The sequence below is a fragment of the Sus scrofa genome, chromosome 18 (genome assembly GCF_000003025.6).
Source record: "Sus scrofa isolate TJ Tabasco breed Duroc chromosome 18, Sscrofa11.1, whole genome shotgun sequence".
NCBI classification, from domain to species: domain Eukaryota; kingdom Metazoa; phylum Chordata; class Mammalia; order Artiodactyla; family Suidae; genus Sus; species Sus scrofa.
In genome coordinates, this window is record NC_010460.4 from 42,825,127 (window position 1) to 42,969,305 (window position 144,179).

At 42.3% G+C, this 144,179-nt stretch overlaps 3 protein-coding genes across 9 annotated transcripts in view; 2 read left to right on the forward strand and 1 right to left on the reverse strand.

Moving 5' to 3' along the window:
* PLEKHA8 (pleckstrin homology domain containing A8) lies at positions 15,959-76,077 on the reverse strand. 4 transcript variants are annotated; one of them, XM_005673281.2, is made up of 14 exons: positions 75,618-76,077; positions 55,641-55,757; positions 54,471-54,626; positions 53,010-53,134; positions 48,877-49,035; positions 47,810-47,850; positions 46,224-46,381; positions 44,023-44,176; positions 43,534-43,619; positions 40,331-40,389; positions 39,759-39,889; positions 39,069-39,139; positions 28,928-28,989; positions 15,959-21,695 (listed from the first exon to the last, which is right to left on the reverse strand). In XM_005673281.2, exons 1-14 carry the CDS (start codon positions 75,655-75,657, stop codon positions 21,498-21,500), a joined length of 1,557 nt encoding a protein of 518 aa, XP_005673338.1. In that variant the 5' UTR covers positions 75,658-76,077; the 3' UTR covers positions 15,959-21,497. The 4 variants fall into 4 exon arrangements, with proteins under 4 accessions (XP_005673338.1, XP_020934814.1, XP_013841211.1 ...); XM_021079155.1 differs by lacking the exon at positions 75,618-76,077 and adding an exon at positions 56,600-56,622 and having other exon boundaries at positions 16,945-21,695; XM_013985757.2 differs by lacking the exon at positions 15,959-21,695 and adding an exon at positions 27,082-28,807 and having other exon boundaries at positions 75,618-76,026.
* On the forward strand, positions 77,974-88,483 carry FKBP14 (FK506 binding protein 14). The gene is given in 4 exon segments (NM_001244527.1): positions 77,974-78,343; positions 81,326-81,477; positions 84,214-84,341; positions 86,523-88,483. Coding segments are annotated over 4 exon segments (636 nt in total). The 5' UTR covers positions 77,974-78,146; the 3' UTR covers positions 86,682-88,483.
* SCRN1 (secernin 1) overlaps positions 99,481-144,179 on the forward strand; it is a 63,320-nt gene continuing 18,621 nt past the window's right edge. The window contains exons 1-3 of one of the 4 annotated variants that reach the window (XM_021078608.1): positions 99,481-99,658; positions 126,965-127,124; positions 137,126-137,307. In XM_021078608.1, the coding sequence (XP_020934267.1) occupies positions 126,966-127,124; positions 137,126-137,307 (341 nt within the window). In that variant the 5' untranslated portion in view covers positions 99,481-99,658; position 126,965. Of the gene's footprint in view, positions 99,659-100,132; positions 100,364-121,375; positions 121,395-124,050; positions 126,602-126,964; positions 127,125-137,125; positions 137,308-144,179 lie in introns of those variants that run through there. The other 3 variants (XM_003134812.4, XM_021078609.1, XM_021078610.1) reach the window with 3 other exon arrangements.

Genomic DNA, 144,179 nt, shown 5'->3' on the forward strand with positions numbered 1-144,179 from the left:
TTCACAACAGGTACACTTAAAATCTAATGACTCAGAAAGACTAAAAATAATGGAATGGCCGAAAAACTATACCAGGCAAATACATATTTTAAAAAAATTGACAGTACATTGACTCAGTAGCAATGACAGAGGTCAGAAGACAGTAATTTTGTTGACATTAGACAAAAAAGACTGAATTTAAAAAATTTTTTAGAGGTAAAGTTATTGCAAAATGAAAACATGAACAATTCACCAGGAATATTTAACAGTTCTGATGTTCTATGAAACAAGTAACATAGCATAATTGATAGAAGGACATAGTAAAATGGACAAATTCACATTCAAACGTGGCAGACAAAAATAGAATATAGAAGATTTGAACGATTTACATGGTTCAATGTGTACCAACAAAGTCGAGGTTTTCTGAATACAAAGTACTGCAATTTGAAATTAGTTAACAAGATAGCCCCTCAAAAAAACATTAAAAACACACTTCTAAATAGTTTATGTGTCAAAAAAGAAACTTTAAGGGAAATGTACATATTTATCAGTAAAAGACAATGACAACAACACATAATAAAACACACGGAAAGCAGCTTAAGTAGAACTTAAGTCATTCATGAATGTATGCCTTAACTGAATATATCAGTAAAGAAGAAAGCCTGAAAAAGTAGTAAAAGAAATGTCCATCTTCCAGGGATAAAACAAATATGACAAACTCCCAAAAAAAGTTGAAGTCGGGAATTAATAAAAATCAAAACAGAAATGGATGAAATGGAAGACTAAGAAACAAGAGAGAAAAACCACAAAACCAAAAATTCTTTTTTAAAAAGTTAAAATAAGATGACAAAGAATAGCCAAAATAATCTAGAGAAATAATGAAGTTGGAAGACTTACTCTTCCAGTTTCAAAGTTTACTACAAAGCTATGGGATCAAGATAGTAGGGCATTAATAAACTGCTGTATTAATGGTCAACCGGTTCTCTTCTTTCCTGGCCATGCCTGCAACATGTGCAAGTTCCTGGGCCAGGGATCCAACTGTATCACATGGCAACCGAAGCCACTGCAGTGACAACACCAGGTTCTTAACCCACTGCACCATAAGTCAACGGTCAACCAATTTTTGACAACATGCTAGGAAAATTCAATGGGGAAAGAATAGTTTTTTCCACAAATGGTGCTGGGAGAACTAGATAACTAGATAGCCACATGCAAAAGGATGAAACTGGACCTCTAGCTTACATTATATATAAAAATTAACTCAAAATGGATCATAGAGCTAAAAATATAAAATTCTAGAAGGAAGCATAAGAGTAAATCTTCATGATCTTAGACTATGACTTCTTAGGTACAATACCAGAAGCACAGCAATAAAATAAAAATTCTGATAAACTGGACTTAGTCGATATTAAAGAATGTTCTATGAACCAAGTAATAGCATAGTTGGTAGAATGACATAGTCAAATGGACAGATTTTAACTAATTTGTTTCAAATGATAACACCAAAAAAGTGAAAAAACAACTCACAGACCACAAGAAAACACTTGAAAGTCGTATATCAGAAAAGGGACTTGCACCCAGAATATATAAAAACCTTCACCAACTGAATAATATGAAAATAAATGACATGCTTAAAACTGGGCAAAGGATTTGAATAGACATTTCTCTAGTGAAGATATACAAATAGCCAATAAGTACATGGAAAAATGCTCATTATCATTAGTCATTAGGGAAATGAAAATAAAAATGATGAGATACCACTCACATCCACTAGGATGGGTATAGTAATAAAAAATAAAAATAATAATAATAATAAAAAGTAATAATAATGTTGGTGAAAATGTGGAACCTTTATACGTGGCTGGTAGGTTATAGAATGTTGCAACCACTTTTTTTTTTAGGGCTGCACTCATGGCATATGGAAGTTTCCCAGGATAGGGGTTAAATCAGAGCCACAGCTGCCTGCTTACACCACAGCCACAGCAACACCAGATCTGAGCCACGTCTGTGACCCACACCACAGCTCACGGCAGTGCCAGATCCTAACTCATTGAGCGAGGCCAGGGATCGAACCTGCAATCTCATCATTCCCAGCCAGATTCGTTTCCACTGTGCCACAATGGGAACTCCTGTCGCAACCACTTTAGAAAAACAGTTTGGCAGTTCCTCCCAATGTTAAATGTGGAGCTACAGTTACCATAGACCAAGCAATTCTGCTCCTAGATATATATATCCAAGAGAAATGAAAATGTACATCCACACAAATACTGGTATCCGAATATACAAAGCAGCATTATTCATAACAGCCAAAAAACGGAAACAATTCAAGTATCCATCAACTGATGAATGGATAAATAAAATGTGACACATCCTTACAAGAGAACACTTTTCATAATAAAACAGAGTGAAGTACTGATATGTATTACACTATAGATGAATGTCAAAAACATGCAAGTGAAAGACGCATCATAAAAGACCACACGTTATATAATTCCATTTATATGAAAGGTCCAGAATAGGAAAATCCATAGAGACAGATAGCAATTACCTGTTGCCTAGGGCTGGAGGAGGGAGGAATGGGGAATCATCACCTACTTAATGGGCAGAGGGTTCTTTTGGGGGTGATGAAAATATTGTAAAATTAGACTCTAGCGAGAACTCCATAACTTTGGGCAAACCTTTAGTGTGCTCGATCTAGAGCTATGGGGGTGTGGGAAGGGAGAGGAGTCACAAATAAATAATTAGGAGTGACACATGGGATGTAAACTATAAATAGTGGAGGTTTAACGCTAATTCTAAGAACGATGGTCTACCTGTGCTATGCAAAGTAGGCTCCTTCACTGTCACCACCTGTCAGGTCTCTGGGCTCAGGATGAATTCTGCAATGTCCATCCAGAGTAAGCTCTCAGGGTTACTTTTGCACATTTGTACTTGACACTTACAACAAGTAAATTGAAAATATACACAAAATGTATAGTTTCTTAGAAAAATATAATAAAACCACTCAAGAAGAAATATAATTTATAACTTGAGCCAGGAGTTTTAAAACTACATTCCTCTGTAAAAAGAAAGAAAAGAAGAAAGAAGCAAAGAAAAAGTAAAACAGTCCATTAAGCCCAGGAGATTTTACCAGTCAGACTCAAACTTCAAAGAACAGATCACTGTTTGCTTAAACAAACTGTTCCAGTGAATGTAAAATGAGGGAACACTGCCCACCTCCTTCTATGAAGTAAAATAATTCTGATGGCTAAATCAGATAAGGACAGTATGAGAAAGTAATAATTAAAGGCTAATCTCACTTCTAAATATAGATGTAAAAATTCTAAATAAAATGTGAGTCACCTGAATTCAGAAATACTATTAAAAATATATCATTGCCAAGTTGGATTCATCTTAGGAAAGCAGAGATGGTTAAAATTAGAAAATCTAATAATATTTATCATATTAACAGGTTAAAGGAGAAAACCATACAATCATCTCAATAAATATAGAAAAACTTTTGATACTATCCAACCTAGTTTCATAAATAATATCCATAGCAAACTAGAGTAGAAAGCAACTTCCTTAGCCTGGTAAATGGTGTCTACCAAAATCATAGCAAAAATTATATATAATTGTGAAATGCTAAAAGCATTCTCTTTCAGGTCAGGAACCCAGTGAAGATTTGTTATATTAACACTTCTATTCGATATTGTAATGGAGTTTTTCACTAGTGTGATAGCACAAGAAAAAGAAATAAGAATTATAAAGATTGGAAAGTTAAAAAAATACAGAAGAATCTACAAACTACTGGAAATAATCAGTAACACTGCTGCTCACCAGCAACAAAAATTATAAAATGTAATTTTTAAAAATATAATTTTCAATGTCCCCACTAAAATATAAGGTCCTAGGAATAAATATAACCAAAGGGGCAAGAGTATACAATGGAGAAAAGACAGCCTCTTCAATAAGTGGTGCTTGGAAAACTGGACAGCTGCTTGTAAAATAATGAAATGAGAGCACTCTCCAGCACCATATACAAACATAAACTCAAAATGGATTAAAGACCTAAATGTAAGACTGGATACTATAAAACTCCTAGAGGAAAACATAGGCAGAATGCTCTTTGACAAAAATCACAGCAATATTTTTTTGGCTCTGTCTCCTAGAGTAATGGAAATTAAAATGAAAAATAAACAAATAGGAACTAATTTAACCTAAAAGCTTTTGCACAGCAAAAGGAAACCAAAACCAAAATGAGAACACATACCATTCTCCACAGTGACTACACCACTTTTCATTTCCACCAACAGTGTAGGAGGGTTCCCTTTTCTCCACGCCCTCTCCAGCATTTATTGTTTGTAGACTTTTTGGTGATAACCATTCTGACCAGTGTGAGGTAATAATTCATTGTAGGAGTTTTCTTGTTTGGTTTTGTTTTTTGTTTTGTTTTCATTTTCTCTCCTTTATTTATTTTCTTGCCTTACTGCATTGGCTAGAACCTCAACTTCAAGCACAAATGGAAGTGGTGTGGTGAGAGCAAACATCCTTACCTTGCTCTTGATCTTTGGTTGGGGGACATGGGGGAAACATTCATTATCATATTTTTAGGTATAATGTCACCTAGTGTTACAGGTTTGGTGTTTGGTTTTGGTTTTGTTTTGTTTTTTAAATTTTTTTGTTTGTTTGTTTTTAGTGTTACAGGTTGAATTGTGTCCCTCCAAAAGATATGTCTGAATCCTATTTTCTGAATTTGGAAATAGGGTTTTTGTGGATGTAATTGAGTTAAAATGAGATTATACAAATTTAGGGTGGACCCTAAATACAGTGACTGTATTATTACAAGGGGAACGAGATAGGGAGACACAAGGTGAAGACAGCCACGTCAAGATGAAGGCAGAGAATGGAGTTATGCTGCCACAACTCAAGGAACACCAAGGATTGCTGACCACCACCAGAAGCTATGAAGAGGGATTCTTCTAAAGAAGGATTCCTCCCTAGAGCCTGCAGAGGGAGCATGGCCCTGCCAACACCTTGATTTTGGACTTCTAGCCTCTAGAACTGAGAGAATACATTTCTGATGTGCTAAGCCAACTAGTCTGTGGTAATTTGCTATTGTCCTAGTGAACTAATGTACCTAGTTTCTTTCGTAAAAGATGTTCACGAATTTTTGGTTTTGCTATCTTGTTTTCTGTCTGTTTTTATGTGGAAATTTAGAGACTGAAAAATTATACTGCTGCCATTCCCATTTTCCCAGAATCTTTCTTCACATCAATGATTTTAAGCTTGTCTTACTGTCTAGCACATAGTTTCATTTGGTGAATGTTCCATGAGTACTTGAAAAGAACTTGAATTTTGTAAATGGATGTAGATTTGTACAAATGTCAGTGGGGTTGAGTTGGTTGATAGCATTTGTCAGGTCTTTGGTCACTTGCAACCCAAAGGGTGCTGTCTGGCACAACACTCCTTATGTCCCCACCTCACTGCCACTCTCTCTAGGGAGCCTTTGTGCTGTGCCTTCAACTAAAAGAACACACTCTCCACTCTGGGATCCCAAAGCATTTTATTTATACTTCTCACAGAGCTTGTATTACATTCTGTTTTAGAACAGTTATTCTTATTCAAGGACATGTCTCATCTCCTTTCTTAGATTGAATATTCCTGGAGAGAAGGGTGTGTATCAGATTCATTTCTGTGTCCGCAAGGCATCTACCATGCCAGGGATCAGATCCAAGCTGCTGTCTCGACCTAGGCCCAAGCTGCAGCAGATCCTTAACCCACTGTCGGGCGGGGATCAAACCCACATTCCATCACTCCCAAGACTCCACCGATCCCATTGCGCCACAGTGGAAGCTCCCCTTAGGTATTCATTTGTTTGCAGTGTTTTGCTTCTTGCCTGGTTGTGGCAATAATCTCTGCCAATAGAATTCAGTTTTATAATGCAGGGACTGGCAAAGGGTTATATTAAATAGATCTCAGTTTTGATGTGCGATTAAAGATTTTGTAAAACAGAAGATATTTTAAATAATTTTATTTTAATAGAATCTTCCTCTCCACGAATCCTGAATATTTAGCAGATTAAATCACATAATTAAAAAAGGACCTTAGGAGTCCCCACGGTGGCTCAGTGAGTTAAGGATCCAATTGCAGTGCTTGGGTCACTGCAGAGGAGCAGGTTCAATGGATCAGGCATTGCTGCAGCTGTGGTGCAGGTCTCAGCTGTGGCTCAGATTCAGTCCCTAACCTGGGAACTTCCATATGCCAGGGATGACATTTATGAACAATCTAAAGATGTCCTTCCTGTTAATGTCATTTCCTCTGTGTCGACCTGCAGTTAGTATGAGCTGAGAAGAAATTAACTACCTTAGTGTCTACCTGTTGAGAACAGGTACCTCTCTAACCACTCCACCATCACAACTTAAATAGAACTTACCACGTGCCTATAAATATGTTCATCAAACATGCTGCTCATGGCAGTACCATCTCAGTCTTATAGACAAGGAAACAAAGACTCAAGAGGTGAAATGATTTGCCCAAGGTGGCCCAGAGGGTCAGTTAGAAGGGTGGAACCAGGATCCAGATCTGTCCCTTCTAGTCCCATGCCCTCTCCACCCTCAAAGCCAGGAAGATAAGAAGGGTGCAGAATGATCTGCACAAAAATGTGAGCTCTCACTACTGTGTTTAGGAGATTGGAATGTGGGCCATGATGAAAACACCCACAAGCTCGTGCCTGTCCAGGCGAGTAAGGCAACATGCCAGGGGCTTTTCATATGCTGCCTCATTTAATCCTTGCAAGGACCTCAAGAGCAGGGAGTGTCATTTCATTCTCTCCGTTGACAGAGGAGAAAGGGAAGCTCAGGGAAGGTAACTAGCTTGGGCAGAGCCCCGCAGGCTTAGGGCAGAGCTGGGATTTGATCCCAGGAGTCTGCCCTCTCCTACCTCACCCACTTAGTGGTGAGGACACAGGCTCAGACCCACCCCTGGCACTCATGCTCCTTGGGTAGAGGGAGCACCGTTTCTAAGCCTCTGTGCCCTCCTATATAAATGGAGTTTAAAACAGCATATACTTCCTGGTTATCCCAAGGGTTAAATGAGGTACCCTGTACAAAGTTCTTCACACAGTTCTGGGTAGTACATGAAAATTCATTGGCTGTCATCTAGGAAAGGGGTAAAGGCTAACAGTGAGCAAAGACTCAGCCCCGTGTGCCGGGGCTGCTGCAGTGCCAAAGAGCTATGACCTAAATGGTCCCCCAGCTGGCTCTCCTTTAGGCACGTTGCTCGTTTTTCTTCTATTAACCACAAAAGATCATGTCTGTATATTATGCAGAGGCAGAAGCGTTGAGAGAGGATATGATAATCTGGCCAAAGGCAAATGTCTTGGATGCATTTGAAAATTTCTCAGGCTTTTTCGGTTCCAAGTTACAGCAACCTAATGCCAACTAGCACTAAAGGGAGACGTGTTGATGTGTACGACTGGGAGAGACGGCCGTGGACAGGCCCCAAACAGCGTCTGACCCAGCACCCAGCACCCAACAGCGACAACCAACATCCTCTCGTGCTTGGGGCCCTCTGTGCCATTTCCCAGCTCCCTCCTGCCCCCAGCCAGCCACGGGAGGCAGGCTGCCCATGAGTAAGTCTTCTGCCAGCCCAGGTTGGTGACCCTTGAGAAAAGGGATTGCCTTAGCCGGGCTGCTGTTCCAAAATACCACAGTCTGGGTGGCTTCAACAGCATTTATTTCTCCCAGCTCTGGAGGCTAGAAGTCTCAGATCAGGGGCATTGGATTGGACTGGCTGGATTCTTGGTGGGGGTATGTCCTTACACGGGCCTTCTGGTTTTCCTTTTCTAAAAGCATTGATCATACCATGCAGCCCCCCCATAACCTAATCGAACCTAATTGCAGCCCCCCCCATAACCTAAACTAACCTAATTGCTTCTAAGAGACCCCACCTCCTGATACCATCTCACCGGGGGTTAGGGTTTCAGCAGAGGAATTGGGGAGCGGGGACACAAACATGCAATTCACAACAACAATACTCTCTCCCAGTGTCCAAATACATGGTCCCCAGATGTCTCAGGATGGATCACACACCCACCACTGTGGCCAGAGGGCTGGGCATTGCGACTGGTGGCTCAATCAGAACTCAAGAGTAGCGAGGGGGCCGTCCCTCGAAGAAGTATGTTCCAGAACAAGGGGAGAGGAGATTAGGACAGGAAAATGTATTAGATGCCCTCTGGAGTGAACGGGAATGTCCTATAGAAAGGATCAGGTCCACCCAACCCCCTGTCAGCCCGCCTCTGGAATCCTCCAAGTGGGATACGGCAATGAAGCATCGCAGCTGGCTCTAGAGCTCGAGCAAGGAAGAGGAAATGCTGCAGTCTCCGTGGAAACGGGATTCAGTGAAGGTCTCCTTTTTGAAGGTGGCATGACATTCAGCGCAGGGAGGGGGCTGCCCTAGGGGCGGCACAGAATCCTTTGTGAGAGCAGGGACAGGTGCCCCAAACAAGAAAAGGCTTATTCAGCCAGGAAAACTCCAGGCACGATGGCCTTTAAAGTTTTACTTCCCGTTAAAACAGTAATAATAACAGCTCTTATTATCGCCACCACCATTTTTCGAGCTCTTACCTTGAGCTGACATCATGCGCCATTCCTGACTTGACCCTGAGAACAACCTTTTGGGAAGCAATTACAACCACAACAGAGCTTTCCAGTGCTGCAATTCGGGGCGATCTTTTTTATGCTACTCAAGTCAAGGGTTTGGGGTTTCATAAAATGGTGGGGCAAAGAGAGGGTCCTGAGCTGTTCTCATGCCTGCCGCCAAACACAGGGCCTCCGCAGGTTTCCAGCCACACAATGTGGAGCGGTCCTTCAAACAAACGCTTACCGAAGACACTTACTCCCCTGCATTCTCGCATCTGCCATGCCTGGCAGCCGAGCCTGAGCAGCTCAAGCTAATGCTGAACCACAGTTCTACTGCCCAGCCATTTCACTTGGGCAGAAAAAGGGTTGACATTTCATTTCCAAGCGCACAGAAGCACAAAGAAAGAAACCTTTCAGCTCCTCTGATGGACTGCAGCCAATTCATGTGCAAAATTCCCAAGTTGCTGAGTCTTTCTGGCTTCCTCTTGTATGATGACTGTCAGCCACTCCAAATGGCTTCTTTTTCTATTTTTTCATGTTTCAGACGCACTGGGCAAGTCAGTAGGTATCAGTTCTGTTTTTCTGCCTTAGCCCCAAGGAATGTAACACTCGTGAGTTGTATAAGATAGGACATCTAGATAAGTAATATGTGGGGGAAGGAATAGCGGCTAATGAGTGAAAAATAATGAGAGGAAAAAAAGTGTGTTGAGATTAAGTTAAAATTTTAAAGTATCTAGCTAGGAGTTATAAAGCAAATGGCATTATAAGGAGCAGCATATATCAGGGGGTCCACCGACACTATACAATGCTTTTTGAACCTCGTTTTTAGAATAGGCCCCTTCCCCCAATTTTAAAATAAAAGGATAGCATAGTTATCAAGCAAAAGTCAAGTAACATAATAAAGTACAAAGAAACAAGTAAAATTAAATCAATACCCACTTAAAAATAACTCGCCTTAACTTGTGTTAAATATCATTCCTGACTTTTTTACACAGATACAGATAAAACATAGAAGATTTTTTATAAACATGGATGGATGCTTATTTTTATTCATCATATTTGTTTCTAGTCACTTTTTTTTTTTTTTTTTTGCTTTTTAGGTCCTCACCTGTGGCACATGGAAGGTCCTGGGCTAGGGGTCAAATCAGAGCTGCAACTGCATGCCTATGCCACAGCCACAGCAACGTGGGATCCAAGACACATCTGTGACATGTTGCAGCTTGTGGCAATGCTAGATCCTTAACCCAGTGAGCTAGGCCAGGGATCAAACCCACATCTCATGGAGACTATGCCAGGTTCTTAACCCACTCAGCCACACGGGGAACTCCAAATCACATTAATTTTTTAAATAAAGAATTCAGGTAGTTTGCTTATATTTATTCCTTTGGCCATGCCTGTAGCATACAGAAGTTCCTGGGCCAGGGATCAAACTTGACCCATAGCAGAGACCTGAGCCACAGCAGGGACAATGCCAGATCCTTAACCATAAGTCCACCAGGAAACTCTGCTTTTAGTTAAATAAGAAACTAAACTGAAGAAAATACTAAATTTTAAATATTTCTTTTTTTTTTTTTTTTAACTTTTTAAGGGCGGTACTCGTGGCACATAGAGGTTCCCAGGCTAGGGGTCAAATCGGAGCTACAGCTGCTGGCCTACACAATAGCCACAGCAACGTGGGATCTGAGCTGCACTTGTGACCTACCTACGCCACAGCCCATGGCAACGCCAGATCCTTAACCCACTGAGCAAGGCCAGGGATCAAACCTGAAGCTTCATGTTCCTGGTTGGATTCGTTTCCACTGTGCCACGACGGGAACTCTAAACTTTAAATATTTATTTATCTCAAGAGGCACTTATTTAAAAATTCATTCAAGCTTATTAAAAAAATTACCAAAAAACTTACAAGGTTAGTCATGATTTATATAATATGCATATATTTTACGGTTTTTAATTTTAGGCAATATCTACACTTTTCTATAAAAATAAGAGGAGAGTGGCACTCTTACACCTCCCTTTCCTCATTCCCAGTTTATTAGCTCTATTATTAAGATTTATAATATTTGCAACCTGTATCTATAATTCCCAGCTTGGTCTTGGTTCTTTATATAAATTCAGGGCTCACTCCCAGTCCTTTTATTTGATTCATCTCTCCTATCAAACAATTTGGCTGGCATAACACACTCAGGTCACTCTTTTTTCCTACTCAGAACTTCAGAAACGTTCCTGCACTGCCTCCTGCCACTGAATCGGGCAGTAAAGAAGTTTGAGACCCTTTGGTGTTTCTTCTGAATCGGCAAAGAATTCTCTCCTCATTCTTGAAGTACCTTAACTTCATCACGATGCTTTGGTGTCAGGTGTTTTCTGTGAGATTCGCTAGAACATGGTGTACTTTTTCAATGGGGATTCATTCTATCATTTCAGCAAGATGTCTCACATCTTTCAGTTGCCTGTTTTCAGTTGCTTTGCCTTTTTTTTTTTTTTGGCCACCAATTACATGTATGTGAATGTGTATTTGTCTTCCTACGACTGTCCTCTCAAGAATTAATCTTTATGGTTTAAATTCTTCATTCACTTGCACTCATCCCAAGCCTTTTCTTCTATGTTAATGATTCAGTTTTCGACCATGTTTCTTACTATTTCTAATTCGTTTGTTCGATGATAGTGTTATTTTGGCCCAGTTGTTTCCTTAGCTGTGTCATCTGCCTTTTGATCTCACTCTGTTGTTTCATCAGCTCAGACGTGAGCTCTCGTTTTATTGAATTCATGTTCTTTTGATGTTCTCCGAGAACACATCATACCTGTAGGAACTTCTGTTTATTAGGTCAGCTTTTCTTCCCTACTGGTTTCCTCTCTTCCTCACTCTGCTCCCTTTGCTTTGGTGATTACATATTGGTGTGGTGACCAGGTCATTTTATTTAAATGTGCTCCTGTTTAAGGTGAGCACCTCAGACACCTTAAGCACCTGTTCCGACCATTTATTTGCTCTGACGTGGGCTTGGTGTGTCATCCTTGACAGCGTTCACATCTCATTTGACAACGATGTCTCTTCCTCTATGACCTTCTTTCTACACTTTCCTGTATGGATGGTATTAAAAATATTTAATAACAATCATGACACAGACACTGAACAAGCAGAATAGAGGCGGACCATAGCACTGGGGCAGGGGCCTGGAGGTTCCTTGTTACTCCTTTGTTACTCCTGAAGGTTTTTTCAGGAAAACCTCAAGTTACTCTATGTTACTCCTTTAGGGACTGGACTGCGGGTGGTCTGGAGGTGGCTGGTTCTTGTGAGAGGGGCTGGCGTCAGAGCAGCTGAAGACACTTCGGATAGTGGTATTTACCTCCTGGTGTAGAAGCAGTCTGATGTTTTAATAACCAGCACAGCCATAGAGTGTATCCCAGCCAAACCCAAGCCCTGCTCGTCTGTGTGCGTCCACAGTGGGGAGGAGGGAGAGCTGTGCACACAGCCTTTTGTTGGAGGGACTGAACCCTGCTCTGCCGTCTGATGCTTAGATCAAGTCCTGCACCACGGTGATTTCTGAATGGAGGAGAGATATATACTATATCACGGGGGAGGAGACCCTTGGGATGGGGGTTTTTCTTTTTTTGGCTGTGCCCATAGCACACAGAAGTTTCCAGGCCAGGGATCAAACCTGAGCCACAGCAGCGACAACACCAAATCCTTAACCACTAGACCACCAGGGGACTCCTGGGATGTGGGTTTGTCTCTTAATTCAGGGATGCGCTGGTTGCTTCACCCATCTCTCCCCAGCAAAACCACCTGCCTTTACACAAACGCACGCACACACCCCAGCCCCACTCAGCCTTCCCAACTCTCCAATCTTCTTTCCAATATCTAAGATTTTAATGTGAATTCTGGATTTGCAAAATCCAAATTTCTCCAGTGGGGGTAGGATTAGCAACCTTCTCATTCTTGCCAGAATATCTGGTCTTTTTCTTTGGTGATCATCTTTTACAGTTTAGGGCACAATGACAAGGTTGGGATTCTTTTGCTTCATGCTAGTTCTACTGGCTTTTACTTTTTAAAGTTTTACTTATTTTGGTAGTTGATGTGGTTAGGCTTTAGGGGATGGAGTTTCTGTGATCTGGCTTTACTTATCCTACAAGACCCCAAAGCATAATTTTAAAGATCTAAGCCAGCAGCAGCTCTGGGGTTCTCCATCTGGACTGCCTAGTAGAATTAGTGGGGAGATTTTTAGAATACAAGAGACTGATTTAAGTGGTTTGAGAGGGGCCTACACATCAGTGTTTTGTTTTTGTTTTTGCTTTTTAGGGCTGCACCTGCAGCATGTGGAAGTTCCCAGGCTAAGGGTCGAATCGGTGCTGGCCTAGACCACAGCCATAGCAACTCGGGATCTGAGCCACGTTTGCGACTTACACCACAGCTCACAGCAACACTGGATCCCTGATCCACTGAGCAAGGCAAGGGATCGAACCAGCATCCTCATGGATTCTGGATTTGCAGAATCCAAATTCCTCCAGTGGGGGTAGGATTAGTTGAATTTGTTTCCGCTGCGCCATGAAGGGTACTCTATAGACATAAGTGTTTTAATTTGCTTCTTTAAGTCCTTCTAGTGATTCTAATGCACAAACAGGGCAGAGATCCATGAGCCAGACTTTGTCTTCTAAATATTCATAATTTGATATGCATTAAGGACCATGAAGCATTTTATACCCACATTAATGAAGGCAAACTATAAAAGAGACATTTAGTCAGTATTTTTTGAGCAGTCAAGAAAACAGGAAGAAATAGATGTGTATGGCTTTGCTTCAAAATATTGTTACCTTGCTGGGAAACAGAACCAACCCACCTGAAAGAAGCAGGGAGCCCCATCGGAGGTAATGCTCAATTTCTAAGACAGTTCTGGAATCCTTCCATGGACAGGAAAGGCGCTGTGGGGTCCTGGGCACACTAATTTGAAGAAGGTCAAGTTCCTGATTTAGTGAGGGAGGCGGCTATATTGGTAACTAAAACATACACCAAAGCATTAGTTGTTTCCATGTACTCATGCTTCCCATCCTTAAGATCTAGTTGATGTGGTATTGTTGAGAAGTGTGGGAAGTCTTTAGAGATGAAATTGACAGCCAGGATTTTCTGAAGACGCTCAATCTGGGCTCTCGGGAAGGGAAAAGGGCATTGCAAGTTCGTAAAGGAAACTGAGCCATGGCAGAGAGTCACAAAGGATTTTCAGGTTGGAAGACAGTGATAGGTTGAAAAGGCACAGATTCCAGACATCCAGGCTGTAGCCACTGGGGGTGTGGAGGCTGGGGCAGGCCTCCGTAAAAAAGGGGGTAAAAAAGGGGTCGAGAGCATAGAAGTCAGGAAGGAGTTTAGGGTGTTTCTTGCCCGAGGGACTGGAGTAATGCTGATGTCACTGACTTAGAGGGCAGAGCTTAAGAAACAAACACGTGGGTTTTTTTTTTTTGTTTTTTGTTTTTTTTGTCTTTTTAAGGGCCGCACCCACAGCATATGGAGGTTCCCAGGCTAGGGGTCCAATCGGAGCTGTAGCCACTGGCCTACGCCACAGCCACAGCAACCCCAGGTCCGAGTCTTGTTTGTGACCTACACCGCAGCTCACGGCAACGCTGGATCCTTAACTCACTGAGTGAGGCGAGGGATCAAACGCACATCCTCATGGATGCTAGACGGGTTCCTTAATCACTGAGCCATGACAGCAACTCCAAGAAACAAATAAGTTTGGATTTGGGGTTTCGGACGAAGGTAGGGCATTTAAGGGCAGGTGATCAGGAGGCAGGTGGGGCTGGATCGGAGCGCTGAGACTACAACCCAGGTGAGTGTAAAGGGCGGTGTGCAGGGAGGCTGCCGTCTGGAGCCGTGGAGATGCGCTATTTTAGCCAGTTTGCAGGGAAGTGAGTAGTAAGGTCTGAACCAGGAGGAAGCAGGCAGAGATTCATCCATCTCCCCACCGTGATTCACAAAACCCTGGGGAAGAGGTTTGGTCCATAAAGCACAATGGTCAGGGGCCACGTCATGAAGGCCTCGGAAGCTGGATTTGACTCTTAAAACACCTAAAAGCTTTTCGGCAATACCTTGGGCTGTCAAGGCAAGGCAAAAAGCCCTAAAACTGGTGACACACTTGGTATGAGCAGAGATGTGACAACTCCGTTCTCGGAGGAAGGAGATGTGTTTACCCGGTGAGCCACTCGGACGTGGCTGGGACCTCAGTGCCAATGTCAGACCATCAACACTTATCAATTCTTACCAACCAAACCATCCTGCTGCAAAGGCACCCTCCATGCTGTGCTTCTGGAGAGAGTGACGGTGATGACGGGGGCCAGGGCGCGGGTGTGTGTGTGAGAATGTGTGTGTCTGTGTGCTTGGACATCTAAGTGATCTGTGTGAACGTGAGAATAAAAACATCAGCTCCAGGACGGTTCCATTTCTTCTTGCTCTTTGGGTTTCCCGATCGCTGCCACTAAGCCCAGATTTTCCAGGTGTAGCCACAATCTTGTAGAATAGTAAGAGACCAGAGAATGTAGTATTCCCAGGTTCTGGAAGAACAAGAGGCAGCAAACGTCCCCTGTCCTCAGCTGGTCCCTATCACCATAAGGCATCTTTTCTCTCCGGCCCACAAGAAATCAGGACAGATATCCAAACACGGTCTCTTTCGAACCCACCTTGGTTCATCTTCCAGGAAGCTTGTCTGTTCACAGCCCCCAAGTACCGCTGAGGGCAGAGCTGAGGCAGAGCAACCGACTCTCTTCACACACACCCATCTGAGCACTCTGCTCCAGGCAGGTGTGGAGAAGGCAGGAGGTGGCCAGCTGGTCCTTACACAGCTGTCTCTGGCACTACAGATGTTTAAGATGTATGAGAACAAAGCTATTACAAAAAGGCTCCCAAAGTTTTGCAGGGGACTTTTTCTTTTCTTCTTCTTTTCTTGTCTTTTTAGGGCCGCACCTGCGGCATATGGAAGTTCCCAGGCTAGGGGACGAATCAGAGCTGCAGCCGTCAGCCACAGCCACAGAAATGCAGGATTGAGCCATGTTTTTGACCGACACCACAACTCATGGCAAATCCTTAACACACTAAGTGAGGCCAGGGATCAAACCCGTGTCCTCATGGATACCAGTTAGGTTTTTAACTGGCGGAGCCACAACGGGAACTCCCTGTGCCTCAGTTTTCTCATCTGTAACTTGAGGATAATAGCAGTACCTGCCCTATAGCATGATTCAGAGGATTAAATGGGTTAATATTTGTAAAGGGCTTGGAATGATGCCCAGCAACGAAGTATCTGCCCCACAAATGATACTCACTATTGACACAATCAAGTAAAAACCCCCACAAAAACTTTTTAAGGAAACACTTGATAAAATACTTTAAAAATAAGTTTATTATAACTAATGAATATAAAATCTGACAGACATTTTCAAACATGTTTCAAAAAAAGTAAATCCCTCCCTTGTTCCCCTTCCCTGCAAGAGACAGAGTAAGAACTTGGACAGAGTTTTACATGAAACCTACACATGAAATTCTCATTTATCAGTTGATCCTTAAAGGCTCCAACACATTATATTCTAAGTAAAGGTCCTTTAAAATTAAGAAATCAGCAAACCACTGGATACTTGCTTTCAACTGTCATTATAATGCTCATTCAGAACAGCTAACGTCAGACGGCATGTGACAGATATTCAAAGTGCATGGATCTATGAAACCACAGATATTCCAGATAATACTGGGGGTGGAATGAAACATTGACTTAAAAAAGCAATCCAAGGAAATCTATGTACATTGTAGCCTTTGGCATCTGGTCTAATGTGTTTCTTCTTTATAGAGACATCATTTTATTCAACCTATTAACCAGATTAAATCAACTTTAACGCATGTCTCATCTGACACGGATTGTCCACAGCCAATGTCGCATGAGGTAGTTAGGCTGTTTACTAACGTTCTAGTGAAAATGTCATGACAGAGGGGGCTCATGCATCAAACATGCCATGAGACTGGCTCACCGGCCTTCGGGGAAGCAAGAGAATTACTTCTAGATCACCTTCTTGTCACCACTGACTCCACATACACCTAAAGTCACACATATGTAGGAGTTTGTGTGGACGGATCAGCTTTGCCAGGGGTACCAACCACCCCAAGGTGGTTCCTGTTTATAAAGTACAGGGAGGAAATACTGACCACACTTTAAAATACATAAAAGTAGAAAGGATGGTGCTTAAAACAAGCAAATCTCTTTGTTGTGATCTCACATCGCTTAGTTGAGAACATTTGTTCATTCTGAAAGAGAAATGATGAATCAAAAAGGTTAACTGAAGAATTTTGAAGACTTTTGCACTGCAGAGTAGTGGTGTGTTTTTTTTTTTTTCCTTTTAGTGAAAGGCTGTATAACAGTGGGGAAGACAGATCAAAGCCTGCGGCAACCGTTCCACTGACGATGCTTCGTGGGACCCCCAGTGCCCTGATGAGGCAGTGCCACGCGAAAGCACGCAGATGGCCTCTGTACATAGGCCACTGCCCAAGCCAGGATGGGGCTGGGGACATTTCCAGAGGTCTAGTGGACAGTATGTTCGTGGAATTGCTGAAAGAACCCTAACACCCTTGTAACAGACAAGCAGTCTTAAAATACTATTAGACAGCTGGCGGTATTTTTATGTCACTATTATGAACCCCTGAGTAAGCAACTGTGGACCACAAAGGGCCGTCCGGAAGCAGAGTGTCTTCCTATGTGCACGTCACAGGGACACAGGTTGCCGGAGACACTGAGGCTTGTGTACAGGCTCCACCAGATCAAAAGAGCATGGAAGTCAGGCTGTCCAAGACCAAACATTAGCTCTGCTAACAGGACAATGGCTTACAACAGACTATAACTTATCAATTCTAAATCTAAAAAAATTTTTAAAGGTTGATAGTTCACCTTAAAAAAAGAAATGAAACATGAGGGTGGGAAAACTCAAGAGTTGTTAAAACCTAAGACTAAAATCCGAAGCAACTAAAATTATTTAATTGATGATTCAGCAATGCACCATTATGAAACCAACTTCTTGTAGAACATGGTAGTTTAGTTGGGGGGAAAAAAAAAAACAACCATAAAAACAGTTGTCTTTCAGAACGTTTTCAACATCACATCATCTTGTATTGATCCTGACCCTCTGACCCACCCTACCGGCTTACATATTTCTTCATATATGTGCTCTGCACAATCAGATCAGGTTTCTTTAATAAGATACCTCTTGGTTCAGCTCTTCTACCACAAATTAAGTATACTTTATTCACTTATCCCTACCACATATTTTTAATTAAAAACACTTTTCTGAAAATAAAAAGTTGAAAGCATTCACTTTTGGAATTATGTATGTGTCCGTATAAAAAATTAATGATCAAAAGAGAGAAGCGAGCAAACCTTTCCAGCAGCACTCGTCTAATACCGGACGGCCTTTTCTAGATGCTGCACATCACGGCAATCACCTGCTTCGCAGCTACGCATGGGAGCAGGATGCCCACTGACTGCGCACCTGACCCTGGCTGGGTCTAGGCCTGACATTCCACCTACATACGAGAAGCTGCTGCTAGGCACGGCGCAGCACAGCTAAGGGGGGGGTGGAGGTGGTGCTCTGAGGGGGGTGCTGTCTGCAATCGTTGGGAATAGAGAGGAGGAGAGAGAAGTGCAGGGCTCAACTACCGAGTTCAGACCTCCCTGACGGTGGAATGTGATATTTGGGAAGTACTGATGTTCAGAAAGACACGCAAATAAGGATGAGGCGCCTCGAGCCACGACTTAAGCATCCTAACACACGCTGCCTTTCAAAGTCAATCCCTGAGGACTGAAATCCCCAAGCCACTGGATCAAGAGGGGATAAGAAAACCACCTACATCTCAGAGTCACAAGTTGGTTTTGACCCCTAAGAGTATCCCTTTAACTTGACATTTTTCCAAGATTAGCTACAAAGAATCAAATCTGCTTTCAAAGGACAAAAGAAAACTGCCACCATTGAAAGGGTTTTATTCTGTTCGTCAGATCAAATTAATCCCTCCTAAGCGTAAGCCTGGCTTCTGCTGTGGGCAGAAGTGCCGATGTGATGAAGTGACGTGTGTGGAAGTGCCCTCCGGAAGCTCCTCCACATGCTACTTATTAGCTTCTACTGATACTGAGAAGCTGCGCTGCCCTTCCTTCAGGACCTCTCCAGAGGTCCCTCTGGAGAAGGAATCCTAAAACTGAGCAAGCGAGCAAGGTGACCACTCCGCCACCCAACACACTGGCGCCTTCCCGTCTCCTCTCGCTGTCAGCGTGGAAGAAAGCTTCGCTGTCCCAGGAATCTTGGAGGATTGCGGAGAGAAAGCCTTAACCATCGTTTCTCTTTTTCCTTTTCTTAGGTAGTAAATGCACATCAGCACAAATGATGGCTTTAAATAACACGGAGAAACAAATAGTGTAGCTCCAAGAGGAGGCTCTTACTGTGCCAAGCTTCAGGGCAAGGTGAATCTGTCATTTGGTATGAGGTTCAATTTCCAGAGCTTTACATATCTTAGTTAAACTTCACATGCTCCAGTGAGGAAAATACCTATCTTTCTGTAGGGTTGGAAAAGTACTGGGTATTAATGTAACTTATTCAAATGACTCAAGCTTCTCTGCTCTGGGGTCCAAACGATCCGAGGTAATGTGAAACCCTTCCTCCTTCTCTAGAAAACAAGGTCATTTACACCTTTCTCTCTGCCTGTATTCAGAGCCCAGGTGGAGAACCTGAGGTTCTTTCAGTGAGCCCACCTCTCTCCAAGAGTCCACACCAGGTCACCTGAGCGACGGGGAGGTCCGGCATTTGCTCGGAATGTCAGGCTTCACGACACCCACAACCTCCTGAGCAGCCCTGCCCCGTGGTACAACGCCTCATGTGTGTTCATTCAAGGTAAAGCAAAGGCTGGTGGCTTTTTCTTTTTCCCTTTAGGAGGCTCCGTCAAGGGCAGAAAGTCTAAATCATCCCCTGGTCCCATGACCATATTCACACTGGTCAGAGAAGGGGGTCCGCACTCATCACTCGTGGGAGTGGGGAAAGACAACACGCACACCCTCACAGCTGCCATCAGCAGGCGCTAAGACACAAAAGAAACCTCATTTTAGTGCGCTTTTTCTCCTCAGCCTTAAAACATTTGATGTTGCTTTTCTAAGCTCAAGCATTTTCCCTAAGTCTTTAGTGAGCAGAGTACCTGCTTTATTAATTTGAGCTCCATAAATGCCCATTTGTTTAAAGACAAAATCAAGACCCTCCCTGCATTAATCTCTTGCCTAAGGAGATCTCTTTGGGCTGGGAAGAGTAGCCTCTAGGCTCTCATAGAGCAGTCATCTACGCCCTGCAAAGGCCCTGGGGAATTACCTCGCGCCAGCACCTGCCACCTACCTTAAGCATGTAGCCTGTGATGGGGAGGCACCCCTGCTTCTCCCCAATGCCCATTCCTGGCAGCCTGGCCTGAGAGACGAGGGCCACAGTCCTGGTGTCACACTCTTCAGGAGAATGCCTACACAAGGCTGTTTTATCAAAAAGACTTAAATCCCACCTTTAACCTGGGACGTGGTCCTGAAGCTTCTGAAATTGATAAGCTGCATTTAGCTCACCCTGCATTATTAAGCCAAGATTGATCAGAGAGCACGTTTAGAACTGTGGGCCCAGACGGCAACACGAAGGCCTGCTGGTTCAATTAAGAAAGCTGCCGAACAGCCCTGCTGCCCTTCTCACTCTCCCCTTTAACTGCTTCACTTCAGCAACGGCCTCTTCCTTTTTGAAGAAAAAGGACACATCATTTAGTTCATGCAGAAGACTGGGAATTCCGTAAGCCGGAATTTAATCTAGCGATTCATTCTCCAACTCCATATGCACAAGAATAACTTAGAAAGTTTAGTCATATCCGAGGTTTATTATCTTGAGTCCCACTTCCACAATCCTGGTCGTTCAGGTCAAGATAAGGCCTGTGAACTTGCTGTTTAGACAAGCACTCCCGGGCACTTTGAGGCAGAGGTGGCCCGGATCACACATGGGAATCACGTGGTTCCTCTACAGAGCGGCTGTGTGACTGAGCGCATCTCCTGACCTCTAACTTTCACCTTTAAAACCGGGAAGAAATTCCTGAATGTCACGCTTTTGCTGTGATGTCCAACTAAGATGATGCAGAGACCAGCAGGCTGGCAAAGGGTGCACAGACGGGTCACCTCAGAAGACCTGTCCTAATCTTTCTGTCCAGTCCTCCAGCTTGGAGCCAGGACACGCCACTCATCTCTTCAGAGCCACAGCCTCCCACCTGTCAATAAGGATGGCACTGCTTGGTCGCACCAATGCCCCGGACACCTGGCCCGCTCAGGCTCATCGGGCCCCAGAGCCACAGGGAAGAAGATCTCTGCAGGACGTCCAGGAACAGCAAACTCCATCTCAATAGCTTCAACACAGGGGCCTGGCGCCCTCCACGTTCTTAGTCTAGCTTTAAACTGACTGCAACACTGCCTAGGAGTCATCATCTCTGATACAGAATTTGTTCCTTTTCAGTTTGGGTTTGGGTAGCCCATCAAAACCAAAAGCTAAACAAAGAGACAGACAAGCCAAAAAAACCAAATACAACACTAACAGAGTCCTCTGCCAAATCTGCTCCTACAACTGCCGTTCACATCTATATAACAGCTATGATTTGGTTTCCAGGAGGCCCTTTGAACTGAATATATATAGCACCTTGATTTTTAAACACATGAAACATATATGCATTTAAAAAATTACATATAAAAGCACTGGGCTTTGCTTCCTCCTCTCCATACTCCCAAGCAAGGGACTGAAGAGGGTTGAAGCTGCTGCTGGAAACTAAGCAGGGCAACAAAACACTTGAGCAAACTTTATTCCCTGAAGTTAAAAGGCGGCACTGCCCTGCAGTCGTCATACCACCTCGTCAGACTCCAGTCCGTGGATCTCGTATAAAGTGTCCAGTATCGCCAGCTGCTTTTCCATGGCAGGGAGGTAAAGGCTGAGGTCCCTCTGCATCCCAACACTGAAAGCTGCTTTCTGGTGGTCGCCTTCCTTTATGGTTAACGCAGCCACAAAATCTTCATAGGATGGAGCTGCCCTCAGAGCTAACTGCAAAAGAACTGCCCGTGAGAAGCTGCACCACAGCTTGCACATGCGTACACACACGCTTGCACACATACACAGAGCTGAGGAGAGCAAGAGCGAAAAAACAGGAATACACTCCTCCAGTGTGTGGACTCTAAAATTACACTTAAAGCAGCAAATCAAGTAACGTGAACCTTTTTTTAAGGCTAGAAGCAGCAAGTGTGTACTTGGGCCATCTTGATGAAAAATGCCATCGAGTCTGGGAATGCCGGGAGAAAAGAAATTTGAGAAAAGCTCTTTTCTCTCTTTTTCCCCCCTCAGCTTTATTTTTATTTTTCACATTCTTGTAAATATTCTTTTCTATTATGGTTTATCATAGGATATTGAATATAATTCCCTGTGCTATACAGTGGGACTTTTTAAAGTTTTAATTTTATACTGAAGTATAGCTAATTTACAATGTTTCTGTTAAATTTCAGGTGTACAGAAAAGTGATTCAGTTACATAAAGCATATATCCATTCTTTTTCAGATTCTTTTCCCATATAGGTTACTCCAGAATATTGGGTATAGTTCCTGTGCTATAGGTCCTTATTGATTATCTATTTTATATGTAGTAGTATGTATATGTTAATGCCAAATTCCTAATTTATGCCCCTCAACACACTTTCCCTTTGGTAAGCATAAGTTTGTTTTTGAAGTCTGTTTCTGTTTTGTAAATAAATCCATTTGTACCCTCTTAAATTCCACATATTAGTGATATCATGGTATTTGTCTTTGTCTGACTTACTCCACTTAGTATGATAATCTCTAGTTTCAACCATGTTGCTGCAAATAGCATTATTTTATTCCTTTTTTAATAGGTGAATAATATTCCATTATATATATACACACACACATATATATATACACCACATCTTCTTTATTCTTTTCTCTGTCAATGGACATTTAGGATGCCCCCATGCCTTGGCGATCGTTAATAGTACTGCAGTGATTACGGGGGTGCATGTGTCTTTTCAAATTATGGTTTTCTCCAGATAGATGTCCAGGAGTGGGAATTGCTGGATCCTATGATGGTTCCATTTTCAGCCTTTTAAGATACCTCCATATTGTTCTCCAGAATGGGTGTCCTAATTTACATTCCCACCAACGATGTAGGAGGGTTCCCTTGAGAAAAGCTCCATTCTCATTCAGTGACCCAGACACTTGCTGCTGAGTGCTCAGAACTACCTGTATGCATGTTGCTACCAGGCTCTGTGCATGGCCAACCTGGCAGGTGCCTCATACTCCATATACTCATCTCCATAGACTTTCCTTGCATATCCTTTATTTCCCCCCACATGGATAATATTTCCTTTGTTTTCTTGAATATCTTCTAAAATGGAAGGGGCTATCGTTTGTTGTTGGCTTGTGCGCTGATGCTTTAAGGTGTTTTACTCCAGCTAATTATTTAAGAACCTTGTACAGTTTCGATCCCTATTTTACATATGGGCACCACACAGCTAACGAGTGCCAGGGCCAGGATCTGAACTTAGGATGGTCGTTATGCTTTTTCAAACATACCACTTCCCTGACAGAAAATTTCCTAAGCTCCTTATAGCTCCCTTCCCTCTGCCTTCGCAGGCCAACTGTTCCCTAAGCTTGCTAAAATCTGCTATCTGGCATCTACTGGGTTGGCTCTGCTGAGATCTCTAGAGACTTATCAGAATCTTGAATTATCATTCTGCAGTTGCTTTCGTGAGCTTCCTTATGTTGAAAGCCTTTGAAAACCAACACCCCCTCTCCCCCTTTTCACAACTGCAGAGCAAATGGCATTATCACGCAGGGGTTAAAGCACAAGCATGGGTGTGGAGACCTGGACTTGAATCCCAAACCTCTGACAGATTAGCTTGAGGAATTTAAGCAAGGAGTTTAAACTTGTAGAACTTCCGTTTCCTCATCTGTAGAAAACAACTGATACCGCTTTCCTTATTTGAGGGATTAATGAGACATGTAGGATGTGTTTATTTCATTGCCTGGCACACAATAAATTCACAAATAATGGCAGGAGTACAAGGGAGAGCAGAGAGTGACGGGAAGACAACTGACCTAAAATGTAATGTGAGAAAATCTCCTAGAACTGAAGAATATGGGTCTCCAGATTTAAAGAGCTCTCCAAGTGCTCAGCAGAATGAATGATAAAGCCTCAAAGGAGAACATGAGGACATTTTAGAATGTGGGGATAAAAAAAAATAGATCCTAAAGGCATCTAGAAGGAGGTGAGGAAGGTTTATACACAGTGGAACATGAGATTTTGCAACAGTACTTCTAGAAGCTTGAGGACAACCGAGGAATGCCTTCAAAGTTCTGAGGGAAAACTGCTATTAACCTAGAATTCTACACCAGCCAAAGCAACATTTTAGGGAAAAAGGAGTAGAATAAAGACAGTTTCACACACACGGTAATCCCCAAATTTAGCTCCCTTGCACCCTTTCTTAGGAAGCTACTAGAGGATGGATACCATCAAAAAAAGGAACTAGATCAAGAATTAGGAAGCCAAAGGACCTGGGAAATGAAATCAAGGTGAAGTAAGGATTCGATATGGGATAATTTGTGAAGAAAAGTCCTAGGGCGGAGTTCCCGTCGTGGCGCAGTGATTAACGAATCCGACTAGAAACCATGAGGTTGCAGGTTCGGTCCCTGCCCTTGCTCAGTGGGTTAAGAACCCAGCGTTGCCGTGAGCTGTGGTGTAGGTTGCAGACGCGGCTCGGACCCCGTGTTGTTGTGGCTCTGGCGTAGACCGGTGGCTACAGCTCCGATTCAACCCCTAGCCTGGGAACCTCCATATGCCGCAGGGGCGGCCCAAGAAATAGCAAAAAGACAAAAAAAAAAAAAAAAAAAAAAAGAAAGAAAAGTCCTAGGGCAACAGTAGTACAATAACTTAGTCTAGAAAGTTTAGAAAGAGTTTAGAAAGTTCTGAAAGGGAAGACTAAAAAAAACCCCACAGACTGATACATTTGTGAGTTCAAAATGATGGTGATTGGACAGACTGGATGGTGCAGGGAAAAATATAAAACTCATATAATGAAGAACAAAAAGAAATCATAGAATTGTGGCTCATCATCATAATATAAGCTTGTGATATAAGGTGGAGACAGGGGAGGTGAGGAAGTGAGAATAGGTCTAAGAGAACTAAATTCTAATCTATAACAGAAAGTCAACATTAATTAAAATTGGTAAGGCCACAAAGAATAGTAAATAGTTTTAGAATTACAGAGGTATTGGCCTTTTTTCTTTTTTGGCCACGCCTGAGAGGCATGTAGAAGTTCCCAGGCCAGGGATCAAACTCAAACTTGTGCCATAGCAATAACCAGAGCCACAGCAGTGACAATGACTTAACCCACTGAGCCATCAGGGAACTCCTAGAATTAGAGAGGTATTGGAAGGAATAGCCAAAGTAGTTCAAAGTGGCAACCTCTTTTAGTGAGTCTGGAAAGCATGGAACAAAAGGACTGTTCTTTTCTGCTATAACCATTTCTTCTTCTTTGTTTTTTTGGCTGCGCCTGTGGCATATGGAAGTCCTCAGGCCAGGGGTCTAACCATGCCATAGGAGTAACAATGCCGGATCCTTAACTGCTAAGCCACCAGGGAACTCCTATTATAACGTTTTTGGACTTTGTGATAAAAAACGAAACAAAACTCAAGGTACATAATTTAAGTAGAATAAAAAATTTTTAAAGCTTCTCCGGAGTGGGGCCCAGGACTATGCATTTCTCAAAGGCTCCTTGGGGATGTAATGTGGGCTATTTGGGAAACAGCGACAGAACTCAACTGGAGAAGAAGCCAAAAGGAGGAAGCCACAGAAAGCGGCAGAGCCTGGACTGGGAATCAGTTTCATGGATGAAAACTGTTTGAAGATAAAGTTCACTATTTGGCTTGTAAACAAGTCAAATTCCTTGGCATGAAAGATCTTTCCCTGGGAGTTCCTTGCTGATCTAGTGGTTAAGACTCTGCTGCGCTTTTACCGCTGCAGCCCAGGTTCACTTTCTGGTCTGAGAACTGAGATCCCATATTGAGTCACTGCAGTTGAAGCAAAAAAAAAAAAAAAGGTTCCCTGAGCAACCAAGATCAGTCAGTAAAATAGGAGTTCCCATTGTGGTGCAGCGGAAACAAATCCGACTGGGAACCACGAGGTTGTGGGTTCAATCCCAGGCCTTGCTCAGTGGGTTAAGGATCCGGCATTGCCATGAGCTGTGGTGTAGGTCGCAGACGTGGCTCAGATCTGGCGTTGCTATGGCTCTAGCATAGGTTGGCAGCTAGATTAGACCCCTAGCCTGGGAACTTCTATATGCTGCAGGTGTGGCCCTAAAAAGACAAAAAAAAAAAAAAAAAAAAATCAGTCAGTAAAATGAATTTGCTCCTCCAAATTGTAATTAGTACATTAGAAAACTCTATAAGAGGAGAGGGGCTGAAAGGGCATTTCTAGCTTCCCCACTGAGAAGGCTGTTGCCAAATGCTTGACATAATCTATTTTTCTCTAAAACCGGCAACTTTAAAAATCACTGTCGTAGTCCCCGCCATGGCTCAGTGGAAACAAATCTGACTAGCATCCATGAGGACGCAGGTTCAATCTCCAGCCTTGCTCAGTGGGTTAAAGATATAGCATTGCCATGAGCTGTGGTGTAGGTCGAAGACATTCCTCGGATTCTGTGTTGCTGGGGCTGTGGTGTAGGCCAGCAGCTATAGCTCTGAATAGACCCCCTAGCCTGGGAACCTCCATATGCTATAGATGCGGCCCTGAGAAAGAAAAAAAAAAAAACAAAAAAACAAAAACAACCCTGTAAATCAAATCAAATTATCATGCTGTGTGCCTTAGACAAAAATCAAACCATCATGTGGAGTGCCTTAACCATACAGTAGTGTATGTCAATTATTTTTCAATAAAGCTAGAAAATATTTAAAAATTAAAAAGTGAGAGAGGGAGTTCCCGTCATGGCGCAGTGGTTAACGAATCCGACTAAGAACCATGAGGTTGCGGGTTCGGTCCCTGCCCTTGCTCAGTGGGTTAACGATCCGGCGTTGCCATGAGCTGTGGTGTAGGTTGCAGACGCGGCTCGGATCCCGCGTTGCTGTGGCTCTGGCGTAGGCCGGTGGCTACAGCTCCGATTGGACCCCTAGCCTGGGAACCCCCATATGCCGCGGAAGCGGCCCAAGAAATAGCAACAACAACAACAAAAAAAAAAAAAAAAAAAAGACAAAAAAAGTGAGAGAAAATATAAAATTATACAATCAGCCAAATGTCAAAAAATTGTATGCATATACAGAATAAGTATACAAAATAAATATAATTATATAATACAAATATGTAGATATAAAAACAAAAACCAAACATCTATAGATATATATTTATATAAATATGTAAAATGAAATAGAATAGTATTGAAAAGAATATGTGAAAGTATACGAAAACAATAGCTAAGAAGGTAAAACCCAAAAATGTTAAAAATGGGAAACTATATTGAATGTCCTATGATAAACATGATGGAAAATAATGTTTATCTGTAAAGAATGTTAAAAATGGTTTCTACAGAATGATGGGAATGTGGACAATTTTAATTTTTACCCTATCTATTCTTCCAGAGTTTCTAAAAAATTTGTACAATGAGTCTAAATTACTACATACTGGGGAAAATCCTATGTTAAAATGTCCTTTTGAAGATTTGTGGTTATGATAGATTTTCTGCTATAACTGCATTCTTGTTGGTAACATCTCTTGAATCATCAATTTTTTGGGATTAAACTCTGCCTTCTGTAGTAGGAAAAAAACAACCCAGCCACAGTTATGTTTCTTACAAGCAGTGCAACTCAAATGCTTTCGTGCTTTATCATCTCACTAAGGGAACCCGGGTAGCAGGCAATCACATATCACAGGGAGACAGACTGCAGCAGCATCTTTTGTCTAATTTCTCACTAGCAGCATCTCAATTACTCTGTCTTCCCTGTGGAGAGCTGTTACGTGTGGGATGAGCCTTGGAGACAGCAGATCTGCATTTAGACCTGGGTTCTGCCACTGCCTCACTTTGGGATTGGACTTAGTTCTGAACTTGCAGAAGAGTTGGGAGTTAATCCTGAGGATTACCAAAGATAATAAACACAGAAGTACCTGGCACAGTGCCTGACACACAGTGAGTGTCCGAGAGCCATACAGTAGCTATCACTGTGTTATTAACCATGCATTGAAGGTTAAGTGTGAGCAGTTTGTGGCTGCAAATGGTCTGGCTCCTATTCCAGTGAACACGGGACATAGAGCTAGTCATCTCTATGCTTTCAAAAATGTCTCATTTTTCACTAAAATTTGATTTATTCCACGGCAAATTCTTCCCACTTTCTTTACCTGTCTCCTAACAAATCATGACCTGAACAGTTCTTACCTTAGGCAAATGCTATCTCCCCTGCTTTAATGTAATACAAGACATCATCTGCAAGACTAGTTTTAATCCCTGACCTTCCAAAGAACACTCACATTCTATGACATTTCCTATTGCACCATTAACGTGAGACTGTCTTCTCATGGCTGCATCTGACTAAGGCTGACCTCTGACCAGCCAGGAGACTCAGCGTATTACTGCTGACATAAAGGAGCCATCCACTCCTGTTATCTTACAAAGCGGGCTACGTGATTTGTCCAGGGGACTATGATTTCCAGCTGTGGGTCCTTCCTAGGTCGTGCAGGGACGGAAGGAGTGGCAGGTAACAGAAGCCAAAATATATGAACACGAACACCTCCACATATAAAATAACCGGGTAAGAAGAGATTTCTTGTCCTAGCCACTGGCAACCCAGGTCAGTTAAGGCTCAAAAGTAAAACTCGTTTAGAAAAAAAAAATTGACAAGTCTGAGAATTAAGAGAACTGACTGTAACAGGCAGCAGAGGGAGCTACGGGTTTGAAACCACTGCTGGTTTCCCCTCGATGGTGAGCATCTGGCAGCCTGCTGCCACCTGTCTCTGCGATGACACGCTCTACCGCCTATCCGAAAGGCAATCACTTCTGAGACAACTCTTCACAGGGTCGCTGGAACGAGACAGAGTGATGCACACTCTAACAGTCTTTTCTCACTTTTTATTGCCAGCACTTCCACACAGCAAAGACCTACAGACTGAAGTGGAATAAGCAACATTTTGTTCTTATTCACAAACACAAAGCAAACAGAAACATCAGACACACAAAACACCTCCCTGCGACCATCAGAATATTAGGAGGCAAAAGGAATACTTACCGCAAAAACCCCTCGAACTACCCAGCCATGGTGCTGCCGTAATGTTTTACCATACGCATTATCTTGAAAAGAAGAAAAACTCCATGAGGAACAATTTCATCAGAATTTGATGTGCTATTCATATCATGCTCTTTCGAATGTATGTAGTAGCACATTCCTATTGGATTAAAAACTTATGGAAAAAGTTGAACTACAAGATTGTATACCCCAGAAGTCCTGAGTAGGAAAAAAGGTCATATAGATTTTTTTAAAAAAGAACAACTGGTATTTCCACTTGTACTCTATGTCAAAATATCTGAACTTCAGCTTATTATCATGGTTGGAAAATTCAATGTATATAAGGAAGTAAAGAAGGAGGAAAGCATATTGGAAAATAGAGACTAAATACAATTAAAAATACACTGTAAAAATATAGAAATGCAATTCTTTGAAATGCTGAATGAGCCCGAGCCAGTCCCTCAGCTGACCTCTCCAACCATTTGTTTCTCCCTTTGTAAAATGATCTCTAAGGTCTCTTCAATTCTAACATTCTTTTTTGGGATGTCAAATGTTTGTCCCTCTGACCCTGGATATACAGTATGAAAGCTGGAAACTTTTAAAACTATTAATTGGAAAGAATGGCTTCACATTACTAAGCTAGATATTGGTAATTGGTGAGGCCTAGTAATAAAAAGTCATTCATATTCCAGACTTTAAAGATAAAAATCTGGTTTTGTCCCAATGTGGTTTTATTTTTTTGTCTTTTTAGGGCCATGCTCGTGGCACATGGAGGTTCCCAGGCCAGGGGCTGAACTGTGGCTGTCGCTGCTGGCCACAGCCATGTGGGAGCAGAGCCGTGTCTGCGACCTACACCACAGCTCACGGCAATGCCGGACCCTTAACCCACTGAGTGAGGCCAGTGACGGAACCCACGTCCTCATGGATCCTGGTCAGGTTCATTAACCACTGAGCCACGACACGACGGGAACTCCTGTCCCAATGTGTTTTGAAAGGAGATTTAAAAGCTGCTATATAATAATTTTAATTACAAAAAAATCTGAAGAACAAGATGACTACACTTTACGCAATGGATGTGTTCCTGAAGGCTCTGAATAATTCAATATATGCAAAATTCAAAGCTGGTTTTCCCATAGGAGTAAACGCAGTCTCAGGAGACAAAACTACATCATCACACAATGTATTTATTTCAGGGCTGCGTTTTATTTTCTCAGCATCGTCTCCAACGGCCTACAGAGTGCTCGCATTCCTAAATTACAGCACGGAATACCATGGGGGTTGTTTGACCTTCATTATTTTTTACCACATCTAAATTTTATTTCAAAACCTATTCATTTTCGTGAGCTAGTTTCAGCACTGGTACAAGTACCACCGCCATTTAATCAATGTTTGGGCAATACAGTAAGATGATATGAAGATATTTTAAATTATCACAAGAGCAGCTATTAAAATAACAAAAAAAAAAAGAGACACCAAAACCACAACCTTAAGTTCCTATGCAGTAAAAAGCAGTGTGGTTCACAGAATACCACCAAAGGACATTAGGTATCTAGCTGCATTTTAGTGAGCAAAAGGGTGCTGCCATGTGGTTGTAACTTAAACACAGTCTACAATTTTTTAAGCCCTCTAGCTTTGAAATGATATAATTCTTGTCAAGTTCTATTTTTAAAATTTGTGTGTGGCTTTATTAATACTTTTAGCATACCATACTATCAATTTTATAGAACTCAAGTTTGCATAAAACAGATTATATTTCGTCTAAAAGAAGATTGTACATCTCTAATAAAAGCAGATTCTCTGGTATCTAAAGTTTTAGGAAAGGTTGAAATGCCAGCACCCAGTGTGGCGAAGCTAAAGTGGAAACGATAAAAGTCAACAGATTCAAGTGTAGAAAGGACTCTTTGAAACAGGTGAAAGGAGAACGCAAGATTAATCTTTTTTTCTCTGAAGAGTCTGAGTATACTAAGGTATCGTCAAAGATACAAATCTTCTATTTAAGTCACATTTTTTTTTTTTTTTGGTCTTTTTTCTGGGGCAGCTCCCGAGGCATGTGGAGGTTCCCAGGCTAGGGGTCTAATCGAAGCTGTAGCCGCCAGTCTATGCCAGAGCCACAGCAACACCAGATCCGAGCCATATCTGCGACCTACACCACAGCTCACGGCAATGCCAGATCCTTAACCCACTGAGCAAGGCCAGGGATGGAACCCGCAACCTCATGGTTCCTAGTCAGATTCGTTAACCACTGAGCCACAATGGGAACTCCTATTTAACCCACATTTTAAAATCTATTTGAGGAGTTCCCGTCGTGGCGCAGTGGTTAACGAATCCGACTAGGAACCATGAGGTTGCGGGTTCGGTCCCTGCCCTTGCTCAGTGGGTTAATGATCCGGCGTTGCCGTGAGCTGTGGTGTAGGTCGCAGACGCGGCTCAGATCCCGCGTTGCTGTGGCTCTGGCGTAGGCCGGCGGCTATAGCTCCGATTGGACCCCTAGCCTGGGAACCTCCATATGCCGCGGGAGCGGCCCAGAAAATAGCAAAAAGACCAAATAAATAAATAAATAAATAAATAAAATCTATTTGGTTCTCTATGGGCATGTTATCAGGGACATTTTGGATGGTATATAAGACCTTGGTGGAGAAAGGGTTGCTAGCACACCAAGTGCATAGGTAGGCAGAAAATACCAGGCAGAGCCTCTGAGGTAAATCAGCAAAACAATCAACTTTCCAACTGTCTACAGAGCCATGTGGGCTGGCATGATAGTGCACACGTCCAAGGAAGGCATCCTGAGGTGACTCACAGAGGCAAGACAGTGGGAATGCTTTCTTTCTTGTGATCCTAATCCAGGTAAGGTAAGTGCCATTAAAAATAGAGATGAAACCCAGTTCCATTACAATCTGCTGGTGGACGTCCACAATGGAACAGCTGCTGCATTCAACCAGAACTTGGTGAGAGTCTACCATACACCCCTCACTGTGCAAGGCAGCAGGGATCTTGGCCTGATTTAAACTCAAACTCCTATCTTCAGGAAATTCATGGTCTTATTTATAAGAGAGCCAGCCTTTAACAAATCATCATCATGCAAATTGTCAACTGCTATAACAGAGATCTGAATCCAGTACTCCAGGAATAGGAAGAGAGATGAATCCAGCCTGGGAGCATGTGGACAGAGAGAATTTTCCAAGGAGTCTCAAAGGCTGGGCAGGGCAGAGCGGAGGGTAGTGACCAGGACTGCAGACAGAGGAAGCTTCATGGAGCTGTGAGAGATGGTGGCCTGAAGGGGGAGCAGTTCACTAGGGCTGAAGATCACTGGGCCTAGGGCCAAAGTGTGAAGACCTTTTTATGCCAGGTCAAGAGTTCTAAACTTTCCACCAGAGGCACAGTGGTAGTTAAAAAATATATATAACACTTCCTGCTTTTTTTTCTGATTTCATAAATAATGCATGTTCATTGTTAAAAATATGGAAAATGCAAAAAGGGAAACGCTAAAGAAACCCCTAGTCATGCCTCCCGAAGATAACCGTAGAGGGCATTCAGAAGGTCTAGTCTCTTAAGCCTTTTTTCCTATGCAGATAGTAGTGTTTTCTTTTACTAAAAGTGATAATCATTCTGATTTAGAGTTACAGGAGGAAAATAAAAAGAGATCCACATTTCTTCATGGTATGCAACAAACAATTGCTCACTGCCGTCCTGTTTGTGCCTTTGGCTCCAGAACTCACCTGGCAGACAAACTGCCTGTTCATCGGGCTCTGAAGCCAGGGTTACCCCAAGTGCAGGGAGTTTATACCTTTCCTACGCTTTGCCAGTGAAGTCAGCTATTCAAAAAAAAGCCCAGAAACCCTTCTCCATGCCCTTTCTATGGGACACCAAGAAAACAAGGACGCTGTATGTCCAAATAAGAGGAGCAGCCTGGTCTAAGGAAGGCGAAGTGTTTATACAGCCGCATGACCTGTGGCCCTCATTGGGCTCTTCTAGAGGAGGCAGGTGGTCTTTGCTGCGCCTGCGCCTTGCCAAAGAGGCTCACTGGGCAAAATGTGGGCCAGATAGTCTAACAGGAGAAGAGTAGGCTGAGAATTTAGGCTGGGTCCTGACTTAAGCCTAGGAAGAACACTGCTGCAACTTAAAAGCAACAAATAGGGAGTTCCCTGTTTTGGCGAAGCGGTAATGAACCCGACTAGTATCCATGAAGATGCGGTTTTGATCCCTGGCCTCGTTCCGTGGGTTAAGGATCCAGCGTTGCACTGAGCTGTGGTGTAGGTTGCAGATATGGCTTGGATCATGCATTGCTGTGGCTGTGGCAGAGGCCAGCAGCTGCAGCTCCAATTCGACCCCTAGCCTGGAAACTTTCATATACCGCATGTGCAGCACTAAAATACATAAATATATAAATAAATGCAATAAATAAAATTCACTGAAAGAAAAGGAAAGGAAAGGAAAGGAAAAAAAAAAAAGAAAAAAGAAAAAGACTTGCCCATAGTCCTTAGTTGACTTCTAGGCCTGTAAATATCCCTGCTATGCAAGACTGCATTAATATAAGATGAAGTCTAAGCCTGACCCCTATTTTGGTTACCCACAGAAGATTAGATAATGAAATACATTAATCTTCACCATAATACCCATTCATTATCATAATGCATGTTCTATAATCTGGAAGTATTTTTGGCCTCTGAAAGACATAAATGATACCCTTCTCCCAGTTCTTCGAGATGTGTCAGTTCCTCAAAAACTGAGTCAAAATTTCTGACTAGGAAGTATTTGAGAATCACTTTGCTGAATTTTCTCCCTTTTACAAATAAAAAAACAGAAGACTCAGAGAGATAGTTTTTTGCCCAAGGTCACAAAGTTAAAAGCAATGAGAACTTGGCTCATTCATGTCACATTAAACCACTGAACAAAAACTAATGTTTATTCTCTGTGATAAAACAAAATAACAAACATGAAAAACATGCCTTCTCTCAGCCATTTCTTGAACAAAACTGGAAAAATTCTATTTATGGACACAACCCAGATCTGATTTCTTTACTGGTTAGTCAGAAACTTGCTGTGAGGTATTTAGAGATGATGCCTCAACCTGTTACAGCATCTAAATGAGAGCAACTTTTCCATTCTTGCTGGTGGATAACTATTCTGTCCAGGAACAGAATATAAGACAGTGTTTCTCTTACTGTAAATCTACAATTGGTAAGAATTTGTAAAGTTACTTTAGGGTGTAGAGAGGACAAAGGAGAGATGCAAAGCTAAGTTTTAGCAGAGAGCTTGGGAAGTAAACAAGCAAAGCCAGAAACATGGAATCAATCATTCACTAAGCTCAGGAAGTGTCAATCATCTCAGCCCTGCAAATAAACTAGGGAGTCCTAAGGCAACAATCAGCAACAAGTTTGAAAGTGAATAAGCAATGAATAAACCTGAAAATACCGAATGAAAACAGAAGTCTGTGTATAATGTGACACCACGTACCTGAGTTTAAAACATGCACTGTATTACTAGATACTTTGTGGACAAATAAATATACAGTAAAAGCATAAAACCACTCATTATTATAATGATAAACTACCAATTCAGGATGAAGATCTTCTTTGGAAGTAATAGGGTCACAAGGTGGTAGGTGGCATTGTATTTATTTGGTTAAATGGTAAATGTTTGATATAATTTAAAAACCCACCTATTTGGAAAGTACCCCAAATTCTTTATAGTGACTAAGCTATATGGATAAATGAACTGTATGGAGAAAAGCCAACTCAATAACCAGTTGACAGAGATGAAACAAGTACCCAGAGCTACAGGCTCATGCTGTGAAGAGCCCTGGAGAGGGCACGACCTGATTCACACTGCCCAGGAGTTGCGGTCAAGGTAATTACTCAGGTTAGGATTTGATGCAGAATATCTGATTATGAGCCTGACATTGTATCTCTCATACAACTCTCGTTTGTGAAAGCCTTTCATATTAAATACATAACTGAGCATCCTTTACAGTTTTTTCCCCATTCTGTGCTAGAGATCTTGGTTAGGTTAATGCTTACCTGACATTTATGGAATCATTCTGAGGTGAGGGATGTGGCCACATGCCAGCCCACTATGGGAGTAATGCTGAGCATATAACATTTAATACAATGGTGCATGAAATGGCAGAGCAATTTTTCTTCCCTTCACTTAGAAGGATGCTTTCCAAAGGCTCTTTTTGATGTGGCATCTACAAATGGAGGGCCTCAGCTACAGTGTGGACCATTAAACATATCTGCCTTGTTACCCAACTCTTGCCTTAGAATGATGTCTAGAGAATGTCAGAGGACACCAAGAGTTCAGAGCAGCTCTTGGCGTGAGAACTCCCAAAATTTCCCCTCTGCTCATCATTATAGGGGATCCAAGTGATGGCTCAAATGCCAAAGGGGGCAGTATAAAGCCCAAGGTCTCCTTCCAGATGTTGAAAACTCATTCTAGGTCACAGAACTGCAGCAATACAATGACGATACATGCATCTTCCAGCCAGTTCATAGATGTCAAGGCTTCCACTGTGTCATTGAGGACTTTTACATATCATCTCCCGAGCCACTAAGACTATACAAGTTTTATGAGCATGTATAGCATGCTTTCTTCAGCAATGTGTTCAAATTTGGGAGTGCCACAAAAGGTTTATCCTTCATTCATCCCGGCTACCTGTCTTGCTATTCCTAGGCTAGGAAAAGCTTTCAGGCATTGGAGAACCAGCCAATCATAATGAAAAAGAGGCAGAATTAACTGATGCTATGGCTAATTAATTTTAGCACCTTTATTTCTGCTTATTAAATAATCACTTAGACACAGTCAAAATTCCCAAATAATCAAAATGTAGCCTAGTGACAGGTGAGCTTCAACACCCCAGCTCTAGATGAATGGGTCTCAAACTTGAGCATGGATTAGATTCACAGGGATGACGTGTGAACACATGCATCACTGGCCCCACCTTGGGAGTTTCTGAGTCAGCTGGTGGCAGGTGGGACCTAGTTGTCTGCACTTCTAATAAGTTTCCAGGTGGTAAAGATGTTGCTGTCCTCTTCCCACTCTGAGAACCACTGATCTACATCTGAGACCCTAGGGAAGGTACTTATCCTCTCTAAACCTCAGTTTACTCACTGTAAAAGGGGCGTACTCAGAAGATTAAATGAAATGTTTACAGAGAACCTAGTGTCATGCCAACACTGGGTACTCCATAAATGGTAGCGGTAATTACAATAACTCACTCAATTTTAGAATTAAATGCAGCTAATCTGCCTATAAGATAGCACAGAAATTGCACATACCCTCTCTTTTACCTACATACCCAAGCTCCCTCATTTTAGACAATATATCAGTTCTGCTTATAAAGCCTATGATTTCAAAATGAGAAAAAAGAAGCCATTAATCCAGAAGGAATATGCATCAAGGAGCATATGGGTTCTGAACAGTTAATGTGTAAACATTTCTCATAAAACTATTTGTTTGCACAGAGCTTGCTGTGTCTGTCCGGAGGGGGTTGGTTAGGGGAGTGTTATCTCTCTACACTGAACAGTAGCAGGAAACTGGGAATCTCTACAAGCAAAGGTGATTTAAATCATGAAAAGTTCTGAGCAAAGGCTGAGCGTCAGGATGAAAATCTCAAATGTATGGTCCCTTTTCCTTTCTGCTGAAACAGTCCACAGGGGAAGAGAGGGAAGGAGAAGCTGAGACTGGCTGTGATTATTTCAGTTCTGAAGCAGCATTCACCCTTCGAGCTGCCTCTCTTTTCACAATGTCAACATCTCTAGGCCCAGTTCCCAAATTATGTAAAAGGGAGGGGAGGAAAAGGAGCAGAATGAGGGATGAGGGAAGGGCAGAAAGGTTATATCCTCAACTTCCTCTACCTCCAAGAGACAAAGCTTTTCTTTTTGGCTGCTAGTGGCTGGGTTCTAGTCCATCCCAGCTCCACTAGAAGAGTCACGAGATTAGCATCCCCCACTTCCCCTCACACAGACAGCCACTACACAGCAACAGCATCCTGTGTAATGTGGAGTCCGCCAGGCACAGAGTGCTGAATCCCATATCATCTGCATTTCCTGCAAGGGGCAGAGTCTTCCTCCAATGGAACTTTCTCATATTAAGAAGTTAGTCTGGACAGAAAATTTGGCCTAGGCAACTGAGCTTTGCAAACTCTCCATTTGTGATTCGGGACAAATAAGCCCCATTTTCTGCCAGGTTATTAACTTTGTATGTCATGATAAAAATACAAACAATAATAGAAGCTAACTTCTATTAAGTGCTTATTATGAACCAATTTTTTTTTTAATTGCTCTTGCTTCTTTTCCATGTGTCTCACCACTGTTGCACAGATCCATACACTGAATGGATTTCAGACAAGGCATTCTTTATTTTTTTTTGTCTTTTTTGCCTTTCTAGGGCTGCATCTGCAGCATATGGAGGTTCCCAGGCTAGGGGTCTAATCGGAGTTACTGCTGTCAGCCTACGCCAGAGCCACAGCAATGCCAGATCTGAGCCACATCTGCGACCTACACCACAGCTCTTGGCAACGCCAGATCCTTAACCCACGGAGTGAGGCCAGGGATTGAACCCACAACCTCATGGTTCCCAGTCAGATTCATTTCCACCGTGCCACGATGGGAACTCCATGAACCAGTTTTCTAAACTTTCCACATGCATAAACCTATTTAATCTTTACAACAATCTTATTAGGGAAATCAAATCATCACTCCCATTTTATAGATGAGGAAACAGAGGCAGAGAAAAGTTCAGTCAATTGCTTAAGGGCACAATACCATTCGCTGGTGAAACCTGAGAGGCCAAGATCTTAATCTCTCCACAAAGCCGTAAAGTTTGGTAGATGCTTCAGCGGGTCCTAACAGTCACGGTGAGTCTAACTTTGAGTCCTGAAATCAGGACACAAAGGGCAGAATATAACTGACACTGCCCTGGAAACTCAGGGATGGATGAGAAACTCCAAAATGCAGGCAGCTCAGGGATGGTAGAGACTTTTGTGGAAGAAATGAAGGCTCTGGAAGCAGGGATCCCAAAGTGACACTGCTCCAGATCTTTTGTGGTCTTAGCATATCTCTAAATCTTGCAGAATTTCAATCACCTAACTTATAAAAATAGACTGATGTGAGGACTAGGTTGTCTGAATTTTTAATACAGTATTACAGAAATAACACCTTTTATTGTTTCATGGCACTTCAGCTAGTTTCCAGACAGGGAAGCCTGAGAAAATCATGAGAGGGCAGGATCCCTCAGGGCTCATGACCCAGAGGGAGGACAGACAAAAGGAAGAACCCACCCCTGACCCTGATAAAATTCTGCTGTGAACACTGGCTCCTCCTTCCCAACAGAAGCATCTAATTCATTCACTTCACTATTTATAATCACGGCTGCTTCGAGTGTGACCATGTGCTTCTCTACAACATAACAATACAGGGCTTCAAAACACATGGAATTTCATTCCCACCCACGCACCCGCCAGTGCCTCAATGCTCATCCTGGAAGGATTTCCTAAGTGAGAGCTCAGTCACTTTGTTAGGAGCACCACAAGGACGCTTCCAAGTCCTCAATGTTTTCCAAAAATGGCCTGACAGATGCAATGAACCATGCATCCCTCCACCCACCCACCCATGTTTATTAATAAGCACCTTCAACATTCCAGGCGCTGCATTAAGTGCTAGAGACAGAGGGCCATCTCCTTTGACCAAGGCCTTCATCCTAGTTTCAACCTGAGGAGCACGGGATGATGCCCAACCCTTCCTCTCACTTCAGAGCAGATTCCCAGGGATCCCCCTCCCTTTTACTGCCTCCAAAACTAGCTTCCATTTGGATATTGATTTTAGAGAACTACACAGTATAATTTAGGAAGAACTAATGTCTTAAAAATAGTAGGTTTTCCTATTAAGATTAAGAGAGAGCTCGCTATTAATTTAGCTCTTTTTTTAAGATATACTGATTTTTAATAAGTTAGATCTAGATTACTAGGTCACTATCTCAGGGTTCTTTTTTAACAAAGCATATACGAAACATCATCATCATAATAAACATTAGTAAGAATGAAGTAGAAAAAAAATCAAGTCTTGAAAAGCAGACCCTGTCTCCTCCACCAGGGGTCTCCATTTCACACTGCAGTCAATCAACCAATCAACATGTAAAGAACACTCACTCAGGGCTGTCTGGATGTCCTTTTCTCCATTTTTCACTTCTGTCAAAAAGCCCTTCAAAAATTTGAGACCTCTAAAACAAAAAAGAAGAAACATAATTTTCAAAATTCACTCATATTAAATGGGTATATAGAAATGACATTAGCTTCTTTTTAAGAGTATCTTAGGTCAAGTCACATAGCAGTCCTCTCTGAGTTTCTTCCCTGTCATTTCCCTTTAGCTTTCTCTAGACCTTTCTTATCTGAAATACCAAAACAGTGGTTTTCAAAATGTAGTCCCAGGACCAGAGGCTTTAGCATCACCTGGGAACTTGTCAGAAATGCAAAATTGGGAAGCCTCATTCCAGATTTACTGACTTAGAAACTCTGAGTTTCGAGTGGCGCAATTTCTGTTTTTTTCAAATAAGCCCTCCAGGTGATTGTGGTGCCACTAAAGTTTGTGATCCACTGACTTAAAGACAAACCAATCAACTGCATTGTCTTTTATGATACCAATCTTATATATTCTATTAACAATGCTTCTCACCATCAAGATGGAGGCAAAAAAAAAGGTGGTGCTCTATTCACTAGGTCTTTATACAGCTGAGTTACAGCTGTCCCTCAAAAGCAGTCTCCTTTGTATAGCAATTGATTTTGGAGGCAACATTTCAACTAAGCGGGATTTTAACTGCTGCCCCACCCCAGCTGCCTTACCTCTTCAGCCACAAGAGGGCTTCTGTAGCTGAGTTCCGAACCTGGGCTACGTCGGCTTCCACTTCATGCAGCACTATCTTTTGGAGGGTGGTAAACTCTTCCTTGTTGGTAATATACTTCTGATTTACCTTCTGCAAGAAAAGGAGGGAAACAATCTTAGGTTAAAAATGTTAAAGCTGGACTTCCCCGGTGGCTAAAGGATAAGGATCTGATGTTGTCACTACTGTGGCTTGGGTCACTGCTGTATGCAGATTCAATTGCTGGCCTGGAAACTTCCACATGCTGTGGGCTCGGCCAAAAAAAAAAAAAGTCTCTGTCACCTTCCTTATGGTTTCAAAGTAATGGGTTTTATTTGTTTGCAAGTTTTTATGAGGCTTATGCTAGAATTAAATATTCTAAGGGTTTAAAAGCACTGTTGTTAAAGTATTTTTTTCTGTGAGAAATGTTCTTACGGCTGGCCTGTGCTTTTCATGCTGAGTAAAAAAGTCAAGAGTTATTTGTCTCTGAATGAGATTTCATGCAACTCCTCCCTCTAAATATACAGGGACACAAAGATAAGCCAGTATATTCACCTTAATATTTCCAACTAGATCCATTTTAACAGGAGCAAACACCGTGGGGCCAAGTTTGTCTACAAGAAAAGAATGAAAACATCTTTGAAGAAGGGATTTTTTTTCAAGTGGAAAATAAGTTTTATAGCAACAATGAATTAAACAGATTTACTACCCCCCACAAACTTTAATTTTTTGCTTTTAAATCACTTTCTAAACATAAGCTTGAAAGCTTTCTAGGACACCGTTACTGCTTTCTTCTACTAGTCTGCTCTCAAGTGAGTAACTATAATACAGCCCTAGGGGCAGGTGAAGATAACTTTATAAGTCTGAATGCATATTGTAATCCTTAGGGCTGCATTGTCCAATATGGTAGCCACTAGATGTGTGGCTACTGAGCACGTGCAATGTACCCTATTCCAAACTGAAATGTTCTGTTAGTGTAAACACATACCAGATTTCAAAGACTTAGTGCCAAAAAACAAAATTATCTCATTACTGACTCGTTTACATTGATTCCATGTTGAGATGATATTTTGGATATACCAAGTTAGATAAAATACATTATTAAAATTAGTTTTATCTGTTTTGCTTTACTATTTTAATGTGCTTGCTAGAAAATTTTAAATTACATATGTAGCTTGAATATTTTTGCGGCATAGGGCAACTAAAAACTAACACAAAAGGGTACAAAGAGAAAATTTAACAAAATTCTAAAAAATACATGACTTAACCAAAAGAAAGACAGAAACAAAGATAAGGAGCTAAAAAGTCAAAAGAAGAAATAAAATAGAATACTAAAAAAATAACTGATAAATTGGCTAGAAATCAAGAAAGGAATAAAGAAAGGAACAAAGAACAGATGAGAAAAACAGAAAATAAATAGCAAGAAGGGAGAAATCCACTGCAGGCTTAAATACACCCAAATGATGTAATTTATTACACTAATGAAGTATACAGGGAAAAAACATAACAATTTCAATAAATATAAAAATTACATTTTGTAAAATTAACTCATTCATGATTGTAAAAAAACAATTCAATGTACAAAAGTCAACTGCATCTATATGCTATTAATGAACAATTGGAAAATGAAATACTTTTTTATGATAGCATAAGAAAACTATAAAATCCCCAAATTTATTCCTAACAATAGATGTACAGGACCTCCACCCTCTGTAAAATGTGGTTAAAGACGACCTCGGTAAATAGAGAGCTGTAACAGCACACCCATGAGCTGAAGACTCGATGCTGTTTAAGACGTCAACGTCCTACCAATTAGTTTACAGATTCAACGTAATCTTAATTAAAATCTTAACAGGCTATTTAATAGAAACTGAAAAGTTAAAATTTATATGGACATATAAAGGAGCCAGAATTGCCAAAACATCTTGGAAAAAAGGAACACAATTGGAAGACTTATATTCCAAGGCTGATTTTTAGCCTTACTATAGAGGCACAATAATTAAGATACTGTACTATCAGGATAAGGAAAAACCAACAGATCATTAAAACAGAAGACAGTCCAGAAACAGACCCACATTTATAGGGTCACTTAGTTTTCAAAAAGCTGCCAAATTAATGTAAAAGGGAAAAGATGCTTTTTCAACAAATGGTTCTTAAACAACCATATATATGGAAAAAAAGAAAAGAATCCCAACCCTTACCTCACACCACATACAAGAATTAATTCAAGATGAATCATTAATATAAACACAAAATCAAAGCTAAAGAGTATAGACGACAACACAGGAGACTATCTTCATGACCTTGGGGATAGCAAAGATTTCTTAGGACACTGAAAGCATTAACTACAAAAGAAATAAAATAGATAAATTGGATTTAATGAAAATTAAAAACGCTGCTCTTCAAAAGACATCATTAAGAAAATACATGAGCAAGCCATAGTCTGGGGGAAAATACTCAGAGCAAGTATGTCTACAATGAAATGTTATTCAGAACATACGAAGAACTATTGCAACTCTATAATAAAGAGAAAATTAGCCAACTTTTAAAAATGGATTAAAGATTTGAACAGATTTCACAATGGAAGAGATAGCAATGGCCAATAATTGTATGAAAAGTACTCAACATCATTAGTCATCAGGGAAATGCAAATTAAAGTCACAACAAGATACCACCAAACACACAGGAATGGCCAAAATCAAATATACTGACACCAGCAAGTGCTAGTGAGAATATGAAGCAACCAGAATACTCATACACTGCTGTTGGAAATGCACAAGGTGTAAGCACTTTTTATGAAATTAAATACATAAACATATAAATCAACAATTCCACTAAGTATTTACTCAAGAAAAATGAAAATATGTACCACAGACACAAAAATCTTCAAGTAATTTTACTTAAAATAGCTCCAAACAAGAAACTACACAAATGTCTATCAGTAGAAGAATGAATAAACAAACTGCAGTATAATCACTTAAAAGAATACTAATCAGCAGGAAAAAGGAATGAGCTACCAAAGCATGTAACAAAGATGAAGAAAACATACTGGGAGGAAAAGCCAGACACAAAAGAGTACCTTACATGACTCCATCTATATGAAATTTTAAAACAGGCAAAATGAATCTATGGTGACAGAAATCAGTATGGTGGCCTTGGGCTGGGTGATAGGTTGGGGACTGACTGGTACAGGGAACATTCTAGGGTGATGAAAACATTCTCTGTCTTGATAGAGGTGTGGACTACACAGGTAGACGCATTTGTCAAAACTCACTGAGTCTTAATAATTAAGTTCTATGCAAAGTATACCTCCATTTAAAAAAAGATACATAGCTAAAAGAATTATATAGCAAATTTCAATACACTAGCAATTCCTGGTGTTACTGACTCCATAAAAAGTAATTTAAATTTATATACATAATTCTTAAAAATCTCAAAAAAAAAGTTTTAGCTGGTGAAATTTTTTTTTCATAGTACTTGAAGATCTGTTCAACTACGTTCACTTTGGCTCTTAAGTATGATTTCTAGAAAACAGAATTCCCCCTTTTTCATTAAACAACGCTGAGATTGCTATTTAATCACAGTCAGAGATGAAACGGAAATATGCAGCAATGATTAAGATCACACAGTTCTAACCGCATGTGGAAGAGGTGGGTAAGAAGTGTCATCTCATAGTTCAGGATATTTCTACTAAAAAATAACTGCAGTGTAACAGATTCTAGATACTTATACATTTAAGGCAAATCCAGCAATCTTACCTAATACTGGAACCACAGCATAACATGATGCTAAGAATGCTTCTGTGGGAATGCCACTGTCTTCCAGAAGTTCAATGTCACTAAAGCTAAACAATTTGGTGATACAGAGGAGGAAAGATTAAAAATACAACATCAGCATCCTCTGCAGTTTGGAGGTAGCTGTAAAATAACTGCCCCTTTGTGGGTCAAATCCTTTAGCCTGATTTCACAAGTATGCCCCAGTGATTTTTTCCATTATCATACGGTCTAATAAAATCATTTTCTAAAGATAATCCACCAACACAAGCTAAAATTTGTCAAGAGGTATACTCTGACAATCCAACTCCTTCTGATCCACTGCTTCAGACAAGGTGAAGAGAGGAAAGCGGACACTTGGAATGCCACATTCTCTACTGTTAGAACATACCACCAGCTGAAAGGAACACCAGGACTGACGTTGCAGAAGGAAAGCTGGTATCCAACTGTCAGTGATTTTAGAGTACAGAATACCTGGTGTTCATGGTACTAAAGAAAGTTGGGATAACTTCTTGGCCTTCTTCCCAGTGGGGTTCTGGAGAGCTGCGTGAGGAGTGTGATTCAGGCTGCACCAAGCTGCTGTCATGATTTCCCAGGTTTTCCTCTCCATCTTCCTTCATCATTTCACCTTGGACCGCAAAGTAGAAGATACTTGTTACTAACCTATTCGTTTATTATAAAGATTAAAATATACATTCACTGTTAGACATTTCTAACACAGAAAAGTGTCCAGAAAGAAAAATCAGTGAAACACCATACTTACACACACACAAATAAAACTGGGTTTAAACAGAGGCCGAGTTTCATCCTGCTTGTTTTCACAGAATGGTGTATCATGAATATTTTCACTGTCATTCAATACCCTTCAAAAACATGATTTTAGTGGTCATACAACACTGCATCATGCTTATAGGGAGGGCATCTGGGTGGTTTCTAAAATGTTAATAATACAAATAGAGTGGATCCCCATTATTAGTGCATTCTGTATTTGTGGATTTCCCTACTTGCTGAAGTTTATTTGTAATACTAGTCAATCAATACTTGTGGCTTTTTTTTTTTTTTTTTTTGTCTTTTTCGGTCCATACCTGCAGCATGTGGAAGCTCCCAGGCTAGGGGTCAAATCGGAGCTGCAGCTGCTAACCTACACCACAGCCACAGCAATGCCAGATTCGAGCCACATCTGTGACCTATACCACTGCTCACAGCAATGCTGGATCCTTAACCCACTGAGCAAGGCCAGGGACTGAACCCATACATAGCCTCACGGATACTAGTCAGGTTGTTACCACTGAGCTACAAGGGGAACTCCATTTGTGGCACTTCTGCAGTCATTTGCGGACATGTGCAGACTGGTGAAAACATTTGAATTACTTGATACAAGTGTTCCCAGCTGATGTCAAACACGGTGATGTCTGCCTTCTTGTTCCAACCTTCATAGTGTGCACAAATGTGTTTATTTAGTGCCATGTTTTTGCATTTTGTTGTTGATTTTGCTGTTTAAAAGGACCTTCAAAGATAATGCTATCTTGTATTCCTAAGCACAAGAAAGCTGTGATGTGCCTTATGGAGAAAGTCCATGTGTTATATAAGCTTATATAAGACAAGCTTCATTCAAGCATGAGTTATAGTGCTGTTGGCCATGGGTTTGATGTTAATGAATCAACAATAGGTATTAAACAAGGTATCTTTAGAAAGAAACACACATAAAACAACATTATGTACTGATCAGTTGTTGAAAATGCGAAGAGAGGCTTGTACGAACCTAGCCATGTATTTCTCCTAGGAGCAACATTCAGTATTTGAATAATAATGAAAATTAACTGTAATGTCATAAAGGACATCCCTGTCCACAGATATTTGTCCTTATGTCTGACTATTTCCTAAGGACAAATTCCTAGAAGAAAATTACTGGGTCAAATAAATAACAGGACTCTTCTAACAGAATTTCTTCTGTCTTTATTATCTACTCAAGGAATAAGACTTTAGCAACATATGTACTGTTTGCTGCAGATGAGCAGTTATGAAAACGCATCTTCTTTTTCCTCAACTCGCCAGAGGAGATGAAGATGAAACTTTAAAAAAAAAATTATTTTCAAAATATATTTTACACACAACACAATTATGGGTGTCATGGATTGATCTGAAGTTAGTTTTAGTGGTTAGAGCCAATGAAATTAGTATATTCAAAAGGGAGCATTTTCAACTACAAGCTATTACCTGAAATTTGGGAAACTGGCTTAAAATCTGATGGTGGTTGCTGAATTCTGAGACCCTCAGGCCTCACCAGAAACCAGGAGGATGGGAAGTGAACCCCCATAATTTGACCAGACTCTTAAGTCTCACCCCAGAGCCTATGTTCCAAGGACTTTGAAATTCAGAGTGGAAGGCCAGTGTCATAACTCTCTAAAAAGTCAGCCGGGACAGCTACAGCTCACAGAAGCCCATAAACATCAGCTAAGAACAGTGAGTGCGAAAATTCCTCTTCCCTGTTCCTTTCCAACCAGGGGTCAGATGAGACGGCAGAATGCTGTCAAGTGACCGTGTTATCTAACCTCAGGAGCTAGCTGGCATGCTGTCTTGAGGTCACACTCCATCAAGTGTCACATCATGGATAATGAATCAAACCCTCAAAATTCTTTAGTCAATGCCTTGCTTCAGGCCTTTTTGGTTTTTACCTGTTATATTATCGTCTGTAGTTTCTTCACTTGATAAGCTGCAATCTGTTTCTGCAGGTTTCAAACATAAGGAGCTCTTGTTTTTCATTAGGATTTCTTCATCATCGTTTATTTCCATATTCACAGATCCATTTTCACAACTGTTTAATTCCATTTGCCTGAAATTTTTTAAAAGGAAAAAATCCAAAAAGTCCAATTATTTGGTCATAAATAGACTGCACAGTTAGATCTTATTCTGAGAGATGGAGGAAGGGTTCACAATTACCAATTCCATTCAACACTGATGACCAGACGGATTTGTTAAATCAAGCCAAAGCTCTCACCAGCCTGCCTCACAGGCGGTTATCTTCCTGTGTTGGGAGCAGGCTTGTCTCCAGACCGAAGTTCAGAAACCAAAGAGCCACTCAAGGCTCTTCACAGCACCCTCAACTGACTCATCCGTCCTGCTCCCCGCCAGCAACAGGAAATAGGCATTGACAGCTCTTTGGTTTTCAATCAGTTTTTCTACAGGTACCACCACACATTTTACACTTTTCTCACTTTCCTCAGCTTCTCCCTGGGAGGTTTTTTTTCTCTTTTCAGCTCTCAAATTACCAGCCACTTCCATTTGTTTGCCTAGCAGTGAGCTGTCTAGAAGCCACAAGCTGTGGTCCGGGAAGACAGGAAAAACCGAGGAGGACAGGGTACCTCAAGGATTTGCTGCTCTTTTGGGTAACAGAAAATGCTATTGTAACATGCAAGTGGAATAGCTGAGTCTGTTAAAGGGACAATCGTAACATTTTCTTCTAATAAGAATAAAGGGGAAAAGGTCCAAGCTATGTGGTGACTCCAGGAAAAGCATTTTTTAAAAAGAAACACTGTATTTCAACTTGGCAATTAAAAATATAGGAGTATACTGATGAGATACCTCAAAAGAAAAAAAAAATCTAAAAAGATGCTCCTAGTAAAAATATTTGGAACAGGAGAAAAGCATTAACCAAAGTGGAGAAGAATCCTTGTACTAAAGAGGCAAACAACACTATTTAGAGAAATGAAATATTAAATAGTAATCTGAAAGGACAAATACATGGACTATCAAAATATGTGAATGCCTCCATGAAATAATAACTGAACAAAGACCCCAAATAATAGGAACATAACTGTGTAAATATGTCATTTTCTTCAACAGTTCAAGATTTTGATATTAAGTTCTTTTCCCAACCTGTAAAGCTACCTAAGGGTTTTATTTTTAAGCAAAAGAAAACGGCACTGTCTTTTCTGGATAAAAGCACACCAATCAATGTTCAGTTCCTCCACAAGAGAGGAAGTACTAACACTCGCACACCAGAAATTACTAGAGTCATTCGATGGGTGAGGTTCATACCCTGGGGAAAACACAAACATCCTTCCTAGTAGTCAGGGCCGAATCAAAGGTCTGCATGGCTTTAGGCTCACCCAAAAGAGGAAAATCAGTTACTGTCACCCTCTGGTATCATCTCAAATCATCAGAAAAACCACCATATGATAAAACTTTTCTTTAGAAAAAAAGGAATACCGATATCCTTATCTTATATTTTTAGAAAGAAGAAAAAAAAATGTTACTGTACCTTTCCAATGAATTATGAATCGGTACAATAGGATGTTTCATCTTTAAAAGAAGCAAAGAAATGAAGTTTACATGTTAAACTTCCAATAGAGCATAAGTAGAGTTTTATCACATATGAAAGTTATTAATATGATCATAACATACACTGCCCCACTCCCAAGGAACAATTTTAGGTTCTCCCAAAAGAAGGAAGTCTTTGATCCCAACCAGTCTTTAAGAGTTATTCAAATAAGGGTAACTCAAACTTCTAAGAAAAAGGAAGATGGTTTTTCAAGGGCCTAATTACAATATTCAAACCCTTGGTGGTTGGCTTTCTTGTAATTAGAGTTACGCTCATTAAACAGTAATACATACCAAACTAATACAGCACTGTATTAAACACTGGAAGTATGAAGATAAACATTATGGGGTTCTTGACCTTAAGGTAATTTCAACACAGAATAAGGCCAAAAGAGGGGTGTGCCCAGAGGAGCCCATCTAAGGGATTCAGGGAAGGAGATTAAATTTTGAAGGATGAGTAAGAGCTAACCAGAGAAAGATGGGTGAGAAGGGCATTCTTGGCCCTGGGAAATGACACAAAGAAGTAGGGGCGCTACAAGCAGTTGATACATTCAAGCCAGGTTGTGACAGAGAGGAGGCTGGTCATGGGAGAAGTGGCTAGAAGTTTGGACTTTAACCTCTAGGCAATGAGGGAGCCACTGAAAGGTTTAGGTAGGAGTCCAAATTTTACACTGCATACGAATAGGGAATACCACAGGCTGCCTGGAAGAGGCAGGGGGTTGTGGGGGCTGAAGGCAACTAGTTAGAAGGCTACTGTCAATCTCAGCAAGAGCCACTGGACAAGGAGACTGGAGAGAAGAGGCTGGTTACATCAGAGACACCGTCAGGTGGTAAAACTGCTAACAAAAACTGACTGGATGTGAGACACTGAGGGCAGATATAAAAGTGGACAGACAGGAAAGTCCATTACAAACTGTCTTCATCAGTTACCAAGGGGTGATGGAGAATATAACTCAGTGCATCTCTTCCTTAACTTTTCCGGATGCCCTTCTGAAGTGGGATTGTTACCTTGTTGGACTTGAGCATGGCCAGCTGAGGTGATCCTGGGGGAGTACGATAGAGCAGCTCAGAAGTGAAGGCTGCATTTGCAATCTGCATGCATTCTTCCAAAGTCTTCAGAAAAGTATTGCAGGTCGATTTCAGCAGAGTTCCCACATCAATTCCCTCCTATGAAACAACCAGAGTGAAAAACTCCTTTACTTTGTCAAAAAGGAAAAAGCCCAGATAAGGACTGTCCTTAGAGGTTTTTATCTACCACACAATAATAATAATAATAATGTGCCATCTACTTTGCTGGACAAATACGTGTATCAGTTAGGATGCAGGCACCTCATATACCTAAGAGAAAAGTTATATTCCTTGTGCTTCTTTGAGAAATGACTAGTTTAAAATTAAACAGCTTAGAGCCCTTCCTTGTGCTTCTCCCTGGCTTAATTGCACCCTAAACACAATCACCCATGACCTACAGCTTAGGTACCCTGAGCACTACTGCCTGTGGGTCAAAGGTTAAAAGCACATGTTTTTTTGTGGGGGAGGAGGGACTTTCCTAGAACGCCCTAATCTCTGATCTATATGCCTTTGCGCAAGTATTTTTATTTTAGGAAAAATCGATATATGATAACCCAAAAGACCACTAGGATCATGCTGAGACGTCATGACACCAACCTCCATAACTAAAGATTCCCGCAAAGAAAGAAGAATGCATATTTGCCCTCAACCCTGATTCTTATCTGGAATCCTGTTTTTCTCCTTTTCACTATAAAACTTCCTGCAATTCTTCCCAATGGAGGACACAGTCTTTAAGACATTAGTCTGCTCTGGTCTCCTTTGCCTGGCAAAACAATAAAGGCCATTTTTTTTCCTCCATTACCCAAAACTGTCTCCATGTTTCTACTCAGCACCAGTGGACAGAGGCCGAGTTTCAGCAACAGTTATAAAAGAAAAAGACTGAGCAAGTCCAATTTATCTATTAATCACACACAAGCCTTATCCTCAGTCTGCCCTTCAGGCTCACTCACTAGCTGAAGGCAACAGCTTTTTTCAACAATATATGACAGCACTATGTCAGGTACTGGGCACTGAGCCTTCATGGGGTTTCCAGACTATAAGGGGTGGCAGACATGAAGCTGAATCACATGAACTGAAGACACTAGAATCAATGGGAAAACGTAACACACTGTCTGAGTAAAAATGAGGCTCTAGAAATGAAGCATTAGAAACCACGAATCACAGTTTGCCTTCTGAATAGGTTTTTTAGCTTTTACTACAGATGAGTCTAAGAGGTTTTCTCTTGAACATCTAATCACTTTTTTCCCTCCAAGTTATTGCACTTGCTCGAAGTATTTTTCTTCTGATATTGACATTAATAAGTTGTTTAGGAAACTGAGGTCACCCCCTAAGGAACATGGTAGCTAGTTAGCTGGGTTAAAATTATCAGACTGGCCAAAGATGGAGATACTCATGCTAGGCCTCACATCAACAAACCAAAAACTGAACCAAGTTTCTCTGCTGGACTCTCCCAGAAAAGGCAGACCTAGCCCAACCAATCAGTGCTTGCCAGCGCAGTGCAAGTACTGACCCAGCTCCAAGACTCCCCTTTGCTCCACATAAGAAAAGCAACTGTGCTTTAACCATTCCACAAACGCTCAGTATAACTTCCCTGTTCCTGTTCACTTTGGTCCATAAAAATCCATTTCCTTGTACAGCTCCTTTCTATCTGCTAGATGGGCTGCTGTCCGACTCATGAATCACTGAATAAAGCCAGTAAGAGCTTTAAATTTTACTCAGGTGGATTTTGCTCTTTTAACAGTGGCCTTTATATTTTCTTCAACTTCATATTTCTAACAAGCTAGATGTTGCTGGTCGTGAACCACTTTGATTCAGATACCAATTACAATGTGTGGTTTTTTCCTCTCCACCATGAAATTCTCAGACACCAGCTAGGTGTCCTAAATTCTGACACAACCTACCTGGAAATAGCATCAGATCTGACCAGTTAGGTGCTCAGTTCTACAAGACTGCTCCTCACTCCCACTTCAGACACCAATGGCAAGTCCCAGTTGTCACCTGTGCTACAGACTCACCCACTACAGACTGAGGATTCCAACGACTCCCTCCTTGCATCTCATTAATTTGCTAGAGCAGCTCACAGAACTAAGAGAAACTTTTTTTTTTTTAAGAGAAACACTTTCCTTACTAGATTAATAGTATATTATAAACACGAATAGCCAGATGGAAGAGATGCACAGGGCAAGGCATGTGGGAAGAGGCCTGGAGCTTCCGCACTCCCCGAGCATGCCATTCCTCCAGCCAGTGGGTGCGTAACAACTCAGGAGCTCACCAAACTCCATGCTTTGGGTTATGGAAGCTTCATTAGGTGAGCATGATTGATTAAATCACTGGCCAATGGAGACTGAGGTCCACCTTCAGCCCCTCTCCCCTCCTTCCAATCCTCTAATCACTTGGTTGGGTTCACTGTCAATTAGCCCCCATCCTTAGGTACTTTCTTAATGTCACCTCGTTAACATAACAGGACATCTAGTCACTTGCAGCACAGGAAATTTCAAGGTTTTTTTTTAGGAGCTCAGTGCCAAAAACTAGAGGAAGACCAAACATATATTTCTTCTTATAAATCTCAATATCACAACCACAGTTTCATCAGCATGTTCCCAAGGCACTAACTAGAAACACTTCTTTGAATTAAAAATTGCTGTGTTCACTTTTTCCCTGCCCTCTAGACCAGGGCTTCTCCACCCTGGCACCGCTGGCATTTGGGGATGGCTAACTAGTGGAGTAAGGGATGGAGGGAGAGTGGCTCTCTTGTCCATTGCAGGTATTAAGCAGCATCTGGCTACTACCCATTAGATGCCAACAGCACTTCCTCCGTGGTGACAACCAGAAAATGTCTTCAGACTTTGCTAATGTCTCCTAAGGGGCAAAACTGATCTGGTTTGAGAATCACTGCTCTGGGCTGTAACATCCCAAGAGCAGGACTGAAAATGTTTTTGGCACCCCTCTCTTTTCCCTCTCCCAGCACAGTATCTGGTACATAATTGGCAGCTTGCTGAATGAATAAGAGGGCCTTCCCCACCTCCAAAAAAAAGGTAATGAAAGTGAGTTAAACCACCATTACTAGAAAAACTTAGTTTCACATACACTACTAGTAGCACACTGCTACATTACCTAAGAAAAGTAATTTAAAGCAATTAATTATCACCTGCAGATTCTTCATTTTGTAGGCACTGTTCTTTAGAAAACGTCTTTGAAAGCAGAGCAGAGATCCTTTTTCTGGTTAATGTGAACCATTCAATGCAAAATTTAATACCAGACAGATCTTTTCATATGTATTTTAGAATGAATGAATCACAATTTCATTAATAAGTGATAAAAAAAACAATTCTTGCTGATGATGCAGAGAAATAAAGCTGTGTCTCTATTTCTGAAAGCACTAGCCTACACTAAAGCAGAATGTCTGTCATAGTGAAATAAAACCCTGCTACGGTCTCATCAGAGGTGACAGATATGCATTACTGACAGACATGACATTGCATCTTAAGAGCCACACCAGTAGTATAGAAATAGTTCTGCTAAACAAATAAGGCTATATTTTAAAAGTGATGAAGGAGTTCCTGTTGTGGCTCAGCGGGTTAAGAACCCAGCTAGTGTCCATGAGGATGCAGGTTTGATCCCTGGCCTCGATCAGTGGGTTAAAGGATCTGGTGTTGCCGAGAGCTTCGGTACAGACTGCAGGTGCAGCTTGGATCTGGCATTGCTGTGGCTGTGGTGTAGGCCAGCAGCTGTAGCTCCGATGTAAGCCCTAACCTAGGAATTTCCACATGCCACAGATGCAGTCCTAAAAAGAAAAATAAACTAATTAATTAAAAGTGATGCAAACTGGGGGAAAATATATTTTAGCACATCAGTAATAAAGTTGAAAGTTCCAAATGTTATCAGTTAATTAATCCTGAATTCAACCCAGAAAGGAAAACGATATGCTTCCACATGCTGGAATCACACCCTTCTTTTTGTTGAATTTTGTCACTGTTTTCCTCTGAAAAGCAGTAAATCCCATGGTAGGGATTGTGTGAGAATAAGCAACATTTGTGCCACATTTCAGGTGGCTAAGACGAATGGCATTTTACCTCAGAGCTGGACACACCAGTTGTGGTCACTTCTTTTGTTTTATCTACTTGCTGAACAAGAAGATCACAGTAAAGCCTTAGTTCCGACATTTTAGTTTTCAGGTTTTCAGTGTTTTCCGCAAACTCTAAATAACAAAACGATGAAAATGTATTTACCAGAAAGAATAACTCATTTACTAGTTAGTATACTATACAGACAAGTGAAATATAATCTACGCCTAAAGTTGGATGTTTACAGTATGGGTGGCAGATATGATATAAGTTATGGGAGCAAGAAAAACAGAAGAGAGAGGTTTCCATTCTTTTGAATCTACATTATTTCTTGAGGCAACATATTCGATATCACCGGGTCAGGAAGAAGGAGACAGTATACCTCTGATCTACTTGTGTCAGAACTGGGAACAGAGTCAAGGGTTCAGAATTTTGGTCTCAATTCTGTTACACAGTTTTACTATCTGTAAAATGGGATCCCAGCTGCCGACGCAGGGTTGGAAACTGGGAAGCAGTGTTCTGTGACATGCAATTACCGCTAGTAAGACAGCTGGTTAACTCAGCGGGCTGGTCCAGCATGCCACCTGGCAGGGCTAATGGCCCCTCTGTGCACCTGCTGCCCCTTCATTAGCACTCACTCCAGCCACCCCAGCACTGAGGGCCCAGCTATGATCATTACTGCCTCTGCTGTCTTCTCCACAAAAAAGCTGCACCTCACCAACCTGATCAGAGTCAAAGCTGACAGTGTCTGGAGTTTGCTCCCGACTGAGCATTAAAAAACAACCCACAGAGGCCATTTACTGTCTCAACTTGACGGGTTAGGCACATCTGCCATACATGCCATGGGAAAGGCCCCCTGAAACACTTTCCCAGGTGTACACTGGGAGCTGGGGGGCTTCCAGGGAGGCTGTAAGTCCTGGCACTCATGTTATGCCATGGTTCTAATGATGTTGAGTTAATGAGCCTGAAGCAGCAGCAACCTTAAGTATCCACCTACCCTAGGAAAGGAGGGGGGAAGTGGGGTGTTACTGCTGGAAGCACCCAGATCTGAGGCTGCTTTGGCTCAGCTACTCTTCTACCAAAGGTCAACTTTGTGCCAGAAACAGTACCAGGCAGTTTCATATCATCACTGATCCCCATGATGATCCTTCTAAGGTAGGTGATTACCTCTTTTTAAAATATAAGGAGATAGAAAGGTTAGACAGGTTAAGTGACCAAGGCCAAGGTGACAAAGCCAGTACCCCACAAAGCCATGAGTTAAGTCCTATTGTATCTGGCTCCTAACCTGTACTCCTTCTACTATGCCATGTTGAGAAAGAAGAGTTAGACTGCTTAAGTTCCACTGAGATATACAGTATTTGTATGATACAAATGGCGAGGTGGGCAAAAGCAAGATAGCAAATATGGGAACCCAGAGATGCCAATGGGTGATTCCCAGGGTTCCCAGACCAGAGGACAATCAATACTTGCCTTTTTCCTTCTGGGTCCTACTGTCTGTCAGGCAAGCCTTGGCTGACCCCAGGGCTACCAGCCACCGCTGTCGCTCAGCCACACTTCTGGCCTTCAGGTAGAAGTACTGTTCCCCAGGGATTATCAGGTCCATGCGTGTGTTATCTACTGAATGAACTGGGAGCAAGGCAGAGGGAGGTCAGACACCTAGCAGAGCCCTAGCTGGGTAGCCTCCGCTGCACGCAAATTCTTGAGCTTCACGGGGACCAGTCACTGAGGACTTCTTCCAAGAGAAGACGTCAGGCCTTATGACTTCTAGTTTATTTACCTCTTCCTAGAGGCCTCTGCTGATGAAAAGGGAAAATTCTGCATTGATTCCAAGGTCTCAACAAGCCTTTGGCCTAAAAAAAGAACCACCCAAATCTCCTTGGGAACTTTTATAAGAGGAGAAAGGAAAATCTTTCTTTTGGGGGGTGGTGTGTATGTAAAGTATGCTGCTCTGCGGCCATCAAGACTTAATGCCAAAAAATAAAGGTATGCTCTTTATCTCCTCGGGCTATTGGAAGGCCATCAAGAACACAGTGTTTTTCCTTTTCTAATTTCTTCACTAGTCATATAAAAAATGTGAGAATCCCTTCAGAGCACTTCAGGAGAAGAAACAAGCAAGCCACACCCTCCTTCACCCCCCCAAACCCCATGCCCCAAATTCCCTTCTGCTCAGTTTCTGAGCCACATTTCTCAGCATATCTCAAGATTCTCAAAACCAAGAAATAAAGGCTATTTGTAGGCCTGTCAGGTGTCTGCGTGTTTTGTTTTAGTGTAGAGGTGGTGGCCAGGAGGTGTGTGTGTCTCCTGATTTAAACATACAAGTGCAATAAGAAAATATACAATAAGATAAATAAGCTTAGCAAATAGTCACTGGCCCCAGGTAAGCAGGCGACTAAAGGAATGAGCACTGGAGGTGTAGTGAAGCACGCTGCTCTTGTTTATTCTACCTCTTAAACAACCTCCTTGTAAAAACTGGCTGCAGTTTTAGGTTTTACTTGTAAGACTTTCTTCTGGGACATAACATTATATACTTTTGTCTGAACTATAGGAGCAGCAGAGAAAGGCATGCAGAAGCTAGTGCTTTTTCATTTTGACAGAGAGACAGAAAGAAAAATAAAACCTGCAAGTATTTTGGTTTCTCACCTTGAATTTCACAGACTGCCATCTGGATGCTCCCTTTGCAACCTTTCCAGGCATCTTCAGGAGAATCGTAATATGATAATATTCCCCCACAGAGAAGGAACCACCGAGGCTGCCAACCTAAAAACAGAAGCAAGAGCATGGTCTCAATTACAGCTTCCCAGACACAGGATTAGGACCCAACAAAGGATGCAAGATCCCAGCTCCAAGGAACTTACAATCCAGGGGAAATTCGAAGGGAAAGAAGTTAGAAAAGATTGCAGAGAAGTCTTGAAGGATCAGCAATAAACATGGTGATGATTCTCTAGGTAACAGGATTACTGATTTTTACTCCTTTCCCCTCAATATAGTACCAGTAAACTTTGGTTTTTAATTTTTCTAAGATAAAAGATTATTGTTTTTCAAATATTATTGTTAACACATTTACTCTTTTCCCCTATGGTTAAGAAAAATTATCCCTAAGTTATAAATAAGACTAAAGATTGCTTTGGCCTTTCAACAACATACAGAGCCTGCCTAGGGCCATATGACATCTAAGGAAAGATAACTTTAAATGATGATTTGGTATTGACCCGCTGAAATGGAATATTCTTAAAACACTCAAGGGCTTAACTACTTCCACTTCAGAGAACTTTGGGGGATAAACAGTATTCAGTGGAAATACATGCATCTTATTTAGCTCTCTTACACACCTAGATTCTAAACGAACCAAACTTCCTTGCTATACACCTGTTTTAGGGCTTTTGCTTGAACTGGATCTTCTCCCTAAAATGTCATCCTTGACTATCTCTGCATAAGCCTTGTCAGTATCCTAAGTCAGATGTATTTTATTTTCTTTCTCTGAAATGCCCCAGCCCTTTGAGTATATATTTCTCCCACTGGACCCCTCTGTGACTGAGAGAGCCAGAGAGAAGGCTGGTAGGGGCTTTGGGCAGAGCCACAAGGGCTGCTCAAGTACATACCTGATGGGCCCTTGGGAACTGATCCACACAAACCAAGTATATAAGTCACCAAGAGATGTGAAAATAGTATCAATTTACTACTAACAGGAGATTAGTACACTTCCTGGAGCACCCATAGCCTAAGGTCATAGTTCAGAGAAACTACATTTGTCATCAGGAGGCTGAATGGTCAGCACTAAATCTAAATTAGACACAGAGGTTAGGTGACAGGCAAGATGTTTCATTCATCATCTACTTTGTCAGAGTCTGCTTTTCTGGGAACCAGAATACTCAGACCTGCCAGGTACCATGTCTCTCACTTTCTTAAACAAAACTGGGAAAACACTAATTCTCAATATCCACCCTCTAATAATTCATACCAGTCACTGAAATATCCTTTCTCACCAAAGATACGTAATGTTTTCTAAAACCATGGCTTATGTTCCTTTTGTTCCATCTTGTATTGGGGCATCCTTCCCAGGGAAGCAAGAACCTACACCCTTTACGGGATGTCAGGAGCCTGAAGCCTTATCTCAGTACCCACATAGGTCAATTACTGGCTGGAAAACCTCTTGGGATGAACTTGTAAATGTATTTTAGAAGGTGATACTTCCTGACCTTGGCTTCAAATTCTATGGAAAAAGAAACCTGAAGGCCACCATTCTTGGCACAAACATTACAATACAGGAAACCAAACTGATCCTCAGACTACATATTATTAAGCAAAAAGTCAGCACTCCTGAAATAGGTATTATTGGTGATATCTTAGCCCTTTGCAAAAGTCATTATTTATAACTTTTGCCATCTCCCCTCACTGAAACAAAAGAATCAATTCCTAAGAACCTGAGAAATGGAGGAGACCTTTGAAATCACCTAGTCCAACCAGCTCGTCTTACAGAAAAGGAAACCAATCCCGCGTAGATCAAGTGACCTACCTAAGGTCATACAGGAAGTACACAGCAGAGTTGGGAAGAAAACTATGTCTTTCTACAGTCCCTCCCAGCATAACAACCCCCAAGTCTAGACTCCCCATTGCTATAAGGCTATCCTGGTACAAAACCGTAGCATCTTCTCACTTACAGCTCAACTCATGACTATGTCTGATGGGAACACTCTCCAAAAACACCGTGACTCTTGAGCACAGAGAATTCAACATACCCTCAATTACCACATTTTATCAAATATAGGAGCCCACCTGTATTTAGTCCGGGTGCTCCAGAAACACAGAACCAATTGTATATGTATCTATATGCTCATGCAATTATAGAGGCTGAGAAATTCCAAGATCTGCAGCTACAGCCTCAGGAGGACCAATTTATAATTCCAGTCCAAAAGTCAGCAGGCTTGAAACCCGAGAAGAGCCAATGTTTTAGTCGGAGTCAGAAAGCAGGAAAGGACCAATGTCCTAACTCAATAGTCAGACAGGAGTTATTTCTTACTCAGCCTTTTTGCTCTATTTAGGTCTTTGACTGATTGGCTAAGACCCACTCACATCAGGGAAAGTAATCTACTTTACTCAGTCTACCAACTCAAATGTTAATCTCATCCAGAAATACCCTCAGACACATCCAGAACAATGTTTGGTCAAATGTCTGGGCACCCCACAGAAGAGGCAAGTTGACACATAAAATTAACCATCACACACTATCGGTTTTTTCTTTTTTGTTTTGTTTTTTTTTTGTCTTTTTGCCATTTCTTGGGCCGCTCCTGCGGCATATGGAGGTTCCCAGGCTAGGGGTCGAATTGGAGCTGTAGCCGCCAGCCTACACCACAGCTCACGGCAACGCCGGATCCTTAACCCACTGAACAAGGGCAGGGATCGAACCTGCAACCTCATGGTTCCTAGTTGGATTCATTAACCACTGTGCCACGACAGGAACTCCACACACTGTCGGTTTTAAAATAACTAAAATATTTGCAAACAGTGCAACTGACAAGGGCTGAATTTCCAAAATATACAAATAGATCATATAACTCAATAACAAAAAACCACAACACAATAAAAAAAAAAAAACAAAAAACAAAAAACACAGCAGATCTAAATAGATACTTCTCCAAAGAAAACCTATGGATGATGAACAGGCATATGGAAAGACGCTCAACATCACTAGTTATCAGAGAAACGTAAATCAAAACTACAATGAGGTATAACCTCACACTGGTCAGAAGAGCCACCATTACAAAGTCAATAAATAACACCTGGCGAGGGTGTGGAGCAAAAGGAACCTTCCTACACCGTTAGTGGGAATGTAAATCGGTGCAGCCACTATGGAAAACAGTATGGAGGCTCCTCAAAAAAACTAAAAATAGGAAGTTCCTGTTGTGGCTCAAGCAGAAATGAACCCAACTCGTATCCAAGAGGATACAGGTTCGATCACTAGCCTCGCTCAGTGGATTAAGGATCCAGCACTGCTACAAGCTGTGGTGCATGTTGCAGATGCAGCAATCCCACTCCTGGACATATATCCAGAGAAAACTCTAATTTGAAAGAATACATGCACCCCATGTTCGCAGCAGCACTATTAACAAGACATGGGAGCAACCTCAATGTCCACCAACGGTTGAATGAATAAAAATGGGGTATGTATTATACAATGGAATATTACTCAACCATAAAAAGAGCAAAATAATGCCATTTTTAACTACATGGATGACTTATAGTTTAACATACTAAGTGAAGCCAAAAACAAATATCATATGCTATCACTTATATGTGGAATCTAAAATATGATACAAATGAATTTTTGCAAACAAAGCTGGAACAGACTCATAGACAAAGAAAACAAACATGGTTACCAAAGGGAAAAGAGGGTGGGGGAGGGATAAATTAGGAGTTTGGGATTAAAAGAGACAAACTATTATATATAAAATAGGTAAACAACAAGGACCTACTGTATAGCACAGGGAAACTGTATTTAATATCTTACAAGAACTTATAATGGAAAAGGATATGAAAAAGAATATATATATGTATAACTGAATTACTTTGCTGTACACCAGAAACTAATACAACACTGTAAATCAACTACATTTCAAAAACCTAAAAAAAAATCTAAGATAAAGTATTATTTTATGCAACACAAGGAAAAAAAAAAAAACCTGCTTGTTAAGCAATGACAAGGCACTGAGTCTAAGATGCTTTCCAATTTCAGAGCTATTGGAATGTGGGGGAAAATGCCTAAAAATTGAAAAAAATGTGGTACTATACTAGGTTTATCTTATAGGAAATCTGAAAAATGTTAAACAGCCCAAACACACAAACGCAAAGCACAGCTGCAGTACATTTTTAAAGTAGCTTGCTGTAAATCAACTATACAGCAATGGAAAAAATAAAAATCATGTCTAAAAAAGATTTAAAAAAAACTTTCTCAGAAAAATAAAAATAAAAGTAGCTTGTAAACTATAATAGTAACCAAAACAATACCTTTCTGTAACAGGTTTTGTATTTATCTAGAAGTTATAATTACAGAAGTTCAATTATTTTATCCTGTAGTTTGCAACCATAAAAACAAGAAAGTTTTCGTTATCGTTCCCAGAATTTCAGAATACACATTAAGAGACCACAGAAGTCTTATTTCCGTTATCTGAAATTTAATGGCAGAGAAATGGAGAGTCCAGAGCAGTATCAAAACACACTGTTCTTTTATCACGGCCAGTTGTGGGCAGCACAGACACAGCTCAGCAATTACATGAGAGAAGAAGCAGAGATGCCATTAATTCACTTCCTGATTTATATCAATCTGCTGTCAACTTGGTTTAGTGTGAAGGTTAATTTTAACTATCAACTCGAGTGGTCCACGGGATGTCCAGACAGCTGGTAAAACACTACTTCTGGGTGTGTCTGTGCGGGTGTCTCTGAGAGTGATCAGCATTTGCATCAGCAGACTGAGTAAAGACGGCCCTCACCGATGGCGCAGACATCATCCAATCCATTAAGGGCCTGGACAGAACAGGAAGGCTGAGGAAGGGTGAATTTGCTCTCCCTACTTGAGCTGAGACATCCATCTTCTCCTCCCTTGGGACGGAGGCACTCGGCATGCCTGGACTTTTGGACTCAGACCAGGACTTCCACTATCCTCCAGCCCTGATTCTTGGGTCTCTGAACTCAGACTGAATTGCATTACCAGCTTCGCTGGTTCTCCAGTTTGCAGAGAGCAGCCTGTGGAACTGCATAATCTCCGCAACGGTGTAAGCCTCTGTGTGTGTGTGTTTCTGTTCCTCTGGAGAAGCCCAATACACTTGAACACGATAAAAAATGTTCACAGCAACAAAAGAGCAGATGAAAACTGTGGGTCTATACCAGTCCCTGATCCCTCATTTCCATCAGACTCTTCCTGTCAATCCTACTCTCCCCCCCCCCTCCGCTTTTTTTTGGCTGTCCCCTACTGGAGATGGACCATGGTGTCAGTCGAACTCCCTGCTTGGAAAATGTGATAAGAAACTTCAACGAGCAGGGAAAAGTTTTAGCTCATGTAAGCTATACTGCCAGGGATGGGGCAGGGCAGAAAAGTATTTAAATGCCAATTTCACACACTTTGTATTATCCTAATTATTTTACTATAGAAGGTATAGTGAGTATTTATTTTTGGCAACCCAGCATCTACTTCCCACACTTCTGTTACTGAATACCCTCCTTCTCCACACCCTGTCCATGTAGTTTGGGTGGGGCTATCAGGCTTAAATGCAGCTTTACATCCCGTCCTCAATAATATGTTCCAAGACAGGCAAGTGACCCAACTAGAAATAATTCTGGGACTTTTCCCGAGACTGGAGAAAGGTGGAAAGAAATGGAGACTCTTTTGTTCCTGGCAGTCATCTCGCATCCCAGGGACCTAAACATAATTTACACATAAAAGGAAATGGGGTAGGAAGACCTCTCCCTGAGGGAGGCAGAGAAAGGAAGCAGATCTAGATGACAGGGTTTTTTTTGTTGTTTTTTTTTTCCTTTTTAGGATGGCACCTATGGCATATAGAAGTTCCCAGGCTAGGGGTCCAATCAAAGCTGCAGCTGCCGATCTACACCACAGCCACAGCAACGCCAGATCTGAGCCTTATCTGTGACCTATGCCACAGCTCATGGCAAGGCCAGATCCTTAACACACTGAGTGGGGCCAGGGATCAAACCCGAATCCTCATGGATACTAGAGTGGTTCATCACCACTGAGCCACAATGGAAACTCCTAGATAACAGTTTTGGAACACCTCAATCAGACTGTGTCACACTGATAGATAAGATACCCTCTGGACTTTTCAGTTACATGGACAAATAGATGTCCGTTCTTTACCTCAAACCTCAGTTGGATGTTTCTGTAAGTAAAAGATTTCTAAAGTAATACATGATTATTTCACTAAATGTAGAAAAAGCACTTGACAAAATCTAACACCTTTTCATAATAAAAACAGAAGTTCCCATTACGGCTCAGTGGATACTAGACGGGTGCTAGTATCCATGAGGATGCAGGTTCTATCTCAGGCCTTGTTCAGTGGGTTAAGGATCGGGCATTGCCATGAGCTGCAGCGTAGGTCACAGATGCGGCTCAGATCCTGAGTGTGGCTGTGGCATAGGCTGGCAGTTGCAGCTTGGATTTGACCGACCCCTTCCATATGCCATGGGTGCAGCCATAAAAAGGCAAAAAAGCAAAACAAAAAACAAAAACCCTTAACAAACTAGGAATATAAGGCAACTTCTTCAACCTGATAAAGGCATCTACAAAAATCCCGCAGCTAACATCATACTCAATGACAAAAAAACTGGATGTTTTTCCCCTGACATCCGGAAGAAGAGAAATAGACACTTGCTCTTGTACTTCTATTCAGCACTGTATTGGAGAGTCTAGCCAGAGCGATTTGGGTACAAAATGATTTAAAAGGCATCCAGATTGGAAAGGAAGATGCAAATCTACCTCTATTTACAGACGTGCTCTTGAATATATATATATGTATATATATATATATTCCTTTAAATATATACATATATTCCTTTAAATATATACATATACTCCTTTAAATATATACATATACTCCTTTAAATATATACATATACTCCTTTAAATATATACATATATTCCTTTAAATATATATATATATATTCCTTTAAAAATATTAGAATAAATAAGTTCAGCAAGGTTGCAAGATATAAGACCAACATACAAATATCAACTGTATTTCTATATAGGTGCAATGAAAACCCTGAAAATTCTGAAGATGAAATTAAGAAAAATTTTCATTTACATCAGAAAGAATAAAACAGGAGTAAATTTAAAAGTGTAAGACTTATACTCTGAAAACTACAAAACATTATTCAAAGAAATTAAAGATTTGAAGATTATTCTAATGAAAATTCTAAAATTACCAGCTTATTTTCCCTCACATAGTGCAAATGTCTTTCTATACTTTTTAGATAACAACTGTTTGCAAAATTCACTTCTTTCATTTCAAGTAATGTTGAACAATATGTATTTTTCCAATTAGCAAATTTTCTTAACAAATGCACTTTTATTTGGATCTAAAATGGCACAACTCATGTTAATTTTGCTCTATATTTTCTTCCTTTTTTATTTCACAAGAGCCACCATAGAGATGCCTTATTCTTTAAAGATCCAAACCAAAAAAGTGATTACTTGTGAGTCATACCCTCATCTGACTAAAAATACTGTAGGTTTCCTTATTTTTTACTCTGCAGTCTTGTGACAAGTAGCTCATCCAAACACATTATTTAAAAAAAAAATTTTTTTTAAAACTCCCTTACAAGATGCATTTTTTTAGTATTTTTTTTAAATTTTTTTCATCTCTATTACTGTGCTTTTAATTTCTAGCATTTTCATTTTACCTCAAAGTTTCCAACTCTGCCAAAATTTTCCACCTGACTGTACAGTGTCTACTTTTTCTTCCAGAATCTTTAACAGTTTATTTTTTTTTTACTTTTTTTATTACTCAAATGAATTTATCACATCTGTAGTTGTATAATGATCATAACAATCTGATTTCACAGGATTTCCATCCCACAGCCCAAGCACATCCCTCCACACCCCAAATTGTCTCTTCTGGAGACCATAAGATTTTCAATGTCTGTGAGTCAGCGTCTGCTCTGCAAAGAAGTTCAGTCTGTCCTTTTTTAAGATTCCATATGTCAGTGAAAGCATTTGATGTTGGTGTCTCATTGTATGGCTGACTTCACTTAGCATTACAGTTTCTAGGTCCATCCATGTTGCTAAGAATGCCGGTATTTCGTTCTTTTTGATGGCAGAGTAATATTCCATTGCGTATATGTATAGCATTTATTCTAAAATTCAATTTCTTCTTTGGTTAAAGTTCTGTGTTTAGATAATGCATAGTTCCCCTAATAATTACCACAATAATCAAGATAAAGAAAATTACATTATCCTTTCCTCAAAAGGATACCCTTGTCCTACCTTTTTTTTTTTTTGCAGTCAAGCCCTCCTCATGCTCTGGCTAACCACTATTGTGTTTTCAATTTCAGTTGAAAATATTTTCTAATTTTCTTGAAAGACTTCTCCCTCTTTGATCTGTGGGTTATTTAAAAGTGTACTGTTTAATTCCTAATGTTTGAGGATTTCCAACATTTTTCTGTCATTGATTTCTAGTTTATTTTTGGGAAAGACACAGAACATTATTTTCATTTTGGCAGAGTTTCTATTATGTCCCAGAACATGGTCAATTTTAGTCACTAAAATTCTATGTGCATTTTTAAAAATGTAGTATTCTGTTGTTGTTTGGGGGATTTTTCTAGAAATGTCAATTAGGTTAAGTTGGTTGACAGTATTCAGATTTTCTATATCTTTGGGTGATTTACTGGACACTTGTTCTACGGATTACTCAGAAAAGAACTGGAAGTTCCCAAGTATAATTGTGGATCTATTTCTCCTGTCAGTTCTATCCGTTTTTGCTTCATATATTTTGATATTCTGCTTTTAGTTGTATACACATTTAGGATTCCTGTGTCTTTTTGATGAATTGACCCTTTTATAATTAGGCAATGTCTTCTTTATCCCTCACAATTTTCCCTCTTCTGAAGTCTACTTTGTCTAACAGTAATCTAGCCAATTCAGCTTTCTTCTGATACCTTTTCCTATCTTAAACAAAAACAAAAACAAAACTTTTTTAAAGGACTTAAAATTTTTAGAGCAATTTTAGGTTTTAAAACAAAACTGAGGCGTTCCCATCATGGTTCAGCGGTTAACGAACCCAACTAGCACCCATGAGTACATAGGTTTGATCCCTGGCCTCGCTTAGTGAGTTAAGGATCCTGTGTTGCCATGAGCTATGATGTAGGTCACAGATGTGGCTTGGATCCCGTGTTGCTGTGGCTGTGGCGTAGGCTGCTGGGTATGGCTCCAGCTGCAATTGGACCCCTAGCCTGGGAACCTCCATATGCTGCATATGCTGTGGGGGTGGCCCTAAAAAGACAAAAAAGACCAAAATTTTAAAAAATAAAATAAAACAAAATTGAGGAGAGATTCCCCACATGCCTCCTGCCTCCACACATGCATTGCCTTCCCCACTACCAACCTCACTCACTAGAGTGGTCCATTTTTTTTATCATTTACTCTGACACACCATAATTTACCTTAGCCTACAGTTTACCTGTGTTTACTCTTGGTGTTGCACACTTCATTGGTCTGGACAAATGTATGACGGTATATACCCATCTACTCATCTCCCACAACAATCATCACTCCCCCTGCCATCAACAGCTTATCTTTTTACTGTCTCCATAGTTTTGCCTTTTCCAGAACGTCCCATAATTGGAATCGTTCACATTGTAGTCTTTTTGGATTGACTTCTTTCACTTACTAACATGCATTTAAGGTTCATCCAAGTCTTTCCATGGCTCAACAGGTTATGTCTTTTAAGCACTGACTAATACTCCTTTTTTTGGAGGCACCAGTTTGTTTATTCATTCACCTACTAAAAGACATCTTGGTTGCTTCCAAGTTTTAGCAATTACAAATAAAGCTGCTATTAAGATCTTTGTTCAAGTTTTCATATAAACATAAGTTTCTGTGCAGACCTAAGTTTTTGATTCCTTTGGGTAAATAGGAAGGAATGTGACTACTGAATCCTATGACCAGAGTATGTTCAGTTTTGTGAGAAACCACCAAACTGTTTTCTAAAGAAGAGATCCCCATTTTGCATTCCCATCAGCAATGTAGGAAGCGTTCCTGTTGCTCCACATCCTTGTCAGCACTTGGTGTCGCCAGTGTTTTGAGTTTTGTCCATTCTAATAGCTGTTTCATAGTATCTCGATGTTGCTTTAATTTCTATGTCCCTGATAACCTATGATGTGGAGCGACGTTTCATAAGCTTATTTGCCATGTATATATCCTCTTTGGTGGGTGTCTTTCACCCACTTTTGGGTTGGTTTCTTTGTTTTCTGATTGTTAAATTTTAAGTTTTCATATATTTTGGATAACAGTCCTCTTATCAGATGTGTCCTTTACAAATGTCTTCCCTCAGCATGCGATTTGTCTTCTACTGCTCTTGACATTGTCTTTAGCAGGGCAGAAGTTTTTAACTTTAATGAAGTCCAGCTTATCAATCATTTATTTCATAGATAGTGTGTTTGGGACTGTATCTAAAAAGGCACCAAGGAGTTTCCTTATGGCGCAGTGGGTTAGGATCTGGCATTTTCACAGCCCGTGGTTCGGGTCACTGCTGTGGCACAGGTTTGATCCCTGGCCCAGGAACTTTCATAGCCTGCTCGGGTAAGGCCAAAAAAGAAAAATAAATTAAAAAATAAAAAGGTATCAGGAGTTCCTGTCGTGGCGCAGTGGTTAACGAATCCGACGAGGAACCATGAGGTTGCAGGTTTGATCCCTGGCCTCGCTCAGTGGGTTAAGGATCCGGCATTGCCATAAGCTGTGGTGTGGGTCGCAGATGTGGCTTGGATCTGGCATGGCTGTGGCTGTGGTGTAGGCCAGCATCTACAGCTCCGATTAGACCTCTAGCCTGGGAACCTCCATATGCCGCAGGAAGCGGCCCTGGAAAGGGCAAAAAACAAACAAACGAACAAACAAAAAAGTATCAAAATACCCAAGGTCATCTAGGTTTTCTCCAATGCTATCTTCTAAGAGTTTAAGGGTTTTAGCTTTACGTTTCACATTCAGGTCTGCGATCCATTTTAAGTTAATTTTGGTGAAGGGTGTAAAGTCTATACCTAGATCTATTTTTTTGCATATGATGAAAGTCCAGTTGTCCAGCACCATTTGTTGAAGACACTATCTTTGCTCTATTGTACTGCCTTTGCTCTTCCGTCGAAGATCAGCTGACTGTATTCACATGGGTCTGCTTCTGGGCTCTCTATTCTGTTATGCTGATCTGTCTGTCTATTTTTTTTTTTCACCAGCACCACAAAATACTGTAGCTTTACTGAAAGTCTTGAGGTCAGGTAGCGTCAGTCCTTCAACTCTGCTCAGCCATACTCTACCTCAACAGAGCCATCTATCATAACTAAGCTCCCCTCGGGGAGCTCCAGACAGGATAGTAGATAACAAAGCCCTGTCAGGTCAGTTGCTAAGAGTTTTGGTGCAGCTGAGGAAGAAGGATGAGGAGGCGCCCTTAGTTTTAATAGATAATAACCAGCATTAGCTAAATTACAGGTTTCTTAATTTATCATCATTAATTCACAAAGCATTTTGGGGGCACTTATAATTTGTCAGGCTTAGAGATATACAGAAAAGAAGATCCCAGCTCTCAAAGAATGGCAGTCTTCTGGGGAGTCAGGTGTGCAGATGGCAAGGAGACTAACTATAAATACAATTGATGATATCAAAGTCTCTTTAAACCCTTCTGTTAGTCACTTATGTGTGCTCTGGGCTACCAAACTAAGTATCTGCTCTATTTGTTCTAGGCAATGCCCTTTTATATGTCCCACCATCACCTTCCTTAGAAAATTAGAGTTCAGAAGCTTTGGTTCAAGTTCAGATTCATAACATCCAGATGTTATGTTAAGCACATCACTTAAGTTCTTTGGGCATTATTTTTCTCGTTTATAAACAGAGAGAGATGGAATACATTGAGAAAGGTTTAATATATCATCTTCCTTCAGATTATTCTGTCTCCCTTAACAAACCCAGCACACTCATATCATCCTGCCTCCAAGCCTGAGGGTCACTTCTGCCCCATTCCTCCAGGTTGGTCACTAAGTCCTACCTAACCACCCTCATTTCTACTTTTGGCTTGTGTTCCACCATTGCTCATACTGGAGCACAAAGTCATGGAAAGGACACAGAGTCAGGCAGACCTGGCTCAAGAGTTATTTGCCGTATTATTCTAAATATCACGTGAGCCCTGGTTTATTCATCTGTGAAATGGGGACCAATGCCCCCCCTCCCTTCCCACATCACTGTGCTCTTATATTTCAGCTTTCCCTCTTCTCTTATCATGTTTCAGGTGGCTGAATCTTCCTTAAGCACGGTTTCTACCTGTTCTTTATTCCTATTTAGAAAAGCCTAATGACTTCCTACAAAACCAGTTCTAAACTCTCAGGCTTAGCTTGGATTAATCATCTCATCCCATCCTAATAACACCCTAGTAAGCCCTCCTGTTCCCAAAAAAGAACCCCCCAGTTTGGTCTTGCTGGTTTCCCCATTGAGGGTCCCTTCTGCCCACGCCAGTCTCACTCGCCCTTTGGTCTCTCCTCCTCCATGCTGTTTTCTCTGATCACTCCTGAAAAAGGATTCACTGTTTTTCTTGGCAAAGGATTCACTGTATGCCTGTCTACTCCAGTTTTGTGCCTTCCTCACTTTCTTACTTTCCTTCTCGTTATTTCTGGCTGCTTATCCTGGCCTCCGAAGTAGAGGGGCTAGTCTCCATCCAAGTTGTATATACTGGTCAACAGAGGCAGAAAAGCAACAGGACATCTGTGACGTCAACCTGGATGACCGAAGACTAACATTACAGCCAGTCAAGAGTATGCCAGATGTGCCTTTAAAATTCCAACAAAGACACCAGAGGGTGATAGGTAACCTCTAACTACACCTAGGAACTAGCTGTATGTAGTGTGGTCCCTCTAAAGTCTTGTCAAACCACAGCCTCAGAACAACCACATAAAAGCTTAAAAGTCCAAATCACAAGTCCAGCTCTAAGGGCATTTTCATCGTTGAGAAAGATTTCCACTAGACTGTGACCTCCTTGAGAATAAGAATCATGTCCTACTCATAGCAGTATTCTCAACACCCCACAGAGGGTCTGGTATGAAGTTTATATTCAGTGCTTCTTAACACTTATCTTCAGTGAATGAGAGATTGACTTACCGGGGACTATTAGACCACGTTAAAAGTAGACTGTTGAGATCATTTCTCTGCTATCTAAAAAGCAAAACGGAGTCATCTTTGTCTTGGATTATAGAGAAACAACCTTATCTGATGGACATGAAATAGATTCTCAAGAAAATGATGTTTAGCTTTCTCTGATGTGACAGGAATACTGAGAAACGTCAGCTATTTCTCTCTGGCTTTCTCCCTCTCTCCTGGTACTTTTATACTTTCCAAGGCCAATTTGAAAACGGGTTCAGGGAAAAAAATGCCCAAGCATCATGGTATCTTTTGGACTTACCTTCCCTACTGTCTCATTCAGCTGTCTTAGGTCCAAAAACTAGCTCTAATGTAAGTTTCTTTGGTCTGTCTCAAATCTGTTCCTAATGGAATTTAACTAGCTTTTTGGCTCAATTCTAAATATCAATAATGGTAACAGGGAGTAGTAAGGATTAAATACTGAAAGTACAGTCCGAGAACAACGGTCCCCAGGCTTCTCCCATCCACAGACCACTGTAATCACGTAAGACTCCATGGTTCACTCCTAGTATCTCCAACCACATCACAATCAAGGGGAAGACCCGTACTGCTTTTGATGGAGTGCCAACGAGGCAATGGTTTTAACATCTCTTACATTCCTTAAGAAATTATTAATTAATTTTTGCTGAGAGTAGACATGCAGACTAGTGGTACACAGAATTATACGATCTGTAATCATCATTCACCCAAAAGAATGACTGTCACAGGACTGCAGGGTCAATTCCAAAATTCTGATGGTTTATCTGACTCTTTTCCTTTTAATTTCTACCCCTCCAACTTCCAAAAGGAAGATCTAAGGAATTCAGGATACACGTACTCTCAGAAACCCTGAGGAGCCACAATTTCCACACAGGCAATACAAACTGAATTTTTCTGGCAACATTAATCAAAATAGCCATCGAATTAACCTATCCTAGAGTGAACAATGTACCAAGCAGTTTCATATATGCTATCCATTTCATCTCCATAATAAATCTAGTATGGCTAATTATTCTTTCTGTCACCATTAAACTGCAAGGTGAGGTCTCAGGGAGATTAAGTAAGAGCTAAAACTTTAAAAAACTTCTAAAAAAAACCATAGGAACCTAAGAGTAAATCTTTGTGACCCAGGGTTTGGCCATGGTTTAAGATATGACACTAAAGGCACAGCAATAAAAGCAAAATATTGATAAACTGGACACCAAATTAAAAAATTTTTGTGCTGCAAATGATGCCATTAAGAAAGTAAAATACAACCTACAGAAGAGGAAAAAAAATATTTGCAAGTAATGTATCTGCTAAAGAAACTGTATCTAGGTTAAAGAACCCTAACAATTCTATAATGGAAAAAAAAAAAAACAACAAAAAAAAGGCTCAATTAACAAACAGGTAACGATGTGAATAGACATTTCTCCAAAGATGTACAAACGGCCAAATAAGCACATGAGAAGAGGATCAACACACTAGTCATTAGGGAAATACAAATCAAACCACACTGAAATACCACTTCACACTCACCAGGATGGAGAAGAGACAGACAATAATGAGTGTTGGTGAGGATGCGAAGAACTAGGAATCTTCTTTCATTACTATCAAGAATGTAAAATGGTGTAGTCACTGTGGAAAAGTTTGGCAGTTCCCCAAACTGTTACAGAGTTACCCTGTGACCCCACAATTCCACTCTTAGGTTTATATTCAAGAGAAATGCAAACATGTCCACACAAAAATTCGACACAAATGTTCACAGCACCATTACTCGTAATGAAAAAAAAAAAGAGCAACCTAAATGTCCATCAGTTGATGAAGAGATAAATAAAATATTCCAAACAACAGAATATTATTTGTTAATAATAAAAAAAAAAAAGGAATGAAGTACTGATACACATCACAACACTGATGAACCACAAAAACATGCTAAGTAAAATATGGAAGTCACAAAAGAACACATAATGTAGGATTCCATTTATATGAAATGTCTGGAATAAGCAAATTCATACAAAGAGAAGATGAGTGGTTGGCAAGGCAAGAGAGGGTAGGGTGGGAATGGTTGCTAACGGGTACTGTGTTTCTTTCCGGGATAATGCAAATGTTTTAAAACTGATTGTGGTGATGGTTGCACTCTGTAAATATGTTAAAAACACTGACTAGTATACTTTAAATGGGTGAAACTCGTGATAGATCAATTGCTATCTCAGTAAAGATGTTTAAAAACAACAGTAACAAAAAAAGGTTGACTAGTGGTTTTGAGACCCTGAGAATCTTGCTCTGGATCATTCACATGGTCCAGATGACCTCTTGGCACTGTTTACACAGTACATGCGTATACGTGCCACCGTCTTCCACCTGCGGGGGTACGCAAAATTACAGCACCTCCTCAAACAACCATCTGGTGAGCATGATGCAAGCTTCTGCTATTTTTGGAATGCAGTGCTGCAGTGTGCTTGTGCTCTAATGCACTGGAGGGGCCCAGCCTGCAGCTGGCTAGAGCTCATGGCAGCAGCCCTTCTGTGTGCTGAGTGGGCAGGAAACCGACCTAAAACTGCAAAGTAGAAAGCTCAGAGCACAGCTCAGAAAATTTCCATGTGAACAAAACATGTGCACAACACCCGGCAAAGTCCTCCTCACTCCTGAACTCCTCCCCACCTCCCACCCTCAAATAAAATCTGCTATTCTAGGTCAACATACTTTAAATATAGGAACCTTATGAATCAGCTACAATTATATAATGATCCGGCAGGAAGGACATTTACAAGTATTATGTAATGGAGCATTGATGCTGGAGCCATTATTAACTGCATAACTTTGGGCCAGTTCCTTCTTCCACCTTTCTGTGTCTCAATGTCTTCATCTGGAAAATGGGAGTAACAAAGGCAACTGCTTCTTTAAATCACCGCAAAGATTAAATATGTTAATCCATGTAAAATGTTTAGAATAGTGCTTGGAACATTAGAAGCGTTATGTTTTTTACTACTCTTACAATTATTAATGGAGAAATCTCATCACTTTTATACTAAAGCTCAGAATGGTAACGTGACTTTGCAGCTGACAGTGACAGGGCTGGCACCAGACTTCAGGTCTCCGTGACTCCTTAACTAGTGTTCTACTAGAGAGCATTAACATATAACTAAGCAAGTATAATACCCTTTGACTAACTTGTAGGGCTTGAAAGATACAAATAAACTTACAGTGCCTAGCATTATGTCTCACACAATAGAGGTGCCTGTGAAATGTTTAATCCATTTCCTTTTCATTCCAGGATTAATCTTCTAATAAGTAGAGAGCCTGGACACTAAATCCCAGAATATCCAATGTAATTCTCTTCTAAAAACAGGATGGCTCAAGACTGTTGAAGAAAATACATAGAACTTTTCCTTTGTTTTACTTTTTCCTCTGATGGAGCACGAGGTACCTGAGTGTACCTAGTATATTAGGGAAATGAAACTTTTCCTCCTTTTTCTTTCTGTATTTTACCAGTATATTCATGCAAGCAATTTAGATGCTACTATTCTCAGGGCTTGATGATGTTTCCATCTTTTCAGCAACTGACAGCTAACAGTTTAATTAAGAGACAAGAGAAGCTCACAAAATAACTACAGTGCTTGGCAAAATAAAATAACAGTAACCAAAGTGAGCTTTTTCGGGTTTTTTTGGCCTCACTGGAGGCATGTAGAAGTTCTCAGGCCCAAGCCACCAGGGAACTCCCAAAATGAGCTTTTCAACAATCTTATCATTTCTCGCTCGAACTTACACACACGAGCAATCACTCTGTACTGTTTAAACCAGCTTATGAGGCCGTGCAATTTCAAGCCTGCCCCCTACCCTTGTAGACCTGGTGGAGACCCTTTTCAACTCTCCAGCCAATTGGGTGTTCTCTGGGCCTTCACACTGACATTCCCTGTGCCTAAAAGTCTTCTTTATAGCTTCCAGCTGTACCTCTGTTTTGGGATCCCCACCTATCCAGCTTTTATTTATCCTTCGGACTTTGCTTAAATTTTCCTCAAAGATGCAGACTAGCCTCTCCCTTCCTCTCCACCAATATCACACACTTGAAACCTGCTTCTAACCATTTATCCAGTGAATGCCGGTCTCCCCCACCAGACTGTAAGCTCAAGGAAAGCAGGAGCAGTGTCTGTCTTAACACTGCTTGCCCCATGCCTAGCTCAGGGCCCAGCACACATTAGGTGGTCGATAAAATTAACATCCTCCAAGGATTCAAAGGATCAGTTCATAAACTGATCTGGACATAAGGCATCCCATATCAAGCTGTGGACACAACAGAAATACATACGCTACACAAACAGGTTATATAATCCCTTCAGAGAAAAACCCACGATGAACAAAAACTTATTTTGAGTTTATATCTATTTTTAAATTACTATGTGCAAAACCATAGGAGAAAAATGTTACCGTAAAAAACAAGATGCAGGAGTTCCCGTTGTGGTGCAGTGGAAAGGAATCCGACTAGTATCCATGAGGATGTGGGTTAGCTCCCCAGCCTCACTCAGTGGGTTAAGGATCCAGTGTTGCCCTGAGCTGTGGTGTAGGTCTCAGATGCGGCTCAGATCTAGTATTGTTGTGGCTGTGGTGTAGGCTGGCAGCTACAGCTCGGATTAGACCCCTAGCCGGGGAACCTCCGTATGCCACAGGTGCGGCTCTAAAAAGCAAAAAAAAAAAAAAAAAAAAGCAAAACAAGCTTCAGAAGAAGAAAAAGTAGTGATGTCTTCATCAAAGCTCGTCATTAACACTCCCACTATGCTCTTTTGGGGAGACTACCTGGCACAGGAGGGTGAAAGAAACAAGAATGCATTTGTTCCTCCCAGGCTATGACTGCTCCTTTCCAAAATAAGTTTATCTCCTAATGAAAGAGAACTTGCTGAACATAATTCTAAGTGTACCCAGGAAAGGCTGTAGTGGTGTGATGGGCTTCTATGAATGGTGTGTTCACAATGAGGTGGCTCATGGCCCCAGGGAACAAGCAGCATGATGTAAGGACAGTCACCTCTGGCAATGGCTTCAGTGCCCCTTTTCTTTAGGGCTTCTGCTCTGGCACCACTCACTGAACTAACTTCTCTTACTTGGGCAGGAAAAAGGAGACCCTTTTCCAACAGAATGGATGGTATGGGCATTACATGATAAAGATTCCAAAAGATCTTTCTAGAGAGATTTGCTTTATTGACAGATACATCAAAACAGTGGGGGTGGGGGGTGGAAGAAGCACTTCATGACCAGGAAGATACAGTACCAAGATACTCAACTTTCTAAGTAGGAGAAGAGGAAGAAAGGAGAGGCCAAAAAAAATAAAAAAGTTTTGGGGGGAGATGGAAAAAAAGAAGAGCACTGAGAAAGAAGAAGAAAGTTAAAAAGTGTGTGTGATGGAAAGGGGTGAAAGTCCAAGACCATCAACTAAATTTCACTCGAGGATATAAGGTCATAACATCTCAGAGCTTAAAGACACCTCGAAAGCAAAATACTTGATTAAGCATCTTCCATTTAGGTTAGCAGAAAACTAGTCTCTGACATTCACTGTAGCCCAACCATGAGGTATCCACACCTAATACAATCACTTGATATCTAATGAAGGTCCTTGCAGCAAGGGCTAAGTCCTCTAAAACACCTTTCCTCTCTCAATTTCTACTTATGATCACAAGAAAAATGAACAGGACTCCACTTCTAACCACATTATGCACAGGGAAGAGATTCTGGGTACACCCAACAGGTGCATTTTTAGCTGTGCTGTGTAACCTCATCAAAGTCACTATGCCAACTAATCCTCCCAGACACAAATGTCCTTAAAACACCCCAGAGAATCACACTACAACCTTAAAAAACTGTCCTAGCTTCCCTAGGATGAGAAAATTATATCTCCACCTCCCTAAGAGATACTGGGAATATTTCTCATTTCAAATATACTGCTATTAAAATCTTAAGTGCCTACCTCCTCTTCCATAATAAAAAGTTTAATTTCAAAAAAGTGCCTCGCACAGTTTCCAGCACACAGAAGGCTTTTATTTATACACTCATTTATGAAAATGCTCCTTCTGAATCATAGTCACAGCTGAAGAATAGTTATGACCTTCTCAAGATCGGAAGAAAGTACTTCCACAAACTGGAAAGGGGGCGGGGTACTATTTTTAAGCCACTCTGCTCAGCAGGGCAGAAAAGACTTGCTAATATTTGCATTCTTTCTATGGTGCTTTCTGAGTCTGTAAAACAAAACAAAACAAAAACATCATCAGTGAGAAAACCCCAAACCTGGAGCTTTGAAGCTGCTGAGACACAACTCTGATACCTTGTTCTGCACGCAGACGCAGATACGCAGATGACTCTCCAGGTGACAAGGGAAACTTGGCACTGGGGACTCGGTTTGAAAAAGAACCTTTCCCTCTGGAATGCCGGGTTACTGCCGGCACTCATGGGAAACCTTCATGGGAAACCTTCCGAGACCAGCTCCTCCGCCAGAATTCCAGAGACTCCTAGAGGACCCCACTGCGGGAATCAGCGCCTCCCTCCCGCTGACAGTGAGGGCGTCGTGCCTTTCAAGTCACCCCAAATCTCAGGACTTCGCAGCGTTCACTGCGAAGGGCCGTTAGCGCTGTCACCCAGCCCCAACGCGGGGCTCTGTCTGTAAGCACGGGAGACAAAACTGCTGCGGGAAATGCTGGGGACCGGGACCCCGACCCAGGAGGCGCGTCGCGACACCGCCCTCCTCCGGCTCAGACAAAGGATCTGGCGCGCCCCCCACTCACCGCTCAGATAGTTGGTCCACTTGTACAGCACCCCCTCCATGGCGCCCGCGGCCCCCTCAGCCCTCGCCCGCCGGCCCCCTCACTGCCTCAGGCCCCAGGAGGCGAGGAGCACCGGCAGCAGGGCCATCGCTCGGCGTTGCCGAGCCGGCCACTCCCGGCGTCCGGGCCCGGTGCGGGGACGCCCCGCGGGCCTCACATCCTGGGCCCGGGGGCGGGGTCACTGCGGCGGCCTGGACACGTGAAGGCGCGGCCGACCCGTGGCCCCGCACCGCGGGGCCGGCGCGCTGTCCACAAGGAGGCCAAAGCACTGGGTGAGGCCGAGGGGCGGCTGCGGCCACCACAGGGCCGCAAGCGGGGCGGCGGGTCGCGGGCGGCGCCACCGCGCGCCACCTGAAGCCTCTACCCACCCGGCCCGGAGCCCGCTCGCGCATGCCCCGTGCATCGCCTGCGCGCACGTTCCCAAAATCCACTCCGGGCTTTAGCGGCAACCGCGGCGGCCGCGCTGACGTAGCCGCAGAGGCCGGCGGGGAAAAGGAGTCCCGCAGGCTAGGGACTATGGAAAGGGTGAGAACAGAGGAGGGAGGCCACTGGGGCAAGTCCCAAGTTAATGTGCTGTAGATGGATCCTACCTACCTCTTAACGTTTGGGATCACCGGGACCCCTTAGGCTGCTCCCTGGATTCTAGTCCTCAAGGTCTAATTCTTTTTTTCAAAGCTAATTGATCTCACACACTTCAAGGCTATTGAGGTGCCCATTAGGGCAGAAGGAGGTGAATGAATGTTGTGTGTGGCAGTGTTAGCAGACGTTTTCTAAACTCTAAGGCCCCGCTACAGAAAGTGTGGTCCACCGACTGCAGCATTGACCTCACCTAGGAGATTGCCGGAATTGCAGGATATCGCTCCAAGCCCAGAAACTGCTGAATTGAACTCTTGAATGGGTCCAGGAACTCCCAGGGGATTCCTATGCGTATTAAAGTGTGAGAAAGCACTGTGCTAAGGATATTTGACTAGGGAAAATGTTAACTGTAGACTCAGTGGAAAAGCAGGTTATGAAACAGTGTACAATAGGATCCTAATTGTTTTAGGCATGTGTCACAAAAGCATACAACAAGGTGTTCAGAGGATTATATCTGGATGGTGGTATCATAGGAAATCTTTTTTCTTTCTTTTTCTTTAGTGAAAGTCTGCCAGATTTAGCAAATAAAAACAAAGAACAATCAACTCGTTTATCTGGAATTCAAATTTAATGTGGCTCCTGTTTTTTAACTGGGAATTCTAGTGCTTTCCAGTTTCTTCCAACTCGACTACAATGTACACGTATTGCTTTTGAAATTATGAGAACAATGTAAAACTAAAAATTTTAAACTAAGTTGAGCTTGTGTAACTCGTAAATGTGATTACTATTTCTTTAAGGCCGAGATCTGCACTCTCTCTCGAGTTTTGTTTTTCTTTTTAGAGCCGCACCTGCAGCATATGGAAGCTCCCTGGCCACAGCCACAGAAACGCCAGATCCCAGCTGCATCTGCAACCCATGTCACAGCTTGTGGCAGTGCTGGATCCTTAACCTACTGAGCGTGGCCAGGGACCCAACCCGCATCCTCTCAGATATAATGTCGAGTTAGCTGAGCAACAACGGGAACTATGGTCTGCACTTATTCTTGATAGAGGCTATTATTGACTCTCTACACTAAGGTCATTTAGATGATAAATTATTAGCAGCCGTAACATAATGCAGTGATGCACAATACATCACAATACCTGGTTTGACGGCGGAGCTCAACGGCTTTTGACGCTCAACAACCTTAAGCAGGACACAACCTCTCCTAGCCTATATATGCTCATCTTTTAAATGGAATAAAAGAATCTGCCTTACCCGCAGGGTAGTGAGCGTCAAACACAGGAATGCACTTTGTGAAACCAAAAGCACTGCTAAAGTCTTTATCGATTGCACCGTAAATTAAATAATAAGCAATTACTATGGGGGAGGGGGACCGCACCAACTATGAGAGCAAAGGAGTCTTTCCTTAAACCTCTGCTGTTTCACCTGGGTCCACGACTTCTCACTGAAGCCAGGTTCTCCGCAGCCGTGACTTTGCCTGAGAAGTTTCCGGTGAGCTCCGCGCCCCACCCCTTTCTTAAAGTGCCAGGTAGAGGAATTCTGTAGTCTGTCGGGCTCCGGGACCACTCCGGGTGGTTCTCCCCTGGGCTACCGGGTGGTAAATTACATGGTTGTAGAGTCATTGGTTCGAGAGTCGCCCGAGAGACAGCTCCACTAGCCAATAAGAGGCCGCCCTGCCCAGGCGTCCGCGTGGTTGGAGCCAGTCAGGCCCGGGCTTGGGTTTAACTCTTTAGAAACCAGTTCGAAGTTGCACGGGAAAGTTGTCCGTAGTGAATGTGCCACGTCTACTGGGAGGGAGAGTTATGAACTTGCCAGAGGCTGTTGTCCTAAGCTTTCAACTACATTTTTAACTCTATGAGGTCGGGGGCCCTTTCTCTGTTTTTCTAGGAACTTCTTTCCTGCTCTGGCAACATGAGGCTTTTCTTGTGGAACGCGGTCCTGACGCTGTTAGTCACTTCTTCGAGCGGGGCTCTGATCCCTGAACCAGAAGTGAAGATTGAAGTGCTCCAGAAGCCATTCATCTGCCATCGCAAGACCAAAGGGGGGGATTTGATGCTGGTCCACTATGAAGGCTACTTAGAAAAGGACGGCTCCTTATTTCACTCCACGTAAGTAATTATACCCTGCAGGTAAAGAAGTAAAGAACCCACCCACTTAGGCCAGCTCTTGGGCAGGAACAGTAGCGTGTACCAGCGTTATCTCCCTTTTAAAAAACTAAAATATCGAATTTCTCTCTTTGGGGAAAGGAATTGGTTAAAGTCAATCTTATATAACAAGGCCTTTGAAGGTCTTACTGGAAACGTGGTCAGGATAAAACGATAAATTTTTTTATTGTAAAAATTAGAGCTAGAATCTCTGAAATCCTGTAGAAATATCTAGGTGTATAAATAGGCAATAAGTGGAAAAGACATAAAGGCATTCTCATTTCTCTTGTTCCTGAGGGAAAATAACTCAATTCCATTTTTCTTTGGTAAAGGTGAAATTAAACTTTTCATAGCCCTTTCATGAGCAGAATACACAATTATTTATTTGCTTGTGGTAGGATATGTTAACAGTAGTCCACTGACCTATTTAACTTTTGGCCTGGTGACATTTTGGTCAAGGCACAGGGACATTATTTGTTTCATTGTTTCTTTCTAGAAATTCAAAGACCTCATTGATGGGTGTGGGTGTGGTTATGGAAGATTAATCCAATACCTACAGTGAAAGATTTTCAGATGGTTACACTGTCCTTATTTCTGTTTTATAAAGAAAGAAATTGCAACAGGGAAAAGTTTTGTAAGTGTAATGATTTCCCATCAGGCCTTGATTCTCGGATTCCATCCCTAAAGTATTCATTGAACATTTCTTTATGTTAGGCCCTGTGCTTGACCCTAGGTGGATTTAAAACATCTGGCTTCTCTCTGTCCTCACCATTCATTCATCTCCATCTATCAAATCTTTACTGAGCAGCCCCAAGGCAGGCCCTGAGGATGCGGAGATGACTAAGACTGGGTTCTTGTCCTCTAGCAGGACACTGAGTACAGGGGGGAGGAAGACAGCTGTAAAGTTCAGAATGTTCAAAGTGCTCACGAAGCACGGACTCTGGAATTTATCATGCTCTGAGAGATGGGGAAAGAACACCTTCTGAGAGATCATAATTGAGGTGGGTCTTGAAAGATGGGTGGCTGGAGGTTTCCCAGGTAGAGAATGAGGAAGGAAGGACACCAGGTGGAAAGAGCAGCCTGAACTAAAGCAGCAAAGCTTCATGGCCCATCCTAGACCTCATTTTCTTTTCTTTTCTCTTTTTAGGGCTGCACCCGTCGCATATGGAAGTTCCTGGGCTGGGGTCGAATTGGAGCTACAGCTGCCAGCCTACACCACAGCCACGGCAACATGGGATCCAAGTTGTGTCCGCGATGTACATCTCATGGCAACACTGAATCCTTAACCTACTGAGCAAGGCCAGGAATCAAACCTGCATCCTCATGGATATTAGTTGGGTTCATGAGCCACTCAACCACAACAGGCACTCCCTCGACCTCATCTTCTGATCAACTGCCATTACTGGGCATTCAGATCTGATCTGTCATGACATTTTAAAGTCAATGGCAAAAAGTTCCAAGATGCCGGCTTGCCATAGACTTCTCAACAGTCTTATCTTTTTGTCAACAAGGCCAGAGCCACAGTGGACATTAAATGATATTATGATTTGCCTTCCGAAACTTTCCTTTACATTTTAATTTTTGGTATGATCTCTTTTAGATCCAGGCTGATCTATTTCAGGTCTCAGAACCAAAAGCCTGTGTGGATTTCGGTGGGAACATCGGGATATTAATTAGCACTCTGCTACTAAAGTTCTAGTACCTGAAGACAGGAATATTGTCAGGCAGCCTCCATGTAAATGGCCAGTACTGCTAACTCTGAGTATTATAAAGAAGTACCATCTAATGATCAGTTTAAAAAGCGTATTCATCATTTTGAGAACCACAGCCTATGTGGTAAATAGCCTAAATCCTTTAGCCATGAAGGATTCGGCAAGAAGTGTGCCAAAACTGTAGGCTTCTGGGTGGTAGATTCTTTCATTTTTTTCTATATTTTCTGACCGTCCCCTGTTTCCTACTGTTGCCATTTTGCTACTTTGATTACTTTTAAGGAAAAGAAGTAATGGTCTTTACCTCCATTTATTAACCATGGTACCTGTGAAGCCTGGTAGAGTGAAGCCTGGTACAGTTCTCATCTGTAAGAGATCCTTGAATAGAACCCTTTCCTCATTGCACTAAGAGGAGCTAGCAGGTTCATGTACTACCCGGCCAGCAGGCCTTCTCCAGTTGCTCAACAGCTGGCCTCTCTTCAGCTCGTGAGCCTGGATATCTTGACCCTTCCCTTCTTCCCCAGTCCTTGAGGGGCCACTGCTCCAGGCCTCCCTGCATAGCCCCAGAGTCAATGCCTAGGGAGAGAACTGGGCCAGGGTTTGTGAAAAGAGCAGTCTCTTGAATCTGTTAGAGCCATCAGCAGGCTATACATCAGAAAAGCTGTCGGCAGGATGAAAGACAATGTGCTCTTGACTCTCCATTGTCCATGTGAGCATGGACCCGCCAGTATTGGCAGTAAATTCTCCTTAGCCTCTCATCCTCCTTCCCACACTCATTTTCCATTATTTCATCCCTCTTCTGCACCCTAGTGGCCTTCCTGGGTCAGTATCACTTTTTGATTAAGACTTAAGAACTTCCGAGTTAGGTCTGAGACTGGCTCACTTAACCTCAGTTTCCTCATCTGTATAATGGGGTGGTAGTGGTGCTTTCCTCATATGATCATTGTTAGACTTAAAAGAATCAAAGCATTTAAGATAATATCTGGTCTACAGTAAATGCTCAGATAGTTGTTTTCATTATTATTCTCTCTGCCCTCTCTAGCCAAGTCAGCTTTCTGAAATGTGCATCAGGAAAGATGGGCCGTGAATTGAATTACTGTAGAGTGGACCTGTGCATGTATGCTGTTTTCCAAACTAATAAAATTAATCATGTGGTGGAAAAATTACACCACAGCAATAAAAAAAAAAAAATGACTAAGTTACTTGAGAGTTCTAATGTGTTTTCTTTCTATTGTAGTCACAAACATAACAATGGTCAGCCTATTTGGTTTACCCTGGGCATCTTGGAGGCTCTCAAAGGTTGGGACCAGGGTTTGAAGGGAATGTGTGTAGGAGAGAAGAGAAAGCTCATCATTCCTCCTGCCTTGGGCTATGGAAAAGAAGGAAAAGGTAATAAAAATTATACATTTTTACTACAGCACTACAACTCTTCTTTGGATTAGGGACAGAAGTTAGTAACTACTATGTATCTTTTTTCCTAGATGTAAATAGAGGACTTGAATGTCTTAGGAAAATATACTTATGTCTTGATTACCATTTGAAATAGCCAATGAAGGCCATAATATGTAAATGATCAACTGAGCCAACAGTGAAAAACATTCTGTAATCTCAACTATTATTAATATTGCTCGCTAATTTGGTGGGGTTTTTTTATGGTGGTGTTTCAAAGATTTTTAAAAAATTAACATCTAAAGTAGGTATGATATAACATTATATATAAAAATAGAAAACAAAGATATGGTATAGCATATATATTATGATAGTATAGAAAAAATATATACACATAGAAATTGAATCACAAGGAAATAAAGAAGAATGTTAACAGTGGACAGTGGTGCTGGAATTATTTTTATTTCTAGTTCTCTCTCTTCCATTTTCTCTACAATGGGCACATGTTACATAATGAAGAAGAAAAAGAATTTAAGAAGTTATCAGAACTAGACAGAAAATCACTTGGATACAGTGGAAATAGAGACTTCACAGCATCCATAGGTCTAAACTTAACCATTTCCAAGGTGGGGATTGTGATGCCTCACCCCAGTTTCCTGAGAAGAAAGTTGGTGCATATGTGAACTATTACATTTTCTAAAATGGATCTTGCTATGGAAATCTTATGCATAGAAAAGCATTTACTAACCAAATTCAATTCCTATGTTTATAACGATCCGTTTAGAGAAGAAAATCAAGTATCTAGAAAATATTTCTCTGATGCTTAAACAAACGTATTTCTTTCACTTTCCTGCACCTTTACTGTCTCACCTTTAGTATTTATGTATTTATATTAGTCCATTTCCCCTTCTCCATACGCTACTGAAACTTGATTTAACTTTAACAAGTAGAGATCTGAATTTGAGTCATTTTCTTCAAACAGATTATCATAGAACTAACTCTACTAATACGTCTTTAAACACTAATTTTGTAGTACCATGTTTGCATGCCTTCCTTTGGAAAGATACCAGTTGTATCGATGACCTCTAGTGCATGCCCTTCTCTGTCTAGATCTGGAGTGGTACGCCTCGGCACACAGTGTAAGTTTTGTTCTTCTGATGCTGACAAATCTTCTTTCATGGAAATATGTGGGCTGAGGGGGTGGGGCACCAAGAAATATTTGTAATATTTACCCAGACCTGTATGTTAAATACAGTTGTGAGGAAACAAGTTGGGAAAAAAAAAAAAAAAAAAAAAAAGATCCATGTTTCCCAGAAATTTCTGTTTTGGTTTTGGTTTTGTTTTGTTTTTTGAGGTTCCTGGTGCTTTAACAAAGCTCTTCTCACTTTAAAAGATTTTTATCTCCCTTCTCAGGAATTTGTTTTAATTTCTCTCCTCCCCATGGAATTTCCTCAGTGGGTGTTGAATTTGCATTTTACAGATGAGAAAACTGAGGCTTAAAGAAGGGCAGATGTAAGCCTCAATCCCAGTGTAACCCACCAGAGGGCAATCAATTATATACTGCCTCCCGGTGGTGGAAATGGCAGTACCATATGTATTTCTAGTCCAGAACTTTCTGACCCAAAAGTTAGTAAATCACTTGTACTGTAATTAATTCTGAATTATCTAAAGCCCATTAGTTCATATAATATGTAATATCTTAGTTATATTTGAAATTTAATATTCAGAACATTTGGCATATCTGCGTGCGTGTGTGTCTGTGTGTGTGTAAAACAAATTTTAATTGCAGACCCCAAAACAGACTGGTGTTTTTTGGTTTGTTTGCTTGTTTGTTTGCTTTTTCAGGGCTGCACCCACAGCATATGGAGGTTGTCAGGCTACAGGTCAAATCAGCCACAGCAATGCCAGATATGAGCCACGTCTGCAACCTACAACACAGCTCATGGCAATGCCCGATCCTTAACCCATTGAGAGAGGCCAGGGAGCGAACCCAAAACCTCATGGTTCCTAGTTGGATTCGTTTCTGCTGCACCACAATGGGAACTCCAAAACAGACTGCTTTTGATCCGATAGTTTGGATTATTTCTTCTTTATTCTATTTGTCTGAGTAAACTTTCAGTAATTTCTATCATATGGGACAATCTTAGAAAGGCTCTTCAATTAAAATAGTATTTGTCCAGTGCCACAAGATTTTTATCATCAAAACTTTGGTCAACAAGACCCTACTGTACAGCATAGAGAACTATATTCAATGTCCTATACTAAAACATAATGGAAAAGAATATTTTTAAAAAGAGTATATACATATATATAACTGAATATGTATACATATACACAACTGAATCACTTTGCTGTACAGCAGAAATTATCACATGGAGTTCCCATCGTGGCGCAGTGGTTAACAAATCCGACCAGGAAGCATGAGGTTGCGGGTTCTATCCCTGGCCTTGCTCAGTGGGTTAACGATCCAGCGTTGCCGTGAGCTGTGGTGTAGGTCAACGACGCGGCTCGGATCCCGCGTTGCTGTGGCTCTGGCGTAGGCCGGCGGCTGCAGCTCCGATTCGACCCCTAGCCTGGGAACCTCCATATGCCGCGGGAGCGGCCCAAGAAATGGCAAAAAGACAAAAAAAAAAAAAAAAAGAAAGAAATTATCACATTGTAAGTCAACACTACTCCAATTAAAAAAAAAACTTTGGGATCTTTTTAACAAAATTTAACACCCTCCCCCCATGTCAGGTAAAATTCCCCCGGAGAGTACACTGATATTTAACATCGATCTCCTGGAGATTCGAAATGGACCAAGATCCCATGAATCATTCCAAGAAATGGATCTTAATGATGACTGGAAACTCTCTAAAGATGAGGTACTCTTTCCTTTTTCTTTCTTCTTTTCTTTTTTTCTCTTTCTATCTCCTTCCCTTCCTTTTTCCTCCCTTCTTTCCCTCTCTCCCCCCTCCCTTCCTCCTTCTTCCTCCCTTTCTTTTAGCTCACTTTTTCAGAAATATATTTGAAAAAACATTTATTTTTATTTGCATAAAATGTTATTTAAATACTGATGCTTTGAAAATTGTCTTGCTTCATAGGAGAGCTTCACTTCGGAGAGAAGTATATCGAGACTTAAAAAAAAAAAAATACCATTCATTCTTTTGCTTTTTTCCTTAATGCTTAGGGCTCACGGTATCTTGCCCTCAGTTTTTGAAGATCTGTTTCGCCAAGACGGTTCCCATTTTGAAGTTACTGCATTAAGAAACATGGATTTCCTATGAGAGCGTTCCTCATCTGGACAGTTTCTGTTTAAAGCTTTAGACTAGCTATTCAATGAGTTTCATAGTGATTTTCTAGCATTTAGCAGCAACAAGCACATCACATGCTCAGTTTTGCTCAGAATGGCACCTGGAAAGGGGGGGAGCCCAGGGTGGATTTTTCCCCAGTAGGAGCCCTTTCTTAACCCCCTCAAAGTCCTGGTGTTTGAGTAAGGAGAAAGGACAAAGACTTCTCCCTATAATTTATGCTTTTGTAGCCACTGCTACAAATATCTTAGTCTGGCTGCTGTGGGAAAAGAAGTGGAGGTAGCTTGGCTGGTCAGAAACCAAGTCTCTTTTAATGCTTCCCTCAATTTCATTCTAATGGCCAGGAAATGATTAAGTCTTGAATAAGCTATGCTGTTATAAACCGCAGGCTCATGATCCACAGCTATTCAGTTTCTAACACTTCAGAGTGTTATCGGTCATGGATTTTTTCCAAGATAAATTTGAATTCCCATTTCATTAAAAATAGCTTGAATATACAACACATTCACATGGCTCAAAAAAACCCAATTCAATATACAAAGATATCTATGAAGTCATTCTCCCACCCACATCCCCTTTCTACCATGTGACCCTCCTCCCTTTGTATCCAATTTCATTAGTTTCTAACACATCTTTACAGTGTTTCTTTATGCAAACATAAGCAAACAGGAATATGTATTTGTTTTGGCTGCATCTGCAGCATATGTAGGTTCCCAGGCCAGGGATCGGATCTGAACCACAGCTTTGTCATCGCTGGATCTTTTAACCTACTGCAGTGGGCCAGGGATTGAACCCGCAGCTCCATAGCGACCCAAGCCACTGCAGTTGAATCCTTAACCCACTGTGCCATAGTGGGAACTCCTAATTTCCCCCTTTCTTACACAGAAAGTAGCTATACTATACACACTGCTCTATTCACACAATATACCCTGGATATAGATTCTACATTAACCCTTAGGATTTCATTATCACACCTGCCCCCCCTTAACAACTGCATTAAATCACCTTAACCTTAAAAATGAATATACACTGTATGTTTGTATGTTGGTGATAGGGGGAGGAGAGAGGGTTTGAAATTGCTGATCTAACAGAAGGAATAATAGGGATATGATTAAAAATGAAAATGTAGGTTGACTTGCATTGTGGTGAATCTAGTAGGTAATTAGGGGCAGTATTTTGTTTATATCTTTAAATATCTTTAAACACGAAAATGGACATTTTTAGTCTAAGTGCTCATCAGGCTGGATTTTGCTTCAGTTTCTGAGATTGGAAGGTCATTTGGCATGATCATAGCCAGGTCCACAGCAGGTAGTATTCTCAGACACATACTTAAATTAAGAAGTGCCATCATTTTGTCTAATTTTAAGAGAAATATCTGGAATTCTGACCCTTGTTAACTGATAAGATCTGGATAACTCACTGGATTGAAAAATAGCAGTCTTTCAAATGCTTGGCTTTATTTAGACTCAGATTAAGGACATATAATATGCTTTCTCTGTGTATTATTCATGTGATACAAGCCTTTTCTTTGCCTCTGAGCAATACTCTGTGTCTCCACTGTAGCTGTATAGCAACAGCTTTTAAGGGGAAAAATTCCTTATAATTCTTTTACTGTCATTAGAAATATATCATAAGGTATTGTTTAGCAGTTATTACACATAATTACATGCACTGCCTGTCCAGTCTGTGATATCAATTGACTTGATATTGGTATACTATGAATTAGAATTATTAATGTGACCCATTATTTTGTAGGTTAAAGTGTATTTAAAGAAGGAATTTGAAAAGCATGGTGCTGTGGTGAATGAAAGTCATCATGATGTTTTGGTGGAGGATATTTTTGATAAAGAAGATGAAGATAAAGATGGATTTATATCTGCCAGAGAATTTACATATAAACATGATGAGTTATAGAGACACAACTGCCCATTTTATGTAGCATCCATCCTTAAAAGAGAGGGTAACCATCTTGAAAGAAAGTCTTATTTGTTCATAATATTCTGTTCATTGTTTTTTATTTTTAATATTTTTTTCTGAATATTATATGAAGAACTCCTTAGCGTTTCTAAGGACCCATTTCTTTCTGGTGAGTTATTGGGAAGAAAAAAACTGATTTGTCTTGGAACAGAAGACTTCCGGACCATTTTCACTTTCACATATGAAGCCTCATGTTTTACTTGCTGGCTTCTAATTTTAAAATATTGTGGCCCTAAAAAGACAAAAGACAAAAAATAAAATAAAATATTGCAACTGGGAACATGCCCAACCTAGGACCAAGTTATAGCACAAATCAGCACCCTTTATTTCTTCTTCCCTCTGTTTTCTCCAAGTTAGATGCTAATATTTCACAATTGCCCAAGGCTTATTATTTTCATATTATAATGAAACTATGTCTGTAACTGCGTTTGAATCTCTGCTTGAGAAAAGAGGAGAATGGCTATTGAACTCTATTTGTTAAGAGTTACTGCTTTACTGAGATGTGCAATGCTGAAGTGAATAAGAGAGTCAATAATTTATAAATATGTATACATTGAAATATTCTGCCTAGGATTTAAGCTACATAGGTTGGGTTCCTAGTGATGAATGACCTGTCATGATTAATGGAACAAATTATTTATGTGTTTATTTCTTCATAATACATGTGTCAAAGTATTGTAGAGGAGGTAGAGAGTTGTACTGAGTCGTTGTTTACTTTTTAAGGCTAGGGGATTACCCTTCCTGGTTCTTAATTAATAAAGTCTGTAACTAATATATTATGCTACAGTAACACTGTTTTATAAGAGAAAGTAGTAAGCGAATTGAATTTTTCCCATTTCTACTTCATCAAAAAAAAAAAAAAAAAAAAAAAGAGGCAGACCCACAGCAGCTGCTATTGAATAGAGGTCTATCCTGGGTCAAAAAAATGATTTTATAGTTTTATCTTAAATTGGAATTTTTCCTTAATACTTTTTTAAAAATTGCCCAAATATCCATTTGCTAAGAATAGCCCTTTATAAGTTTACAAAGTGATCTCATGTGCACCATTGTCTGATTCTCATTGCTCTGAAGCCAATGAAAAAAAGAGGATAGGAGTTCCTGTCGTGGCGCAGTGGTTAACGAATCCGACTAGGAACCATGGGGTTGCGGGTTCGGTCCCTGCCCTTGCTCAGTGGGTTAACGATCCGGCGTTGCCGTGAGCTGTGGTGTAGGTTGCAGACGCGGCTCGGATCCTGTGTTGCTGTGGCTCTGGCATAGGCTGGCGGCTACAGCTCCGATCAACCCCTAGCCTGGGGACCTCCATATGCCGCGGGAGCGGCCCAAGAAATAGCAAAAAGACAAAAAAAAAAAAAAAAAAAAAAGAGGATAGATCTTAATGTACCTATTTTATAGATGAGGAAATTGTCATTCAAGGAAATTGATTCTTGTGCCCAAGATCACCATCTAACTTGTAGAACCAGATTTCAGTCCCCAAGTTCAGTATCTTTCTATTGCCCTGTACCATTTTTTTTAAAAAGTGAAAATATTCTTTGAATTCATTGGCCCTAATTCTCTCTTCAGTTTGCTCTCCTAGTAGTCAACTCTGGTTTTTTTCTTTAGGCCCATATCCTTTGAAGACCATTAACTGGCTGTTTCTGGTACTTTTGAATTCTCCCCATGATCCAGAAATGGCTCTCTTTTCCTTGAATAATCTTGGGGTGAGCACTGAATTGCCTTAAAAACCCTATGCAGTGAGAGGGTCCAGGTGTGTGTGTCATAGTCCTTTCATTACTGTTTACCTCTAGGTTTGTTTGTTTGTTTGAAGATGTATGAGCAATAATTACATCATATATGTAGACTACTTTCACCTCTTATATATTGACATGTTCATCACGAAAACATAGAGTTCTTGGAAAGAACATAACACCTTTTTCTGATGAAATCAGCTCTATTTAGAAAACTCTTTAAGTTGTTACTGCTGTTTTCCTCAACCTGGAGGAGTTACAAGCCACAACACAGAAAGCTTCATTCTTTATAATCAGGGGAAAGTCATATGGTACTTCTTTGTAGAGCAAGAAAACCAAAAAAGAATTTTGGTTAAGTAGCATATCTTTTTAATCTTGTGTGAATTTTGATCAAGTCCCATCTAAATTATTATATAGACACAAGCATGAAATGACAACATATAAGTAGGTTATGGTTGTTTTTAAGTTATCGGCCTTTTTAGGTTAGCTGCATCTTTGTACCTTTTCATTCATAAAAGTAATCAGACATGAACTGTGACTTCGCTTGTATATAATTTGATTAAGTAATACTGCTAAGATGTGTCATATTTAAATTTATACAACTATGTTGTGGTATTCTTTTCAAAATAAAGTTTACTTAGGAAATAATTGGTTTTGTGAAAAATTATTCAAGCCCCAATTTCCCCAGCAGCTTTATGGATTTTTCTTAACTATTATTTTAGGTTTTATATCAAAACTAAATGAGGAAAATGGGGAGTTATCATCATAGCTCAGCGAAAACGAATCCGACTAGCATCCATGAGGATGCAGGTTCGATCCCTGGACTCACTTAGTGGGTTAAGGATCCGGTGTTGCTCTGAGCTGTGGTGTAGGTTGCAGATGCAGCTTGGATCTGGTGTTAATTGTGGTTGTGACGTAGGCCGGTGGCTACAGATCCCATTCGACCCCTAGCCTGGGAACCTCCATACGCTGTGGGGTGCAGTCCTAAAACAAAACAAAACAATAAGTGAGGAAACTGGACAGGTAGTGGGAAGTGAAGGGTAGGGTGGCATTTGGAATGTGTCTCTGGTTATCTACTTTGTTTAGATATATTTGTAAGGAAAGCTGTGGTTGGGTTCCGTTGTTTTGAAATAAGCATCAAACCTTGATCATGAATGGTGAATTTTTACCCTGGAGGAAATATGTGTGGTGTTTTGCTTTGTTTCAGGGTGGTTATCATTGTTTTGGTTTAGGGTTTGTGCATCACAGGTGGACATTATGATGATTAATGCCTGCTAAGTAAATTACGGCTATGAGATATCTTATGTAATTAAATGAAATTCTGGGTTACTCTGAAAATAACAATAAACAGTGATTTCTGGTTCAGACAGGTGATTAACCATTTGAATCTTTCCTGGGGACTTTGTATTTCTCATCTCATTCCTGATATAGGCTATTGCTCACATCTTTAATGCTATTTAGACATCACTGTGCAATCTCCCCACTGAATTGAGGATATGGGTGATTGCTCAGTGTTGTTTAGAAATTGCAGGAGGGGAAAAAGAAACTTGGTAAAATGTTACGGGAAAAAAATAAACCTCTTACCCCTTGTTAAAAAAGCAAATTGTTGGAGTTCCCATCATGACTCAGTGGTTAATGAATCTGACTAGGAACCATGAGGTTTCGGGTTCGATCCCTTACGTTGCTCAGTGGGTTAAGGATCCGGTGTGGCCTTGAGCTGTGGTGTAGGTCGCAGATGCAGCTTGGATCCCGTGTTGCTGTGGCTCTGGCGTAGGCTGGTGGCTACAGCTCTGATTCGACCCCTAGCCTGGGAACCTCCATATGCCACAGGAGTGGCCCAACAAATGGCAAAAAGACACACACACACACAAAAAGCAAATTGTCTCCCTAGAGATTATCATACCAAGTGAAGTAAGCCAGACAAAGACAAGTATTATGTGATACCATTTGTATGTGGAATCTAAAAAAATAATACAAATGAATCTATGTACAAAACAGAAATGGACTCATAGACATAGAAAAAAAAAATTGTGGTTACCAAAGGGGAAGTCAGGGGAGGGATAGATTAGGAGTATGGGATTAACAGATATATATGTATCACTATATATAAAATAGATAAACATCAAAGATTTACTGTATAGCACAGGGAACTATATTCAATGTCTTATAATAACCTATAGTGGAAAAAAAAAAGAAAAAATATACGTATAAGTGAATCACTTTACTGTATACTTGAAACCAACACAATATTGCAAATCTATACTTTTTTTTAATAAGCAAATCGTCGTTATAATAATAACTCTGGGAAAAAATAACAAGGGATTTATTTTCCAGAGATGTAGAGCACTTGGGCATAAGAGTTTTTGTTTTGTTTTGGTTTGGTTTCTTAACCATTTTAGTTTGAAGTCTAAACTGTCAAACATGAATATAAATTCTTATGCCCACTTGAAAACTTTAAAATTCTAGTACTTCTATCTTAACATCTATGGCATTCTTAATAGTAGAATTCGCATATTCCTTTCAGTATAATGCAATCCATACATTCATATATATGGGTTTGGAGTCTTATTTAAAAGTAAATTCTTTTCTGTCTTTAAATATATTATTATTTATTATTATTATTATTTTTTTCTTTTTAGGGCTGCACCCACAGCATATGGACCCTCCATATGCTGTGGATGCAACATAGCTCATGGCAACACCAGATCCTTAACCCACCGAGCGAGGCCAGGGATCGAACCCCGCAAACTCGTGGTTCCTAGTTGGATTCAATTACGCTGCGCCCTGATGGGAACTCCTAAAAATATTATTTTAAATATACTTTCAGCTTTGCCTCTGTTACCTTCCACTCCTTGCTCCAGACTGACAGCAGAAAGAGACCTTAGCAAACACTGGTTTCACAGCTCAGTTTTCAAATACAGTCAGGGGCAAGATTTGGTTCCTAAAGGCTACAGAAATGTAGCAGTGATTTAAATTTCATGTACACTAGAATCACATGAGATATGTGCCAGAAGTTCAGGCTCCTGACCCTTTCCTTAGAGATTCTGATTAGTTTGTGGATTGGGCCCATGAATCTGCATTTCAACCCACTTGCTAGATGATACCAATGCAGATGGTCCAAGAGCCTTAATCTGAGAGATGATCAACTTCCCTAATTCTCTGCCCTTGAATATATAGTATCGTATATTTTTTTCTTCTACAAATACTCTTTGCATTCTAGAAACCATTGGGCAATGGGGCAACTGATTGTGCCTAAAAATGAATCTATAGTTAAAGGATAAGTTGAATGGAGAAACTGTTCTCCCCAGGGATAAAAACTTTTTATGACTATGAATTCTTACAGTAGAAAGTTAGGTGGACAGTAAATATGTTTTTGTGAACACCCTATCTACCAGAAAAGAGCGCCAGACTTTCCTCAAATTATTCTTCTGTATTATTTTTCTCAGAAATATCTATAACCCACACTTTTAGAACAATATACAGTTAAGATTTAGGGAAAAATAAAACTATTCTCCTAAAAATATATAGATGTGTATATATATTTATATAGAGAAAACAAACTATATACTGTGTATAAACTATATACTGTGTATGGCTATGTATATACTTAGATGTGTGTGTGTGTGTGTGTGTGTGTGTGTGTGTTAGTCTTGCACCAAATATAGTCATTGAAATGCTCTCTCTAGTACAGGATTTCCTCTCTCTGGAAACTTCTTTACTGTGCACACTTGCTTTTTTGTCAGTCTGGAGTCTGTCATTCTCTACTTTGCTCACTTTTCTGTGTTTCACTTATAATTAAGGTAAAACTACCTAGCAGTTCTCCATATGAAACCAGCAATAATCTTTGTTTACCCCCTTCAGCTTGAGGGCTACCAAGGGATTAAGTGGCTCCTTTGGATATACATAGATAATTTTTAAGGAAAGGATAAAAACGGTTGGAAGATTCTGGGAGCTCTAAACACATCGCACACTGGATTCTTTTGTTTACCAGTTCTTTGTGTCCCCGTGCTGCTAATAAAGCCTCTGGGCATAAAATGGATGACTTGAGTGAGTATGAGTCAGCCAGTAATTTACAAAGCCAATCTTAAGTGCCTGTGAGCTAGACGACCATCTATTTTATTTTATGATCTAAAGACAAATAACATGAGATGTCTGCTGAGGTCTTATTCTAAAAGTCCAGAGTAAAACGGATGCTGTCCTCTTGGTCTCTAGGTTCAGGTAAATTATATCCCACTTAGGGGTTTCTGGGAATTTACAATTAATTGAAAATTCCATACTGCAGTAAGATAAAGATAATTTCCTCTTCGGTAAACAGATGCAGTAAAAAACAATTCCAAACACAAGATAGTTTGACTTTATAAAGAATGAAGGAAGGGTAGGGAGATCTGATGGGGCTTTGTTCCCATTTCTTGTAGCATTTTCTCATTCATGGTTAGACTTACTTTGCCGGAGTGCATTTTATGTTAATGTAACTTTGGATGGAATTTTTACCTCTGGGTAGGAGAGTAAGACATGACATTCAACCACATTTTGTTGATTCTTCACCTGTATGACCACATCTCCTGGAATTGTGGCACAGCTATTTTGTGCAATAGACATTCTCTTTGAGACATTTTAGTAGATTTTTAAAAGATGGTTCTTGACATTAATAGCTAAATTTAATTAAGCCGGTAATTATAATTGTGTAGAATAACCAAGAAGAGGAGTAGTACAAGTATAGGAGATGTGCCCTAAAATAAGAGACAACATTTCACTTGCAGGAAAACAGAGACCTTAAAAAAAGGGTCTTGCAATGAAATCCGCATTTGAATGGCCAAATCTCCGCTCCCCAGCATCATTGTTCTCTCCTGCTATCTTCATTCCAACGGGTTCCTTGAGACTAATCACTTAAGTTTTTCCTTGCATGATTTTGGCTACATTTTATGATATGTAATCTTTTATAAAATGCCATGCCATATACCTTAGTATACAGGGTTTTCTGCTTTGAATCATAGTCTTTAAAGAAAATTAAGCAGCCTACTAAAGTTAATTGATTCTCACTCATATTAAGGCTGAACAGTAAATCAAAGCTGCTCCTTGGATTTTTTTTTTCAAACATTTTATTACCATGGCAATAATGCTTTAAAACTATTAACTCTTTATTCACCTGTTTATCCTGAACTGGGCAATGTTCTCTGGTTTTCTAATATGTTTTTTGAGGGGGGTATTTTATTTCCATTTTTAATAAAAATTAATTGTAGTACAATGATTATTTTTTACAGTTCAATACATTTTAGTATATTCTCGAGTTAAGCATCCATTACCACAGTTTTAGAACATTTTCGTCACCCCGAAAAGAAACTTCCATACCCTTTACCAGTTACTGCCCACTTTCCTCCCACCCGCTAAGCTACCAGTCTACTCTCTCTATGTATTTGGCTATTCTAGAATTTTTCTAATAATTTTTAAAGCTCAAGCCTTTCTTTTCACTCAGTGTAAGGAAAAATCAATGATCTGAGAAATTCATATGATACTAAAATAATCTCTACTTTTAAATTTTGTTTCAAAAAATATGAGATTTTTGAAATTCAAATAGAACCAAAGATCCCAGCTCTGAGTAATAAATCACTCTGTATGCCAAATCCTTTGCACACAGAAGAGCTAGAATCAATGACATAAGGGATATAATAAGAATAGTAAAAAACCCTAGGACTTGGTTTATGATTAAGGTAGAAAGTCAGTGGCAAGGAGAATAAAGAATAATCAGGAATTTAAAAACTAAAATATCTCCATATATCTAGATTATTCCCAATTCTCTGAAAGTCAGTTAAATAATCCAACAAGAAACAAAACAGGAGTTCCCGTTGTGGCTCAGCGGAAATGAACCTGACTAGTATCCATGAGGACGAAGTTTCAATCCCCGGCCTTGTTCAGTGATTAAGGATCCCGCGTTGCCGTGAGCCGTGGTGTAGGTTGCAGATGCGGCTCGGATCTGGAGTTGCTGTGGCTGCGGTGTAGGCCAACAGCTACAGCTCTGATTAGACCCCTAGCCTGGGAACCTCCATATGCCACAAGTGTGGCCTTCACACCACCAAAAAAAAAGAAAAAAAAAAAAAAAAGAAGAAGAAGAAACAATTAATATCAGGGTTTTTTGTTTGTTTGTTTGTTTGTCTTTTATAGTACATAGAAGAGTAATCCCCAAAAATACTCTTTCTCTAGAGTCAGAAATTTCATACATTCTATCAATAGGTAAAATGTTTGTTTAATCACTCATAGCATGAAAGAAATCTTCCTTTAATTAAATCCAAAATTCCTACAGCAATTTAGAAAGACTTTGTTTTGGTTTCTGAAGAATTGGAAAATAACTAATAGTAACTTCTGGTTAAGTCATACATTATCTCAAGTGAGCAATGGTGTTAAAACTGCCAACATAAGAGGCTCAACATTTACAATTCAAAACAAGCTTTCATTTATTAAAAAGGCAGCCTCAAGTGTCACTAGAATATTAAAAACCAGCCCTATTTTAAAACTGCATAGCATGAGATGAACCTTTTCTACCCAGGTAAACTAGGAAAACATGTCAGGAAGAAAGGATTAGCTTGAAACTCCTAAATCTGATCGTAGAATCCTCTAGTCTGCTCTTTAATGACTGTAAAGTGAAGTTTCATCAATCTCCCTTTAAATTATCTGTAGAGTTGGCTAAACCCATGAATAACCCCAAGAGGTACAGCCACGAATGTAAAGCATACATAATAATTTGTTTCTAAAACCAGATCCAGAACATTCATGAACTATCTTATTTAAAATTAAAAAATAAAATTAAATAGGAGCCTCATTGAAATGACATATTTGAATAACTGAACTTATAAACCCCGGCCTAATTATATGAGTAGAATTTCATAACTTTTTGCTAAAATATTTTTTATGGTTGTCTAAATTGCATAGCTAAAGGGCTTGATGGATCATTTAAATTCTAAAAATAATTTAAAAATAGATTTGAATACTCAAGCTCTCTCAGCGTTGCCTATACTCAATGTGTGCAGTCATTCTGTAAATTGTTTTAAGGGCATTCTAAAGGTTTGTTACTATGGTAACCAAATTCAGAAAACTAACCTCCTAAACGTGGTTGTCATAGGACTAAGGCAGGTGGCTGACTACTCTTAACTAGTGCTTTTCTTTGTCATTTTCCCATGGCTTTTCTGTCAGCTCCTTTCTTTAGTTCTCATAAGATTACATGCAAGGCAATGACACAGGCTTTTTTACCCATGCATAAGTGCCTCACTCACATAATATTGTCTCTCGTTCATCCCCGAGAGAGTTGCCCAGTGACAGATCTTTTTCCTCTTGCTACAATGATACACTAAAAGAAGTACTAAGTGGGAAATACCTCTACATGCAATGTGTTAAAGGCCTGTCTCAATTACACATGTACTTCAGCTCCTCCCAAATCATTGCATGGGCTTCTTTAGAAAATCCACACTGGTTAGAAGAAAGGCAAAATTGTCAACAATGTATTTTTTTTTAATGGTCTAGCTTTGAGTAGCCCTCATTTATCATCGTCTTTCAAACTTGTTTATAGTCCCCAATATGCTAGATTAATATATCTATCTAGGCATAACTCTTAATGTTACCCTGACAACAACATGTGATATATGCATATATTACCTGTATGCTTAGTTAACTTCCCTGCTTGCCTCTGATGTCTTGAGAGGTGGGGCTGATACGCCTTTTTCATTTTTGTAGTAATAGTGCAGTTCCTGGTACAGGGGTTCAATAAATGTTTCTTGTTAAATCAGTATGTTGAGTGTGCGCACTACTATATATAAAATAGATAATCAACAGGGACCTACTGTATAGCACAGAGAACTCTATTCAATATTCTGTAATAACCTATATGGGGAAAGAATCTAAAAAAGAGTGGACATATGTATATGGATAACTGAATCTCTTTACACCTGAAACTGACACAACATTGTAAATCAACTATACTCCAATATAAAGAAATCTTTTTTTTTTTTTTTTGTCTTTTTAGGGCCACACCTGTGGCATATGGGGTTCCCAGGTAGGGGTCGAATTGGTGCTGTAGCCACCAGCCATAGCCACAGCCACAGCAATGCCAGATCCGAGCCATATCTGCGACCTACACCACAGCTCACAACACCACCAGATCCTTTAACCTACTGAGTGGGGTCAGGGATCAAACCCAAGTCCTCATAGATACTTACTGGGTTTTTTATCACTGCACCTCAGTGGGAACTCCTTTATTCCAAAATAAAAGAAAAATTAAACTTAAAAAATCAGGAGTTCCCACCGTGGTGCGGTGGACTAAGAATTGGACTCCAATGGTTTGGGATGCTGCGGAGGTGTGGGTTCAGTCTCCAGCCTGGTGCAGTGGGTTAAAGGATCCAGTGTTGCCACAGCTGCGGTGGAGGTCACAGCTGTGGCTCGGATTCAATCCCTGACCCAGGAACTTCCATATGGAAACGTCCATAAAAAGAAAAAAAAATCAGTAAGATGAAGGAATTCTATAAGTAAACTACGCATTTGTAGTTCTTAAAATTATGCATCTAGTTGATTCTGTATCAGGCAATTCAGTTCCTTAAGGACATTAAAATGAGTGTTCCTGGCCTTCCACATCTGCCCGTGAAGGAAAAATTGCCATGGGACTTGCTATCCTGTTGTGAGCAACTAGAAAACTGGGCAAAATGTATGACATAAATTTTGTCAGACACTGGACAACCAGCAGAGCAGGACTGTGATTCTCAAGAAAGGAAATAAATAAGAGCTACAATCACCTCGGCTTTCTGCTTGGAGGCAGTTCCTGAACTGCACATGGTAAAAAGAGGGAAACAAAACAGAGCCCAGTTGTTTTGTGGGGTTGACTGTTAAACAGAGATCAAAGCAGCTAGAATCTGTGGGGGCAGAGCTCTGAAGAAGAGAAAACTAAAGAGAAGAAAAACTTCAGAAATTTGCATAACTCAAATTCCTTGAGTTTTTGAGTGAATACCAATCTGTGCATGCATATGATGAATCACCACAGGATCAGGCAAAGAGTAACTCCTGAGGACAGGACAACTATTGGGGAGCTGTGCACCAAGAATTTCCCAGAGCTCACACACTGGGAATTGTCCAGGTTCCTACCAGCCAGATTGATCATACTGATTACATGAGCCATTCATTAGAGCCCACTGGTGAGTCGTACCTTAGTAAAAGGATTAAAGTAGCTACAGAATTAAAGCTACCCTAGAGTTGTCCTAAACAGCTTATAAACAAGTTTCAAATGGGCGAAGCTGATTCTTAAGGACAAAGTCCAACAATCTTTAAAGAAATTTTTTAAAAAATCCATCAGTCAACAACATAAAATTCACAAAGTCTTACATCCAACAAAAAATTACAAAAGATGCAGGAGATAAATGAATCAATAAAAGACTAAAAATCTACAGAAATGATGGAATTAGCATACAAGGACTTTTAAAATAGCTATTAAAATATAAATATGGCGGCAGTGCCAGGACACAGGTTCAATCCCTGGCCCAGGACAGTGGGGGAAAGGATCTGGCCCAGGAACTCCATATGGCTAATAAACCAATAATGGATATAAAAAGGAATAGGAAAAAATACTCAATTCTTCAAAAAAAAGGCAAGAGCAAAAAAACAGAATGAAGAACAGCTAGAAAAATAAAAGTAGCAATATGTTTCATTTAAAACCCATCATATTGATCATTACATTAAACATAGTCTATACCAGTTTCTCAGCCTCAGTGCTACTGACATTTAGGGCTGCAGTTTGCCTTGTAGGATGTTTAATAGCACCGCTGACCTCTATGCACTAGATGCCAGTGGAGACCTCCCTCATAACTGCCACTGTGACAACAAAAATGTCTCCAGACACTGCCAAATGTCACCTGGGGGCAAAATTGCCCTCCTCCTTTTAGGAGCCACTGATCTAAGCACATCAATGCAAAGGCAAAGAGTATCTAACTGAATGAAAAGCAAGAGCCAATTCTATTCTGTCTAAACAAAAACAATCTACTATAACATAAAGACAGAAGTTGAAAGTAAAAGGACAGTTTGGGGTTGGTAGATGCAAACTATTACATTTAGCAATGAGATCCTACTGTACAGCCAAAGAACTATATCCAATCTCTTGTGTTTAGAACATGATGGAAGACAGTATAAGGAAAAGAGTGTATATATATGTATGGCTGGGTTACTATGCTGTACAGCAGAAACTGGCACATCATTGTAAATCAACTCTACTTTTTTTAAAAGAGTAAAAGGACAGTTTCCTTGGACTTAGATGCAGAATAAGGTCCCTTTGTGCTGCCAAGTATCTAAGAGGACTGCTCTGTTCTCCCCTTTCTGGATTGATTCCCCCAGCCCACTCCCATTATCCATTCACTCCTGACAAACCACAAGCACAGGCATAACATTCAAAGGCAGAAAAAAAAAGTCTCCTTTCCTCCTCTGCATTCAGTCACCCAGTTTCCTCCCTGGTGGCATCTACTATTACAGATTCTTAGGTATCCTTCCAAAATTGGTCTATGCATTTGCAAATGACTACAGGCACACTCCCCCCCCATAAATGATAACACATTTATACAACCTTCTGCAGTGGTTCCACCCACCCTTATATAGGTTGAAAATCTTTCATATCAGCACATAGAAATAGATCTTCCTCATTTTTTAAATAGCTTGATAGCATTCCACTGCATTGACGTGCTGTAATTTATTTGAACGGTTCTCTATTGATGGACATATGCTTCTAATATTTGCTAGCACAAATGATGTCGCAAGGGATGACCTTTACTCGATGTATTTCCTACTTATGTTGGTATATCTGCAGGATAAATTTCAGAAACAAAATCTTTAGATAAGACTATATTTGTACGTTATTTTAGTAGATTTTGTCACGTTGTCCTCTATGGAGGTTATAAAACTTTATGATTTTTGCTAATCTGACAGGTGGAAAATGCTAACTTTATATACGATTTGATTTGCAGTTAAGTGAGCTTGAAATTTTTTCATGTACCTGTAGTATTGCATTTGTTTTCCTGTGAGCTCTCTCTTCACATCCTTTGAGATGGTCTTTTCTGATTATGAAAAGATAGAGTCTGTGTTCTGCCAACAGACGGATGGTCACGTCCTGACCAATGGCCTTGACATCAGTATCAACACACCTGTCACCTGTTTGTGGATTTATTAACCCAGGTATGGAATCTTGACTTTGCTACCTGCTCTGTGACCTTGGGCGAGTTGCTTAACCTCTTTAGGCTTTAGTGTCCAAATACTGGGCACAGGGTCTGGCTTATCAACATGGCGCAGAACCGCATTTTCAAACCTAGGAAGGGAGTCGGTTTGGACACATGAGTCAACAAAGTACGGGACACGTTTCTCCGCGGAGAAATCGTGCTTAGGCACCGAGGCCCGCGGGTAGCCACCAAAACTGCTGAGTCCAGGAGAGACGCGGGAGACAGTGGGGCCTGGCTCCTTAAAGCCCGAGTTCTCCCTTTCGAGACAGCCGCGATCCCAGCAGGGACCAAAAGAAATAAAAATCGCGCAAAGAGGAGCCACTTTCGGCGGCGAGATTCGCCCTCCCCGGCACCCCTTCTGCTCCCAGGCGCCTACGCTAGCAGGCAGCGCGCGGGTGCAGCGCGGCCTCCGGCCGGGGTGGGGGGAGGCGGCTGGGGGTGGGGGTGGGTCCCGCGATCACGTGAGCCCGGCCAGCTGTTCGCTGGGGGCGGCGGGCCCGAGCGCCGGGAGTCTGGGGAGGGGGAAGCGCCCGACAGCCGCCTCCGCCACTGCAGCTACAGCCCCCGATGTCGCCACAGTAATCGCAGCCGAGGCAGCACCCGCACCCTCTCCGGCCGCAGCATCAGCACCGCCGAGCCGAGTACGGAGCCCGCCGCCCCGCAGGTGAGCCGTGACCAGCACCACTGCGAGTGCAGGGAGTCTGCAGCCGCTTCCCTCGGCGGGTTTCACCCTCTCCGCCATCGCCGTCCCCAGTGCCTCGTCGCCTCCCTCTGTCTCTCCAAACTGGCGGGCAGCACTACTGGGGCCGTATCCCACGGACGCTGGCCCCGGGCTGGCTGGGGTCTCTAGGGGATCGCGGAGAGGGGACCTCAGCCCGGGGTTGGGGGTGACTTGGGATACAGGCTGCAGGGACGTAGGAGAGGGACACCCCACCCAGGGGCGCAGGCACTGCAGCCTGGATGGAACCTGTCTTCGGTCTCCGCATCCCAACCCATCCTTCCCCCCCACCTCTCTTTAACTCTCCTCACCTCCCAGGCCGCTCTTTCTGTGGCTTCCTGATACCCAAGTTGCTGGCCCGCAGGGGTGCGTGCCCTGTGCGGCCCCCCGGCCCCCGCCACCTCTAGGCCGCTCGGGGGTCCGCGGCTGTGTCCGGCGCATTGCTGGTGGCGGGGCGGGCCTGGCACTTTCCAGGGAGGTAACGCACCTGCCGCGCCGGCGGGCTCGCGAGAACATGGCTGCCTGGAGGGCCCGCTGCCCTTGGCCTGGCCCTGACCCCCTTGTCCACCCGGTCCGGAGTCGCCGCCGAATCGTGCCCGGAAGACCACCCTCCCCTTAGGGGCAAACGCGCGTTCTGTGGCTAAAGTCTACGCGGGCCGCGGGACTTGACACAACCCCCTCCCCTCCCCCCGCAAGCCACACCCGGGCTGTTCTTGGGGGTGGGGGAGGTCAGGGCAAGTTAAGGCGGTGGCGCCCGGGCACTTAGGCGTAAAAAACACGCGTATTTCTGAGACGATTATCCACTTCAGTGTGTCTTTGCATCCTCCGTTCGCTTGTCTTTCGGGGCGCGGATTATTAGGCGACATCACTCTTGAGGTCTGAGACGGGTGGGATCTGCAAAGCGGGAGGGATGTTCGAACTTCAGAGAATCTAAGAGAACTAAGTTAGGGGTTAAAAATATCCATTAAACTCAAATGCAGATAAGGAAGCAGTCATTTGCTGGAACTCGAAACTGTCTTGGAAGGGTTCTGTAAAATAATATAGTCTTTCTAGATTTGCTGTTTAACTCTGGTTTGCAAGTGCCTTCTTGAATTACGCTTATGTCCAGCTTCCAGATGGAGTGTGTGTGTGTGGTGTGCCTACTGTGTTCCAAGCCTAACTAGAAGATGCATCAGTTGTAGAGCAAACCTATGTTAATTCAAAATGGCAGCATGAACGATCAGGCCAGGCGAACGCAGCACAGACCACAGCTAACAGCAGCTGCCCCCTGGCTTAAGCCTTGCCGAGGGAATCCGCGGAAGGAAAGGTTCTCCTGGGTATCACTGCAGCCAGCCCTAGTGGGGTAGGGAGTGATTCTTGTAGTGGGCTAGATTTTAGGGCGCTGCAGGGTTCTGGAGAGGTTAAGTGGGAAGTTGGAGAAGCTGTAATTATCTTCTTTAAATTACTAAAAGCTGGTGCAAACACCTGATTAAAACTCTGTGATTTTGGTCTGATTTTTCTCCAGGCTCCACTAAAGTCAATTTGTGTGGCTGCTGATACCTGTTTGATAACTTAGGTGCTGTTTTGTACCTACAAGTGGCTCTTAGAAGAGATGTTTAGTATAAACATTATCCAAGATCAGTACACGTAAGAAATACCAGGTTCTTAGAGCAAGTTTCATTGGAAAAACGGATTTAACCTTATGAGCAAGCACTAAGGCCCCAAAGGATGGCAAATTCTTGAAAGGTGACTCATTTTAGGATTTTTTTTTTTTTTTCAAACAACCTTGCTTTCCCGTTTCACTGTTGTGCTGCCAGCCATCTTCTCATTTAGCTAGGATGAGATGCACGAGGAGGCAAGTGTTTCAGGGATAATGGGATAGAGGAAGATTAGTGCAAAGGTCAGGAACAGCGAGCTGGAAGCAGCCTGAGAAAGCCTTGCTGTCAGCCTCCTCTTTACACCCAGAGGGGCTGAATCCTGCAGGGGGAATGGACTGTGCCCAAGGTCATATAGCTGGTTAGCAGCTGGCAGTGGGATCTGATACTCAGGTCTCCTAATTCCCCGTTTTAGGGTTCCACGTGCCACTTTTCAAAGCCTGGGAGAAAGGGGCAAACCTGTCATTGTTAGCATGGCAAACACTTCATGAAACCCAACTGTAACATGAATTTTAAAAGCTGTAGGTATTTAAAGTAAGTGCCTACACTTTAGTTTCCCAGCTTAAGCCCATTTAACCTCTTAAGCTGTGTCCACCTCCTGTTCCCCTTTTCCAGGGACTAAACTGCTTCTATATTTAAGCACCAAAAACATAATTTTATGTTTTGTATGTTTTATGTCAAAGTCCCAGTGAGAAGGGCATTCTTTGATTTAAAATTAGCTGCTTGTCTTGCTCTCAAAGAAACCAAGGTGGATCCTCTAATAGTTTTAAATATATCTAACTTTAAGTGACAGTCAATAACAAACCTATTTTAAAATATCTTGCAGCAGCACTGAAGACAGAGACTTTTTCTAGAATTTGAATTTGAGCTCTCGAGTCATACCACTGACCCTAGTTCTACTAAAGTAGAACTAGAAATTGTGCCTGGGTTGGTATTTGTGCAGAGGTGGTAAGGGTTTGGAAAGTATTTCTTCTGAACCTTCTGTACCTTCAACCCAGTGATCTGTAAAAGGAGAAGGTGGGTGGGCTGCAGGGAACAGGGAGAATAATTTCTGATGGTGAAAACAGATAGGACCTCAGTGTGGATAGACAGATGTGTTGAAGTGAAGACAGATGCTGTTGCCACGTGTGCCATTAAAAAGTGACTCACATTAGAGCATGAATGTGAAGATTCCTTCATTGACAGTTCCTGATAAGCCAAAGATATTGAAATCACAAGTTTAAAAAGTACATTAACACATGCGTCTGTATTTGTCGGAGAACAATACAAAATACAAAAAAGCCAAAGTTAGGAGTTCCCGTCATAGCACAGTGGTTAGCGAATCCGACTAAGAACCATGAGGTTGCAGGTTCGATCCCTGGCCTTACTCAGTGGGTTAAGGATCCGGCGTTGCCGTGAGCTGTGGTGTAGGTCGCAGACGCGGCTTGGATCCCACAGTGCTGTGGCTCTGGGAGGCCCGTGGCTACAGCTCCGATTCGACCCCTGGCCTGGGAACCTCCATATGCCATGGGAGCAGCCCAAGAAATGGCAAAAAGACAAAAAAAAAAAAAAAAAAAAAAAAAAGCCAAAGTTATTTTTAAAAAAATCACCTATGATCCTTTTATCCAGCACCCGTCAGTCATTCTGGAAATTTGTGAGCATGTTCATTGGAGTAAGAGCCTAGGTTTGTGCTGTCCAATCCAGCAGCCACTAGCTCCCAGCCCTGTGTGCACTTGAAATGTGGCTAGTCTGGATTTCGATGTGTTGTAAATGTAAAATACACACCAGATTTCAAAAAAAATTTTTTTTTCTTTTTATGCTTGCACCTCTGGTATAATGGAAGTTCCTAGGCCAGGGGTCAAATCACAGCTGTAGCTGTAGCCTGTGCTACAGCCATAGCAACACTGTATCCAAGCTGCATCTTCAGCCTACAGTGCAGCATGTGGCAATGCCGGATCCTTAACCCACTGAGCGAGGCCAGGGATTGAACCCATATCTTCACAGAGACAATGTTGGGTCCTTAACTTCCTGAGCCACAGTGGGAGTTCCCATATTTCAAAAATGTATATGAAAAGGGAATTTTAAATATTTCATTAGTTTATTTAGTTATTGAAGTATAGTTGATTTACAATATTATTATTAGTTTCAGTGTACAACATAGTATTTTTATAGATTATTCTCCACTTTAAATTATGGAGTGTGTGGTACAATGTAACCACTAGTCTGTTCTCTATATCTGTGAGTCTCTTTCTGTTTTGTTATATTTATCTGTTTGTTTTATTTTTTAGATCTCATATAAACAATAACATAAGGTATTTGTCTTTCTTTGCCTTATTTCACTAAACATAATACCCTCTAGGTTTATCCATGCTGTTGCAAATGGCAGAATTTCACTGAATAGATACAGTTCATTAATAATTCTTATAGTGATTATGCAGGCATACCTGGAAGATATTGAGAGTTGAGTTTCAGACCACTGCAATAAAGCAAATATCAAAAGAAAGAATTTTTTGGTTTCCCAATATCTAAAACTTATGTTGATAGTGTAGTCTATTAAGTGTGTAATAGCAATATATCTAAAAAAGTTTATACCTTAATTTAAAAACACTTTATTACATGGAAACAACCTAAATGTCCATTGACAAATGAATGGATTGAGAAGATGTGGTACATGTATACAATGGAATACTACTCAGCCCTAAAAACAAAATGATGCCATCTATAGCAACATGGATGCAATTAGAGAGTCTCATACTGAGTGAAGTAAATCAGAAAGAGAAGGACAAATACCATATGATATCACTTATATGTGGAATCTAAAATATGGCACAAGTGAACCTATCTACAGAGCAGAAACAGACTCACAGACGTAAAGAACAGACTGTGGTTGCCAAGAGGAAGAGAGGAGGGAGTGGGATGGACTGGGAGTTTGAGGTTAGTAGATGCAAACTATTGCATTTAGAATGGATAAGTGGAGTTCCCATCGTGGCCCAGTGGTTAACGAATCCGACTAAGAACCATGAGGTTGCGGGTTCGATCCCTGCCCCTTGCTCAGTGGGTTAACGATCCGGTGTTACCGTGAGCTGTGGTGTAGGTTGCAGACGCGGCTTGGATCCCGCATTGTTGTGGCTGTGGCGTAGGCCGGCGGCTATAGCTCTGATTGGACCCCTAGTCTGGGAACCTCCATATGCTGCGGGAGCGGCCCAAGAAATGGCAAAAAGACCAAAAAAAAAAAAAAAAAAGAATGGATAAGTAATGACGTCCTACTCTGTAGCACAGGGAATGATATCCAATCTCTTAGGACAGACAATGATGGAAAATAATATCTAAAAAAGGAATTGTGTGTCACTTTGCTGTACAGCAGAAATTAGACAATATTGTACATCAACTCTACATTATTTAAAAAATATTAAAAAAAGAAAAAATCATATTGCTAAAATGCTACCATCATCTGAGCCTTCAGCAAGTTATAATCTTCTCCGTAGTAACATCAAAGATCACTGGTGGTCGTTTTATTTATTTTTTATTTTAACATTATTTTTATTATATTTGTTACTTATTTTCACCTTGGAATATTGTGAGAATTAACAAAATGTGACACAGGCGGGAAGTGAGCAATTAATGCCGTTGGGGAAATGGCACCCGTAGTCTTGCTTCCCTTAGGCTTTGCCACAGATCTTCAGTTTGCAAAAAACACAGTTATCTCTGAAGCGCAGTAAACGCAAAGCATGATGAGATGAGGATGCCTGAATATTGAATTAATACTCTGGATATATTGGGATTTAAACAAAATATGTTATTAAAAACGATTTCACCCATTTCCCTTCACTTGTTTAGACGCAGCTCCTGGAAAACATAGTTTCATATGGGATTTGCATCCAGCTTCCAGCATATTTCTTTGGGACTGTGTTGGTCTAGGTCGCTGACCAAAAGTGGAGGTTGGTTGAGGTGTGTGATGCTGGTCATAGAACTGGATGCAGAAGGAGAGCGTTTGAACAAACACTGGACGGGGCGGGATGAGTGGAGAAGGGCTGCGAGGAGCCGTGCTTGGGGGCACTTTGTAGATGGAGAAGGTGAGTGCGCCGTGGGCTGGGACTGCTGCCGTGTCAGACTTTATGAAGCAGAAAAAGCAGAGTGTGGGCTGACTTAGGATTTGGAGTCAGTGGAATCGGGGTTGGCAGGGGTCACAGCGGTGGATCAGTAACCAGGGTGGTGAGAGGGCAGCGTGGACACGACTGCACAGCACACTGGAAAGTGACTTCCACATTCTGATCTGTCAGGTTTCAATGAACGTGCCAACCACAATCAGAAGGAGATGAATGCCTCTCATACAGAGAGAGGTCCCAGGCTGCAAGTCAGGGGGCTTTGGTTCTAGTTCTTGTTTCTAGTTCCTGTTCTAGGTTGAATTACGGGTGTGACCTTGAGTTAAGTCACACTTACCCATCTCCTTGGAAAAACAGGATGAACGAGAGCCGGCCACCAATTTTACTAGGTGGTTTCTGTGGGTTGAGATATGGCGTATTAAAAAACACAAAGGATTCTTGCAATTCACGTCACTTTATTACAACACTACACATCGAGGTAAATTTTACTTCTCACTCATATATACGGGGACAACGGTAAGTCCAGACTTGCTCTGGTGTTACCAGTATACATGACCTAAACATTTACATTTTGGGGTAATAATATTTTGAGAGGATTAAGAGTGATTTGATCTGGGTAGATATCTCTCCTCCTTTCCCTATCTCAAGTAGTCAGTTATCCCAACACTATTATTTAATACATCTTTTTCACCTCGGTTTCACATCCAGCCTTCATCATATACTAATTTCCTATGTTATATGGGTGTATTTCAGGAGCCTCTACTGTGTTAATCTGTCTGTTTTTGTGTATTATTGAACTGTTTTAATTATTGAAACTTTATGATATGGTTTAATACCATGCAAGGCTAGTCTTTGCTCATGAGTTTTCATTTCTGAAACTTCTTGGCAATTCCACGTATCCTTTTGAATGAACCTCAGGATTGTTTTTGTCAGGTTATGTCCAAAATCGATTGCTGTCTAGTCACCCCATGAGTTAATGTAGAAAAGACCGATGCCTCTCTATAGCACTGGATCTTCTCAGCAAAGAAAAGGAGTATCTCTCTGCTCTTTAAATCTTCTCCAGCGTCCCCGTAAAGTCTTAGAGGTTTCTCCATGGAGGATTTGCACATCTCTCCGGAGTAATCTTATCAGAAAATGGGCATAACCCCTAATAAAACTACAGAACACCAATAATGGACTTAAAAAAAAAGCTCATGCCAACAAAGAGATGCTTCTAGTCTTTGACTGAGAAGATGGAGTCAGGGGAGCCTTGTGGTTGAGAGCATTTTGGAGTCTGGGGAGTGGATTCCACTACGTTCTTGTTATATGACCTTGGGCAAGACTGAACTACTCTTAGCCTCAATCTTATCATCTTTAAAGTGGGAATAACAATGCCTTTGTGATGTAGTTATTGTGAGGATTATTTTGTCATTTGTGCATAGTATATAGATAGTTATACCTATCGTTAGCATGTGTTTAAACGTGTTGTGAGTGCTTAATATTCTAACATAAAGTGTAAAATTTTGTAATTTTGATTATTTTAATTACCCCTGTCAAATGACTCTATAAAGCCAGTAGTATAATTCCAGTCCAGTCCTCAGGGACTCTGGAAACAATTTGCTAATGTTTAAAAAGGTTCACCTCGTCCTGGGAAACCAGTGAATGGAAGAACCAAGAAATGTAAAAAAGAGATGTTGGGGGCTGTGCTTGCTTCAGCTCTAAGGCAGCTGGGCCACAATCCTCCAGCACTTTGTACCTGTCCTGTACCTGGCGATAAGCATGTCCTTTTCTATCCTTCGGTGTGCCTCTTTGACCCTCACTCTCAGACCTGCCCCCAGTCTGCGCCTTATATGGTCCATTGTTCTCGGTATCTTTCAGGGATGTTTACAAAGCCCTTATCTGTGGAAGGCAGGGCTAAGACCACCTGCTCTCATTTCCTTTGGGACAGGTGAGCCACCTGAGATCCAAGAAGGTAGCAAGTGATATATGTGTCCATCACACCCACCTGTCCTCTCCACCAGCAGTTCCCAGCATCCTCAGGGCCTCCACCCCAGTCTGCGATGGTGATGGGCTAAACTGTGTGGGTGACTTGGAGGGAGGGAGTTGGGGGCTTCCCAGCTTGAGCCTCAGCTGAGGCAGAGAGGAGGAGGTTGAGATGGTGAGTGTTCCCTTTTCCTTCTGTTCGTAATGGTTATGTATTTAACCTAAATCTCCCAGGGCTTAATCTACTCTGCTAAGGTGCGCTCAGTGTTCTTTTTTGCATTTTTTCATTTTTATTTTTATTTATTTCCCCAATACATTATGTTTTTCCCTACTGTACAGCATGGTGACCCAGTTCTTGAATCTCCAATAAGCATTTCTGATCATTGTTTTAAGTGGGGTCACTGCCTTCCTCTCTTGGTTGTGTACATGTGCACCTGTTCTAGATGATAAAGACCTTGAGAAGATCTTATTAGCTTCATTTTCTCTCAGGTTACACACAGTGCTTGTAGGTGGTTAGGGCTCAAAATACATATTAGTGGGAGTTCCCATTGTGGTTCAGCGGTAATGAATCCAACTGGTATCCATGAGGATTTGGGTTGCATCCTTGGCCTTGCTCAGTGGGTTAAGGATCCAGCATTGCCATGAGCTGTGGTATAGGTTGCAGACATGGCTCAGCTCTGGCATTGCTGTGGCTGTAGTGTAGGCCAGCAGCTGCAGCTCCAAATCGACCCCTAGCCTGGGAACCTCCATGTGCCTCAGGTGCGGCCCTAAAAAGCGAAAAAGACCAAAAAATACATATAGTAATTAATATACTTCTTAAAAATCCTAGTTAAAATGATGTAGTGATTAAAGGCGCTTCTGAATATCTTTTTCTCCCTCTCCAAGTAAAACCATAGTGTATTGTAAAATTGCATTTAGCAGTGCCCTAGTGACCTGAAGGAATTAAATGTCTTAAAATGTCCTTTCTTAAGCACTAGAGTAATAAGATTTTTAAAAATAATTAAAAATCCAATAAAGTAATATGAGCTTGCAATAAGGAAATTTAAAATGACATAACTAGATAAAATGTGCAGTTTCTGTCTCGACAGCCCACCCATCCTTGGTCCCACTTCTGACTCTGCATTAGATTTTAATTCATCCAGGTCTTTTTTTTCCTCCTTCCTTCCTACCTATCATACAGACTTATATTTGCATCAGTATTTGTAAACACAGATATATATATATATATATATGTATTTACATACACACACTAATGTATTCATGCATATGTATATAGGGTCCTTTTTGATAAATTTCCTAATGGTAAAAACACAGTAAACATAGCTAGCATTAATGGACATTTAAAAAGTAGTTTTTCAGTCCATTTTGCTAGACATAAAGTAACCCTCTGGTTTCACACTAGCAAGATTTAAACTTCTTCTGTAGGAGATGAATGTTTAGCTGAGTTAGGATGGTGGCAGAGTGTAAACCACCATTTTAAGAGGTGATTGGGACAATTTTTTAAAATCCAGTTTGCAGAGTTAACAGGTACGCATCTCATGTTAATGGGAAAAGATCAGAATAGACAACGCATTATTTACATGAAAGAGGAAAACAGATGGTGGGAATGGGAAGGTCATCATTCAAAGCAGCCTTGCCAAAGTGGTGGACACAATGGCAGCAATGTCAGAAATGAGAACAGAAGGAAATGAAAGAACCCTACAGGTGGCTGGTTCAGTAGCTCACAGATCTTTCCCACAGGGCATGCTTTTGGCAGCTAATCACATACCTGCCTTTTTTTTTTTTTTTTTTTTTTTTGTCTTTTGTCTTTTTAGGGCTGCACCTGCAGCACAGGGAGGTTCCCAGGCTAGGGGTCTATCCGGAGCTATAGCTGCCAGCCTACACCACAGTCACAGCCATGCCAGATCCAAGTCATGTCTGCAACCCACACCACAGCTGATAGCAACGCCGGATCCTTAACCCACTGAGCAAGGCCAGGGATAGAACCCACAACCTCATGGTTCCTAGTCGGATTTGTTTCCACTGTGCCACGATGGGACCTCCATACCTGCCTAGTTCAAACACATTCTTCTTCCTCTGTCTCCATAGTCGTTACATCCCCAAAATCCTAACCTTTAAGAGCAAGGTAACCCTAACCTTTAAGAACAAACCTTTCTTGAGTGTTTCTGTATTCTAGATACTCTGCATATATTATCTCATTTAATCCTCGTAACAGTACATGACAGACATCATGGCCACATTTTATGGCCACATTTTATAGATGAAGATTTTATTACGTGGAAGCGCTGTACTCGGAATCAAGATCTGTCTGACTCTTTCTCTTTTTTTAAATGTTCTTTTCTCTGTTTTTGTTTTTTGGTTTTTTGTTTTTTTGTTTTTTTGTTTTTTTTTTTTTGCTTTTTTAGGGCCGAACCTATGGCACATGGAAGTTCCCAGGCTCAGGGTCACATTGGAGCTGGAGTTGCTGGCCTACGCCACAGCCTACGCTACAGCCATGGCAGTGCCAGATCTGAGCTACATCTACGACCTACACCACAGTTCATGCAGCACCAGATCCTTAACCCGCTGAGTGAGGCCAGGGATTGAACACAAATTCTCATGGGTACTAGTTGGGTTTTTCACCTGCTGAGCCACAATGGAAACTCCCTATCTGATTTTTTCTTAAAAAGCCGTAATGTAACCTCTTGGTGGGAGTATCCTGACTGCACAAGTTTGATGTATATTATAAATGTGGTGCAAGTCATTTTCTTTCTCTCTTTTGTTTTTGTTTTTGGCTACCCACAGCACATGAAACTTCCTAGACCAGGGATCGAACCCATGCCCCAGCAGTGGCTCAAGCCACTGCAACGACAATGCCCTATCTTTAACCTGATGCGCCACAAGGGAACTCCCTTTCTTTATATTACTATAAAAGATGGAAAATCGTCTTCCAAGCTGCCATGTATTGGAAAACATCTTCCTTACAATGAACTTGATCTGACTATATTTTTCTCATTTGGATAGCTTGAATGAAGAATGAACTCTGCTTGTGCTTTCATATTTCTTTTGGCCACACCCGTGGCATGGAGAAGTCTCTGGGCCAGGGGTAGAACCCATGCCACATCAGTGACCCAAGCCACAGCCGTGACAATGCAGGATCCTTAACCCACTGAGCCATTAGGGAGCTTCTTGCTTGTGCTTTTATCTATCCTTCTGGCATTAAAAAAATGTATCCATGAAAAATGGATGCCATTCAACTAACCCTCTCTTTCCGTCATTCTAAAGTTCCTGAAAGAGCTCTGCAAAAGTGATGCTTATGCAGGTTGAGTTTTCTTTTAAGTGGTAACATATTTTGAGTGCATCAAGGTGATGGACAGGTCACTGGGTGTGGTGGAGTTTTCGAAGGTAGTCCTTGAATTTACATATGTCCCAACATTCAGTGGACACAGAATAATGAGCCACATATATCTTCATCATTATTTTTCAGATGTAGAAGTAGTCTGTTGCCAGTTAGTGCATAGAAAGGCACTGAAAGTGTTACTAAATTCATAAAATATGTTCATTATATATTTTCCCAGCCAACCACAGTCACTGTTATGTGGGCTGCCTATGAAAATTGTGTGGTGTTTAAAAGTTGGGAAACATTAGAATATTTTGCATTATAGAGGAATAATGGAGTGATTTGAAGAATGCTTTTGTAGAGTGGCCACCTACCTCCTAGTTTAATCCTGTGAATATAGATTTAGAAGCACAGCAGTGCATTTGACTATAGCAAACTCTGCATTTCCCTAGTCGTTAGGCTGTCACATGAATCATTCATTAAGTTAGACTTAATTTTGCTTTATTCATATTTCTCATTGTCACTGTATGCTGAAAATGAGGGAAAATCAGATGTGGCCAAAAGATAAAATGAATTCATTGCCACAGCTGAGCTGTGGGGTTCTCTTCAATCTGAGTCTCTGCCTTATTGCAAAGCCATATATTAGCTGCAGTGAGTTGGGATAATAGCTTATTTTGATTGCATCTCTTCATTTTCTTTTTTAAAAAAATATTTTCATTACAAATTCTGTATTTTCATGTGGGATATTTGAAAGTACATATATAGAGAGAGAGAGAAAGAGAGAGAGAGAGAGGTTAAGAAATTGTTTGGGATTCTAAAGCCCAGGAATTCTGTTGCTCTTAAAATTTTTATTGCATTTCCTTGTGATTTTTTGTATTATCTTTTATATATACATCATTTGAATGACACCATGTATGATTTGTGCCACCTCTTTTCGTTTCACCACCTTGTTCCTGTGTGTTTACGTATATTTCCCAGCTTTCCATGATATGCGTAGATAGCATATTACATATCACAAATTTGTTTTGTTTTGTTTTTTGATTCTTATGATCATCTAAGTGTTTGTATTTTGGCAAAGGGGGATGCACCAGTAGTGGTCCATTAAATTCTCAAGGGTTATGGTGAAGTTGAATAGTCATTAAATACCTGGAATTTTGGTTTTGCACACTTGAAATAGACACTCTTTTGATTTCCTCTTGCTGATCACCTAAATTGCAGTATCTTTCGGAATTCAGTCTGTGATCATTTCAGTCATTAAGAAAACTGCATCCAAAGGGTCAATCTGAGCAGGTCCTACTGATTTCAAAATAATCAGCTACTTGAAATGATACTAGCTCCTTTTTTTTTTTTTGGCTTAAATTCTCACTTTCTCTTGAAGGCAGAGGAGTCATGGTCATCACCAAAGGATTTACCTAGGATCTGTGTTGAATGAAAAACACTTTTTAAAAGGCATTTTTAAAAGATTTACATGAGACTTTATTTCTTTAAAGTAGTGAAAAATGTGAAACATTTAAATAAGAACGAACAATCCAAATCTTCCTGATTATCATGTGGTCTGATTTCCCAGTTTTAAAGCCAAAGACTGAGAAAACACAGCCTCCTACGTCGTTGTCATACTGCGCTCAAATTAACCAGGGATGGGTTTCACCCACCTTCGTCTCGGAGCCAGAGAGTATCAGAGCCAATGCTGTTGCTGAGTTCAGCAACAATCAATTAAAATCAAATGGTTTCCTTCAAAATAAATTTGAGAAGCAAGATGGCAGAAAGTTGATGACCCTTGAAGCTGGCTGAAGCTTTAGGGGATTTATTCTACTCTTCTCTTGGATGCATGTGTTGAAAGTTTCCACAATCCAAAAAAAAAAAAAAAAAGTCCAGGTAGAGAAAAATGAATACTACTTTTGAGAAGCCAAGTGGTTAAATAACCTGTAACAGTGGATATTCCACACCAAGCTGAACTGTTTCAGAATAACCTGGCCATTTGCTAAAAATACCCTTCCTGTGATCTCAGCTCAGACACCTGAGTCAGAATCTGCAAGGAAGGGGCCTCTAGAAATCCGCTCCTCAGACCATTTTGACGTGTGGTCAAATGTGAATCCCACAGATTGAAGCCCAGCTTAGGGGCACCTTGTAAGAATCAGATTTACCTACTCTTTTTCCATTATTGAAGAGGAAACATAGGTACCCACTTCCCCTTCATTTGCTCAACAAGCAGTTGTCTCCGTCTTATTATGTGCCAGTCTGTGTTCAGGGTGCCAGGGAAATAAAGATTTACATCAGTGTCTTTGCCCTTCCGAAGCTCACAGTCCAATGAGCAGAGACAGGTGTTCAACAGCTTGAGGGAAAGAGATGCAGCAGGGAGCCAGGGCTCACCTCTTCCCACAAATGCACTAACATACAAAGCCACACTGAAATCTCTCCCCACACTCCCTGCCCCCCCAAATCTTCCTCTAAGAGGAACCTGAGCCTCAAATAACTCACTCACAAGTTGTAACTCCAAGAGAAATTCCCTGTGTTGGATTAGTCCTAGCCTTAAAATAATTTTAAGGAGTTTCCCTTGTGGCTCAATGGTTAAGAACCTAATTAGTGTCTGTGAGGATGAGGGGCTGATCCCTGGCCTCGCTCAGTAGGTTAAGGATCCAGTGTTGTTGCAAGCTTTGGCGTAGGTCACAGATGTGGCTTGGGTCTGGTGTTGCTGTGGCTGTGGTGTAGGCCTGCAGCTGAAGCTTTGATTCGACCCCTAGCCTGGGAACTTCCATATGCCGCAGGTGCAGCCTTAGGAAAAAAAAAAAAAATAAAGAATTTTAAACAATTTTTTCTTTTCTTTTAGGGCTACCCCCGTGGCATATGGAGGTTCCCAGGCTAGGGGTCGAATCAGAGCTACAGCTGCTGGCTTACACCACAGCCACAGCAACGCGGGATCCGAGCCTTGTCTGCAACCTACGCCACAGCTCACAGCAACACTGGATCCTTAACCCACTGAGTGAGGCCAGGGATCATACCCGCAACCTCACGGTCCTAGTCAGATTCATTTCCATTGCATCATGACAGGAACTCCCTAAACATTTTATGTATTATTTTTAAAACGTATTTGTTGTAGAAAATTTCAGGCATATACAGAAGAGAATGGTATACCTATCACTGCTATCACTCAGCTTCAGTCATTTTCATTAGGTAGATAATCTTGTCTCATCTGAATTTCCCACCCTTTCTCCTCACCCTGGATTACTTTCATTATATCATTTCACATGGAAATACTTCAGTATATTCTCTAAAAATATGGGCTCTTTTTTTTTCAGACGTACCAACTGTATCATTATATCTAAGAAATTAACAATATTTCTTAATACCATCAAATATCCAGTGTTCACATTCCCCCAACTGTCATAAAATTTTTGAACAGTTTATTTAAATCAGGACCCAGATCAGTTCCATTCATTGCAGTTGGTTGATATATGTCTTAAGTAACTTCGTCTCTTCATCTTTTTTTTTCTTGCAATTTTCATCGAAGAAATCAGGTTTGCCCTAGAGAGTGTCTTGTGATCTGGATTTTGCCGACTGCATCCCATGGTGTCCTTTGTATTCTCTGTAAACTGATGGTTCAGTCCAGAAGCTCCATCAGACACACACACACACAAACAAAACCACCAGCTCCCTCATTCCAGTCTGATCCTTTAAGCCTCTTTTTAGTTTCACGTTGGAACGTGAGTGTGTCTGATGAGCCAGGTGTAAACCGCTGGCTGAGAGGCTGAAGAGCATAGTAGGGTTTAGTGCAAAGGTGGCAAACCCATCACCAGTGAGTCGTAGGAGGGAGGAAAGTGAACATCTGTTGAGCACCCACTGTATACGCCACAGGACTGGGTGCTTTCCATAGGCTCTCAGATGAACACGGTGCTATATTGTGTGTGGAGGATCAGTCCCATTTTCACAGGCGGAAGCTCTCTCTGCCTGAGAGAGTTCAGAACCTGCCTGTTTCTCATGGTTAGTGTGTGGAGTCGGACTGTGAACAAGAGTCTCTTTGTCTCTGAGGCATGTCTTCCTCTTGGCCCTAAACACACGGGACTTTGGGCTGAGCAGACCTTGTAAATGAGGACAGTTGAGCTGACATTGGAAAAAGAAAGAACAAAAAAGCAATAGCCCGTGGGTGATGATGGGTGGCACTTCCCCTGGCCTCAGTATCAGGAAGTGGAGGGGACTGTGGCCAGAGCCCCTTCTTGGCTCCAGTCCTGTCATCTTGCAGGAATGTGGACCCTGTGTGGCTGGATCTTTTGAGTTTTCAAGAGACCCTAAGTGTCTGACTTTCTGTAGAAAGTCTCTAGGTTCAAAACTGTTAATTCAGATTTGTTTTATTTTTAATTTAATGTAATTTAATTTTTTGTATTTTTCTTTTTAGGGATGCACCTGCAGCACATGGAGGTTCCCAGGCTAAGGGTTGAATCAGAGCTGTAGCTGCTGGCCTACTTGACAGCCAAAGCAATGTGGGGTCCAAGGTGTGTCTGCGACCTACACCACAGCTCACAGCAATGCTAGATCCTTAACCCACTGAGCGAGGCCAGGGATTGAACTTGTGTCCTCATGGATGCTGGTCGGATTCGTTTTTGCTGAGCCATGATGGGAGCTCCCAGATTTAAACAAACAAACACCATTTAGGCCAATGATCTGGACCAAACCAAACGAATGCGCAGCAGCCTGGCACCTCTGTGCCACCCCATGCTGCTCAGAAGTATGTCAGCAGGAGTTCCCGTCGTGGCGCAGTGGTTAAAGAATCCGACTAGGAACCATGAGGTTGCGGGTTTGGTCCCTGCCCTTGCTCAGTGGGTTAATGATTGGGCATTGCCGTGAGCTGTGGTGTAGGTTGCAGACGCGGCTCAGATCCCGTGTTGCTGTGGCTCTGGCGTAGGCCGGTGGCTACAGCTCCGATTGGACCCCTCGCCTGGGAACCTCCATATGCCACGGGAGCGGCCCAAGAAATAGCAAAAAGACAAAAAAAAAAAAAAAAAAAAAAAAAAAAAAAAAAAAAGAAGTATGTCAGCAGCAGAGTGGCACTGAAGACTCGAGTCAACTGTCAGAGGTAGGCGTTGCCCTTGAAATTAGAGAAAAGGAATAGCAAGCAGCTCTTGAAAGACATCAAGTGACAATTAAGCACATCTTCAAAAGGTGAAAGAACGTTTAGATACTGCAAGAAAAAAGCCAAGTTTCTGAAGGATGAACAGATCGGACCTTCAGAAAGGAACAGCCTTCGTCGTGAACCTTTTCTCACCCCCATGGTCACGTGTCCTTTCTGTGTCCAAGGTGGCTTTCTGAGCACCTGCAGTTTCAGCTCATTTAAACCTCACCACCACCTTGTCCTTATCCCTGTTACAGAAAGAGGACATGGGGCTGAGATTTGAACCTGGGTGGACCCCAAAGCCTGCTCCTTCGTAACCTGTGTGATCTCTCTTCCTCACTCAAGGTGTCGGATATTAGAAGCTGGAAATCACTGGCTGTCACTTTGTGCTCTGCTCTCTTGAGCTCTTGGCGAAACACTTAGTAGCATCTTTCTTTAGGCAGAGCTTGAGGAGCCTGAGCTAACTTCCGCATCTCTCACTGGCCGGCATTTCCATCTCCATTTCCAGTTAGAGAATTCCTTCCCCGAACACCTTTTTTCTTCTTTACTATCTCAATAGCAGGTATAGGACAGAAAAATAAGTATGCAAGTGAGTATCGTTTGTCGTTGTCAGTTCAGCAGGGATGTCAATAGTTTAAAGAAGGAATTTATCGATAAATAATGTAATATAGTAAAACGCATTCCTTGCTTTTCTGGAAGGTGATAATTCCGAACATTAGGTTTACATTTACCCAGTAGAGCTGGGAGCCCGAAAGTGAGGACATTTGGGTTTCATTCCTTTGTGCACATGAAGGCACTTTATCACAGTTTGATGCAAGACGGCCAACAAGCCTGGAGCTTATATAGACAGTCGTTGTCCTCCTCTTGGGAGACGCAAGGCTTTCTTATTACTGGGTAAGGTGACTGACGGGGGCCACTGCTGCTCCATTGAGATGAAAGGGCAGGGCAGTTTGGCAGTCAGGCCAAGAGAAGCCCTACTTGGCTTGGGGCATTCGTGCCCTTCAATAACTACTCGCCGAACTTGAGGACAAAGACCCCTTTTCCCATGCAGCTTCCCCCTGCCTTGTCTAGACATTCTGTGAGCGTCTCCTAGTTACAGGGGGACGGCGCTCCAGCCCCGCGAGCCTGGGCCCAGCCTCCTGGCACCAGGCAGAGGGTGGATGCTGGTAGACGAGGCTCCTGTGCTCTGAGCTCCGGGGACTCGGGAGTTGTAATTCCCAAGAGGAAGCCATGCATCCTGAAAGGACTTTGATAAGGACCGTGATGGTTAGAATCGAGCTGAGGGCTCCTTTCCCACAGCTGAGAGCACAGTATCTGAAGCTGCCCAGTTCAGTACTGTGGCCTTGAGTCACGTGTGGCTATTTGATTTTTTTTTTTATATGTTAGTTGTGATAAAACACACATAAGATTTACCACCTTAGCCGTTTTCAAGTGTACATTTAGTTGTGTTAGAATATTCATATGGCTGTGCAACCAATCTCCAGAAATTGTGCATCCTGCAAAGCTGACTCTGGAGACTCTCGGAACCTCATATAAGTGAAATTATATGGTGTTTGCATTTTTTTTTTTTTTTTTTTGTGACTGGCTTATTCTACTCAGCATAAAGTACGGATAAATCTACTTTGAAATATTCTTAACAAATACTTCCTAGGAAATGCCTGCTCATTTAATCATCTATGGGGGTTAAATTGGAGAGTTTCATTAATTAGAACTGTTAGTTTATTGCTAACCTGGCAAGAATCCTAATTGGTATTTACCACAAAGAAGCCTATTCAGTAGACCTGCCCTGCAAGCCTGTTGCTTTCAAAGATTTTTGCTTGAAACCCATAGTAAGAGAAATGCTGCATCTCAACCCGGTACATACACACACTGGTGTGTGTACCTCTGAACTTACCGTTTTTTGTGGCAACACTTACCCTTACTATGTGAGATGCACATATTTTCTAAAAAAAAAAAAAAAATGCTGATCTTGTCCACTAAGTTGGTTTCATAACCCACAAAAGGACCACAACATGCAGTTTGGAAAACACTGCTTTAGACCTTCTTGGATTCGGTTTTAAGTCTCGAGTAAAACTCTGTACCCCATCCCTACCTCTGGATCCCCACAGCTCAGAGGATGGCTTCAGAATTGGACCTCAAAGCAAGCAAGTCAAAAAAAAAAAAAAAAAAAACCAAAAAACAAAAAATAAACCCTGCTATCAATCATGGCTTTATTTCTGAGCAAGCTCTGTTCACTGATTTTAGTTTACATAGAGTGTAGTTATGACAGAAAATGTGTTATCGAATGGTTATTCTGTTTTCCAAAGCTGAATATAAGGATGAAAAAATTATGTAGTAAATTTCTGCATTAATAAGTGTGATCGGGAGTTAATTAAATTTTAGTTGACGTTTCCTTGTGGGAAGACGTAACATTTCATGATGCTGTATGAGATTATAGAAGGAAAAGGAGAAAAAATGTAAAGTCAGTTTCTTGTGTCATCCGTGAATGATTTAACAGTTATAAAAATCCTGTAGACAGATTTCAAAATGCATGTTTTATACAGTACATAGATGAGTTAACTTGCCAGATTTTTGTGTGTTTGTTTGCACAACTCTCTGGCATGCTAACCAGTATTTGACAAATAATAGGAACAAAACTGAGATTTCCTTGTATCAGTTTGAAAAGAATTTCATCTCAGAGTCAGCAGAAAATTGTCTTTCTGATGGGTCGGTTTTTCTTTTTCTGGTAAGGAGGCAATGGTAGGAGGCTTGCCGCTATTTGTATAAATAATGGTAATGAGAGTACTCCTTGAATAACTCTGAATTGGGCTGGCTGTAAAGAAAAAAATAAAATATCAGAGAATAACTATAATAACACGGAGTAAAAATTTGTCCTAGGAGTTCTCTTGTGGTGCAGCAGGTTAAGGATCCAGCATTGTCAGTGCCGGGCTTGGGTTCCATCTGTGTCCCATCTGCACTGTGGCGCAGGTTCCATCTCTGGCCTGGGAACTTCACGTTGCCACGGATGTGGCCACCCCCCCCCCCCATTTTTCCTAACTATAACTCAAAAAAGAATTTGTCAGTTTTGAAATTTTAGATGTTGGGGCATAGAGATAGAGCTAAATTTTTTCCTTTAAAATAAAATGACTAGGAGTTCCCGTCGTAGCGCAATGGTTAACGAATCCGACTAGGAACCATGAGGTTGCGGGTTCAGTCCCTGCCCTTGGTCAGTGGGTTAATGATCCGGCATTGCCGTGAGCTGTGGTGTAGGTTGCAGACACGGCTCGGATCCCGCGTTGCTGTGGCTCTGGCGTAGGCTGTCGGCTACAGCTCCGATTGGACCCCTAGCCTGGGAACCTCCATATGCCGCGGGAGCGGCCCAAAGAAATAGCAAAAAGCCAAAAAGCCAAAATAAATAAATAAATAAATAAAATAAAATAAAATAAAATGACTAAATTGGTAATATCCCCGGGTTTATTTTTTTTTAATCTTCTTTTGTGATTATATAAGTATGAATACTTGTAGGAAAATTGAAGCTAAAGGAACATATAAAAAATAAAGAATTTAGTGGTCAGGCTACCACTTCTAGTGTTTTCCTATGCATATTTTTACACAGTTAAGATAATTTATTCCGGATTAGCCCCTTCCTGTGCCATTTCTCCTTGCAATTAAAAATTCTTCACATTTTTAATGGTTTTACAGTATTTCACCATTTTTTGAAAACAAATAGTTTTATTGCACATTTATAAAATCTGCATAGTTGGGTTTTTTGTTTTGTTTTTTTAAATGCTTTTATTGTACATTTATAAAATCAGTATTCTAGCATTTATGTGTGGCATAAATTTTCAGCCATTTTTCTGATGCTGCCAATTAAATTTCAGTCAGTTTTTCATTAAAAATTTTTTTTCTTTATTTTTTATGGCTATACCCACAGCATATGGAAGTTCCTGGGCCAGGGATTGAATCTGAGCTGCGGCTGCAACCAGTGCCACACCTGTGGCAACACCGGAGCCTTTAACCCACTGCGCCAGTCTGGGGATCACACCCGTGCTCCACAGTGACCTGAGCCACTGCAGTCAGATCCTTAACACACTGTGCCACAGTGGGAACTCCTTAGTCAGTTTTTCACCTGTGTACATATTGCTGTGATGCACACTTTTGTGCATAAATCTTGTCCATATTCCTGCTCATTTCCTTAGAATAGATACATAGAAATGGAATTACCTGTGCTGTCTCCTCCCTGTCAGAGCCAGCTTCTTTGAAAACCTGTCTGTATGCACTGGCTCTGTTTTCTACCAAAAACCTGGCTGAAAAGCCTTCAGTGTTTTTTATGGAATAGACACTAAAATCCCTGCCATGGCCTTCAAGACCCAGTGTGGCCCAGCCTGTTGACCTGCCCCTCCAGCTTTCCTCATTCTCTGGCTTGGCCACATTGGCTTTTTTTTTTTTTTTTTTTTTTGGTCTTTTTCAGGGCTGCACCTGCAACACGTGGAGATTCCCAGGCTGGGTGAGTCTAATCCGAGCTGTAGCCGCTGTCCTAGGCCACAGCCACAGCAACGCGGAATCCGAGCCATGTCTGCGACCTATGCCACAGCTCAGATCCTTAACCCATGGAGCGAGACCAGGGATCGACCCCGAGACCTCATGGATACCAGTTGGGTTCCTTAACCGCTGAGCCACGACGGGAACTCCCACACTGGCTGTTTGAATAATGGCTCCTCCCCCCACCTCCAGCCACAGGGCCTTCAAACCTGCCTGTCCGCCCTCTGGAACAGTCTCTCCCGCAGCCACCTGCCCTCGTGGACTAGGAGGTGGATGTTTGAAGAGATGCGCGGTATCAGAGGTCACAGAGGAGTAAAGAGAGGAGTTGACTGAACAAGTACACCAGGGCCTTCAGGTAGCGATGAGGGCCACTCTCGTGGCATCTTCAGGGTGAGGAATGGGAGCATCACGTCAAGAGAAACAGAATTGTCCTCCAGGGCTGCCATCACCTTTGGCTTCTGGAGAAAGGGGCTTGCTGAAACTCACTTCACCTGGAGAGTTTAGCGGCCGCGTCCTACTGATAATTTTCTTCAGTGTTCTGGACGTGTCCTACCCCTCTTGGCTAACGCGGTTTATATAGCTCATTTTGTCATTAGACTAAGCAGGGGCCTTTGCGAATAAGTTCTTTTGGGGTCTTTGGAAACCTCAATGTGAAAATCTTCATTTCTGGGTTTATTGAGAGGTTGCAGTGCTGCTCTGACCACTAGGATTTCTACTACCCAAGTGTGGCTACTTAAATTTAAAGATTGTAATAAAATTTAAAATGAGGGAGTTCCCTGGTGGCCTCATGGGTTAAGGACCTGGCATTGTCACTGCTGTGGTGTGGATTCAATCTCTGGCTGGGGAATGTCTGCATACTGTGGGCAAGGCCAAAAAAATTAAAACTTGAATTCCCTAGTTACGCCAACTACACTTCAATGGCCACTTGAGGCTCATGGCGACCACATTAGACAGCGGAAATAAAATATTTTTATCATTGTAGAAAGTTCTTTTGGAGCACTGCTCTAGAGAGTAGGAAAGGATCCATCTAAGTCGTTTCTGAGGCTAGTCTGTGTGTAAAATGGTGATCCAAGAAAAATAAAGACAGTTGGCCTTGGCTAATTTGCTACAGTTGTAATACATGGTTGGTTCACTTAGTGTTTTAAAAAATAGGCATTAAAATTCTGCTCCCTGCTGGCCGCCCCAGTCACTCATAAAATTCAGCAGAAAACCCAACTTCTGCGAGCCCATATATCCCTGGGCATCTACTGCCTCCGTATTGGTCACGGTCAAGTGACTCACATGACTTGCTGATCAAGCAGGTGTTCAGACTGAAGAGTCAGTGCTTTGTCAGAAACCCTGCGGGTGTTGTTTATTTTCTCCAGAGATGTCTTAAAATGCAAGATCAGTGGATTTTTACTATGTTTAAGGCTCAGTTAAAGTTCTGCTCATAGATGAGACACCAGCACTTTTTTTTTGTTTTGCTGCTCCCATGGCATGTGGAAGTCACCAGGCTAGGGATTGAACCTGAGCCATGGTAGTAACCTCAGCTGCGGCAGTGACCATACCAGGTCCTTAACCTGCTGCACCACAAGGGAGCTCCTGTGCCAGAGACAGCTCCGGCAGCCAGGGAGTGTACACTTTTTCCCAAAGGAGAGGGACGGACATCAGCTTTTGCAACGGAGACAGCCTCTTTGTCCCTTCTTTCAGGGCGCTGGACTGCTCAAATTTTATTGGCATAAATGGTTGATTATATAGACAGTTTTTCACTACAGATTGCATCATAGTGTTAAAAGTACCTTGGTTAACTTTTGCATGGTACAGCAGCTATACATCACATTTTAACATCTTTGTCTTAACTAAATTTAGTGAGTACAACTGAAGGGCAATTAGGTACAATACATCATGCGGAAAGGAGGAGACTCAGTGCCAATCATCCCGTGGCCCGCAAGTCTCCACAAGTTGAAGAGGTCACGGACACAAGAATTGGGCATTCCCAAATTTGTTTTTAGACTGGTGCTTATCTTTAAAGTGTTATGGCAAGGAGACAGTGTAAGAAAATATAAACCAACTTAACTAGCTATCACTTAAAAGCTTCTATAACTCGTAGCTAGGTGTCTTTTGGTCAAGAATAATATATGTCTAACTTCTATGAACCTCATTAAAATCCTAACTCTAAAGTTTACCGTATAACTAATTAGTAGATAAACACTATGTATTAATAAAGTTGGATTTAAATAGGGGAAAGTCCTTTAGGATGAAATTCTTATTATATTATTGTAATTTTGTTAAATCACAAATCACCACAGGAAAATAAGAATGGAAAATAAGAATAATAAGTGAATAATCAGGAAAGACTGAGGAAAACTGAATAACAAACAAAACAGCAGGAAAGACTAGGTTATCTGAGAAACAATCCATGTTCTCCGGCGCCAACATGGAAATTGCTTTCCCAGGAAAGCCCCAATTCTTCCCCATCAACACCAAAATGAGAGCTGTGTAACTGAGGCCTGCCCTCGGCTTGTACCATACAGGCGGGCAGGCTTTTATCCTGACCAGGAGCCCCCCTTCGGCTTGTACCGTTCAGGTGAGCTCCCTTCCTTGGCTAGGAACCTGCCTTCAGGTTTTTTTGCCATCAGGCAAGGTCCTTTTTTTTTGAGTCCCTGTATCTTCTCGGCTCCCCGCAAGCTCCAGATTTTTTTTTTTTGGCCACACCTACAGCATGTGGAATCAAGCCTGGGCCACAGCAGTGACAACAAAAATCCTTAACTGGGGGACTCTGACACCAGCACGTCTGACGTGGTCCAGCGATGGGGGAGGAAGAGAAATCATATCACTCATGAGACTCACAAATGCAGGAAAATGTGTCCTTTTCCCTTTTTTTTTTTTTTTCTTTTTGTCTTTTTAGGGCTGCACCTGGAGCATATGGAAGTTCCCAGGCCAGGGGTCGATTTGGAGCTGTAGCTGCCAGTCTGCACCACAGCCACAGCAATGCGGGATCCTTTACCCACTGAGAGAGGCCAGGAATTGAACCTGCATCCTCATGGACACCCGTCAGGCTCATCAACTGCTGAGCCACGATGGGAACTCTGTCGTATCTCAGCTCCTGGGTCTGTTTCACTTTTTTTTTTTGGCTCAGCCAGCAATTTCTCCCACCTCCAAGTTCTAGGAACCTCTATAAAGGCGTTTTATCTTGTAATTATTACAGGTCTTCCTTCCACACACAGCGTCTTGGTTTTTCTCTCTCCTTCAGGTCTGAAGATAATGTGGGTTTGTGACATGGGAAAGGGGAGAAGGAGCTGGAGTCTCTTTTCTTCTTACCTTTTCTTTCTCACAAGGGGCTGAGGGCTGTTTTCCTGAGTGAGGAGGAAGTTATTTTCAGAGTTATGGTCTCCCTACTTGTCTGTGCCCCGGGGAGGGGCCTGCATAGACACTGCCAGGAAGAACGCTGACAGGCGGGGTCTGTGTGCACAGCCTGACCTGAAGCAGCCAGGCTGTAGATGTAGCAGTGTGGTCCCTCTCAAGGATGGCTCTAAACAGAGAACATTGCTGACTCTGCAGCTTGGAAACTGCTCCAGTTGGGCTCAGAGAAATAAGGTGATTTGCTCAAGATCACACAGCTAGTAGGTAGCAGAGCTGAGTTTTGAATCCCAGGTGCTTTTCGGAGACTATTGCTTTACTTCTCACTTATTTTAGGTTCATGAAATAAAAGACACTTAAGTTGGGTCATAGATGGCACAAATATGATAGTTGGTTCAATGGATAATGTTTGTTGAGCATCTATAATGCAGGGAGTTGGGGAAAGAGCTGCTATAATTAGGTGGCATGGGGTCTGCCTGTAGGGAGCTCATTTGGAACAGCTAGAGCAGTACATTTACAAGTAACACAGGCACATTATCCTAGAACAAACTAGATGCTTAAGTGCTTATGGATGCTGAGAAAATGACAACAGTTCTTCACAGGAGGCTTTCTGAAAGAAAGGGATTTTTTTCTTTTTTTGGCTGCTCTGCAGCACATGGAGCTCCCGGGCCAGGGATCAGATCTGAGCCATAGTCAGGAACTAAACTTCAGCTGCGGCAATGCCAGATCCTTAACCGATGGTGCCTGGCCGGGGATCAAACCTGCGTCCCAGCACTCCCAAGACACTGCTGACCCTGTTGGGCCACAGCAGGAGCTCCAAGAAAGGGATTTTGAATCAGATCCTGGAGGCCATGCATGAAGATGAAGGGAAGGGCACTCCAGCCAGGTGCAGAGGTGTGGTGGGAAGAAAGAGTTGCGGAGTCGGCCGAGGTTTGATGGAGTATTAAGAAGGAAGGACTCAGCACTCGCTTGTGATTTATTGAACATCTACCCCGTGGAAGAAAGTGTGTAGAGCTGGGTGCACAGAGACGTGTGCAGAAGAGACACGGACCCTGCCTTCCTGTTGCTTAGATTTTGGAGGCAAAGACTAAGTACTGATGGTTGATAGTAAAATAATTACCCAGCTATTACAGACAGTGATTATTTGTGTAGCACAGCAGCATAGATTAGAGGGACATTCGAGCTAGTCTGTGAAGGAGCAGCAGTTAACTAGGCAAACTGTTTTGATGGCGGGAGCAGGGGAAGGAGTGTGCAGAAAAGGGCATAGCTTGTGCAAAGGGCCTGGGGGTATCAGAGGAACCAGACAAAGGCCTGTGTGCTGGAGTTGAGAGACTGGAGAGGTGAGTGGTAGGAGATGAGGCTGGGGAGAGGGCAGGAGCTTGATCAGCTTTTGGTCTTTATTCTGAGAGCTGTGGGGATAATATAAAGGATTTTAAGCAGGGATGATGTGATCAGGTCTTCCTTTTAAGAAGATCACTTTGGGTGCAATATGAAGAATGTTTTGGAGAACAGTAGCTGCTACAGCTGATAGAGGAGCAGCTGCAGTGATCCAGCTAGAGGTGATGGTGGCTCGGTGCAGGGTGGTGGTGGTACAGATGGCAAGAAGTAGATGGTTTCCATAGAGGTTTAGGAGGTCGAGTTTACAGGACTTGGGGATATGTTAGGGAGTGGAGGAGCAGGTGGTAAGGACCCTTCGAGTTCCCAGTGCTCCAGGGTGAGGGATGATGGAGCGGGCTGTTGAGATGTGGAACCTTAGAAAGGGACGCAGCTTGGGGAAGAAGATGAAATCAGCTTAGGATGTCTGGTAGGTTGGGTCTATGAGTCAGGAGCTCAAGGAGAGAACTGAGCTGGGATTGCGGGTGTAGGTCATTCACATGTAAATGACAAAGGAAGTTCAGGGCGTCGCTGAGTTTTCCCAGAGAGAAAAAGAACAGTAAATGAAGAAGAAGGACCAAGTCGGGAGGATGCTCAGCAGCCAGGTAGACGGGACCTCGTCAGCCTAAGAACAGCTAGAGAGCAGGGGTGGGGGAATGTGGGGGGCAGGAAAGCCAGGAGATGCTTGAGTGTTATGTCATCGAGGTGGAGCAAAAATATGTTCGAAGGAGGGGTGTACCTTTCGGTTTATTTCCAGACCCACTTCTCCATCACCACCCCCACATCTACCATGTGGTAGCCATGCATCTCTAGATCAGAGCCACGTCTGTCGTAGTGCCCTGTTACAAGGTATGTGTATTTATTTGTTTAGGCTGTGACAGATTGCAGTATGTGTGTGTTTTCTGCCTGGAACAATAACCTTTCCTTTCTCCTACGTCATTGCACTTTTGGCTGTCACTGCGGTTTGTTGCAAATCTGAGCTCGTTTAATCCCACGGAATACTAAACAATAGCTGGTCCCGGGGGCTCTGTGATTCTCCTCCAGGTGCCCCCCCCCCCTTTGTTTGCCAGCTGGGATCTCTTCGTGAGCTAGCTGCACACAGCTCAGTACTAAAACTCTGTTAGCTGATGAAACATGTTTGAAGAACTCACTGGTGGACTGTTCCACGTGAAGCCCGCTTCCGTTCTCTCTCTGGTCTCTCTCTCTTTCCAGGATGGCTGTAGCCCCTCCAAGTTACTGCTTCGTGGCCTTCCCGCCACGTGCGAAGGACGGTCTGGTGGTATTTGGGAAAAATTCAGCTCGGCCCCGGGATGAAGTGCAAGAGGTTGTATATTTCTCAGCCACCGATCATGAACCCGAGAGCAAGGTTGAGGTGAGTCGTGCATGACTGTCTCTTAGTTAGTTCTCTGGTTTTGCCCAGCACCCTAACGTGGAAGCCGGCTCACTCGTCAGAACTATCATGTGGGTTCTGTAGATTCTTCTTTCCATTCAGGTTTGTCTGTAGCCTTAAAAACAGGGTCATGGGGAGAATTCTGCATTCATTGCTATGGCCCGTTTTTATAATTAAGTAAAATAGTTACATGGTTCCAAAGTCAAAGCTACAAAACAAGATATATCCATCGAAGTCTAGCTTCTGTCTCGTAACATTTGCTCCATTTCCCTTTTCTCCTGTAGATAATCATGCTTTGGAAGTTTGAGGTTTATCCTTCCATTGAAAAAATTACATATGTATGTAGCAAACCACACACACACACACACACACACACACACACACACACGTATGTTTATCCCAGTCACGTCCTCCTTTCTTAGATGAATGCTGGTATACTCTATGCACTTTTCCCATGCTGCTTTTTTCAACTAAAACCGTATCTTGCAGGTCACGCCATCTGGTCTCTGAAGAGAGTCTTCATTTCTCATTTAGAGCTGCGTAGTGTTCCATTTATGGATGTCATCATACTTTATTGGTCTCATATTGCTGGACATTTGGGTTGTTTTCCACTTTTTTGCTCTTACAGTTAGGGCTGAAGGGAATAACAGTCTTGGGTATCTGTCACAGCATCTGGTCTTGGTTTATATATTTCTATCATGTTGAAAAATTATCCATCACTTCTATTTGGAGTGCTTAAAAATTGCTAAGACAGGAATTCCCATCATGGCTCATCAGAAACAAATCTGACTGGCATCCATGAGGATGCAGGTTCGATCCCTGGCCTCGCTCCGTGGGTTAAGGATCCAGCATTGCTGTGAGCTGTGGTGTAGGCCACAGATGTAGCTCGATCCCGTGTTGCTGTGGCTGTGATGTAGACCAGCAGCTACAGCTCCAATTTGACCCCCAGCCTGGGAACCTCCATATGCCGTGGGAGCGGCTCTAAAAAGCAAAAAAAAACAAAAGGTTTTTCCAGTGATTATGAAGGTTTTTTCTTTTTCTATTTAATGATAAATTGAGCCATCTTTGCATTCATGGAATAAACTTCTTTGTTATGGTATATTTAATTGGGTGTGTTTAAATGGTAATTTTTTGTTAAAGGATGAAGAATTTGGAGAAAAAAATTGAAGGCTGGTAAATTAACAAGCTCTTGCTGCTGACATAATCTCTACTCTGAATTTTTTTTTTTTTTTTTTTGTCTTTTTGCCTTTTCTTGAGCCACTCCTGCGGCACATGGAGGTTGCCAGGCTAGGGGTCCATTCGGAGCTGTAGCCACCGGCCTACGCCAGAGCCACAGCAACGCGGGATCCGAGCCGCATCTGTGACCCACACCACAGCTCACGGCAACGCCAGATCCTGAACCCACTGCGCAAGGCCAGGGATCGAACCCGCAATCTTATGGTTCCTAGTCGGATTCGTTAACACCATGACGGGAACGCCTACTCTGATGTTTTTTATGCAATAAAGGATTTTTCTGGCGATTGTACTGGGCTTAAAACAGGCATTCAGGTATCTCCTTTTCTTATCTGAATCTCTTCCTGTTTCAACCCTTTAAAAGCATTAAATGGTACCGAAGAGCACTGAACTCTACAGGAAGCTGCTTATGCCAGGTGAATTGAGCAGAGGCTCTGGAATGAACAGGCCGAGTTGAGCGTGATGGGACATGAGTCTGGGGTCGGGGCAGTGGCTGGCTGTCTCCCGGAGGACTTTTGCCAGAACCAACTTGGTCCAAGCTCCTACGCTTTGGTGGGACTTCTTCTTTCACAGGGCAAAGAAAGAAGCGTGCTGGCGGTCATGCGCGGTTTCAAATGAGTATATTCGGTGGTGTCTGAGTGTCCATGTTGTTTGGATCTGAATGTTTCCCTGTTCCTGGACGCGAGGGCTCAGTGTGACCTTGGCCTGGTGTGCGTTGATGCTGACCTGCCCTGTCGGTCTCCCTACATCTTCCTGTCTTTTCCCCGGAGAGTCGTGCAAGCAGATGCAACACTTTGATTTTCATGTGGGCAGATTTCATTTCCCAAAGGAGGCCGTGCTGCATCCCATTCGACGTGTGCTGCGCACAGTGTGATGGGCTTGCGTCCGTGGAGGGGGGGGTTATCCCTCCCCGCCTCCCCGGCCCCATGCCCCCGCTCTGAGCCTTGGCGGGGGCTGGGACGGCATCCTTGGCTGAGGAAGCACGATGGAGGCCATGCCGTGTGGCCTTAAGGGCTGGGTCTACTCGTCTCCCTCTTTTAGGGCTCCAGCCCTAAGAACCCAGGCTCCATCCTGGGAGGAACCCAAACTAGCCGAGACACACCATCCTTACTGTGCCCTGTCCACATTCCTGCCGTATTGAATTCATGACCATAATAAACGATCGGTCTGCACTGCTAGACCTCTGGGGTCATTTTTTAGTAGCCATAATAATTACACCATTGCACAAAGCCTTTTATAAATAGGACTGACATAACACTTTTTACAAAAATTGTTTTCTTTTGGGGGGATTGGTGAAATCAGTCTATATATTACTGTCATAGTTACAGTCATTTTTAAGAAATAGGCTAATGTTGGGAGATTCTGTAGCTCTAGGACTCAGTTCCCAAGTTCTCCTGTCTTTAGCACATGCTAACTCTGCTTCTCAAACTTAGTCCTGGCCCTTTAATTCCTTTACAGTTACACCTGTCTCCACCCCGTATTCTTGTCCCAAGTACAGAATGATGAGTTCTTTTCTATATTTGGGCCATGAACCACAATAACTTTCACAATAGTCCTCATTAGCATATAGAAAAATTTTAACTTTGAAGAGTGAGAACGTCTCATAAAACCAATCTCTTCCTCAGCCATTTCATGACATTTTAAACATACATATTCTGAAGTCTCCCTAGAAATATCATGTGTGAGTGTTGCAGTCCCTGGAATTCATTTTTCTGAAAATAACCATTTGCAAAAAGTCACCCTGGTTATTACTCATCTGCTCACCCACCCACCGGTCCAGCTGGTCCATCCTGCCAGGCGGTCTTCCCTTCCAGTTCATCCCCTCTCCTACCCTTTACCCTTCCCTCAGTCTGTCCATCAGTCTGCCCATCCATCTGTCATCTACGCTGTGTCAAGTTCATGTTGGTTGAGATGGAGGAATAAGAAATGGGGTCCTCAGAGTTCCCTGATGGCTCAGTCAGTTAAGACCCAGCATTGTCACTGCTGTGGCTCTGTGATGGTGCAGGTTCGATCCCTGGCCCGGGAACTTCTGCATGCCACAGGTGTGGTCAAAGAAAGAAAAAAAGAAAGAAAGAAATGGGGTCCTCCAGCCAAGAGTTTCTCAGTTTCTAAAATTATCCTGCACATTTTTGTTCAGTTGCAGAGTTGGCAGATTGGAGCATTTTATTTTGTATTCTTTAGTCTTTCTTCTGTGGATTCTGGTTTCTAAACAACTCCCCTTTTGGTTGCGAGGTAGGATGGATAAATACGAATCTATTTGTGGAAGTCCCTCTGTCCTCGCAGAGACACTGCACCACTGTGCACCGGAGGACTGGTGTCAGTTTACCTCAGGCCCTGCCTCTCCCCATGGCCAGGGGTGTTAAGCAGATGAATGAGTTCCCGGATTATGATGTTCTGTGTGTGCGTGGGTGCATGTGTGTGTGTGTGTGTGTTGGTGTGGATGTGTGCTCCTGGATGGGTGTAGGTCTGTTCTTAAGATCTAATATATCTCACACCTTTAAGAAAAAAAGGATATATTAGATACATTAGAATATTTTCCCGTGAGTTCCCTCGTGATCTAGTGGTTAGGATTTAGCACTTTCGACTTTTGGCGGCCTGGGTTTGTTCCCTGGTCTGGGAGCTGAGATCCCACATCAAGCTGCTGCATGCACACTGTGGTAAAAAAAAAAAAAAAAAAAAAAAGAGTATTTTCCTAGAAAAATAATGGATTTCATCTGAAGTTTACATTACTTAGGCTTGTGCCCAAGAGGATAATTATACAATAATTTATGGAGACAGAATTCCAAGTCAGGCTTGACATATAATGTTTGCTGCAAGATTCTCTTATTATATAATAAATCTCTCCTCCATTTTTTCCCCTCCTTTAGAGTTCATTGTTTCCTCTTTTTGAAAGTTAGTTTTAATTGATTTTTATTTTCTACTGCATGAAGTTCTGTCTGGGATAATATCCTCATGAGGTTACACAACTTTCAATTTGGGGTGGGTTTTTGGCAGATAATTTCCTATTCTTCCCCAATGAACATATTTGCAAGAAGAATAGAAAATTACCAATTAATGATAGCTGTTGGCAGGAGTTCCCATTGTGGCTCAGCAGCTAATGGACCCAACTAGTATCCATGAGGATGTGGGTTCGATCCCTGGCCTTGCTCAGTGGTTAGGGATCCGGCATTGCTATGAGCTGTGGTGTAAGTCATAGACGCAGCTCAGTTCCCATGTAGCTGTGGCTGTGGCTGGCAGCTGCAGCTCTGATTTGATCCCTAGCCTGGGAGCCTCCATATGCTGCAGGTGCAGCCCTCAAAAAAGACCAAAAAAAAAAAAAAAAAAGAGAGAGAGAAAGAGACAGCTATTGGCACTGTTAGTAATGACAAGATGGCAGCGGTGTTTGTGATTTTTAGGGTGTATTGTGTACATGATGGGGCAGAGGTGGGTTCTGAATGTTAATTCCAAAGACTGTCCCTTACAGCAGGAGAGCATAGTCATTCTGGAATCAAAGAAACCTAAGCAGAGCTCCACAGCCACTAAGTCCATTGTGTGTCTTTCTTCCTGTCTATTTTCCCATTTCTTTCTCTGCGGCTCCAGGAGCAGAATCCGCAGCCTTCCGTGGCGGCAGAGCTTCCCCTTGCCCCATGGGAGAATGGCAGGGCAGGGGGCTTCCTTGCATCGTGTCCCCTTTCCCAAACCTCTTTCTGACCCCAGGCCTTGGCATTGTCCATCCTCAAAGATCTTCAGGGAAATAAAAAGCCGCTCTTCTAAAATTTGGTCGACATCTTCTTTTGTCTTTGTTTAGACTCACGTGAGCATTAAAGGGCACATGTTCAAAACCCAGTCAAGGAGCAGGCAAGACACTGGAATGAAAAAATTAAAACAAACAACTCAGTGATAATTAGCAATGCTGCTCTAGAGTGACAAATTTTCTGAAACTAAAAATATGTCCCCAAAGCATCCCTCTTTCCCTACCTTTGTTTCCCACTCTACGAAGTCTGGCTGACTCATCACCTCGTTTCACAGTGGTTTTCACTGGTGGTGCCAGGGTTGTGTTCATTCTCCGAGTCCAGGAGGAAAGGCACAATGCTTGCGTTTCATTCATTGAAACGTCTATTGTGCAAGTGTCTCTATTCCCCTTTCACGGGGCAATATCCAGAAATAGTGTGTGCAGGAAAGTGCAGGGGGTAGGCGATGGCGGGAAGCTGATGTTGCCTTTTCATTTCTGACACAATCACACAAAAATAATCTAGGGTTTGCTCTGCAGAAGAATTCTCTTTTGTCTTTGTCTCTGATACCTTGTCAAGGTTTATCTTTCTGTCCTCCAACCTGTCCCGAGGATGTGTCCCCAGGAGCCACCTCAGAGCAAGTGGCCAGCTCAGTACGGGTTTAAAACCTCCGTAGTGGGCATGAGGCAGATACTAATTAGGCACGTGGAAGTGGCCCTCAGCATGCTGCCCACTCTGGGCATCCTTATGTTGTTGTGTGGCCTTGGTACCCAAAGTCACACTGGCTAAAAGACTGATTTTCCTGAAGGCTGGATGGGTGTGGCCATGGGGCAGCTATAGACAAATAACTCCTCTTTTTCTGCTGCCCCCTTAAGCAGCTTAGCCATCTGTGTAAAGACCGATCTTTTGAGCAGGGACCTTTCTTCTTTTTCTTTTTCATTTTTTTTTTCCCTAGTAGAAATTTGGCTAGGAATTTCTAGAACTAAAGTGTTTTTCTGCACTGAAAGAAGATTTTAGGTGCTTTTTTATTTTTTAATTTTTGGTCTTTTTAGGGCCTCATCAGAAGCATATCGAGGTTCCCAGGCTAGGGGTCCATTCAGAGCTGTAGCTCCCGGCCTACAGCACAGCCACAGCAACCCCAGATCTGAGCCGCATCAGTGACCTACACCACAGCTCATGGCAATGCTGGATCCTTAACAACTTTGGGGGATTTTTTTCCCCCCTAAAGAAACCTTCTCTGCTTCCTCAAATCCCACTTCTTCTCTGCCTCGTTAATAATGTGCCAGTTGTGAGTGCAGGTGAATTTTACTGAAGAAAATGACTGCCTGTGGAATTCATGTTCTAGATGGCTGACTTTCCAAAGTTTAGCTAATTACATCTTGTGTAAATGTTCCTCGTTTGTGAGATTTGCTCCCAAGCTGGGATTTTTAAATAACCGATCTCTGCGAGACAAGTGTAGCCGTCCTCCCCCCTCCCTCCCAGACCTGGGTGTGATTAGTCAGATTTCAAACCCAGGGGGCTGTGTGTGAAATGCCACCACAGAGGGGCCCTTGTTAGGCCCAGCCTTCTGTGGTTCACGTCAAAGATGCCCCAAGGGGCAGGTGTTACAGGCTCATGAAGGCTGGGGCGCACCCCCCCACACACCCCAGTTCCCTGCACCGTGCCTTGAAGGGATCGGGGCATCGATTTTCAGCGCGTGCTTAGGAGGGGCTGATGTAGCCCGTCTGGCTAACTGGGGATCTCTCCTTCCTTCCTCATTGTTCTGCGTTTGGCCTGAAAAGTGTCAGGTTGGCTGCGGATATGCTGAACTCCCACAGAGACCATATGGCCTTCGGATTCACTGTGGAGCATCTTTCTCAGTCAGCGCTTACTGAGCTTTTGCAGCCCTGTGACTCAGCGCCATCTCAGCTCCCCTACCTAAGTGGCGGGCGGTGGGGAGCAGGGTGCACGCAGGGAGACGGGGTGCGTGCAGGTGGGGGGCTCCCCGAACCGGGAACACACTTTTGACATCCCCGCCATTCTGTTCTCAGGCTCTGACCTCTGTCCGGAGGACCTTGATGTCTGGCCCATTTTTTCAAGATCCGTTCAAATGTCACCCACCTGCTAAAACCTCTGGCCACATGGATGTGTTTCCTTTCCTTTGAATCTCTATTACACTCCCTCTGACCTTTGTCATGCATGCATTCATTCAAAAAAAAAGTGTTTATTGATGCTTACTATGTACCAGATTTGGGCTATATTGGTGAGCTAAACCACATAATCTCTCCCTCCCCCTCTTCTGTGTGTCTCATAGTGGTGTGTGTTCTAGCTGGGGGAGGCGGCGTACGTAAACAGCACCTGCAGTACATCAGTCAGTCCACGTAGTGTTTGGCAAGGGTTTAAGTGGAATGGAATAGGGAACAGGAAAAGGAAGAGCACCAGCGGGTGGCTCAGAGGTACAAGGCAGCAGGAGGGGGCGAGATGTAGCACATATTAAAAGACAGGCCTCAATGACACTTACTTTTATCTATTTATTTTTTTGGTCTTTTTAGGGCCACACGGGCAGCATATGGAAGTTCCCAGGCTAGGGGTCGAATTGGAGCTACAGCTGCTGCCCACAGCCACAACCACAGCCACTCAGGATCCAGGCTGCATCTGTGCCCTATGTGGGAACTCCCCGAGTGACACTTATTGAAGTTAGCTAGTGGTCATACCTGTGTGCCTTCTCCTTCTTTCCCAATGGAAGGGACAGTGACTGGGTCTCCTCACTGATTTCTCTGCCAGCAGCGCTTAGCACAAAAAGCCTTGTGTGTGGTTGGTGCTGTTAGGAAATGGGTGAAATGGGAATGAATGTGCAGCAGTGAATTTGAGGACAAATAAATAAACTCACGTCTTATTTTTGCTTTTTTTCATTCCTTAAACATTTTTTTAGAATACATCTGTGCTTTAGAATCTGAGATTCCTTCCCTATTTTCTCATTCTTTTCAAGACAGAATTTGTCACTGGACCTTACCATGCCTGGACTACTTTTTACGTGAAATAGTACAATTCTAACTAAAAATTTGAATTCCATTTAGAAGAGCACAGAGCACAGTTTGTTTACTGCTTTGGCCAGTTTTTTGCTCCCAAAGAATAATTTTTTTAAAGTAACTTTGGGGAACCAAAGAGGGGAAGACATTTCAAGGGTATATTTTATTACCAATTAGCCATGAAAAATCGAACAGTCTCTTGGCAAGCTCTGGATTTCATCAGCTTTCAGTTCACAAATAGTTATCGAGGGAAATAACGTTATCCCAGGGCAGAGTGATACTGGCCTAACAGGGCTTGGGAAGGTGCGGATGTCACGTGACCAGTGACCACCCTTCAGCTCTTACCTGAGGTTTAGAGATTATGGAAAATCAATGCAGAATAACTTTCTGGGCTGCCTGCAATCCATGTTCCTGGATCTTGAACCGAAAAGCGATCTAAGGCTGTGTTGATCCATTGCTTTCAGCTGCCCGCTTTAAAATGTAAATAGCTGCTGCGCCTGCTAAAATTCTCCCCTGAGAGCTCAAAAGCTCTGTGTAATTTAGAGCCCAGAGTTTCCTGCCGTCTCCACTACACGAGGAGAGTTCCAGAGATTGCTAGAATGTCAGCGAGGCCCCTACGGACAACCTAGTTTAGTGCTTTTCCAGCTGCTCCAGCTGCTGCAATGGAGTCCTCCCGGGGAGCCCAGTGCAGGGAGAGAAAGGCTCCGAGTCCCCAACCCCAGGCCCAGGCCTAGCCTTCCAGCTGCCATACGCTCTGACCAGTTTCATTGTCTTTATGCTTTTATGTAAGAGTGTGTAGGCAGAAGGGTTCTGGGGCTAAAAATACTTGGAAAGAACTAGTCTGATCTAGATGAGCTCATTCATTTTCCAGGTAAAGACACAGCGGCCTGGAGAAGGTAAGACACGACTCTTTAAGAGGTGTGTGCTGCTGACGGGACAGCGCTCAGAAATAGGCCTCTCTGGGGCTGTGTCCTTATGTGTCCGCCTCGCGGGCTCAGTGTGGGGATCAAATGGGACAGACTGGGAAGCACGATGGGTAAGAGAGCGCGCATTTAATGCGTTACTGAAACGTGGAGTGTTACTGTCTTTTCTCTTTCCTACCCCTAGAGCATGATGTAGGTTGTCAAACTGGGTGCCAGGGAGCCCTCAGGTCATTGCAGGAAGCTTAGGGAACCTCTCTTCTTCAGACAAAGCATCTTTCCTTTCCTCTGCATCCTCTGTTAAGCATCCAGGTAAAGTTTTTTTTTTTATACATAGGGCTCTGTAACTTTCTTTTTTACATGATTTTTTAAAAATTAAACTCTTGTTGATTTATAATGTGCCAATTTCGGCTGTATGGCAAAGTGACTCATTCATACACACACACATATATACATTTTTATATTATATTCTATCGTGTTCTATCCTAAGAGATTGGATATAGTTCCCTGTGCCGTACAGCAGGACCTCATTGCTTATCCATTCTAAATGTAACAGTTTGCATCTACGAACCCCAAACTCCCCGTCCATCCCACTCCCTCCTCCCTCCCCCTTGGTGACCACCAGTCTGTTCTCTATGTCTATGAGTCTGTTTCTGTTTGGTAGGTAGGTTCATCTGTGCCATATATTAAGGGCTCTATACCTTTTTAAAAGTTTGAACACCACTGATCTAGAAGGAGGTTTACAAATTAATAACTACCCTTATGTGAAATGCTGGTGGCCACCTGTGCCTGCTGAAATGACTAGACACAGACCATTCAGGGCGGAGAAGGGCTGAATACCCGATTCGAGAAGATGAACTACCATAGACAGAAGCATTATGCACAGACTGGCCTAACCAGAGGCTGAAAACTGAGTGCGTGGCAGGACTGAAACTCACCGTGGAAACCTTTGAGCTGCTTTGAGACGTGTGCTATCTTTTAAGTCTGCGTGTTCCAAGGCCTTTTATTTCTTGGCTTTGTCATCGATGTGGTGGTTCAGGGTGAGTACCAAGGTGAAACCTCAGCGGTACCTGCCAGGCGACAGCCCTTTCTTTCCTGTCTTCATTTTGCAGTGCACTTACATTTCAGTTGACCAAGTCCCCAGGACCCATGCCATCATGATCAGCAGACCTGCCTGGCTGTGGGGGGCAGAAATGGGAGCCAATGAGCATGGAGTGTGCATAGCCAACGAAGCCATCAATGCCAGAGAACCGGCCGCAGAGACAGAAGCCTTGCTGGGGATGGACCTGGTCAGGTACTGCATGGTGGTTCGTTAAAACAAGTGCCCAGAACAGGTCGGGGGTGGGGATGGGACTCCTCTCCTTCCAAACCTCATACTTGGTAGTGCAGTCCTTCTGAAGAAGGCTTGTGGCACCCCCCCCCCACCTTTTTGCTTTTTAGGGCCACACCCTTGGCATATGGAGGTTCCCAGGCTAGAGGCTGAATCAGAGCTACAGCTGCCAGCCTATGCACCCTTGGAGGTTCCCAGGCTAGGGGCTGAATCAGAGCTACAGCTGCCAGCCTACACCACAGCCTACGCCACATCAAGGTAGGATCCGAGCCGCGTCTGTGACCTACACCAAAGCTCATGGCAACACTGGATCCTTAACTCCTGAGAGAGTCAGTGAAGTCAGTAATCGAACCCACGTCCTCATGGATACTAGTCGGGTTCGTTACCATTGAGCCTCAGTGGGAATGCCTGACTTGTGCCTTTTGATATAAAGTGGGAGGGGATGGAAAAAAATAGACGACAGTGGACTATTACTCAGATTTAAAAAAAAATCAAGGACTGATACTTGCTCTAACATGTTGCATTCCTGAAAACATTATGCTAAGTGAAAGATGCCAGATACAAAAGGTCACATATTGATGGAAACTATCCAGAACAGGCTAATTCGTGGAAGCAGAAAGCAGATTAGTGGTTGACGGGGGTTGGAGCGGGGACTGGGGAGTGGTTCGTAATGGATATGGGGCTTCTTTTGGGGATGTTGAAATGTTCCAAATGTGGATTGTGGTGATAGTGGCACAGTTTTATGGATATGCCGAAGACCGCTGAGCCCCACTTTTAAATGGGTGAATTTTATGGTCTTTGACGTGGATCCAATAATACATAAAAGTAAAAAGTTATAAAAATACATGAACTATAAAGGGAACAACAACAGAAATCACTTCCCTCCTTTCCCTCTATGTCTTGGTCGTCTTTTCATCCTTTCCCTCCCCTTCCAGCCAGCAACTAACAGGGCAGCAGAGTGTAAGCTGCCCAGGACGGGGATCCCAGCGTGCCTGTGCCTCTTTACACCTGGTCGCAAGCGTGCGGGGCTGTGTGCCTGGCACGGAGTGGCTGATCGATGACTGAGTTTGGAAGGCAGGACAGAAGCGGAGGATGGGCGGGAATGAAACAGCACTCTGAAATGCCTTCCTTTTTTTCCTAACGAGTGAAATGCAATCAAGGTGTGGTTGAAAGAACATTGGGTCCATGGCTTCTGCCACCTGATGGGCAGGACTCTTGGCACGCCTCTTTGATGCCACGTTGCCTTTCTACCTTCCTCACCCTTCCTCACTCTTCCCGCTTCTTACAAAAGAAGAAGCAGGTTCCCTGAGCTGGAAAAAAGGAGGACGAGGCCTCATATTTATAATCAGTTTTCTCTTGATCAACAGGATGAAATGGATAGAATAACAGCAAGTTTTGAGCCTGTGTTTTGACAGCTGCTCTGGTAACTTTACCTCCATGCTTAAGAGAAAGCCTGAAAATGAAGCGTTAATGAAAAATAATGCCCCTTTTGTGCCTCATTTATAGCCTTGCACTTTGAGTTATCATTGTATTTATGGGAGGGTGTTTATAGAACTGTCAAATATCACCATTTTCACTGTTGATTTCTAAGGGACAACGCAAGAGAATGTTTCTTTCTTGCTTCAAAGCCTCTGAGGTAGCTTTTCAAGATCATCAGCCTATAAAGCAAGGGGCGTTAGTGAATATCTGCTTTGTGCCTGACTCTGGACTCATGAAGAAGCTCAAAAACTTCAAAGAGATTTTAGTCTGGTTGCAGGGAGAAGCAAATTGAGCAGTGCACCATTTTCAGACCAATGTAAGATGACAGAAGGAGAGATGTGTATCAGGTCATCTGAGATTTGTAGCCACATGCGTGGCGGAGAATCCTAGACTATGGCCCTCAGAGAACACTGCTGGGTGTTCAGAGATAACAACAGACCACATTCGTCTGGGGAAGCTTCTAGAAGGAGAGGCATTTGACCTTGATCTAGAAGGCTGAGGGATGTAGACAGAGAAAGATATATTTGGCACGTAATTGGGGTTGTGATAGTTACCAAGGTCTGAGACAGGACTCCGTGTCGGGAGTAGATGACAGGGTGCATTTAACTGTAGCCATTGAACTCCTTCCCTGGCCAACTGTGTCCAGCTATTTCCATAACAAGATGGGTGAAGAGGACGCTGCTGCAGGCATCGGCACCCTGAGTGGCTCTTTGGAGTTCAAGGTCTCACCTTGACACAGCTGGGGTCAGTTTGGCCAGGCACAGTCAGACACGAAGGGGCCATCTCATCCCAACCGAATCCTGAACGTGGCCCCCGAGCCAGAAGCCCTCCTAGATCAATGTCTAAGAGACCCCCCAGGCGACGGGCGCTGGGAATCCACAGAGCACTGTTTGAGGGACAAGGTTCCAGAGTAGGGGTGGGGGGGGTGTCTCCACATGTGGTTGGTGATGCGGTAACTCAGGTAGCACCTGGGAACTGGTTAGAAGTATAAATTCTGGGTCCCCAGCACAGACCTCCTGAATCAGAAGCTCTGGCGGTGGGACCAGCCATCCGTTTGTGAACACGCCCTCCGGGTGATTCCGACGGGGGTGTGGGGGACCAGTGCTCCGGCGGAATCCTTCTTTCGGTTGGCTTTCAACTCGGCCTCAGTATTTCCTAGGTCTTGCTGCAGGAGGGACCACTCCTCGCTTGTCCTCTGTGCTTGGAAGCCACTTCCTCCCTGGCCCCGGACAGCTGCTGGGAGGCAGGGCTCTTGCCTGTTACACTCCGGTTCTCGTGCCTCCCAGACCTGAGGTGGATTATTCAGTGAACCTGGTGGCTGCCCCTCTTTGGATTCTGATTCTTTGTGCTTTCCAACAGCACGTCAAATCCAGCCTCAGTTCAGAGGGACAGAAATCAACACTGGTAGCACTGTAATAGGCACTGCGTTTAAGATAAAAGTATAATTTGTGTTTCCTAGAGGCTTGCTGTCTGAAAGCAAGCCTTAAGCAATACTGTTTTTCTCTTTCATTTGCAGTGATGTTTATGCCAAAAGCCTAGCTTTAGGAGGAAAGAACGTGTGTAATTAGAGTTGCCTTTTCCCGAACACCATCATATGATGAGGTTTGCAAAAAGCATTTCATTTAACTCTCCCCCAAACCCAGTGAAGTGGGCCTGATTGCCTCTGTTTGGTGGACAGGGAACTGGGGCGTAGGGAGGCCAAGGGACTTGCTTGAGGCTTCAGAGCTGGAAGGTGCCAGAGCCTGGCATCCCAGGGCCGCTCTCCTCAGGGAGGCTACCCTCGCCTCCCCAACTAGATCCCATGTCACTTCTCCTCTCCTGCAGCCAGGAAGCTCTGGCCACCAAGAGGCAGAGGTTAGTCCAAAGGTTTTGCAACCCTTCCCCCAAATCAGTGCAGCCTGAATGTCCACTTCTTTCCCACCTGCCCTCCACCTTCTGGCTGGAGGCGGGGAATCATTCAGCACCCACAAAATCATGAACCGCGGGAAGCCTTGCAGACCCCTTGATGTGCGGGAAAAGAAGGAGGGGTATGTGCATCTGCCTCCCTGTGGCAGCACCAGGCTCGTCCCTAAAAGGGGAGGGGACTTGACTAATTGTGTGACTTTCCCCAGAGCAGTGATTGTATAGCCACAGTAAATCTAGTTATAACCTAGTTTTACTTCAGCTGGGACACAAAGGCACAGGGGTCTCCCTTATCAATGGAGGCACAGGTGTCGAAAAGACAGGCAGAGTTCCTGTTGTGGCTCAGCAGCTTAAGGACTCAACATTGTCTCCGTGCAGATGCGGGTTCGAGCCCTGGCCTCTCTCAGGGGGTTAAGGATCCGGCGTTGCTGTGAGCTGTGGTGTAGGTCCGCACACAGATGCAGCTCAGATCCCACATTGCTCTGGCTGTGGCGTAGGCCGGCAGCTTCAGCTCCGATTCGACTCCGAGGCTGGGAACTTCCATGTGTGGTGGGTGTGGCCCGAAAAAGAGAAAAGCAAAAAAGAAGCAAACAGAGTCCCCAAGCACAGAGGCTTTCATCAGGGGAGGTGCAGAAGGGTACTGTCTTCCTTGGTGAGCTGCGTTAACCGTTCAGACATGGGCACAGTGAGCTCAGCACAATTCTGGGCCAATGTTAGGTGACAACACTTCATCGGGGAGGAACTTAAAATAATAATTTCAAGCTTCATGGAGCTCCCGTCGTGGCTCAGGGGAAAGGAATCTGACTAGCATCCATGAGGGTGTGGATTCGATCCCTGGCCTTCTTGCTCAGTGGATTTAGGATCTGGCATTGCCGTGAGCAGGGGTGTATGTTGCAAATGCGGCTTGAATACCACACTGCTGTGGTGTAGGCCAGCAGCTGCAACTCTGATTCGACCACGAGCCTGGGAACCTCCATATGCCTTGGGTGGGACCCTAAAAAGACAAAAAAAAAAAAAATTAAAGCTTCATGAGGCAAGACACGTTCCAATTTAAAACAGTAAGAAATCATATCATCTGTGAAAAAGGAAATTAACTTCTAAGTGTACCCGAAGGGTGGCAGGGCAGACTGAGAGGAAACTTTGCATTTGCTAAGGTCCAGATACAGGAGGTTCCATAAGGAGGGCAGTAATTATTGCTAATGGCAAAGGTGGCAAATACAAAATAAAACCCGCATCACTGGTCGCGTAATTCAAAGCTTTCACGTAATAAAGGCAAAAGGCAGTGGACTCAAGTTACGGCCTGTCAGATACTTACTCCACTGCCCTTTATCTACAGAAGCCCTTGGCTGGTGTCTACGCAGTGACTCCTGTGCGTAAAAATGACACTATTTGAAAATCCCAAGTCGGGATTTTCTTCAGGATTTTGTATGAAAAAAATAAGGACCTGAATTTGGGAGCCTCTCACTCCAAGACCCAGAAAAACCCAGACCAGCCACCCACTTTGGAAGAAACTGAACGGCGCCACAGGTGGATGTCAGAGCAAGACACTGACCTTGGCCCCTTTCATCTCATCCCTTTTCCTGCTCCAGTCAAGGGCGTCACGTGGTCTAGCACCCAAAGGAAAAGTAGGTGGGGGCGCCGGCAAGGCTCTGTTCTTATGAATCTGCCTCCTCTAGGAGGTGACACTGTCGTGAATGGCTTTAGAATAGGTCCCTTGATGTCGTGTGACTCGTGGCCTGGATCTCTGCAGCCTGGTGCATCTGTCCCCGTGAGTCACTGGTGGAGGGGGTGTGACCCCTCTGTCCATCACAGCCCTGGCAGGGGCCTTGTGTTCCCGGAGTGGCAGGGAGACCATGTGGGAGGGGTCAGGTGAGACTAACGTGTATCTTTGCCACAGAGACCTGGAGGGGTAGCATCAGAATTGTGTTGATGGATGAGGGCTGAGGTCCCACTGCAGACACCATGCTCTGAGGGCACCAAAGTCAGTGTGGGAGGGCACGGCGGGGGTGGGGGGTGTTGGGAATCTCAGCGTGGGCCGCACACTGGCAGAACAGCAAGAGAGTGAGTTAGAAACCGCAGAAGAGAAGTCACTACGGCCAGAGGTGAGCTGTTGCCCCTGGAGGGGTGTTCACAGGCTCCTGGCATGTGCTTGCATGGGCCCTGCAAAGGCCCTGAGGGCAGGGTTAGGAATAAGCACAGGGCCGTGTGATCAGGGGCCACCAGGGACCTCTAGAGAGGAGGAAGGGGCCCTCCTGTGTGCCCAGCCCGGGCTGTGAGAGGTCCTCGGAGCATATGCTCTTTTGTTCTGTGTCCTCAAGGTAAGGTGAGCGCTTGTGTCCGCCACTCCTCTTCGGAGAAGAAGGCCCTGACCGATAGGAAGCCCTCTTAATTCTGTCTTTTAATGAGTTCTTTCTTTTATCCCTCCCCTAGCGTCTCCGGCTTCAGCTTCTCAATGCATCACCTTGTCACCAAGGCTTCCTAAATAAGCTTAAACTGAGAAACGCCAGATGAATTGATACATAATTATTTATGAAAATAAGCCTGTGGCAAGGATAAGTCCGGGGCATGGAATCGCGTCCTCTTTTCTTCTCCCGGGCAGCCCAGCGAAATGTCCCTCCAGAAAGAAAGCTGGGCGAATTTTAATAATGATGGCATCTCAGGTGGAAAACACACCCAGAGCTGAGCTGTGCTGCCATCCTGGCAGCCTCCATCGCCTCTAAGACTCCATGCTCCTGCCAGCAGAATTCCAATTTGAATGAAGAGACATTTACTGAGCATCTTTCACTTTATAGATGAGACTGTCAAGGTCCAGAAAGGTTACATTACGATTGTACTGGCCGTGGGTGGCAGAACTAGAATTAGAGATGAGGTCTCTTTACTTCTGAGTCATTTGTTTTTGTGCCACGCTGTGCTCCCTCTGGAAACTTCCCGATCATGTGCTTGGGTTGTGGGCACCAGCCCTAGGTGTTTTCATGTTCATTATTTCGTAAAACCATCCTCATAGTACTCAGTGATGTAGGTACTTCTTTCATTTTTTATTTTCTTATTTTCTTTTGGTATTTCTTTTAGAGGTGACATAAAGGTGAAGTTCAAATATATTATGTAACTTGCCCAAGGTCACCCAGAGGGCAGTGTCTGTGCCCGTGTTAAGGGGTCTGTTGATAGGAGATGCTGTGTCACTGTGGGAGAAGCATGTCCTTTTGGATGATTGAAGCTGAAAGTCCCACCAGCAGAGGTGGGCTGATAGGTAGGAGGAAAAATATGTAGAAAAACGATTGATCGTGCCCTAACCAGCCACCCACCCCTCATGAGATTGTACGTGAATTATGTGTGCGGGGGCAAGAGCTGGCTGCGGAACACGTCTGTTACCAACTAACCAAGCCACCTGGTGTAAAGTAATAGCAGTCAAGGCTGGACTGGGCACACATTGCCTTTTGCCCAGAGGCAGGAGGGAG

What these genes read in the sequence shown, in the direction of transcription:
- PLEKHA8 (XM_005673281.2), bottom strand. Translation starts at nt 75,657, where the DNA reads ATGGAGGGGGTGCTGTACAAGTGGACCAACTATCTGAGCG. An exon ending in GTGGACCAACTATCTGAGCG is followed by an intron (nt 55,758 to 75,617) that starts GTGAGTGGGGGG and finishes TTCTGTTTTTAG; the next exon opens with GTTGGCAGCCTCGGTGGTTC. An exon ending in GGCAGTCTGTGAAATTCAAG is followed by an intron (nt 54,627 to 55,640) that starts GTGAGAAACCAA and finishes CCTTGCTCCCAG; the next exon opens with TTCATTCAGTAGATAACACA.